This window comes from Hibiscus syriacus, unplaced genomic scaffold (assembly GCF_006381635.1).
Source record: "Hibiscus syriacus cultivar Baekdansim isolate YM2019G1 unplaced genomic scaffold, ASM638163v2 tig00116975_pilon, whole genome shotgun sequence".
Taxonomy (NCBI): domain Eukaryota; kingdom Viridiplantae; phylum Streptophyta; class Magnoliopsida; order Malvales; family Malvaceae; genus Hibiscus; species Hibiscus syriacus.
In genome coordinates, this window is record NW_024063499.1 from 454269 (window position 1) to 564961 (window position 110693).

The window sequence follows — 110693 nt, forward strand, 5'->3', positions numbered from 1 at the left end:
GAGATATGGATATTCGAGAAAGATCTAGACAAGACAGAAGATGTAGCCATTGTAGAAACCCAGGACACACTAGAAAAACATGTCCACTTCTGTTGTCATCAAGTAACAATTGATGAGGAAATGATGTATTTGTTTATCAAATAATAATTCTTGTATTTTAATTTGCATTTAATTCAAGTTAATGCCATTCGATAATAACTGATGAAGATTAAAAAACGAACACAATCATTAAATTTTATCAAACTAATAACAATTTGGTATTTAAATACAACAAACTTACAATAAGAATTAAATGGTAAATGATAACCAAATTACAATAACTGATATTAAATGGTAATAAACAAAAATTAACTGAAATATATTAAAAAAAGTCCAACCAATTTAACAAAATAAAGTAAGTATTAAATGAAAAGTAATAAAAAATTACAATTAAACAAAATAAAATAAATACAAATATAATAAAAAAATATATCGATGTCTGCGTCGCGAATGTGTTCCGCAGGGCGGTGGCTGTCGGTCTCGAGGGGGATTTCTTCGTATCACTGGGTCTGACTCCTCGCTGTCATCATCATCGCCGTCGTCGTCGTCACCATCGTCATCGTCGTCGTCGTCATCCTGAGCATGTACATTAGGTTGATGAGGAGCTGATGACGATGAAGCACCTCCATAGAATAAGGACCCTGGAGGTGTATGACTGACTATCCCACCGGCCTGCGAAAACTGGGAAAACCCAGACATCGCTGAGTGTGAAAACTGTACAGGAGGTGTCTGTGCTGCGGCCATGGGTGATGAGGCTGAACCCGCCAAATATCCAGCATATGAACCCCAAGTCAGATCTGCAAACATAGACTCATAATAGCCTCCAGGAGGGGTCATCTGTGACAGTGGCAATGGTGGGGGGTCATAAAACCATGTGAAGGCGGCGGCAACGACATCTGGTAATAAAAAGGCGATGGCGGCATCATATATGGCTGCGACATCATATATGGCTGCGGTGGCTGCTGGGAAGGTCCTGCTGGTGCAACTGAGGATGAACCGGAAGCACCTGCTCCCCGTCCACGAGTCAGGGGACGATGGTGCTGTATCGGTGAACGTCTCTGTCGACGTCGTGGAGAGGTCTGCCCTCGAGCATCCTCGGAAAGTAAAAACGGTTTCTCGTTATTGTTGAACCACTCATAATAATCCTCAGCATACATCAAGAAGTCAGTAAAAATGGGCTCTCTACATGGAAGGCGCCGATGTCGATCCTCTCACAACACGACCCACTCATGATGCCTCACCAGCCAATCTGTATATGTCTTGCTGCGTCTATCTAAGCTATGTAACTCGTCCATATTGCGAGGTGCTTCCGGAATTGGTTGAAAACAACCAAACTGTCGGAGCACGCGATCAGTGGAGTGCCACTCAACGGTCGCATAACAGATCAGATGGACCATCGCCATCCAAACATCTGATGGACCCCTCAACTCAGGTGGGATCACCGCCCTCAGATCATCAGTAAAATATGGCACCCATTCAAACTAAAACAAATAATATATAATTTTTATCAAAATAATCTAATTATATAACTATAATCTAAAATCGATTTTTAAACATTAAAATTCATACCTGTGTGCCAGCCTTCTGATCGATTAGCACCCTAATTTTTTCTAAATCATCAGGGAGCTCCTGATGTTTTTTCCTATCAGTAGACCACCTATTCAAGGAAAAAAAACTTGTTATACGCTGTATAAAATTATTAATATACAAAATCAGTTTTATAATTACCTCAGAAGTAGTGGAAATACGAATGGGTTCTTCACAACAGGACATAAAAAGGACAATCGATACCATGCCCAAGACTGTAGCAGCAGGAGACATCCGTCGATAGCATTACGTCTGTAGTCAGTGGCTCCACACATCTCCCTGTATAGCAAAGCCAAAACTATCGAGCCCCAACTGAATGATCCGGCGAGACGAAAGTCGCTAAGATGTCGCAACCACATGCAGTGAACTAGGTTGCGCGATTTGTCCGGCATCAGCAACCCTCCTATCAACTGCAGTATGCATGCCTGTGCATACATCTTAACCTCATCCTCAGAGGCGTCTGCGCTCAACTCCCGAAAATTGGCATCTAACCAATTTAACGGTATCATACATCCGATAAAATTTTTCGGGACACGTCCTAAACTATCCAGACACAAAGTAGTCCAAGAACTGGAAGCTATCCCCGATATCACATCTCCATCCACCGGAAGCCCCAGGTGCATAGAAACATCCTCAAGCGTGATCGTGCACTCTCCGCACGGAAGATGGAATGTGTGGGTCACCGACCTCCACCGCTCTACTAAGGCAGAAATCAGGTCTGGCTCTATCTTACAGTGACCCTGATATCTACCTATGTAACTGAATCCATCCTCTACTAAATACGGCAAGACACGGCTGGGTATCACTAACTTAAGATTCCTAATAAAAGGATCTAATACACGATCATTCTCCTAAAAATAAATAATTACAAAAATTAATTCTTACTCTAATAATCATGCATTAAATAAATCAACTAATTATTACTAATAATTTAAATTAAATTAAAACGTTAAAATATTACCGTATCATCAAAGTGTCGAGATATTTAATTCTTAATCTAATAATCATGTATTAAATAAATCAACTAAATATTACTAATAATTTAAATTAAATTAAAACGTTAAAATGTTACCATATCAGCAAAGTGTAGAGATATATGATTTCTATCCGAGCGAAGTAGACTGCCTTCCATTATATATATGCAAAAGAATTATATTAGTAAAATATTAAATAAAGTAAATACATAATAGTAAAAATATTATAAAATATACATTAAAAGATAGAGTATTTGAGAGAAATTTGAGAGAATTTAGTGTGATAAAAGTGATTGAAGATATGGTATTTATAGGGAGGATGGGACGTGAAGGGTTGGGTATTTAGGGGTATAGCGCGCCCCCTGCACCGCGCTATACCTCACGTGTCAGATACTCAAGTATAGTGCGGATCAGGGGGTGCGCTATACTCACGTAGTGTCAGATCACCGTATATCGCATGGCAGGGGGCGCGTTATACCCACGTGGCGTCAAATCAGCGTATAACGCGATTCAGGGGCACACTTTACTACTACGGGTGTTAGATCGAAAAATATAATTTAACCGGTGTTATATCGATAAATATATCGATCACCGATAATTTATTGGAAAAATTGCGGTAATGGTGTGATATTATACGACATATACAAGATATCTGTTATCTCATATTTGCCATCAACTCAACCACCCTAATAAATAGTAATAATGAAAGGTAGCTAGATATAGGTAGGGATTGTATGGGTTGGGCCGAATTTTTGCCCATCCAAATTCGATTTTAATATTTGCACTCCTCTACTTTTCATTCTCTTATTTGAGTTTAAAGTGGTTCTATTCAATTCGAATTTGACATTATTTTTTAGATACAAATTTACACCAGACCAAATAGGTAAAATAGAGATTTAATTAAAAATATAAAAAAATATATTATTATATTTTTTCTTAATATAAAGAAGAATTCAGAATGTTGCGGAGGGAAACACGGGAGATCTTGAAAAGACAACTAACTCCTGCCTTTTTATTCCCTTTAGGAAATATTGACATATACATGGGCATTGCCCATCCAATTAAAAGAAGAAGAAGAAAAAAACAGATAAGAGATTTTAAAATATGGGTAAATTGCGTTATTAATAGCTGAACTATAGGTCTTATCTTTTTTTTGAATTATATGATTTTTAACCTTTAACACTAAACTTTTTTAGATTAATTTTTAATCACCGTATCGTTAAATCATTAATGATATGATGTTGTGGCTCTTATCTTCTTTTTTTTAGAATTACTTTGACTATCACCATATGTTGTTAGTCGTCATTTGTGATAAGGTTAGTACAAAAATGTATACATTTCTCTCATTTTTTATCGATTTATTTTTCACAATACTCAATCAAAATCAATAAAAATCTATCCTAATCTTTGATATTTTAATATTCTGATCTCTTCTGACAATTGTACGATTAGGTTAGTTTTGATATTTATTGTCTTTAATTTCATTAATTTTAAAGAGATTTTTAAAAGATATCTAAATTGATAGAGTAAGAGTATTATGAGATGATTTCGTCGGTGTTTAAGTTGTCCACAAAAGACACTGAGAAATGAAAGATTTGACCATGGTTAAAAATAAGAAAAATCCTAAATTTGATGAAGATAATGAGTTAAAAAAAAGAAATAAAGAACATATCACATTACAAAAAAAAAACATTTTTGAACTTTAACATCAACATACATCAGGATGAAAAAAGCCACCTCATTCGGTTTTATTGATTTAATAGTCCAATGATAAAAATCAATTTAAAAAATTTAGGGTGAGATTGAATTTTATTATAGTTCAACAACCAAAACGGGACAGTCTCTAAAGTCCGTTGATTAATGAGATAATTTACCTTTAAATTATTAAAATTTCATATTAGGTCTATTTTGACACACAATCATTTATTTATATTATTTTTGGTGTTATTTTAAAATTTTGCCTAATATATAAATTTTTTAAAATGTCATTTTTTAAAATTAATTTTTATATTATGTGTAAATTATAGATTTAATATTTGTATTGACAATAAATTTTGATTCAATAGATTTAATAGTTATTGTTTGGATCAAAATATAAAATTAAAGGCTAAAAATAACTAAATTAAAATGTATGAATTACATTCAGAACTTACACATAGTACATTGATCAATATAAGAATTAACCTCCCTAAGCTCACATGATACTTGTAGTTTAATAAATTTATGTGGGACCAAATCAGATGTAATTTTTTATCTCAAGAGTCAAATCAAATTACAGATAAAATTAAAAAATATTAAATTTGAATCAAGATAACATATAAAAAAATAGTACTCAAGTCAAATTTGAATTAATCAAAATCCCGATCTCCATTTACATTCTTATTAATAACAGTTGATATATTTATTCGCAGCCATGTTTTTGACATTGTTCGACCATAGCCATCGACCAGTGTAATCATAAAAACCATTTTTTTAATGTCATTTGAATTAAAATCATATGTTAAAAACCTGCACCCATCATCATGACTATTTGGCAAGCAGACATTGTTTTCTTCTGAGTTCAGAGTTTTATTTTTGTAACATTGTTGTCAACATAACTGACACTTGCACAGTCAAAACGTTTGGCTTATTATGACCTTTGTTAGGTTCCGAATTTTCCTTTTTTGTAATTTTAAAAAATTAATATTGAATTAATCAATTTTTATTAATTTAATTTGCATGTGGGATATAATAAATATTATATATATAAAATAATAGTGTGTGTTAATTGTCTTTGAGGAATTTTCTAACAGTGGTTGCGAGTAGATTTGATTTGTTCATCTTATTTTCTTTTTTGACCATTTATTCTGGATAAGTGTAGTTGACGGATTGAGCATTTCTCGAGGGTTTTAAGGAATAATAGTGATTAGAAAATTAATAGATAAAATACGCCATATTTTGTTAATTTATTTTCTCAATCATTATTTTTTTGTTTTAAAAAAAGTCATGTTAGGTACAACAAGGATTTATGTATTTACTTTATCTTTTAGAAAAAAAAAGAAGAAGACATAATTAAAATCAGGCTTTGGGTACAACTATAAATGAGGGGGGAAGGCAGGAAATAATGATGCCAAATATGTTCTTTTCATTATTTTATGTTATCAACATGAAGTCACGTTTTGAAAAAAAAAATTGATCCTCGTCACCCAACCCATTTATTTCTATTTTAATTAGCCGAATTGCAAGGGTCAATGTGTTCTAGAATCAATGATACCAATTGTGTTTTAAACTTTATCATAATATTTAATTTGATGCTTTATCAGGTTGGTGTGACTGGGTGATCCAAATCCATAAACCTTAAGCATCCATGAAAGGCTTAATTTTAAATAATTATTTCAGGTGATTATGACATATATTACTCTTAATTCTCAAGCGGATTAAACTTAAAAACAAATTGACTTTTACTAAATTTGTGTGTTAATCATAATGAACTTTTTTTCCTTTCATAATTTTCCATCTAAAAAATTTCATGTAAATTTGTGTGTTCGTTTTTTCTCTTTCTAATTTAAGCTCAATTACTTGTTATTATATATATATATATATATAAGAGGACAATTGCTCTATGGAGGAGATTCAGATTCATGGATATTTCTAGACTATAATCAGCAAAATATCATTTTCCCCCCTAATTTTTAAATAAAGTTCAAAGTCAATAGCTATTCTGGTGCGGTGAGTTGGTGACACAAAACAAGCAGGCTTGTATACATTGAAACTTATAATTATTTTTTTCATATAAATTATATATATAGTAGGTAAGTGAATGAATTACTATAAAAATTTCAAGAGCCTTCACAAAAGGTCCATAGACCCTGGAAAAGATTTATATTTTTCTCTCAATTTCTTGGATACTTTTCTTTGCATACCTCATTTGAAATCTACTGTTGTGTTTGATCTGCAAAAGCATGACAGCGAAGAAGCTTATATGGAAATCCCTCATGTTAAGTTGTTACAAGAGCCAGGACATCTCCTCATCTGATTCCGGGGGAAAAATTTCGAAACCGTGTCAATTCCAGAGACTATCGATGTCCGACATAAGCAATCCGAGATCACCTCTCTCTGTCAATGATCTCTCGACCCCTCTACTAGGCTCAAATCTTCTTGTGTTTACCTTAGCGGAACTAAGACTAGTAACCCATAACTTCGCACGGTGTAATCTGCTCGGTGAAGGGGGGTTCGGACCAGTTTACAAAGGTTTCATTGATGACAAGCTTAGACCTGGATTGAATGCTCAACCAGTTGCTGTCAAGGCACTTCACTTGAATGGCTTGCAATAGTGTACAGTGTCGTGGTCGTGGTCGTGGTCGTGGTAATACGTGTCTTCGACACGTTCGCGCGGATACTATCTTTTTAGAGAAAATTCTTAAGAAACAAAATCTTTTTTTAATTTACTGTAGACTATCGCAACGACACTGTACACTATCGCAACGCGAAATGGAAATCGCAACGACACTGCAGACTATTGCAACGCGAAATGGAAAATCGCAACGACATTGTAGACTATCGCAACGCGAAATGCAGCGCGAATTTGCGATACTGGAGATCGCGTTGCGAATTACAGATCGCATTGCGATTTTGTTGGTCATTTTGACAAATCCAAAAAAATTGGTTAAAATCGTATATTATAAGGCATTTTTGGTCACTAAGGCGATTTTCTCGTAATAAAAACCCAATGAATCCATAAATATCAATAAAAAATTAAAAAAATCCATTTTTTGTTTGATTTGTTTAATATTTTTTATAATCTAATAATATGTTAGTGGAATCCATCAAAGTTTTTTTATTAACAGTCGATTTATGTCTCATGACTCTCATCAACAACTACTCTATGTATGAGGTTGTAATTTTAGGAGTGAATAAGTAATTTCCGTCCCTTTTTTTTTCAATATAAAGAGTCTTTTTTATTATTTTTCATAGACTGATTCTCACCAAATGTTTTTTAATTACCAAATTAAATGCTCATTTAAGCTTTCAAATATTCATGCATTATATTTACGACTTTTCATTTAAATAAAAAACAGTAAACTATCAAAAGCAATCACAAATACTATTCCTCGCAATGTTCACCATATTCTCCAATGTAAGGAGAGTTTTTCCTATTTTTCAAAAATTATTTCACAAGCATACATACATACATACTGTAACATCCCAAAATACGGGTTAGTGACCAAAATTGTAAAATTTTAGAATATGGTGATGAAAGTGTAATAGTTTAATAGTTTAATGATTTGTTCAGAAATATTTCCTAAAAGTTTATTGTAATTATCTAAAGAATTAAAGGGCAAAATGGTCATTAGACTTGAAATTATAATTAAATGATATATATATGGATAAGGATGGAGATTTTTCCAGAAAAATCTCTTCTCTCTTTTCCTTCTTCATTTTCTCTTCTCCACGTGTGAAGCCAAGCAAAGGTAAGTTGTCTCTTGAGTTGATTATGTGCTGATATTTAAGTTTAGTTTTGATTATTAGATGCTAAGTAAGATTAAGGAAGGGTTAATTTGCTTTAAAACAACAAAATGAAGAGTTTATGAGGATTTAAAGATTAGGAGTTTTTGAATGAAATATTGAAATAAAGTGTATATTGAGAGTTGAAAGTTGAATTTGACTTGTCATCAAGTTAATTAAGGGATAGGAAGTGTTAGAATAGGAATTTGAACATGTTGCAAAACTAGTAGAATTTTTGTAATTACATAGGAATGACTAGATTTGAAGTTAAAGAAGTGATTATGGAATAGAAATAAGTTTAAGTATGTGTATTAAAGTTAGGAGTATTAAAGGAAGTAAAATAGGAAGGTTTGAGTTGAAAATTGATGATTTTCGAGCTTAGAATGCAATTTCTGGGTAGAGGGAACCGATACCCTATGAATGGGAATCGATTCCCCCTCTTGAACGAAAAATTCCAGTAGGTTCAGGGGGTATCGATTCCCCTGGGGGGGGGGGTATCAATTCCCCCCTAAATGAAAATATAGAATTCGATTTATTAAATCGGTTTAAGTTATTAACATCAAGTTTAAAGTTTAGGCTTCTGATAGTTGTTTTGAAATGATATATTTATGTAGATATTGAGCCTAAACAAGTTCCGGAATAATCGAATCAAAGCAAGGCTAAGGTGAGTGCAATTTAAATTGTACTTATGTGATTGATCAAACATTGGCTTGCGATGAGTCAATGATAGAGTTACTATGGTAAGAAGTAACTTATATAATGTTATGTGATTACTCTGTATGCATTAGTACATAGAAATGGATGTATGTTTATATGTTACATGATTTACATGCTTACATGAAAAGGCAACATATGATATTAGATATGTGTTTACACATACATTTGGTATGTGATAGAAGAGAAGGAACATGTGATTATGAGATCAAGGATTACACGTATATGTAATACGTGACTGAAAAGAAACGATATGTGTTTATAAGAGTAAGAATATGAATAAGTAATGTGATCGGTCATAAATGATAATGCCCATGTTATGTGATATGAGAGCTAGGGGTATAGTTGGCATGCCAAGGGTCGAGGGTTACCTATGTTCTTCGGGACATACGGACTGTTTACCTATGTTCTTCGGGACATACGGACTGTTTACCTATGTTCTTCGGGACATACGGACTGTTTACCTATGTTCTTCGGAACATATGGACTGTTTACCTAGGTTCTTCAGAATCTATGGACTGGTCCTTCGGGACATTGATCGAGCTGTTGTGACAGCGTAGTGGTGCACAACCTCAATGTACTCACATACCTTGAGTTCTCAAAAGTATACATGGGCTAATACATGGTCTTTACAGAGAGTAAATAAATAAATTGATTTGCTACTATGTATGTTTTGTTGTGAAGTAGTATATGTGTTCCATGGTATGTAGAGAAATGTTCGATATATGTAGTTATATGATAAAAAGGTACTAAAAGTACTTATATTATCTCAGGTTATCATGTATACTGAATTATATGTGACTCGATTGAATTCATAGATTGAATGTTTATATTTATGAGAAATGCATTATTGTTATTATGTTTTTGCTTCACTAAGTCTATGACTTAGCGTGTAAGTGATTTACACGTAGGTACTGAGAAGCAGAAGGATCAAAGCTAAGTTCAAAGTAACAACATATCTCTGCCCAAAGACCAGATCAGAAGTAAATTACACAGTATGTATTATTATGATAAATAGGTTGGCATGTAATTAAAGTAGGTAAATTAGGTATTATGCTCTGATCGAGTTTTGTAATCTTTTAAACATATATATATAAGTACAAATGCAAAGAAATGAACTGTTAAATTGTTACGAGTGTTATGTACAATTTATGAAAAATCACGGTAGCAGGTTACTGTATTACTGTTCATATCGTATTTCACCGTTCATAAAAACGTTTTTATCTCAAATTTTTATACAACACACAATTGAATAATATTTGACTGTATTTTCTTAATAAATTCAAATGTTCAGTACCTTTACAAGAGTAAAGGTTTTGAAAAATGTCAATGTGACATCTCGGACCCGTATTCAAGTCGGGTACGGGTTGGGGTGTTACATTTAATGGTATCAGAGCTACGGTTTAGCCGATTCTCGGCATAAACAAGAGTCTAGGGTGTCTTATAATGTATACATGCCAACAAAATAGTGAAAACTTCTGATCTGGTATAGTAATGAGTATGTTGTTTTGCTAATAGAACGATATGTTTGTTCTTAATAGATGTCCGGACATGATAGTTATAGAAGTCAAGCGGGAGATGATCGGCCCGCTGAGAGTAGTAATTCACCTGCCCTGGCCAGGCAAGGTGAAGAACAGACACCTTCTGGAGTGCCTGTAACTGATCAAGATGTGTTCTTTAGAACATTAGATGCGGTATTGACGCGTTATCAACCTCCTGTTACTTCAACTCCAAGAATGAATGTTGCAAAGGAGTTGAAGGGTTTAGGAGCTACAGAGTTTAAAGGTGAAGCCGAAGAAGGTCTTGTTGCTGCGGACCTTTGGCTTAATGATGTAAAATTATGTTAGAGGGACTTCACTGTTCTAATGTAGAGAAGTTAGATGGAGTGGTCTCCTTGCTTCGTGGGCAAGCGAGAATTTGGTGGACAAATGTCACTTTGAGAATGACCAATGATCAAGTGACATGGTCTTTGTTCTTAGAAGAATTTAAGCATAAGTATATAGGAGATCAATTTATCCGTCAAATGAAGCAAGAATTTTTGAATCTGAAACAGATGAATCGCACAGTGTATGAGTACGAGTGCGAGTTTAATAAGTTAAGTCGTTTTGCGGTTGAGTTGATTCCAACAGAGAAGGATGTGTGTGAGTGGTTTGTAGAGGGCTTGCACCCAAGGTTGAAAGAAATGCTAATAGTATTGAACTTGTCCTCATTTCAAGAAATAGTAAATCGTGCTAAAGCTCTAGAGAGAGCTCAGAATGAAAGGTTTGGGGATCAAAGAACCCAATCATCTAAAAGAATCGGGGCTTTATCGAGTTCTGCACCACCCAAGAGGGGTAGAGATTCTGGTACTCAGTCTCAGGCAAGGTCTGGAGGGGTAGAATCCTCCGTTAGAGAATCAAATCAGGGGAAAGTTAGACAGACCCAATCAGTAGGATTTGGTGAGGACAGAACCCAACAGAGACATTGTCAGACTTGTGGAAAATATCATGGTGGAATATGTAGGGTAGAATCCGGAGCTTGTTTCCGATGTGGTGAAATGGGACATTTTGTGAGAGATTGCCCATTGGGGAAAGGAGAACCAGTACAGTCGGAACGATCTGTTATGATACCTGGGAGAGGGAGAAGGAGAGGAAGAGGTAGGAGCCAATCTGAATCTTCTACTCAACAAGAAATACGCTCCACTGCTCGAATGTATAATATCAATACCAATGAAGATTTTGATGATCCGGAGATAATAGCAGGTATCTTTCTAGTGTGAAATAAATACATTATGATAATGATTGATTTAGGCTTGCATGTTTATATATTAGTAGTAAATTGGTGAAAGAATTGAGAATTCAATTAGAAGTTATTTATAGTAATATGACAGTGACAAATATATTAGGGTACAGTGTGTGGATAAGTAAGATATATTGAAAGTGTCCCATTATAATTCGGAGAATTTAATTTCTTACTAAATTGATGAATTGTTATTCAATGAATTTGAAGTAAGATTGGAAATAAACCAGTAGTATAATGTTAGAGGATTTATATCGTTCTGAAATAGAATAGTTTCTTTGCTGCATTGATGAAATAAGGCATAGGGGATGATTCTTATAAGGAGAATATTAAAAGATCAAATGATGCAGAATATTGTTATAGGAAAGTTTAAGAATATGTACATCAGTGATTTACATTATAGATGGATTATTGGTATGGAGTGATGAAACTAGAGGTTACTGTCTATATAATGAGTTACATTATATGGATTTTAAGAAAGGTTAAAGTAAAATGCATTGGAGATGTGTAGACAATATCTTATCTCCTGGTGCAATGAAAATTCGAGGACGAATTTTCTTAAGGGGGGAAGATTTGTAACATCCCAAAATACGGGTTAGTGACCAAAATTGTAAAATTTTAGAATATGGTGATGAAAGTGTAATAGTTTAATAGTTTAATGATTTGTTCAGAAATATTTCCTAAAAGTTTATTGTAATTATCTAAAGAATTAAAGGGCAAAATGGTCATTAGACTTGAAATTATAATTAAATGATATATATATGGATAAGGATGGAGATTTTTCCAGAAAAATCTCTTCTCTCTTTTCCTTCTTCATTTTCTCTTCTCCACGTGTGAAGCCAAGCAAAGGTAAGTTGTCTCTTGAGTTGATTATGTGCTGATATTTAAGTTTAGTTTTGATTATTAGATGCTAAGTAAGATTAAGGAAGGGTTAATTTGCTTTAAAACAACAAAATGAAGAGTTTATGAGGATTTAAAGATTAGGAGTTTTTGAATGAAATATTGAAATAAAGTGTATATTGAGAGTTGAAAGTTGAATTTGACTTGTCATCAAGTTAATTAAGGGATAGGAAGTGTTAGAATAGGAATTTGAACATGTTGCAAAACTAGTAGAATTTTTGTAATTACATAGGAATGACTAGATTTGAAGTTAAAGAAGTGATTATGGAATAGAAATAAGTTTAAGTATGTGTATTAAAGTTAGGAGTATTAAAGGAAGTAAAATAGGAAGGTTTGAGTTGAAAATTGATGATTTTCGAGCTTAGAATGCAATTTCTGGGTAGAGGGAACCGATACCCTATGAATGGGAATCGATTCCCCCTCTTGAACGAAAAATTCCAGTAGGTTCAGGGGGTATCGATTCCCTGGGGGGGGTATCGATTCCCCCCTAAATGAAATATAGAATTCGATTTATTAAATCGGTTTTAAGTTATTAACATCAAGTTTAAAGTTTAGGCTTCTGATAGTTGTTTGAAATGATATATTTATGTAGATATTGAGCCTAAACAAGTTCCGGAATAATCGAATCAAAGCAAGGCTAAGGTGAGTGCAATTTAAATTGTACTTATGTGATTGATCAAACATTGGCTTGCGATGAGTCAATGATAGAGTTACTATGGTAAGAAGTAACTTATATAATGTTATGTGATTACTCTGTATGCATTAGTACATAGAAATGGATGTATGTTTATATGTTACATGATTTACATGCTTACATGAAAAGGCAACATATGATATTAGATATGTGTTTACACATACATTTGGTATGTGATAGAAGAGAAGGAACATGTGATTATGAGATCAAGGATTACACGTATATGTAATACGTGACTGAAAAGAAACGATATGTGTTTATAAGAGTAAGAATATGAATAAGTAATGTGATCGGTCATAAATGATAATGCCCATGTTATGTGATATGAGAGCTAGGGGTATAGTTGGCATGCCAAGGGTCGAGGGTTACCTATGTTCTTCGGGACATACGGACTGTTTACCTATGTTCTTCGGGACATACGGACTGTTTACCTATGTTCTTCGGGACATACGGACTGTTTACCTATGTTCTTCGGAACATATGGACTGTTTACCTAGGTTCTTCAGAATCTATGGACTGGTCCTTCGGGACATTGATCGAGCTGTTGTGACAGCATAGTGGTGCACAACCTCAATGTACTCACATACCTTGAGTTCTCAAAAGTATACATGGGCTAATACATGGTCTTTACAGAGAGTAAATAAATAAATTGATTTGCTACTATGTATGTTTTGTTGTGAAGTAGTATATGTGTTCCATGGTATGTAGAGAAATGTTCGATATGTAGTTATATGATAAAAAGGTACTAAAAGTACTTATATTATCTCAGGTTATCATGTATACTGAATTATATGTGACTCGATTGAATTCATAGATTGAATGTTTATATTTATGAGAAATGCATTATTGTTATTATGTTTTTGCTTCACTAAGTCTATGACTTAGCGTGTAAGTGATTTACACGTAGGTACTGAGAAGCAGAATGATCAAAGCTAAGTTCAAAGTAACAACATATCTCTGCCCAAAGACCAGATCAGAAGTAAATTACACAGTATGTATTATTATGATAAATAGGTTGGCATGTAATTAAAGTAGGTAAATTAGGTATTATGCTCTGATCGAGTTTTGTAATCTTTTAAACATATATATATAAGTACAAATGCAAAGAAATGAACTGTTAAATTGTTACGAGTGTTATGTACAATTTATGAAAAATCACGGTAGCAGGTTACTGTATTACTGTTCATATCGTATTTCACCGTTCATAAAAACGTTTTTATCTCAAATTTTTATACAACACACAATTGAATAATATTTGACTGTATTTTCTTAATATAAATTCAAATGTTCAGTACCTTTACAAGAGTAAAGGTTTTGAAAAATGTCAATGTGACATCTCGGACTCGTATTCAAGTCGGGTACGGGTTGGGGTGTTACACATACATACATACATACATACATACATACATACATACATACATACATACATACATACATACATACATACATACATACATACATACATACATACATACATACATATACACATACATACATACATACATACATACATACATACATACATACATACATACATACATACATACATACATACATACATACATACATACATACATACATACATACATACATACATACATACATACATACATACATACATACATACATACATACATACATACATACATACATACATACATACATACATACATACATACATACATACATACATACATACATACATACATACATACATACATACATACATACATACATACATACATACATACATACATACATACATACATACATACATACATACATACATACATACATACATACATACATACATACATACATACATACATACATACATACATACATACATACATACATACATACATACATACATACATACATACATACATACATACATACATACATACATACATACATACATACATACATACATACATACATACATACATACATACATACATACATACATACATACATACATACATACATACATACATACATACATACATACATACATACATACATACATACATACATACATACATACATACATACATACATACATACATACATACATACATACATACATACATACATACATACATACATACATACATACATACATACATACATACATACATACATACATACATACATACATACATACATACATACATACATACATACATACATACATACATACATACATACATACATACATACATACATACATACATACATACATACATACATACATACATACATACATACATACATACATACATACATACATACATACATACATACATACATACATACATACATACATACATACATACATACATACATACATACATACATACATACATACTACATACATACATACATACATACATACATACATACATACATACATACATACATACATACATACATACATACATACATACATACATACATACATACATACATACATACATACATACATACATACATACATACATACATACATACATACATACATACATACATACATACATACATACATACATACATACATACATACATACATACATACATACATACATACATACATACATACATACATACATACATACATACATACATACATACATACATACATACATACATACATACATACATACATACATACATACATACATACATACATACATACATACATACATACATACATACATACATACATACATACATACATACATACATACATACATACATACATACATACATACATACATACATACATACATACATACATACATACATACATACATACATACATACATACATACATACATACATACATACATACATACATACATACATACATACATACATACATACATACATACATACATACATACATACATACATACATACATACATACATACATACATACATACATACATACATACATACATACATACATACATACATACATACACATACATACATACATACATACATACATACATACATACATACATACATACATACATACATACATACATACATACATACATACATACATACATACATACATACATACATACATACATACATACATACATACATACTACATACATACATACATACATACATACATACATACATACATACATACATACATACATACATACATACATACATACATACATACATACATACATACATACATACATACATACATACATACATACATACATACATACATACATACATACATACATACATACATACATACATACATACATACATACATACATACATACATACATACATACATACATACATACATACATACATACATACATACATACATACATACATACATACATACATACATACATACATACACATACATACATACATACATACATACATACATACATACATACATACATACATACATACATACATACATACATACATACATACATACATACATACATACATACATACATACATACATACATACATACATACATACATACATACATACATACATACATACATACATACATACATACATACATACATACATACATACATACATACATACATACATACATACATACATACATACATACATACATACATACATACATACATACATACATACATACATACATACATACATACATACATACATACATACATACATACATACATACATACATACATACATACATACATACATACATACATACATACATACATACATACATACATACATACATACATACATACATACATACATACATACATACATACATACATACATACACATACATACATACATACATACATACATACATACATACATACATACATACATACATACATACATACATACATACATACATACATACATACATACATACATACATACATACATACATACATACATACATACATGTGTAAGAGGGTAATGCCAATGAACTTGCTTTAACTAGAATAAAAATGAAAATTATTCAAATTAAAAATAATTGTTTGAACTAGAATAGTTAACAATATTAATAGTTCCGAGTAATTGATAGAAATGAAAAAGTAGATGATTAAATTTCACTAGAATAACAAGAAAAGGACCAAATTAAGTTAAACTAAAGTATAGTGACTAAATCTTAAGATTTTAAAATAACAAAAGGACGACAGTTCTGAATATGACCTGAAATTAAATGTCAAGCTTTTCTGTTAAGGTGTTATATTCTCGATGTTTCATTTACGGATATGCCCCGTGATTTTGGTCGGGCGAGCTGAAAGGAACTAAAAGCTCATTTTCTGCGTCCAAAGTTGAATTAAGACTCGAGACTTGGAGGATTAATTTTAAGCCGTTGATTTCTTGAGCACCAATGTGAGATGATAAAAACGTGCATAAGTAAAGCAACAATTCAACCACTGAAATCGTAACTAGAACACAAGAAATTTACATCAATGTTAATACCAATTATTCAATAGCATTCTATGCCTACTGATTTAAATACTAATTCAGTAACCTGAAAGAACAGGAGCTAATACCATTATTTTATTGGCCGGCAGATCGGGTTTTCTTTAATCTACCGCGTGTGAGTCGAATGCTTTCTTCCATGAGAGTCTCTTTTGGGGGAGGGTCCGTGCATTCATTCTCCGGAGATGGTGGCAGCAATTCAGTTTGCGTTGCTTCTGCTTCAGTTTCCGCAGGCTGGCTGGTTGTTTCGGATACAGTATCTGCTTTCTGGTTATTTAAGGATGCTGAACGTGTAGGTGGTTTAGCCAACTGTGAAGGAACTTTTGAAGGTCCCACATCTTTCTTGGTCAACTGAGGCATCCCCATCTGGTTAAGCTGATTGGATATTGTTATGAAGAAGATAACAGGCTCCTGGTGTATGAATATATGCCAAGAGGAAGCTTAGAAAATCAACTCTTTAGGAGTATGTTGTTTTAGTTCAGAAAGTATGTATGTATATATATATATGTATGGGAATATGTTTTCAAACAATTCAATACCAAATTTTACAGAGTATTCGGCTACATTACCATGGTCGACTCGGATGAAAATTGCATTAGGAGCAGCAAAAGGTCTGGCCTTCCTACACGAAGCAGATAAACTAGTGATATTTAGGGACTTTAAATCTTCAAACATCTTATTAGACTATGTGAGTCCTTTTTCCTCAAGTGTTTGATGGAATTCTGAGAGAAGATAGTTCTCAAAGGCTGATCTGGGTGCATGTGATTCTCATTTCAGGATTACAATTGTAAACTATCCGATTTCGGGTTAGCGAAGGACGGTCCAGGATGCGGAGAGACGCATGTAACGACACGAGTAATGGGCACACAAGGATATGCAGCTCCGGAGTACATCATGACTGGTATGATGTGTGCAATTCACTCAATTAAACTTGCAGCCTAGTATGTACATCAAACATCAATATATTTGTTTTTCTTATGTTAATTTCAGGTCATTTGACAACAATGAGTGATGTATACAGCTTCGGAGTGGTTCTATTGGAGTTATTGATGGGGAAACGATCGGTGGACAATAGCCGTCCCGGTCGAGAACAGAGCCTTGTGGAATGGGCAAGGCCATTGTTAAGGGACTCTATGAAGGTTGACAGGCTAATAGATGCAAGACTCGAGGGACAATTTTCCAACAAGGGCGCCCCAAAGGTGGCCGCATTGGCTTACAAATGCTTGAGCCACCAGCCGAAGCCGAGGCCGGGCATGGGCGATGTGGTCAAAATACTGGACTCTGTTCAAGGGTTTGTGGATGAATTTGTTGGAACATTTGTTTATGTAGTGCCGAATGAAACCGATGATAGCAACGAGTTCTTTACGATGAAGGATCGTGGCGTGGAAAAACATGATCGACATCGTTGTGGTTGGCGGAATCGGATCAAATTGCCTCGTTCTTTGGTGACTAATGCAGAATCACCATGTAACATGAGCATGTGAGAAATTTATTTTTATATGATCGAAATTTTATGGTATATAAATTATATATATGAGATATTTACGTCATACACAGAAGATTCAAACATATTTGTCGAAAGGTTGAAAATTCACAACTTACCTTTTATATTGGTTACCTAAATTATTGAAATTTATGTATGAATTTCTGAAAAATCAAAAAGTAATCTTATCATTGCATTAGATTATAACTTTATAATTTTTAAAGGAATTAAATTGAAGTTTTTTTTATCATTATAGAACCAAAATACAAATTCACCATTACATTAAATAAAAACTTAATAATTTTACAGGGACTTCGATTATGATTTTTCCATTAAGAAGCATCAAAGCCGTCGTCACACAGTCCCCTTAATTTCACCACTGTAGTAGAGTTAGTTTTGATTTCTCTTAAGCCATTGTCTTTGTTAAAGTCATTCGAAAATGAGTATGAAATTGAATTGTTTCAATGTGATTCTTAAATTCTAAAAGATTTTGAATAATTTAAAAAGAATAAGATACTTAAAATAATATAATTTAAATAATATTTTTTTAATTTTAAATAATCTCTTCAAAAACATTATTTAAAATACAGATTTAAAATGAAGGGACTATTTCCAAAATTTATAAATATAAAAAAATAGAATTTACTATATATGCTGCAAAAAGCATCATAATACACTAACAAAATTAGGATGGATAATTAGTCTGAATTTTTTGGATTTTGATTCGATTTAATCTTACAAAATTATATATATATTTTTTGAAAAATTAAGTTTGAATCAAGATCAATTGAATTTTTTGAAGAATAAGATCAAATCAGATTCAAAATAATTATTATAATCTATTTTTAATTAAATTTTTATTTTATAAAATAAAATATTTATATCGAACTCATAAAATGCTCAAATTAAATTGATATAAACTAAAAACTACGACCCATGACCTTCAAGACGAATGTATATTTTGCAACAGCTCAAAGCCAATGCGTTGACTTCCTTCAAACAACGAAAAGCCAGGAAACTAGAAAGAGTAGGTTTACCATACATGTCCAATAAACATTGGGCTGTGTTTTACACTTTCCCTCTAATGCTCGTGAACCAAACAGCTGACAGCATACGCTCCAAATCATCTAATACTAAGAAATAGTTTCCAAATCATCTAATACGCTCCAAATAATGAATGGTTAGAAAATTCCCTGAACAGTATTTTTCTAGAATCCATGTCCTTGCTGGAGTCCCATTCAACAGCCCAATTTTCTCCGGTTTTCTGATCACACTATTAGTCCTTTAGGGATTCACATATTTTGTGTGTTTTTTAACTAATCAGTCCCATTCAGTGAAAGTTTAGTCTTTTTCTCTTGTTAGATATCTCCATAACCTAGATGCATTCTCCAAAGGAGGAGCAGAGTAACCCTCTGAAAAGAAGTTTCAGTGAGATGAACTCAGCAGACCCATCACCTGATATGATTGTTGTAGATGGAAATAATGCTGCTATGGAAGACCATTCTTCATCTTCAAAACCAGAGGAATTAAACCCCAGAGGGTTTGCCTCCCCGCCCCCCCTTTGTGTTAGGTTATTTTTAGTGTCATTCTGATTTTTTGTCTTTAATTTCTTGTTCTGTAGGTATCAATTGCAGGTGTATGAGGTTGCAAAGAGAAGAAACATAATAGCAGTGTTGGATACAGGTGTAGGGAAGACAATGATAGCTGTGATGCTCATCAAAGATTTTGGTGAAGCTTTTAAGTCTGGTGACAGTAAAAAGTTGATTGTTTTCTTGGCCCCCACTGTCCATCTAGTTAACCAGGTATGCATTTTGATCGTGGAAAGTATGAAATTTCCCCCCGTTGATGTGATAAACTTGAACATTGGTTGTGTGTGTGTGTGTTTGCAGCAATTTGAATACATAAAAGATCATACAAGTTTGGAAGTTAAGCAGTATTATGGAGCCATGGGGGTTGATGAATGGACCTCGGATTGTTGGGAGAAAGAAGTAAAGGGTCATGATGTAAGTTTTCTAATTAATTAGCTATAATGAGGCTATTTTTTATGCTTATTTATGCTCTGGTATACTCGCGTTGAGGATCCTCTGTCTCTTTTAGAATTAAGGCGTAACTGATACAAATATCTATCTTATAGGTTCTGGTGATGACACCACAAATTCTATTGGATACCTTAAGGAAGGCATTCTTGAGTCTAGAGATGGTGTCCTTATTGATAATAGATGAGTGCCACCGTGCTACTGGCAACCATCCATATGCGAGAATAATGAAGGTCAGTAATCCACAAATCTTTTTGCAAGAATTTATTAACTTTTTTTTCTTCTTTTTGTTGTTATTTTTCCTGATTAAAAATGAAATTTTATTGTGTTCCTTATTCTGGTGTAGGAATTTTATCACAAATCCAAGAACAAGCCGAAGATTTTTGGAATGACAGCATCACCTGTAGTTAGCAAGGGTAAGGTATTACCGATTACTATTCATAAGGTTTATCCTTTATTTAAATCCTGTGTTGCTTGAGTTTTGTTCCTATTACCTAAATATAAAGTAAAGTTGCTTGAACCATTTGGGATCTATTTCTAAAGAGAATCAACTTGAAGCTAGTAGCCTTGTGCTTCTCGGTTTATTGGTGTAGGAGCTTTTAAAGGTATTTTGATTCAACTTTGTGCAGGTGTCTCCTCCAGCGATGATTGTGAGGGTCAAATGTCAGAACTTGAAAGTGTTTTGGATTGCTTGGTATTTATTTTATTTTATTTAGTTGTTCTGGTTACCTGTGATTGACTTGCTGGAAAACCCTATGTTGATACGAACAATATCTTGGATGTGAGCTATTGCAGATATATACCATTGAAGACAGGACAGAGATGGAAACATATGTTCCGACTGCTAAGGAAAGTTGTAGGTTTTATGATCCAGCGAAATTTTCTAGTTCAGATTTGAAAGCAATGGTAGAAGCCTCTCGGTTAAAGGTATCCATGGACATGTATAACGTGATTCACATGCATATGCCAATTGTTGTCTACACTTTTCATGTTGGATGTTGAAGTCATTTTAATTTTTCCTGGACAGACCGACGTATCATTGATGAAGTTGCAAGACTCACTGCAAGTTTCTTATAAAGACTTGGATGATAAGCTTAAAGCACTACAAAAGCGATTATCAAATGAAAATGCTAAGATTCTGCATTGTCTTGACAATCTTGGTCTCGTATGTGCTTATGAGGTATGATTTGCGCTGTCATAGATTTCAACTAGAGAGAATAAAAGAATGATCTTTAAGAGGAAAAATGTGTTGTCTTGCTTTTGCATGCTGTATAAAATTCAAGCGGCTCTTCTAACACATACGTCTTTTAATTACTATTTATTTACTAAGATAAATAATCTCCTTTTTTGTTTGATTCAACTTTAATAGATCCATTAATCTAAAAATCAATTAACAAAGTAATGTTTTGTTGCAACCGAGTGTTTGGGATTGATAGAACAGCTTATCAAAGGGAGATTGAAACATTACTACTCATTAAAGATCGGTCTTATTGCATGATTAGAAAACCTATTTTAGAAGGGAAATATATCAACTAAAAAGACAATCAAGAAACCTAAGGAAAGAAACAAAAGCATGATCTAAGCCTTAATTAAAGAAATCAAATTAATGGTCTTTCGTAACATAGACGGTAACATGTTTGACAGCAGCTCTCTACTTGTCTTTCTTAAATATCCACCTACATGTCTTCATCTTGTGTATAACAATTTATACAATCTCCATTGTTTAATGACTGATAAGGTTTGCTTGGGCTTTATATAGTTTATTTTCCTGCTATGTCTTTCCATTTGTGATGATGTGCTTTATGTTACTTCTTTCCTAGGCTGTTAACGTCTGTCTAGAGAACATCATTGACACCAAAGAGGAATGTGAAGCATATAGAGAAAGTGTGTTGCAGTGGCAAAATTTCCTTGAGGAAGTCCGATGCTTAATTGGGGAGTCCCTTCCCCTCGGTATGATGTGATGTACCTTTTGCCGTTGTTTTATCTGGTTTACACCATCTTTTCTTTTCTAGAAGTTTAAGTTAATGTGTCTTTGATACATTTTTCTCTCACTAATTGTTCACTTCTCATTGTTTCAGGCGATAAAGGTTTTCTGAATTCCGGATTTGACTATTTAAAGGCAGTAGATCTTGGCTATATTTCTCCAAAACTGCATGAACTACTTCAACTTTTCCAATCATTCGGGTAATAAGAAACTTAAGTGGCTAGCCTTTGGAATATGATAACAGTGTTTGCTTACTTTTATTTCTATGGTGGCAGAGAAACTAGACAAGTATCGTGCCTGATTTTTGTTGAAAGAATTATTACTGCTAAAGTAATTGAAAGATTTGTGAAGAAAGTGAGCTATTTATCACATTTCATGGTATCATATATGACTGGAAGTAATACATCAGTTGATTCCCTGGCACCAAAAGTACAAAGGAAACCTTGGAGTCATTTCGATCTGGGAAGGTATCTCATTATCTATATAATAGCTTATAAGCACAGATATTTAGATATTTTATGGTTAGTGATTAAAAGCTTCACACAGGTGAACCTATTATTTACTACTGATGTGGTTGAGGAAGGAATTCATGTACCAAACTGCTGGTATGTGATACGTTTCGACCTGCCAAAGACAGTCCGGAGTTATATACAATCTCGAGGAAGAGCTAGGAAGAACAATTCTGAATTCATCATGATGCTTGAGAGGTAGAATTATGTTATTGTTAAGCATACATGTGTTGCTTGCCTGTAATACTTTTGACTGTCAGAAGATTTGTCGCCATGGGCGTCTCTATTTTATGATATAATGGCTTTAACTGTTGTATTGACAGGGGAAATTTGAAACAAAGAAATCAAATATATGATTTAATCAGGAGTGAGTACTCAATGACAAATACAGCAATTAAAAGAGATCCTGATTCTCATCTATGCATTCTAAAAAATTGTTCCTTTGAAGAACCCAATACTTTTGTTGTGGATGCTACGGGAGCTTCAGTTACTGCAGATTCTGCTGTTAGCCTCATCCATAGATATTGTGGAAAGCTCCCTGGTGACAAGTATGCTGCTTGTTATTTTATTGTTGTTTCATTTTCATTTTCACTATGTTTGGGAGTTTTTTGAAGACATTAATGCATGTACTGTCCTCTGTTTAATGTAGATATTACACGCCAAAGCCAAGTTTCGAGTTCACATCTTCTGAAGGATTATATGAGTGTAAATTAACATTACCTGTTAATGCAGCCTTTCACACAATAGCTGGTCCACTGTCTAGGAATTCTCATTTAGCAAAGCAGCTTGTATGCTTAGAAGCATGTAAGCAGCTTCATCAAGTGGGTGCCTTGAATGATCATCTTATTCCATCCATCGAAGGGCCTTCAGAAAATGCTATTGTTTCTAAAGGAAAGGATTCTGATTCTGGTGCAGGTGCAGGTATAACATACACTTTTGAAGTATGAAATTTGTGTTTAATGATTGATTTTGCAACTTCGGTATGAGTGTGTAAGAAGATTTGCATTCAAAAAGATAAGTTGGCTTCATAATCCTGTTTTTCCTTCTCTTTTTTTTTGTGGTACCAAGGAACTACAAAACGTAAGGAGCTTCATGGAACAACTTGCATTCAGGCTTTATGCGGAAGCTGGGGAGAAAAATCCGATGATGCTGTTTTCTTTGGCTATAAATTTGACTTCAAATGCAATATCGTTACTGTGATTTATTCCCAATTTGTTCTTCTAATTGAATCAAAGCTTGCAGCTGATGTGGGGAATACTGAAATGGATCTTTACTTGATTGGAAAGACGGCTAAGGCTAGTGTTTCTTCCTGTGGGCAAGTGCATTTGAATGCAGAACAGGTATTAATAAATCAAATGTTGCAGAATTGTTTTTCCCCCTACATAAAGTACTTATTTAAATCTCATGTTCACACTGTTTTGTTTTCATTTTCTTCATTCTAGATGATGGAAGCAAAGCGCTTTCAGGAATTTTCTTCAATGGCTTGTTTGGAAAGTTATTTGTTGGATCTAAATCATCTGGAACACCTAGAGAATTTCTTCTTCGTGATAAAACAAGCTCTTTGTGGAGTCCATCCCATATGTATTTGCTTTTACCCCTTGAGGATTGTTCAGCTAATGAATTGAGAATAAACTGGCCTGCGATAATATCTTGTACATTTGCTGCAGACTTTTTAAATAAAAATTCTTTGTTAGGCACAGAGCAATATGATGGTGATAGAAGCAATCCATCATTTAACCATACTGGTTCACCTGTGGCAGACTATGAGGAAACCAATATGATTCACTTTGCTAACAGTTCAGTTGATGTTAACGGTCTTAGAAATAAGGTAGTACTGGCTATTCACACTGGAAGAATCTACTGCGTCATTGAGGCTGTGAGTGATATAACCGCCGGCAGTTCGTTTGATGAAACTGTTGATAAGGTCTCATCAGGGTTTGCTTCCTTCTCTGAATACTTCTGCAAAAAGTAAGTGATAGTTGGTTCCCAATATTCTTTTTTATATCTGCATCCCAAAGTGGTTCTGATTATAATGCTGGTTTTGACCAGGTATGGGATTGTGCTGAAACATCCACGACAGCCTTTGTTGCTGTTAAAGCAGAGCCATAACCCGCACAATTTGCTTGTGAATTTTAATGATGAAGGTTTGTAAATACTTTAGCTATACTACAATTAGAGACTATGCAGATGAAATGCTCATGTAGTTTTGCAGTCATCTTACTGGGTTCATTATTCCCAAGGCATTTCAAGCTACTTGAATAGGGTCTTAAACCTGAAATAGCACTAACATCGTACCTTATGCCCATATGATTTCTAATATTTTCCCATTACCGAGCAGGTGTTTCGGCTAAAGCATCACAAGCTGGCGTGGTTAACGAAAAGCCACGCTTCCATGTCCACATGCCCCTGAGCTTTTGCTTGCCCTTGATGTCCCAGTAAGTGTTCTAAAAGCACTTTACTTACTGCCATCAGTAATGCACCGGCTGGAGTCGTTAATGTTGGCTAACCAACTTAGAGAAGAGATCAATTTTCATTCTAGCAACGTCGATATTCCAAGCTCAATGGTTTGTTCTCTAAATCTCCACTTTAACTCTGGTTGTCTCGAAACGATTCATTCCTTTAACACTAATTAGATATATTTATTAAACTGAACAGATCCTGGAAGCATTGACAACACTTAGATGTTGTGAAAGTTTTTCCATGGAAAGATTGGAATTACTTGGGGATTCAGTTCTGAAGTACACTGTTAGCTGCACAGTTTTTCTTAAATATCCCAGCAAACATGAGGGACAATTATCTTCGAGGCGTTCATTGGCAGTATGTAATTCAACCCTGCATAAGTTGGGAACTGACCACAAAATACAGGTGTTATTTCCTTATATTTGCTAGAATCATTGGCACCAAAATATCTGTCAACTCTATCCGTTTATTAGTCTGGTGTTATTGCCTGTAATTCAACCCGTTGTGCTCAACTTTATATTGTTTATGCCCTTTCTGGAAAATTTACTAGTGTTACAAGCTGTTGATTGTTACATTGCTTTTATTTCTTACGTAACAGGGATACATTAGGGACGGTGCTTTTGATCCCCGTCGCTGGGTTGCTCCCGGACAACAATCTCTTCGCCCGGTTCCTTGCAAGTGTGGAGTGGAATCTCTAGAAGTTCCTTTGGATAAAACTTTTCAGACCGAAGACCCCAAAATTAAGGTTGGAAAATCATGTGATAGAGGCCACCGATGGATGTGTTCAAAAACCGTATCAGATTGTGTTGAAGCTCTCATAGGAGCATACTTCGTAAGTGGTGGACTTGTTGCTGCCCTTCATGTGATGAAGTGGCTCGGGGTTGATGCTGAACTTGATCCCTCTATGGTTTCTGAAGTCATTAATCAAGCATCCCTGCGAAATTATCTACCCAGTAATGAAATCCACGATATAGAGTCAAAAGTTGGCTACAACTTTTCTGTTAAGTTCCTCTTACAGGAGGCCTTGACACATGAATCTGCGCATGAGTTCTACTGTTACCAGGTAGTTAAAGTAGTTCTCTATACGTGTACGAGTTCATTTTTTTTCCTTTTTCTTGGAAAATTGTAAACATTGGTTTAGACCTTATGTGATCTCACCCTTTTACGAATTGAATTTTTTTCTAGAGGCTCGAATTTCTTGGTGATTCTGTGTTGGACTTGCTGATCACCCAATATCTCTACCACAATCACACTGATATAGATCCAGGAGAGTTGACCGACCTGCGGTCCGCTACAGTTAATAATGAAAGTTTTGCTCAAGTTGCCGTGCGCCACAACCTTTATAAACATCTTCAACATAGTTCAGCTCTACTAACAGACCAAATAAGTGAATATGTACAATCCTTCACTGATTCTCAAAACACCACCAGATCAGATCCTGGGATAAAAGGTCCCAAGGTACAGTCAATTATTTGTTTATCATCAATTTTTTTTGTTGGTGCAGAATTAGAGATGTATTGTACGGCTCTATTATTTTCCATTACTGTTTTTTATACACTTTCCATGTATACCATATGGCTTGTTTAATCGAGGCAATTATTGATGATGCCACTTTCTTTGTTACAGGCTCTTGGAGACCTAGTTGAAAGTATTGTTGGGGCAATTCTGATTGATACGAACCTGAATCTTGACGAAGTCTGGAGAATTGTTGAACCACTGTTGTCTCCAATTGTGACCCCAGATAAGCTTGAACTGCCTCCGCTTCGGGAACTGAATGAATTATGTGACTCTCTTGGATATTTTATCAAGGAAAAATGTGCAAATATGGGGGAAGTGGTGCATGCCGAGCTTCTATTGCAGCTAGATCATGACCTGTTGGTCGGAGAGGGGTTTGATAGAAGTAGAAAAGTAGCGAAAGGAAAAGCAGCTTCGAATTTGTTGAAGCAACTTGAGGTACACACATATTAAAGCCGTTAACTTCACAATGATTCTTCACTCCTCAGTCACCAGTCCCCACTTTCCTATGAACAATCACAAGTTTCCTTCTTTTTGTAATATATATTTTTTATGTCATGCTTTACAATTGGTGATCATATGCATCTATAGTCTGCATTTCTGTAGGGGGATCTTTCGATATGTTTAATTCCCTTTTAGGTTTCAGTCAAATTCATCGATGCATGTTGAGTGAACTGATTGTTGGCATTCACATTGTCAATGTTCCTGTTATTCGATGTCAACAGAACAGAGGAATCTCCCGTAAGAGAAAGAAACATGACTGTGCGGATTCAAATCAAACCGTTGATGATGAATCGTTAGAACCAACAATCCATAAGAGGCAAAAGAGACCCGAAACTCAGTTGCTTGATGATTCGAAGGTAGCATGCGGTGCTACCCCTGCCACCCCAGGTATGCAACATTCAGTTATAAAAAAAAGTCGAACTCAAATATTAGCAAATGAGCATACGTATCTTTACATAATGGCATTGTCTTAAGAAATCAAACTGATATATTAGTATAGGGTGCATGGTCAATAAATCAGATAGGCTTTAAACGTAAAATTGGTGTTATTGGATTACTACGTTTGTTTGTAAGATATGAGATTTCTACGTTTTCGGTGTGCTCTCGTAAAAAGCAAAGAAGGATTCACCATCTCTTATTGGTTCCATTAAGTTATGAATTAGGTTGTCTTTTAGTTTATGTTTTTGTGCTTTATGCGAACATGTCCGTGACATTTTCTTCTCTGTTTTTTTAGTTATGGTAACGATAAAGACAAAGAAAGGAGGACCAAGGAGTACGCTTTTCGAGCTGTGTAAGAAACTGCTATGGCCTATGCCTACAATCCAACCAACAGAACACAAATCAAGGTATCTTTCTTATGAATATTCATATACAAATCAATGTAGCTACTTCTCCAGTGTTTCTAGCCTCATTTACCCTTTCCTTATGCAGCACTCCAATGGAAATCGGCGAAGGTACCGAGAGAAGAAAAGGGTTTATCAGCTTTGTGTCGAAAATCACCTTGAATGTCCCGGGATATGACATTATGGAATGCTCTGGTGACACAAAAGCTGACAAGAAAAGTTCTATGGATTCTGCGGCACTATTTATGCTTTACGAGCTTGAACAGCGTGGGAAGATTGTTATCGAGGAAACCTTGGAATTCTAATTCAAGATGGTCGAGAATGCCATGGAAGGTGATGTTTGCTATCTATCTTTTCTGCCCCGATACTGAGTCGCAACAAAATATCAATCTACTTGTGTAAATTGCCCATAGTCCAACATGCCATGCTAATGAATACTTCATCTCTTCCATTAGAACTCCCAAAGAAATCAATTCTTTTGAAAATCAGGCCTTCGCAGTCTGCCGTAGCTTTCGGTTGGCATAAACAATTGTAGACGCCGTAATGCAAAAATGTTGAGCCATCGACGCTGAATATATGTTCAAATTGGCCAATCGGAAATAGAGGTTTTTTTACATCAACTTTTTTTACATCGGTCAATTATTGAGTCGACTTACGATGAATTTTCAATTTTATAACATAAAAAACTTCAACTAAAATCTAACCTCAACCAAATTCAATTCATTAATCAAACCAACCAACCGCCCTACTACTTGAAATTCTTTGCTGAAGTTGATAATGGAAACAGAACTGAAATATGAGGTTGATCGATTAAATCGGTAATGGAAGTCCTTTAATTCATCAAATCGAAAACAGAAGGGTACACTAACCCAAAATAAACTCAAGTATACAATCCAAAGGGGATAGGGCATCAAACATTCCAACGGAATACATACAGGTGAACCAAAGTGATGCCATAGATCTAATTATATGGAGTCTCGAAATGAATCGTTCAGAACTGAAATGACTAAATTACAAAGTGGCAATGTTACATGTCCATATGCTTAAAGTCCTCGGAAAAGAGCTCAAAATAATTGATAGTACTTCTCCCCATGATGTCAAGTTCCCAATGGTGTAGTATGCTATCAGTCATTCTTCTTGGAGGACACTATCTTCCTGGAAATACCAGATTTCAATTTGCACACCGTTGATAAAGCTTCTAGAATGAAAGAATCGATTTCTTGCTCCTTTTTGTCGAATACATAGAAAGCTATAAAGGCGAGGGGAAGTCCTGCAGTAATAAGTTTTTTATTGCGGTGAGAGAATTATAAAGAATAAGCTTATCGAAGGAAACAAGCCTATGACAATGCTTTGTACAGAACTGAAATTTCAGATTATTTTATGTAAGACAGGCAACATTTGCTGCCCTGGAGTATTAATAAAATACTTCTTCCATGTTCAATGATACAGATACATTACCCTTGATATATGTTTGCAGGTGCCTAAGCATCTTTTCCGGTGTGCTTATGTGAGTGTGAAAGAGAGAGGGAGAAGGGGTGAACCTATGACAAAAACAGTGAAAAGATACGGCTCCAAGGAAGCTTAGAAGCAGTAAAGAAAAAAACACCTGTTTTATTGCAGAGAAAAAGTTACACCAAAATGATTACAGCCACCATAATTTTTCACATTAAGAGTGTTTGTCATTTCACAGTGAACAACATATAAGAGAAAAGGTTGGTAGTTTAAGCATATGAGCTCATATAAATTAAGTCTAGTAATAGAGGCATAACAGGCCAATGACTGGCAGAGAAATGAAAGAGAAAAGGAAGGTTGGTAGTTTAAGCATATGAGCTCATGTTTAACAGAGTGAACCTATTGTGTATATACTTACTGATCTCCAACGCAAAGAACTGAGGACCCAGTTTAAGTTTAGTGATCAATCATTTACCATCTAAAAGACTATGAACATGCAACATAAGAGATGAAGTCCAGAGGTCGCATTGTCTTACACAATTTTTCATGAGGTGCAATCAATTTATAGTATTTAAGTTCAGAAAACGGAGAGGTTATTGGTACTAGACATCTAATATATTCGAAAGCACACAAATACCCTGAAGAGAAGTATCCAATCCTTCCCCTTGCAAAGAGATTTCAAAGCATTAACACCGCCATTCCAGGTCGAAACCATCAACATAACAATGTTCCTTGATTTCTCTTCTGATAAGTGGAAATTTGATGCTGGAATTTTCTCTACTGTATATCAGTTATTGTGCTCAGCATTAGAAAATCTTGCTTGTTTAGCCTTCCCAGTAATAATTAGGACCCAGAGTATATAAAATCAAGAAAAGTGCCTGATTCGGAGCATGCATTTTTTTTCGAGACCAAGATTACGTTAATCTTTTCTTTTTAAGCCAAGTGGTTTGGTACATACATTCTATTCGGCAAACTGCCATGGATGAACAATAAAAATAGTGACAACAAGAGAAGCTTTGAAACTGCAGTGATAATTGTAGCACCCGAAGCAATGAAGTTGTAGTAAATTGCAACCAATGCTAACAGAACTGCCAGTGTCTGCCTTTTATTCTTCCAAAGTAATGTGTCAGCAACTGCAATAAACCACAGAATGTAAAACATGCACATGCACTGAATAAATATATCAATTCCATTATAAGTTTATAACATGGATTATCAGTTAACAGTCAAATTATATCATCATAATCAGTGTAACAGTCTAACTACTACATCAGTTGAATAACATATCCACAGATGGATTACAAGATTCGCACAGCCCTTTCTACACTAGCCCAACCGCCTTTTAGCTTTCAACTCATTAAATTCATCTATTTCGTAGTCCAAGATTACAGGATAGCCTCATACTGAATCTTAAATTCTAACCCTTGTGCTTACACCATTAAGCATTGGCTGCCTGGATCCCAAAGCTAATAATGGTCACACACGTATTATTGTATTGAGTCGTTAAACATGAGACTGGTGTTAGCATAATTACAAAATATTGTTTTAGGGTAAACTACACAAATGATCTTATGACTATAGGGTAAAGTTACAAAATCGTCATCCGACTATTCATATGTTTCAAATTTGTTCTTTTTGTTAAAAATTGACGATCGTCTTAGTTGAATGTTAACCTACTGACTGTATATGATAAAATTTGATCCTAAAACCATTTGATTTGTATAGTTATTTGAGATTTTAGAATCATGTTTTATCACATCTTAAGCAACATGTTAATGTTCAGCTCAAATTATTGTCAATTTTTTAACGAAAAATGACAGTTTGGAACATATGAATAGTCGGATGATCATTTTATAAATTTTAATACTTAGGGACTAGACAAAGTAATACCCTATGGTCAAGTATCATTTTGTAACTTTTAATAGCTGAAAGATTCAACAAAGAAATGCCATGTAGTCGAGAAATCATTTGTGTACTTTACCCTTTTTTATAATTTTATTATCGGTAAACTATATCTAATTACTAATTATTAGTAAGATTATAAATAGATTATCTAATTATTAATAAGATTACCAATAGATCATTCAATTTTAAAAAGTTATAAATAAATCACTCAATTAATTAAAAATATAATCTAAAACTAAAATTTATTTAGAGTTTTGAACTTCTCGAAGATTGAGATGCATCCGATGATCTGAAGGATAAAAATATTATAATTAATGAGAGAAAGAATATATCTTGAGAATGATGTCATCTGATAGTAGACGACATAAATCGATGCTCAAGAAGTTTAAAGAAATTAGAATGATTCAATGAATTTTGAGAGATATTCTCAATAATTTAATCACATGAATTGAACGCAATTGAGGTGAATCTTATAGTAGAATTTAGGATTCATTATCCATTAAATACGGTCATTGATGACGATTAACACGATAACATATGACCTGATTGTTATAAAAATTAATTGAGTGATTTAATCATATAATTAATATTTAAAGGTCTATTTACTCAAGATGCTTCGGTTTTGTTAAAGCATCGTGCAAATATTGTCGAGGACGTGTGACTCAATCTTTACTTGGTCATTATTAAAAGTAGGCTACGTATTCTTTAAGTCTAATCATAGCCTACGTATACTTAATTTACTTGTACTCATGCTCTTTAATCTTTTAGGTCTGCCAAACACTAATCTACTCTTTAAGTTTGTTAAATAAAATTGGGTTAAATTTATTTAGTATATTTGAATTAGACAATAATTTTTAAAATATATATATTTTTTCTCTAAATTATCACTCAAAATTAAACATATTTTTTAAATTTATACTTAAAAATCTCTCTGAATTTTAATTTAATCAATTATTTTAATAATATTTGTATTAACCATATTAATTTTCAATGGAGTAAAAACACAAGATTTTTTTAATGAAAATGAAATTTAGAAAAATAGTAAACACAATCTTATATTTTCACGTCGTTAAAAATTAACAATGTTTATTTTTTGAAAAAAAACGTTTTGTATTACATTTAAAAACTCACATGACAAGTGAAACAATACAAAGTACCATGAACCGAACCAAAGTGAACATGGCTGCTGCTCGTCTACCGCATTCTCACAGAAACGAACCTACCACAAAACTCTGAAGAAAGTAGACAACAACCAATCTGCAAACTAGGTAAACATGAATCAAATGCAATTTCAGAATTTGCAATATCAAATAGCAACCGAAACATTGGATCTTTCCCCAAGGCAGGCCATATATCGCAAATGCATGACAGGAACTAACTAGTGTAGCTTCGATCTTGTTTAACATCAGACACAAACCTACATCCAGCGACACTCACATAATGACAACCGAACTGCAACCCGCAAACATCTAGAACCATTCAATCTAGTCACAGCAAGACCATGCCAAGCCAATTAATAAAACACAAATGATCACGAAACTGGAGCAAAACCTCAGTATACGAACGATTAGACAGTGCCCACTACCTCCATGAAAGACCATGACCATAGTACCAAAAGAAACACATATACCATCAGAAAAAGCATCTACCAGTGAACGCATCCCCAAGGACCGATTACCATAAGCACCTGCACACCAACATACAAAAACAGACGACACGAAAAACTGTTCTAACGACCGAAAGCTCAATACACTCTCGAGGGACCATTGTAATAGATCAGAGTCATTAGCACCACTGCATTAAACCAAAACAGCTGAAATCAAGCAGCTACAAAATCCCGCAACAAAGATATTAAATCTACCACACATCAGGTCCTACCAGAATTTCTCCTGAATGAGATTAAGGCGTTGGGTAATTTGAGAAATCCTGGATCGAGAGACTAAGATCGGCAAAATCATTTGACTCCAGAAGCCTATCCTCGTCACAGCAGCTTCAAAGATCTATTCCACGCTGAAACTTCTTATTTGAAAACATTCTCGTTCCTGCTTAACCAAATAGTCCACACAAAGCCAAAAAATGCGATACTCCAACTCTTTTTAAATGCTCTGAGACCGGTTGATCATCCTAGGAGAAAAAAATGCTTTAACATCACGTGGGCACACAAACTGTAGGTTCAAATGAGCGAACCATCTTTGCCACACTCTGTATACTACCTCACAATGGCAAAAAAAAAAGTGATTTATCGATTCCTTTTTTTTAAAACACAACACGCAAATACAAGCATCCGAGCTTACAATTCTTCGTTTTGCCAGTTTGACAAATACTAGGATTCTTTGAAGAACTGCCCTCCAAACGAATACTTCCACTTTTGGAGGAACTAGATTAGCCCATACTAACTTCCAGAACTTGCCAAACTCACCCTTCTCGACAGCTACCTTGGCTCATAATTCTCTTGGAGAGTATAGCCCGTTCGATGCGCCTACCCCATTTATTCTATCTACCTCTAGACATCGAATGGTCGCTTTGTTATTCGTTTGCATAAAACCTTCCCAGATATTTAGCTCCCAAGAGAATAAAACTCTTCTGATTCAATACTCCATTCTCGCTTTCCATTAATTTTGGATCCTGAATCGATTACCTGGCCAACCTTTTTAACTGCCGCTGCATAAATTCTAGGGATCTAGGGAAGGTTGTTTTCAAGCTCGGGACTTCAGTCCAAAAGTCCTCCCAGAACTCTATCGACTTACCATCACCGATCAGGAATCTAATATTCTTTATTAAAAGGATCATTCTCTGAGTTTAGGGGCTTTTTGATATGTTCATCCAAAACCATGACATCGTCTTCGGAGGTACAGATTTTGGAAGCAAAGAATGCTCATTAAAACCATAATGTTAGTAAAAAGGCAAAATGATAAATTAAATTAAAATCCAGATATTAATTCAAAATAAAAATTCTTTGAGATATCAATTTAGAAGAATGTCTAGTTCAAATATAATAAAAATTTCTTTAAATTTCAACTCTTGAAAAAATCTAATTTAGATATATAAAAAATATATTTAAATCAACAAAAATCCAACAATTTACATGGTATTTGAGATCATAGGTAGAAAAATATTAGTTTAAGGGTTAATGTATATTTATTATTACTATATCAGTGTCTGTTTATATATTTTAAATAAATTAAATAATAAATCTATCAAGTAATTTTAATGATAAAAGAAAATATTATTTATCTTAGAGATTTAAAATTCAAATAAATATTAAAAATGGAATAACAAGATCTTAAGAATATTATATGAAATATGGATAATATAGACTCTATCGTTACGTTCCACCAATAAAAGCAAGTTTTTAAAATTAACCCATTTTATATTTTGTCCACTCTGTTGAACTCAAATTATGAGTCTAAAATTTGATTATTCAAAACCAACGCGTTGGTGGGTTTGGGTTTAAATGAATGGAGGGTAGGTCATTTTCCCTCCAACTTGTACCCCGGAAAATTTTCAAATTCTAAGTCCTTTCCCAAACACAAAAGCAATGCTCTCAAGATCCTCCGCATCCCAGCTTATAAACTGCGCCGGCGCGGGCGCCGTTGACGACGACGACGATTTTCAGGTTCTCCCAACTCAAGCCCCTTCAGCTTCCTTCAAACCTACCTCATGCAAACCCCCCCGTAAACCCTCCAACACTCCCCACCCTCCCTTCAAGAAACGCAAACGCTCCGCTAACCCTGGAAAAGAAAACGCTGTCGTTTCCACCGTTCCGGAAACTAGATCCGACGATCTCACCGATCTGGACGATACTTGCGGCTTGGATTTGATACCTTCCAGCATGGATTGTAGTGTGGAGTTGAATTCTTCTCAAAATAGGGAATCTGGAACTGTAAAATGCGATGAGAAGAAAAATGAGTCATTGGAATTGAACAAGGGATATTTGTGTAATTCAATAGAGTCGAGATTAATAAAGCCGGTATCAGCATTAAGCGAGGGATTCATTGAAGATTGTGAGGAAGATAACGAGCTTGATGAGTTACTTAAGCTATGCGATGAAGTGGATGAAGAAGGAGAGGAAGAAGAAGCGTCGCTAGAAGCAGCCAATAGCATTGAAGAGGAAAGAAATAGTCTACACAACGATTCAGTTCCGTGTCCGCTTTGTGGGGTTGATATATCGTATTTGAATGAAAGCAGCGTCTGGTTCACACCAATGATTGTCTCGACAAGGTGGAGAATCCGCCTCCTAAAGTAAGTTCAATAATCATTTTCTTATACATGAAATTTATATTAATGTTATTTGAATGCATTGTGGTAAATTGGGTTCCTGTTGTACATGATTTGTTACTGTAACTATGGTTTCCCGCAGGATGTTGTTCCACCTGGTGCTGATAAGGAGCTTCATTGCCTTCCTGAGGTTGTGGATGTTCCCCATTTGTCTCCTCGACAAGCTGCTGTTGTCTCCCTGTTGTTAATTGGCTAAATGATCTTGGTTTAGTAAGATATGCTGAAGCTTTTGTCCGAGAAGAGGTTGATTGGGACACTCTAAAGTGGTTGACCGAAGAGGTATGCTGCTTAGATTGTCACTTGGGTACTCGTATAGGGTATATATAGTTCCACATGTCTTTGGCTCTAGAAATTTTCATTGTTCTCACTTTATTTTGTGTTTCCAAGTTTGATATTTGCATGAGCACAAAATAGAAAAATGAAGAGTCATAGCATGAGGTTCACTATTCTGTCGCTCTAATTTATGAATGTGGATAAGAAATGATCCTTGTGGTAATATAACGAAGAGACTGTTGTTAAACGACTAACCATGATAAGCATGAGGAGTTTCTAAATAATAGGAATTATGATCGGAAATTTCATAATGTTCTGTAATCATGAAATTGTTTCATATACATTTCCTTTTCATTTTATTTCATTTGTATCACATGCCTGAATGACAGAATGTGTTTCATTTCACTTGACAAAAACTCTCTTCTCATCTTTTATCTTCATTTTGCAGGATTTGTTCAACATAGGTGTTACTGCACTTGGCCCTAGGAAGAAGATTGTGCATGCTCTTAGTGAACTCAGAAAAGAAGGCTTCCATGCAGCTGAGACATGTTGGTCATCCTACTCATGAAAGCGGATCAGCCAGAAGCAACAGAAGAAAGATGCAAACTGAGCTTTCTAATGTTACAGACAATGAAACAATTAAGCCAGCTGCAAACAAGTTAATTACAGATTTTTTTCCTGACTTGGTTTCTGATAGGAAGAAAGTTTGCACTCCATCAAGAGGACAGCATTTATCAGGCAAAGGACAGCAAACATCAGGCAAAGGTCAACCAAATTCTGGTCGAAGACCAGTGCAGAAAAATCATGTTAAAAATGGAAAACTTAAAAATATTCCTTCATGGTGTTGCATTCCTGGGACATCATTTCGAGTGGTAATGGGCCCTATACCATAATTTCAGCTTCTAGGTTTTGATAACAAATAATTATACCACCAACAATAGTTTTTCTTTCCTTGTATTACACTATTTTGCGGGCACAATGTAACATGCGTGGTTTCTCATGAATTGGGACTACCTACTAGTTAAGTACAGCGATACATATATATTTTCTTTCATGGAGATATTTGATAGCTAACTGAATCTGGCTTTAGAAGATATATTTAATACTTTCCTCTATAGTGTTTTGATATTTATGCTTATTTCAGTGGTTCTCAAGTTTGTTCTAATTTACATTTTCAGGATGCTTTCAGATACCTCAGAGGAGATTGTTCACACTGGTTTCTAACACACTTCCATATGGACCGTAAGTTCAATGACAATTTCTTATTCAGTACATTCTCAAATACATAGCAGGAAGCTACTTTTTTATATGATAGCCAGCTTTGTATTTCCATATAGGTTCCCTTTAGAGAGGTGGTCACTAAAATTGAATTTCTAATAGTTGCAGACTCGCAGCAATGAGAACCTTATTCTTATATTCTATGTTCATTTTTATGCGTATTTTCTTTTACAGTCATTCTATAGGAGACACCCAACTAAACTGTTAGGGTGGACTGACCTGTTACAGTGTATATATATTTACTTTATGCAGACAAATCCATGTTCATTCTATTCTGTCTTTATATTTAATAGTGCAGCAACTCCATTATCCTGAACACTGTTATATTGCAAGACTTTTATACTTTCTTCCATGGACAATAATCTGTTTTATCCTCTTCTTTGGTTTTCCTTGGCAGATTATCAAGGTTTAACCAAGTCTTTTTGTCATGGTAAAATTTACTGCTCCTCAGTCACAGCACGGCTTGTAAATTTGAAGCTTGGAATCCCATGGGCGATGTTGCAAGTTTTACCTCTCAATGAAAAGATCAATATTTCTGGTATTTACATAACATGCTTGGATGCAAATCACTGTCCAGGATCCCTCATGATACTCTTTGAACCACCAAATGGTAAGGTGTGGTCTTCACCGAATTCTGAGACATTTTATAATCATTTTGCAAATTGCAATTAATTTGCCTTAATTTTTCCTCTTAAATATATCTGCATTTGTTTATGTATACAGGCTGTTCTACACACAGGTGATTTTCGATATAGTGAGGAAATGGCAAGCATGCCTCTTTGGAATGCCTGTCCCATAAATACTCTAATCCTTGATACAACTTACTGTAATCCTCAGGTTAGGCTTTGCATCAATAATTCCATTGCCTTGGACAATAATTGGTTGCTCTTTACTTGTATGTTTGGTATTTTAAACTGGCTGCTCTAATCTTGATGACTGTTTCATGTTTATTTTGTTTGAGATTTGTTTCTGTGCTGCAGATCAACTAATGTACATATTAACTTATGGCAATCTCCTCTCTTTTCATTTAGTTCCTTATGCCAACATAAGCCCAAATTTTATGCCTACGGTTGACATGTTTACACGTACAATCTTCGAATGGAAGATTTTATATTTTATGTGGTTTTCTTTAACTTTCCATAGAATATATTTCTCATCGATAATTAAATCAGATTTATTTCTCATGTCATGCTGTCAATCAGTATGACTTCCCAAAGCAAGAGGATGTAATACAATTTGTCATTGATGCAATCCAAGCAGAGACTTTCAACCCAAAGACGCTTTTTCTAATCGGCAGCTATACAATTGGTAGAGTTTCCACTGCGTTTTCTTTGACTTGCAAAAATACATGCATTCGCCTCTGGTGGATATATTGAGAGAAACAAATGCTGCCATGGTTCTTGTTATGTTCATTATAGTTTAAAGTTGCAACTTTCTTAAGCCTGCACTCATAACTGTCTCTGGTTTTATAAAAAAGGAAAGGAAAGGCTATTCTTGGAGGTCGCACGTGTCCTTCGTAGAAAGGTTTACATCACTGCAGCAAAGCTCCGTCTATTGGAATGCTTGGGGTTCTCCGAGAAAGACATGCAGTGGTTCACATCTAATGATCAGGAAAGCCAGATCCATGTTGTCCCTATGGGACACTTGCAAGCTTCAAAAGATTAAAACATATATCTAATCACTATGCGGTGAGGAACATCCAGTATTTTACCTTATTCTTTTCTTTCATGAGATAAATATACGTAATGAGAAATGAGTTTGCTATACCATGAGAAATATTTTTTATAATTTCTCATTGTCAATCTTCTTCTCAGCGTCGATTCAGTCTAGTGGTTGCTTTCTCTCCTACGGGTTGGTCCTTTGGTAAGGGCAAAAGAAGTCTCCAGGGAGAAGGTGGCAGCAGGGTACCATCATAAGGTATTTCTCTCATCCATATCTGTTCGTAAACAAAGTCTAATTCAACTAATAATATGAAGCTGCACTGCACCGGAATACATATATTGTAGGCATAAGGGTACCAAAAACATCAAACTTCTGAGAAAAAGATTTTAGTTGTTTCTCGATTTGAAGACTTAATTGATTTGATTTCTTAGTTTGAGGGTTTTGTTGTTGAGGGTTCAATTGAGGGCAAAAAACGTTCAGGAACATAATTGATTCTTTTCACAAATTTGAGAGCTTCATACACCCATAAGCCAAAAAAAATTATATTTAGAGTAGCATACTATTCAAGTGACCATATTCAAAGATGTGTCCATAAAAAGTATCAAACACGGATAATTCAGAGAAAATGCAGTCTAACCAATATAGGGTCTCATTTATCATAATTGATGCTATTTTCCAGGTATGAAGTACCTTATAGTGAGCATAGCAGCTTCTCAGAGCTCAAAGATTTCGTGAAACTTGTATCTCCGGAAAGCATAATACCAAGTGTAAATAATGATGGACCAGATTCTGCTAAAGCCATGATATCCCAGTTGCTATCTTGATTTGCTCTCCACTTGATCTCTCAAGCAGCAACACTGTCTTTTGCTCCACTTGCAAGGTAAAAACCAATTTATACTTGTAACATATTATTAATTGTAAACTATTTAAGCATGTCTTATGGCTCATAGATGGAATAAGAACCATACGTTTTGCATTTTTTCTTTCTTTTTCTTTTTGGGTACCATTAAGCATAGAATATTGCTTTGCATTGTCTGTCATCATTAATGAGAAAAAATATTCGAGGATTTATAAATAAACACTAGATTTTCTTAATATAATCTCTATTTCATCATCCTGTAAATAAATTCTTAGTATTTTTATAGGTATTTAATATTTTTGTTTTTTAATAATAACATAGTATATTATTTTTTTAATGGTGCATGACATCAAATATAATCTCACAATAAATATGGGTTTTGAGCACGTGTTGAAATTAGAGGTTTGGTTTTGTTGCTTTATAAAATATCCTCAATATTGGAATGTCCAAGTATCAGTGCGGCACTAAAAATCTGATGCTCACTTTTAAGGAATGTTTTCGAATAAATACGATGATTCCAAGTTTTTGATGCTCCCCTTAATTTTTTTTTCCAGAGAAACTAAGACGCAATGTTGAAAAAAATTATAACACAAATCAAGTCATTTTAGTAGTTAAAAGAATGATTATTATCTTAGAGGTCCAAGATTCAAGCATTAATGATTTAAGAGTGTTTGAGTTTTTATTATTAAATGGTAAAAATCTTTAAAACATATATTATCTTATAATTACCTTAAAATAGTTAAAAAATTATAAATAATGTTAATTATTTATTTTATTTTATTAAATTGTTTGTTGTTTATATTATTAGAAAAAATGTTCAATTAAGTAGTTTTAGGTGTATATTTTACAAAATTTAATTATTAAAATATGTTATTTAATTATTTATTAATTATCCTACAACTTATTTAATTTCACTAAGAAACGCTTTAAAATGGTTTTCTATAACTGAATATATGCTTTTGATGGGTATATGTAAGAGTATACAATAGACAATTAACCCAGGATTAGGAACCATGACTACAGTACAAAAAAGCCTTGACCCGTATCTCAATGGAATCTCATAATCTCTATGTATATCTGGGGGTAAACCAGTGGCTTTAGCAGCTAAAATTCGCCAAAATCATTTTTATCCCGGAAAATAATGACACAAAAAGAAAAAAATGAAACACGATATCATGATGGAATAAATATACTGTGGCGTTTAGCTTCAAAAGTTCCATAGAAACGATGACTGTGAAAAAGCGTCGCCATCGTTTCCATCATAAGCGTCGTCATCAACCGGTGGAGAAGGTAACATTTGAGGCGGCGGAGGGTAGAGTTGATCCCCGCTAGGCAAATAAAAGCTATATCGGACATCCCTTGATAATTTGTACTATAATCGGACATCCCTTGATAATTTGTACTATTATCCAACATGCTCAAAAAAGACCAATCCATCATTTCTTCATCGTGATGATGACCACTCTCCTCCACTTGTGTTGTCATCGCTGTCACATCAGACACTGACACTGATGAAGATGACGTATACTGTTCTGTCCCAACACTGTTGTTGTTATTATTATTATTATTATGGTTATCTTCCCCGTCGGTTTCCACTTCTCTGGCGAACCTAGCAGCCACCACCTGAATCTCCGGCGGACTTAGCAACTGTCCACCGGCGATATCAGGTGGATTTTCTGGGAAATTGAACTTAGCATCGCGGCCACGTAAACAATAAAGTGCTGCGTCGAACGCCCTAGCTGCTTTCTCCGGCGAGTCGTAAGAACCTAACCAAATACGCTCGCGGCTGTTGGGAAGTCTGATTTCGGACACCCATCTCCCCCATTTCCTCTTCCGAACACCCTTATACATTGAACTGTTACTACTACTATTAGCGCTGCTTATGTCAACATACTCCGTTGGTGATGCTGAAGATGATTGTTTGAAGGTTGTCGGCTTCACCATCAATTAATTTATTTGCAAAATGGTCCCTTCGATTGTTAATTTTTGCTAAAGAAAGGGTTGCTTTTGAAATCTTTGAAGCTCAGCTTTCGATAATGAAAATGGCGGCTCTTTGTGAATGAATATATTTGGTGGGGGGGTTAACGAGTGAAAACCGGAGGAGAAGTATGTGAGTATCGTTTTCGTTGAAGATCGAAGCGTGTTGAAGGAGTAAAGGGAGCGGATACTTGGCAGTGTGTGGAGGGTCTAAACTCAACTCTAAAACGCGGTAGGGGACCGGAGACGAAAACCACGTGCATGAAATTTTGTACCCTTGTTTTTTAATTCGTCTAATTTTGATTCCTGCCCCTTTACTCTTTAAGATTTTTCAAATTTTAGTTTCTCAACTTTTAGTTCTTGGAACTTAATTCATTTGAATATTAAATTAAAGCTTTAACAGAATTCCATTATTTGTATTATCAACTGGACTTCAATTTTTAAATTAAGAATTTAAATAGACTAAATTCTTGGAAGTGAAAATAATGGTACTAAATTTAAAAAGTTCAAAGAGTGTAGAGATTTAAAGCAACTTAAACCTTTTTAATTTAATATTAATAAAAAATTAAAGTCCCAAGAGAGCAAATTCAAGACCTTTGAATATTGAAATTCACGTATTTCATTTTAAGGAAGTCCATTAGCAATGTTATTAATTAAAATTTAAATTTCAAAACAGGTAGTTAAAGAGAATAAATATCTTGAAAAAAAAGGATTAAATTTTAAAACCTCAAAACTATAAGGAGTGAAATAAAATTAAACCTTTTTAAAAGCAACAGTGCAGTAGTTACACTACTCGGTCGGTTGCCAGATGCAAAGCCCAAACATCGCTAAAAAGACTAGTTTGGCGGCTGATTAGTGATTATTCATTTTGGATTTGCTGTTTAATCGATTTGATTCACGATTCAATTATTTTAAAATGATAAAAAATATTACTAATTAAAAAGAATTTATGAACAATTCAAATGATTAAAATATAAAGATTTATATAGATACTTAATTCAAAGACAATTTTTAATCTATAAAATGTTTAAGATCTCCATATAAAAAATTATTTTTATATTTTAATTATTTGGATTATGTTTTTTTATTACGTTTAAAATATAGATCCTAGCTACGTCATGATGAGGAAAGGCCCCCATAGTCTACTTCTCACCCAACTTCATTAAATGCACATGGAGTTCTTAACTACACCTTTAATGGTTTTGCATTGTCAAACGGCAGGGGCAAGAGTGAGAGATAACCCATTTTTCTTTCTCAATTAAGCTCTAGATAAAGTTATAATAATATATAATTAGATATTAATATTTTGATACAGTATAAGTAGGTTATCTCTCATGTTATTGGTATTTGGTAGATATATCTGCAAGCGAAATGCATTGAAGATTAATGATATATAGGAAATGAAGTTATAGAAAAGGAGCATTGAGAAATCTCTATATGTAGTGTTACAATTTTGAATTCGTTATTATATGTTGTTCTAGTTTTTGTTGTTTTGTTGAAAACTTACATTTTCTTCTAAATGCGTAAACAACGGGTTTTGATGCGTTGGGTACTCTGCATTCATGGAAGCTTCAATTTTCATTATTATTTTTTGCTTAGTTTATTTATTAATTGAAAACCGCGTCAATGAACATATCCATTATACTAATAAACTTGGTAGTAGTTTTTTTTTTTTGGGTATCCCAATGTGTCTCCAGGCTTCGCCTGAGACTAATCCTCCGAGGTACTGTCGGGCACGAAAGGTGGAGACCTCTCTCAAGAAGGTTTTCTACATTCACAAGGGCTCGAACTTGAGACCATTTGCTTAAGCGATCAGAATCCCTTCCACTCAGGTCAACCTTCGTTGGTAGTTGGTAGTAGTTTATTCCTAGTAAAGATGGTAGCTAAACAATGCACAGGGCTAAACAGCTAATGACAGCTCTGTCCGTGGCATTCATTTACATAATGTTAAAAATAGATAGAAATCCACCTATATTAATAAAAAAAATAAAATTAAACTACTTTTACACAATCTAATAACATTTTATACAAACAAAATTTCGAATTGATCCGATATCTTTATCATAACAATTAAGAATTTCCTTTTTACCAATATATATTTAACGTGTGATATTTTATTTATTTATTTATTATATATATATCAACAGTTAGACATTTTGAATTTATTCACGATTTGACATGCATGATGATATACGAAAGAAACCTCGTTCCAAGTTTGAATTGTACCAGCTTTCATTGAATTATAGACTTTAAGGCAGTTGGAAACCTTTCAACTAGATTACCAAGTTGGTCTGCACACTAACTGTACTCTACCCACCACCTATAACTTACATTATTACATATATATGTATGCATGTATGTATATAAGCCTGGATCTTCATCATCCTAGCATTAATCCTGGCTGTAGCATGGCTAGAAATGAGCAAGATCTCTTGTCGACGGAGATCGTCAACCGTGGGATCGAGTCCTCCGGGCCTAACACTGGTTCCTTAACCTTCTCTGTGAGGGTTTGAAGGCGGTTCCCGGATTTTCTTCAGTCGGTGAACTTGAAGTATGTGAAACTAGGGTACCCACTATCTGATCAATCATGGAATTTACTAGGCTATCATACCAGAATTCGTACTTGTTTTTAGTGCTGAGGTGGAAAACCTTAGCAGTGAAGCGCTATGGAAAAAGCTGTGGTAAGATGCTTACTTTGATCTTGCCACAGTCCTCCCTTTGTCACTCTCTTTGTGTTCTCCATTTCTTTCTACTTCATGTCAGGGCCCCGATCCATTTATCTGATTGATTTTGCATGTTTCGACCAAGTGATGGCTTAAAGGTTAACTGTTCTTGCATGAATGAAAATATACTCGCATTTCTTGCTATACAATAAACAGGGTCTAATTCTCTGAATTTCATCCCTCTACTTTGTGAAAACTGAGAAGTTAGTCCCTCTAATGTTAGAATTTGATCTTATACTTTATGAAAACTGAATGCCAGTCCAGTTGTTAGCCATGTGAACCTAAACTGCTAGTTTTTTTCGATGATTTGTTGCATATAAATTGCTTAGTTGCTTATTTTTGCTAATTCTTCATGTTTAAATTGCTAACATGTGACTTCTAAGTCAGCCAATTAATGGTAAGATTTAATAGTGTTATTAACTTCTCAGTTTTCATAAAGTACAATGACCAAATTATAAGTAGCTTCTTAACTTTTGTAAATACCAAAGTCTGTTGGGTCGGGTAACAAGGTGCTCAATGCTCCTTTAAGGTCTCAAGTTCAAGTGTTGTGAATGGATTCTACCTGGCTCGATTCCGGACTTAGTCGGGGTCCTTGTGGCTACTAGACACGGCAGAGTCTCATACCAAAATTAAAAACAATAGAGGGATAAAGTTCGTAATTAAACCTGAGAAACAATTAATTTACATTATCCTAATTGCTATTACATTTTCAGGTGACAAAGGAGCAGTTCATTGAAATGACAAGAACATCAGGCAAGTTCAACAAATCTAGTCTTGAATTCCAGAACAGGATTGTGAAATCATCGGGAATCGGTGATGAAACTACATCCCTAAAACTATAATGTCCAATGAGAACTGTGCAACCATGAAAGAAGGTCGCATGGAAGCCTCGTAAGTGATGTTTGGTGCACTCGATGAGCCCTTCAAAAAGACCAGTATTCCACCTAAGGATGTTGGTGTCCTCGTAGTGAACTGCAGCATCTTCAATCCGACACCATCGCTCTCTGCAATGATCATCAACCACTATAAGATGAGAGGCAACATTTTGAGCTACAATCTTGGTGGGATGGGGTGCAGTGCAGGGATCATAGTCGTGGACTTGGCGCGAGACATGTTGCAAGCAAGCCCGAACAACTATGCTGTTGTGGTGAGCACTGAAATGGTGGGGTAAAAATAAAATTGGTACCCTGGTAGGGATCGGTCTATGCTTGTTTCAAATTGCTTTTCAGAATGGGATGTTGGGCGTTTCTTTTGTCGAATCGTCGTCGTGACTACCACCGTGCCAAGTACCGTCTCGACACCTTGTACGGACGCATAATGGTGCTGATGAATGTAGCTTCAAGTTTGTTTTCTTGGGTCATTCTCTTGATTGATTAACTATTGGTCAAATTCTAATTTTAGTCCCTCTACTATTCTCAACTTGATATTTAATCCTCAATCTGGGTTAATTTGATCCTCCTCCGATCCTACTATTATTAATGTTATGCTTTGGAAATCAAATCATGGAATTTATGATATCTATTCAAATTTGAGTATGTGGCTTTTGGCATTGTGGTTATTAAAGTAGTTTATGTTAATATTTTCTTGATTATAAATTACGGATCAGGTTTATCTATCAGGAGGAAGATGAACAAGGTTTTAAGGGGCTTAAGGTAAGCAAAGATCTAATGGAAATCGGTGGGGATGCACTAAAAACCAACATCACCACATTGGGGCCATTAGTGCTACCCTTCTCTGAGCAACTTTTCTTCTTCGCTACGTTAATTTGGCGACACCTTTTCGGCGGCGATAACACCAAAGCATCACTGTCACCATCCTCAAAGCCTTACATCCCCGACTATAAACTTGCGTTCGAGCACTTTGTACATGCTGCGAGCAAGACCGTGCTGGAAGAGCTCCAAAAGAACCTCGAACTCACCGACAACATGGAAGCCTCGAGGATGACCTTGCATCGCTTTGGGAACACTTCGAGTAGCAGCATATGGTATGAATTGGCATATTTGGAAGCTAAAAGAAGGGTTAAAAGAGGTGACAGGGTTTGGCAGATTGCTTTCGTTTCGGGTTTTAAGTGCAATAGTGTTGTTTGACGTTCAATGCGCCGTGTTAGGAAGCCATCGAGGGAGAATCCTTGGCTTGACTGCGTTGAATTGGCACCTTAAAACTGCCATGGCCGGTTGATAATAATGGGGTTTGAATGAGTATTTGATATATTTATAAATAAATTTGACTTTAAAATTTATGATATATGTCGTTAATTGATTCGACAATATATAAAAGTATACATTTTGAAAGCATCAAATATTAATCCATCATTTAGTTGCATGAAAAAAGGTTTGATGAATATTGTTGTTGGTGGAGGAAAAAAGCCTAAGAGAGCTTGTATACTGTTTTGTACTTCTATTCAACACTGCAAGTAATATATCTTCATTTTTTTTAAAAAAAATGGATACTTTGTATTGATAAGGATACAAGGTACACCACCCTATGAATCTCATTAAAAAACCTCCCTAAACCTATTAGAGGAAAAAAGAGTGAACCATGAGATGGAAAGAACATAAAGGCGGAGACTGGCTCCTGAGAATCAACATTGCCTAAGATACACGAGACTATCAAAACGACTATCCTGCTGTTATGCTAATGCTAATAGCTACACACAACCACAAAATTCAATTGATCTAAACACCACCCCACCCCACAAGTCTCCACAGGAATGAGCAAAACAACACTGCCTGACTCCAAAACATCAAGCACATAAAACCTCAAGGACATCATCCAACCCTTCTATATGATAAATCCACCAAAACACCTCAAAAACCAAGAATACATCACCAACGACCATCCGAAAAACACTCCAATCGACTTCTCATGAAATGAAACCCGATAAAATCCTAGGCTCACTACATCACAAACTATAATCAGAACAAAATACACACAAGAGAAATCTATCCAGATTTCATAGCAAATCGAACACCAACTAAGATGCTCACAAAGATCGAAAGTAGTCATCTAAACAATCCCAACAATACACTAACTAACGTCAAAGCATAACTAACGACGAGAACTTCTTAGAGAACCATAGTTTCGGGACTACCAACCATAAATCCAAGTTGCCTATCTAAATACACTGCCTCCTGCGCTTTAACAAAAACTTGCCCACCTTTGTTTTAATACAGAATCTGAAATAGATGTTCCTGATAATTCGGAAAATAAAAGATTTGATTTCTTCAAATTGAATTGCTTCAGCGCGAGATCTCTTCTCCTTCTCTCAGCTTTAGATAAGACTTTGCTCTGAATGTCTAGCATAGATCCAAATTTCTTCAACTTCATGGCTTTACTTTTTAGGATGCATTTAAAAATTTTTTATTCAACAATGTCTTAAAAATCTATATTTAAAAAAAAATTCATATATATATATATATATATTAGTCCAATTAGACTGTGAAATAATATTTTTTATTATAATCTTTGTAGTCATATTTATTTGTAATTGTAATTATATATTATGTTAGAATTGTAAAATATTAATGTTAAGATCTTGAACCTTATATTATAAAAATATATATATATACTTGATTCATGCACATAATTTCGGCATATATAATACTTTAGTATTTGTATAATATTTTTTTTGAAAGAGTATTTGTATAATATAAATATCACCGCCCATATATATATATGGATATTGAGTTTGATGTTCATTGTTAATTGGTTAAAAAAGTTTGAATTGATACTTATACTATATTATAATCATCATAGATTATTTAATATAGAATAGAATATTATAAATAAGAACTTTAAAAATTAAAAGGAGAAAATACAGAATGGGACAAACATTGTCGTATTTAGTCGTACGTACTTATAATCAGAATAGGTAAATGTGAAATTAATAGAACAACACGGCTTTTAGATAAGACGCCAAAACTAATGCTCTTTGAAAGAAGGCTGTAACCAACTTCATTTGTTTACATTACTTTCGGCAAAAACGTACCTTGAAAAAGAATATGTTTAAAAATAATATTCTCTTCATTAAAATTAAAATATAGTATTTTTTAAAAATAAATTCTTTATTATATAAAAATCGTTTTAGATGATTTTTAAAATATTTTACCTTTAGAAAAAATGTTTTTTTAAACTAATTATCATCAGTCGAAACAATCAAGGAAAAGAAAAGAAAAAAAAAAGAAAAACTCGAGGCAATTAAGAAACCAAGAATGCATGTCATTGTGGGAAAACGTGACAAAATACATGCATGCAGACAGTTGACGGTAATAAATTCTCTTGACATTATTAACCATACGTGTACAAACACAACCCAACACAAATTATAAACATTTATCCGTCTCTTTCATTCACCTTTGTGTTTCCAACAAAATAAGAAGGAATTGACTTTGTAATCACACGTCCCTCCCCCGGCGGAATCGACCATATCATTAATTTTTTATTCGATTAAATCATTAATTTTACGTTGATTAAATAAAAAAAAGAAGGCTAAAGTACACAAATGTTCTCCTAATTATAGGTTGTTATTTTGTTAAATCCTTCAACTATTAAAAGTTACAGAATGATCACTTGACTATTCATATGTTCCAAATTCGTTTTTTTCATTAAAAATTTGGTGACAGTCTAAGTTGGGCATCAATCTATTGACTGAGATATGATAAAATCTAATCTCATAATTGTTTTAGATGTATTTTGTGAATCAATTATGTGTTTATATTATGTCGTTGAGTAAATGTTTGAAATATAATGTCATTGAGTCAATTCTTGAAAGCAACCATTAGACACAATTTTATCATAAATCAGTTAAGTTGTTAACGTCTAGTCAGACAACCATCAATTTTTAAATAGAAAACGACGAGTTTGAAACAATGAATACTCGAGTGAACATTTTGTAACTTTTAATAGTAAAAAAAATTCAACACCCTATAGTCAAGGGACCATTATTGTTAAAATTGAATTCATATCAAAATTAAATTATAAATATTAGTCTCCTCCAACCATGATGTCATCTCTAATTATACCCCATTAATTAATAAAGTTAGACCATTGTCTCTATTTGATCAAAATTAATATTTTATGCATGACTCACAACAAATGTTTCCAAGGTCATGCATAAATTCATATATATATATATATATATATCGATCCATGAGAACACAAGAATTCAAATCTCTCTTTTGCTAACTAATCTACTATTGATACCAAGTTCATCATTCATGACTCATAATTAGAAGACAAAAATTATATAATTAATTAAAGAAATTTATTATGATTATATGTGTGTTTAACTTAAAAACAAGCTATTTTTAAAAAAATATATATAACAAGTAGATTCAAAATAAACCAAATTCTATAATTATATTACAAATTTGATTCAAACTTTGACTACGATATTATACGCAATTTCTATAATATGAATTGATTCTCAAACTAATTTATTTATCTATAACTAAGTGATAAGATTATTGTGTACTGATAAAGGCTATGACTTGAATTAAGGAGTTGTGAATGAAAAAAATGAATGAGAAGTATCACTTCTGTAATGAATCTTTGTAAAATATAATTTGAATTAATTAATCAATAAATTATATATTTATGATGCTACCGATAAAGAATGGATTTCCCCTATTTGTAACGAGGAACTGGAAAACGTAGGACAAGACTATATTAAACCTACAATTTTAGATTAAATAACTAGACGTACGAACTTACAAGGAAATCCATAAACTCTACTCTCATTTTGTTCCTTATAAATAATCATGTAGACTCTCAGCTTCGGCACACCAAGATAAACTCTAAAGCTAGTTGACTCTCTCTGGTTATTTTGCTGTAGTGTATCCCATAGCTATACCAATATGGCTTGTGAGCAAATTGGGTACTGAAAATCATCGAGTTGGGATTATCGGTGATGGTATCAGCGACATAGGTGCTGGTATCAGCGGCATAAACTGCTGCTAAACAGTTCTCCATCATCCCATCATTCTCGAGGCCACTCATTTAATAGGTGGCGTTTGGAAACATTGTTCATTCGCTTCCACCAAGCTCCTAACCCCTAGGTGCGATTTCGAGTTCTCCGACTATCCTTGGCCCGAAAGGGACAATTCGAGTTTCCCTTCTTTCCTCAAGATCCTGGAGTACTGCACGGTTACGCTACGCACTTTGATGTGTTGAAGTACGTGAGGTTCGGTTCGAAAGTCGTCGAGATCCGTTACGTCGGTGACGGATTAACTGCAAATTCGGATGGTCCCGGAGACTTTGAACCTCTTTTGAGTGGCCACCCTGCCTGGGAAGTCGCTGTGGAAACATATCCATCGAAAACTGTTGAGGTTGTTCTTTAAAAAATATCACTAATTTGATTTGCACCAAATTAACTTGTGATGGAATTAACGAAAATAACACTACAGTGCATGCAGTTAGGGATAGGGTGAGGTTCTGGTTGGGACAATACCTTAAAATTTTATAAGTTTACCTCTAATATAACCCTTTATCTTTGCTTGCAGTGGTATGAGTTCGAATTACTGGTGGTATGCATAGGCAAATACGGGGACATACCGAGAATGCCGTCTTCCCTCATAACAAAGGCCGAGAAATTTACGGCGGCAAAGTTATGCACACGATCGAGTATTCCAAGTTGGATAAAGAAGCCCGCGAGGTTGTTGAAAGGCAAGAAAGTCTCCGTCGTTGGCTACAGAAATCCACCATAGATTTAGCTACTGAATGTGCTGAGGCAAACCAAGGTATATGCATAGACATATGCATGCTTAATTATAAAATGCACGTGGTCAACAAATAGAAAGAATAATAAAAAGTCAACTAAGGATTTAAGTGTTTCTCACATGCATATATATATATATATATCTACCTAGGAAAGTAACAACAGCTAACTACTAACCTCACCATTGTGTCGTCTTTTTGTTTCCAAAATCAGTCGCTTAGTTGAACTTAACTTCATAAATAGTCATAAAATGCATTCTAGACAGTAAACTTTTAGTATCTTGACGTGTTTTGGTTATACTGTATTTTTTTTATAAAAAATAGGAGCAGATGGTCAACCTTGTACAATGGTGACAAGGACTTTACATTGGACTTTTCCATGTTACTGGATTTGGGGTTTGTCCTTTCCATGTTTATTCAACAAGGTCTTCTCAGTTTCTCCATCGCAGACCAAACCAAGTGCTGCTCAGGAATTTGCTTTGCCCTCTTTTGTCTGGTAATACTTTGTTTTTATATTTATTACCGAGTTACATTGCTGCAGTTATTTTTGATCAAATTATGGTGTTGGTCCATCTACTATGTTTAAACTTGGGAATTAGTCCTGTATTTTAATTTTTGATATAATTAACTCCTTAATTTTAAACATCATTAGTATTTCAAATACTTACAAACAGCTAAATGTTACCTATTCCTGTAAAATAAAGTTGCTATTTTTCTTAAAATGACTTCTAATTTATCATGCTGCTAGCATGGATATATATTTTTGTTTAATGAGAAAAATCTAAATTAAATTTTTAACCGAAATATTTAACTGTGTTAACTATTTGACCAACTAACAACATTATAAAAATAAATGGTTAAATCATGTCAAATTGAAATACATAGACAAAATCTGAAATTTGAGCATAGTAGGGACCAAACCAAATTTGACTGTATTTTTTTATGCAACTAATTTGCTTGGTTTCCTTTTACTGAAGAAAAAGCAGTTTCGAAGTTCATAGAGTCGTATTTGGTTTGGAAGCTCCACTAATGAAGTATGGCCTGAAACCCGATCATCCCTTCGAAGAAGATTATGCATCATGCCAAATGGCCATTCTACCAGACAATTTCTTCTCAGAGGCGGACAAGGGCAAAATCATGTTCAAAAAGACACCCAAATGGTGGTTTTGGAGCAAAGGATTCGAATTCGAAGACAACTCCAAGCTCGAAGCCGATGTCGTCCTACTCGCCACCGGCTTCGACGGCAAGAAGAAGATCCAGGATTTACTGCCACAACCTTTCTCGAGCCTCGTAGTCGACTCGTCGGGGATCATGCCTTTATATAGGGGCACAATCCATCCGTTGATCCCGACATGGCGTTCGTGGGGTACATCGAGAGCGTTTCGAATCTGCAGACGCGGAGCTGAGGTGCAAATGGCTGTCGAGGCTGGCTGATGAATTGTTCAAGCTTCCGAGCATCGAAAGAATGCTGGAACAACCGGGGAAGAAATGGAGATCATGAAGAGAACGACTCGGTTCTACAAGAGGCATTGCATTTCGACTTTTAGTATTAATCACAGTGATGAGATTTGTGCAGAGATGGGGTGGAAGTCTTGGAGGAAGAACAATTAGTTGTTGGAAGCTTTTGCTCCTAATAACAGTCAAGATTATGGGGAAGACAAATAAAAACATTGGATTGTTATTGTTATATTCTTATATGCATTCCTTATTAACTAGACACCATCATGTATAAATTTATATGATGACTGCATTAAATAAAATGTTAATTTTTGTGTTCTGAAAAATAAGAATATTAAAATTTATATGAATTTTTTTATTATAACTGAATGCAAAGAAGTTTGATATTATAAAGAATCTTATTTAATATGAATTTATACTTCCAGTCAAAAGTTAAGATGAGAAGTATTATTACTAACTAAATTGCACCTCGAGTTAGTTCGTAAGTATTTCTTCTACTAAGTAGACGTACACCGTATCTATACTTCTTAAGTCAAATCAAAATGAAATTAAGGTCACAAACTCTAACATCACAATAAATAAACTTTAATTATGAGAATTTTTTTAGTATAAAATCAAAAAACGTCCCTAATACTTGACTAAATAATCACTTTAGTCCATTTTTTCAACATTTTAACTCAATGTTCTTTTTGAGAAAAATGCCTTAAGTCGAATGAAAATTGTAATTTGATAACAATAAATTTTTATCTTTAACATGGTAAGTCTATATATCAGAGCGATGACATAATAATATCTTTGTAAAAGTGATAACTTAAAACATGTTAGTTCTCACTTTAGATATATATAGGATTGGAAAAACAATGACCGTTAATAAATTGATGGTTTCTATCAAACCATAAATATTCAAATGTGAACAAGCATTTGCATTACTAAAGTGGGGGGTTGGCAGGGAAGGAATCTTGGCAAGTTGGGTCTTCATAGAAAAAATAAATAAATTAAAGAGGAATGCAAATGCTTGTTCACATTTTGAATATTTTTCTATGAAGACCCAACTTGCCAAGATTCCAATGTTATAATTTTATCTTGGGGGTTAAAGATGAAATTATAAAATTTAATGATCACAGATAAAAATATTTGTGTTAAAAGGATTTGTCTCAAATTAAAATATATATGAACAGATTTAAAGTCGATAAAATAAAATAAAATTTCAAGCATTCCTCGTCATCTTCGAATAAAATGAAGGTTTCATTGACTGGGCGACGAATCAATGATTGGGATATTGACAACAACATTAGTAATAAGATTCCTTCCCCTGCCAAACATTGTTTGTAAAGTTTCATTAAATTTAAATACGTGAAATTTTAATATTCAAAGGTTTGATTTAAAATAAAGTCCAATTGATAGCATATTCAAGATTAATGATATTATCGATTAGGCTATATTAATTTTTAACTCAGACAAATATAGGGAATAGATTCTGAAATAAAAACATGGACTAAATTTCAAGATGTGAAGAATGCAGGGACTAAAGGCATAATTAACCTTCGATTAATTAAAATCTTAATCAATCCTTGTCAATTAAGCCAGCCAATGCCAATCCCATCAATTTCTCCAATGTCCATGCTGTGAATCACAACTATACAATCAACAACACACAGGGAAAAAAATGTGAACTCATTAAATCTATATAATTTCATACGGCATCGTGTTGATCTTGTTAAAAGTTATTCGAACAAATAATTAAATTATTAATAATTAATTGATTTTTTATTTTGTTTTTAATATATAATGGTATAAACTTTAATTTATATAATTGCATATCAAAAAGTATTCAAGTCTATATACATAATAAAACCTAAATTAGATTAAATATAAACCGAAAACACAGAGACTCAAATAAAAACAAAAACATTAACATTAACAATATGAAGATACCATTTCATTTTTAATTTTCTTTTAGCTAAAATCACCTTTGGACTAATTTAATACACCATGCTCTATGAGAAAAGTCCATGGTTTAAGTTTGAATGGGCCATCTTTTGGGCTCTTAGAGCGATAAAATTTTGGCAAGGATGAAGGTGGCATCTATTGGATCCAGCTTTATTATGTTTAATAGAAAACGAGGCAAATTGACCATTTGGTTAAAATGAGGTAAATTACTTTTTACTTTTTTAACTTCTTGTCTTTGAAATTTTGGATACTATTACTTACTTGGTCAGGCAGAACCCTGGAAGCAGGTATCTGGGAAAAGATCATTGAAATGCTGCCCGAGACGGTGTCATTTGCATTTAACCAGGCAGGGAATTCCATGACTTGATCAAATTCATTCCCGTGTTCCATAGTCTTCAAGAACTTGAACACCGTGCGATGTTACCAAATTCATAGTGTCATTCCACTCCATTTGATGCTGCTCTCCTAATGATTTCATCTCCGCCATTCCCTCATCGTCCACAGCTTGATGCAAGCTTCCCCCACCGTAGGATTCAGTGAATCAGCCCCAGTTCCATGCCTCACTTCATGATACTGCAACCGCAGGGACATCTTCAGTCACAACTGATAGAGTTGATGAAGATGAAGATGAGGATGAAGTAGATGAGTAGATTGATGGGTTTTTGCTGTTCTGGGTGAAGGTTGGTCTTTATTTTGTGAAACCATGAAAGTTAAGGTTTTGGCTCTGTAAACTGCAGTTCAAAAATGGCCAAGTATAGGTAGGCACGTTGTTTGTGTTTGATTCTTGCTCGAAAGGTGGTGAAAAGAAGGATGAGAGTGGCGTGATAATTGCTGTTGCTGTTGCTTCTCATTGGCTTGTTTCTTGGCAGCTCTATGGAACTTGAGCTCAGTGACAATTTCTCTCCTGGCTTCAGCCATATTAATCAGCCTTTCTTGGTAAGGCCTGCTGGTGTGCACTCTCCTCCTATTCCTAACCTGTTTCCTATGTTGTTGAGGTGGTGGTTCGGGTTTCTGGCTCTGTGGTGTTTGACTAAAACCATCACCAAATTTGGTCAAATTTCGGGCACTGAAACCATTGGTATCAACGGATACAGGGTCTTGGTACATCTGCAAGGCGAGTTGCCTAACCAGGATACGGATATAAGCACCAGAGAGATGAGGCTCCTGCTCGAATCTTCTCCTTCTATCAACCCCTTGCTTGGAAGATCGATCCTTCGTATCTAAACTTTTCATCTTTGGATTTTTTTTTCTAATCTCAAACGTTCTGAAACAAAGTACACAGATTCAGAGAGAAAGGGTGCAGGCGGTGCAGGAGACTGAAGTTCCACCAAGTGGTGTTAAAATACAAGCTAGGGATGACCTAGGTTCTTAAATTGTTTGGATTTTTCCTAGTTTTGGCTATTAACATTTGTCACCCTTCATATTACAAGCTTCAAATGGGGCAGTTAGGCTTTGGGTTGGGACTCTCCTTTATTAAATTGTCCCTCCTTTTCAACTACACATATTTACAAGAAGCTTGCATGTGTAACTATTTCATGCCAGCAGGCTGCAAGATTAACATTACACAGGGTTTCTTATGCTGTACTTGCATGTTTAAAATCTACAAAAGAAACAACAGAAATAAAATAAAATAAAATATTGTGATGAATTTGGATACTAAATTTTATTACGTTGAAGGATTTGATTGTTTGTTCCTGGTTATGAAAGGGGACAAGATCTGAATTTCTCAGGCAGGGTTCAGCAAATGGTTTGGTAATTGGATTGATATTTCAGCTTGTAAATTCTTGTGTTTTTACCTGTAATATATGAACTCACAATAGTAAAAGACGAGACAGACAGAAGAATCTCCATTCCTGTCGAAACTGGACAAGATTTTTGGACCTGGAGAAAGGATACAGGGATGCTCCATACCATCGTCTCTCATCATCAATCATTTACCTGGAGAAAGAGATTTACTACTGCATGAATGTAGAATTCACCCTTTGGTTTTATGTATTAAACTTCAACTGTTGTCAATGGAGCAAATGTTGCGCTTTTGCTGTATCTCATGCATGGTCATCTGTAACAGTTATTTCTCTTGGTTTCTCTTTGTAAACGGGAAATCCCCTTGCATGGAAAGTTGGCCGTTCGAAGCAACGGTAGTTCGGCGAGGGAATTGTTTTCACATAAGATTATTAATGTACAACCTGTTAGTGTTTACTTTCACGTCAAAATCAATAAAATAATAAAAATCATCCCTTTTTCACTGATTTAAATAACTCGAGGCGGTAGAATTGAAGATTCAAAGGGTTAAAAATGGGGGAGGGGGACCGCCTACAAAACAGACGGACATGATGACGTTTGTAATTTAACCTTCGTAGAATTTTTTATTCAATGACAGAATAATGATATTTTGAAAAAAAATAAAATTTAAGGGCATTTTAGTCCAAAATGCCGGTAATGTTACAATACCTAAGGGAAGAGGTAATGACATTCCCGGTAATATACCCCAAAAATCCACTATTGGTAATAAAACTTACCGGAAATGACATTACCGGCCAAACCAAACGGGGGAATGTGGATTCTATTCCCGAAGGAATCCCACATTCTCCCATCCAAACGCCCCCTTATTTACTTTCACGTCAAAAATCAATAAAAATCATCCCTTTTTTCACTGATTTAAATAACTCGAGGCGGTAGAATTGAAGATTCAAAATGGGGGAGGGAGGGACCGCCTACAAAAGACAGACGGACATGATGTGACGGCTCAAAATCGCACGGCTGTATTTTTCCCACTGAATGGAGGTTAGTGGGAGGGGAACCATTTTCTGACAAATGGATGCAACGCGGCAGATTCATGAGCCTCCGAGTCGATGCGCGTTGGCACGTGGGAATGCACGGAAAAGGGACGATGACAACTGGCGACCGCCGAGAAAAAGCTTGCACCTTTATATCCCTTCACGCCTCCGTTCACTATTGTCGCATTTTGAACGACGGTGGAATTAATTTTGGATAGAAAACGAAAATAACGTGATTATATTATAAAAAATAATTTACCTCAAATTAAAATTAATTAAGTATATAAATTTATGTAGAAAAGAATTATAAAAATAATATTCGAAATCTAGAGAAGAGACCATGATAATGCAGCCCCCTCTCGGCTCTCACATTCATTTTCATCTCCATTTTAACTTCCAAATGTCCAAATTGTAAGGTCACTTTCAGCCATAACTGCGGTGGAGTTGATGGCGGTGGGACCATTTCAATTTATCAACCTGCCACCAACAAACACACACAAAAACCCCAAGACAAGAGTGCGGACCACAGCAGAACAGCATGTTAATTTCTGGACCCCTTTATATTATATCCATACGCGTGTGTATATATATAGCTCTGGTTATGGTTTTGAATCACGACAAGTTGCAGCCAAGGAGAACCCACCATCACCAATCCAATTCTATGTCAAACCACCGTCTCTCTAAATATGAAGGGCGAACAGATAATTTCCCTTCTTCACCCTTTTTTCCACTTGAATGCAACCACATGATAGGAGCTTACAAATCTGTTGTTGACATGCATGCGTGCATGCTGCTACATACATTTTTGACATGAATGAGTGCTACATACATTGTTGGCATGCATGAGTGCATGCTGCTAGCCTGCTACATACACGGTCCATATAATGGATCAGCATAAGCAGACATCGAACATCCATGGAAGTGACCGCCCTATTCTAAAACTTACTAAAAACCAAAACCAAACATTGTAATCATCATTAGATCTGCATGTAACTCCCCGAACACTTTCTGAATCGTCTTCGACAATGTCTATTTATATCTGCAACTCTCGAGTGTTTCTTCATAAATTCAATACTGGTAAAACGGTATCTCTCATTTATCTGAGACTGCATTTCCGATTCAAGTTAGTCGATCAAGCTTCAAATGGCCGCTTTTGCTTCAATCCCAGCATGTCATTGGCCAGCCCTGCTACAATTTCATTAGGCAAGGGATACTTTTCAGCACAAAAGCTTCGCCACCACTGTAAGCCATTACCTCTTTCTGAATTAATACAATGTGAATCGAGACGATCGAGTTGAATCGAGTTTCTATTGCAGAGAGGTCCCGTTGTATGTAATGGATTAAAGCTTATTCCAAATATTCAATTCTCAAAGCAGACAAACAAGTTTTCTACTCGATCTAGCTGCTTCAAGACACCAGTTTCATGCTCTCTTGTAAGGAACATAGCCTCATTGTTTTATTTATTTTTTCCCATTGGAACTTTATTTAAGCTCATTATCTTTGATACATATTGGATTTTCCGACTAGGCTGATCCTGAGACATTGACAACTGTCCAAAACACCATCGCTAAGCAGTTGTCTATCGATGTGAGCTCAGTGACTCCTGAAACCAAGTTCGCTGATCTGGGTGCCGATTCCCTAGACACGGTATTTGCATCTCTTCAAGACAAATTCCACATTTATTTTCTTCATACAATCCTTTTTTTTTATTTTCTTACATCAAATTCATTTCAGGGAGATAGTGATGGCATTGGAGGAACAATTCGGAGTCTCGGTCGGAGAAGGCGGAGCTGAGAACATAGCAACCGTCCAAGATGCGGCGGACTTGATCGAGAAAGTGAAGGCTGCATAATAGGCCACTTACAGGAGTTCTTTTCTTCCTTTCCATTTTCCTTGACCAAGAGGGCAATTTTTGTTACAGGTTGATCTCAAATTGTAGCCCGTCTCTTTGTTCTTTTCTGTTTCATGCAAGCAAGAACGAAAGTAATAAGCCAATGAAATATATGCATGAATCAATTTGAGCTGTGTTTCTAGATATGCAACTTCCAGCTTCTTCTCCAGTTAAAATCTGGCAGAAAATCGAAGCTTCAGAAAAATATAAACAGATCATTATCTAACCAACAAAGCTCATTGAGCTTGTCCAACTCCTTGTTCCCCAATAATCTCATTATATTTTCAATAAACTGTGCCTGTCATGGAATCAACTTACTGTCGAATTTTCGGCAATTACTCTTCAAAACGTCTGGACTAATCAGAAATTCTTATAGACAGCACTGTAAGTTTCCTCTATGAAAGAGTCTCAAGTCCCTGAGCAATAGCATCTGCCGGAGTCGATACTAACATGGTCGCCATTTCGGTTTCCGATGAGGCAAAGTAAATATAAGTTCAAGGTTTCCTATCGTTATGAACATGGAAACTCAACGTATCCATGCTCTCCACAGTCCACCCAGCCAAATAAATACATATAGAAAGTGAGGGACAGAAGGATGAACAAAGGGAAGCAGAAAAAGAGGAACTTCTGTATGTCATACCGGCACATGGTTTTATACCGATAGAATCCAATATCCCTTCGAGGAGTCCAGTTTCACAATTGTGTCAGATTCGAACTTGATCTACAGAGAGATTGAACTTTGCAAAGGGGCCTTATATTTATTCCACAATGAAAGGGACAAAAATGCGTACTTGTTAGTAACTTCGGGGACAGCTCGAAGGAAAGCACTACCTACGAAGTTGATGATTGCACAAGTTTTCTTGTTTCCAAATGGGGTATGATCAAGCAAGAATCCAACCTATGTATCCTATTAAGGGTGTTATTATTGTAATTTGACATGGAGGCAGCATTGTTGATGAACCCGGAGCTGCTTCCTTGGCAATTAAAGCCATTGGAAAAACCGGGGAATCGGAGGTGAATGTTCGGAAAATTGGTTCTTTTAGGATACTTGTAAGAGTGGGGAGTTGAGGTGTGAGATTCTTCGGACAAAGCAAGTTAGTTGTGTGCGCCTGAGATTGAAGACGTAGCTAACTCCATTACGTGCTTTGTTAAAAAAAGGTTTGCTGGTAGAAAATATGAAGAACCAGTTTTGCGGGAAAATCACTAAAATCTTGATGTTTGATTAATGGCCGTAGGAAATGACAAACTTTGGAAATATATGCTCATCATTAAGCCATGATCATTCAAATAAGGTTAGGACTTCAAATCGCTCAATCATTCGAACAAATCAGGAGTTTGAATCATAATATTGTAAATGGAACAAATTGATTTTAAGAGAATAGTCCTCTAATAAACATCAACAATGCCCAATTCAGACTATTCAATCAACGGATCGATATCAATGGTTATATATATACATATAAAACCATATCATGTCAAACCCATTAGACATATATTATCAGAATCTTTATTATACCACTTAGTCATGTATAAATACATTAATGAAATATCGTTGACATTGAGTATAAATTCAATAAGACCAGTGATCGACACAATTACACATACATGTATTCACCACCACGAACAGCATTTTCAGCACCTTTTCTCTCTTCTTCAGCCCCTTTTCCCGCTCCTTCCAGCTCTCATAATCATGGTCGTCCGTTTGCAACTCGTATCTACAAATCGGGCAAGAATTGTGCTCGTCCTGCCACGGAAACCATTTTAATCACATAACCAACAACCTCATTTCATCCACGTTCTTTAAAACTAGGATTGAGTATAACTAATCAAATAAAGCCAAGCACTATTAATTACCAGCCATGGCTTTAAACAAGGAGATGAAATGTGCTTGCATGGCAATTCTTGCATGTTATCGCCGGCAGCAAGGTTCTCCTTGCATATTGCGCATTCTGCATCAGATCCAAGCTTAGCCAGGATTTCTTCTGTGAGAGTAATTACTGGAAGCTTAGCAACGACTTCTTTACTAGCTGGTGGGACTCTTCGAACACCACCCTCATTCTCCAATATCTTGAAAACAGAGATTAATTCATTTACAGAATTACAAAAGCTAAACTACTTCTATGAATTAGTATAATCCATCTAGCAGATAACAAAAAATACCTCTGGTATAACAGTATCAAGGTGACTAATGAGTTGTTCAAGCACATTGGCAGCATTTTCTATGGTGTTAACATTAGTGGCCGAACCCTGGGAAGATTCAGCATTTGCAGCAGATGCAAAAGCAGTCATTAGATTTGATTGGACCAACCATTGAGGTTGTGGTGGTTCAGTATCCACTGTAAGTGTCCTTCAAAAAGATAACCTTTTTGGGAAAACAAACAATACAAAACAGAAACCTTTTTAAACAATATGCAAGTTGAACATTTGCAATTTCTGTAAAATCTAATCAGCAAACCTACTCAAAACCCCAATCTGTTTATTATTTGCAATAATCCGAGTATAACTATCCAAATCCGAATCGAAATTAATTAAATTATCCTCGGAACATCAATCTCCTATCAAAATCCACATGTCCAAAACTAAAGAAGATAATGGATTTGAATGTCCGAATTCGTTATCATCAAAAGTAATTTAGATAATGTATATCCAAATCCCATTCTGTAATCTATAGAGGTAAAGTGAATTAGAATAATGGATGTATGGAAGTTAATATCATAATCTTCTCCAAAGTCATTACACATAGTAATTAGAATATCCAAATCAAGCAAGTTGAATATATGCAAATATCTTAATCCGAACCATCCTACATTTCAATGTCTCTAAACTACTTAAGAAACTAGAAAAAGCAACGGGTTCTTTCGGAAACAAACCTCTGTTTGCTGAAGATTCGGATGACTCGACGGGGTTTTCAATTTCATTCAAGTGTTCCTTAGCCTGAGATGCATTTCCTTAAATGGTCCTTTTCATAAGGATCAGAGACAAGAGGTTCTAAGAGTTCAAAAAGGCGTAAACCAGCAAGCCAGAAACCGGGGGCGGTGTATCTGGTCTTCAAAATGGTCGCAACACGGCAAACAACAGAATAAAACTGACGAAAAACAACGATAATACGTACAAAAAATCAATTTCGGCTTGAAATTAAAACAGAAAAAAAAAAGATGAATAAAGGAAAAGAGATCTCACCGATTTGCGAAGCGAGGGAGCAGCAGAAGGGTAATGGAGCTTAAGAAGGGAATTGATGGAGGAAACTGCTGCCTCGAATCTCTGTTTCTTTCCAAGCTGTTTCTGTAATTCCTCTAATTGTTGCTTCAAGCTTTCATCTGAAGAAGAATAAGACTCCATTTTTCAGCTCCGAAACTAATAATTGCTAAAAAAATATACAGCTATCGATTTTCAGATGATTGAATTGGTTTCTTTTATAAGTTTGGGGCAATAATAATTCTGATTCGAATTTTGTATTTAAGAGCAGATTTCTTGGTGAAGGGAACAATGATTGATGGATGTCGGCTATCGAGCCCAATGCTACCTGGATGGCCCGGTTCAATCTTAAATGGCCGGGTCTACTTCCTTCTATTTTTTTCCCGTAAACTACTACTGTCATTTTTTTCAAAAGTGTTCACCTTTAATCATTAATTTTTTTTAAAATAAATAATATTTTGATCATTTACTATATCAATTTGTAGACACATAATTTCGTCTCCACACTTTTATAATATATAAATATTAGTATTAATTTTACTTATTTTTATTGTTTACATATGTCAGGCCTAAACAAGTGGCCCAGAACTAGTACAAACAGACCAGATAGGCCCATAACCCAGCTGCCCAACACTTGCACGTGACCCGTTGGAGCTGTAACCTGAACCAGTCCATTGGAGCGACCCGAATCAGTTAGGTTTTTGAAACCCTAACCCCAATAACCTTTGGCATCGCATGTTCACTCCGAAGACCCCTTCTGAAGAGCTCCCACATGGTCGGTTTTCTCGGCGTCGTGACCTCATGGGACACCCAAAATAGCTAAATCAGAACATGGGCTCGTCAACACCAAACAACCGAGAGTTTTACTCGGAACAAAACTCCTAAGAATAGGTTTTATTTCTACTATAAATCATGTGTAAAATCACACAGAAAGAGGACGAAAAAAGAGAGGAAAATCATACGAAAAAAGGGAGCAAACACGACGAGGAAAACTAGAAAAAAAGATTCGAACCCAAACAGATTCGAACAAAAAAAAAAGAGAAACCATCAAGAGCAAAAAATCGGAGTGCTATTCGAACAAAGGAGATCTAGGGTAAAAAAGATAAACGAGGTTCAAGTTTCCTTACCCTATTCGACGGGATTCGGTGCCAAAAAGAGCCTGGGTGCTCCATTTCTTGTGCATTGAGTCCCCGATGATGAACCCAAGAGGATCCCAGGAGATGGGTTTTACCAGAGAACATTTTCTCTGTTTTATAAGTGTGCGGGACAAGGAATGAAGAGGTAAAACGTGGGCTAAAACTAAACCCTATTTTGGGCTGAATAGGCAAACGACAATGTTTTAAGAGGGAGGAATCTGCGCATAAAAGAAAATGGTAAATTCCATGCTTGGTCATTCCTTGTATAAACAACTATGCGTGTTTTGTTTTCAACTTTTGAGGTGGGGAAAATCATTAGTTTAAGACCCTTATCTTTGTAACATTGTCCTTTGGTCACTGAATAATGCATTATTTTCATTTCGTGTTTCAAATATTGTTTGTATGTTCTTTGATCATTGTTTCAATATTGGATATTTTAGATTTAATTATATTTAAATCCTCCATGTGTCTGTGTTTATTTTTTGGTACTTTATTTTCTTTCCTCTTTGATTTATTTATTATGTTTATTATTTATTTATTTTTTGATTTATTTTCTTTTTTCTCTCTTTTTATTTATTCTTTATCTTTTTTCCTTTTGATTTATTTTATCATTTTATCATTTTTATTTTTTATTTTTTACATTTTTTCTTCTGATTTATTTAATATATTTTATTTTATTTCCCTTTTGATTTATTTTTTTTGATTTATTATTATTTTTTATTTTCATTATTATGTTTTTTTTAAATATTTATCTATTTTTTCTAACATTTTGACCTTTTTTTTTGAAGAATTTCAATCGATCAAAGGTAAGCAATTCTAATCGAGTTTTTAAATTTTAATTTTAATTTTTAATTTTCACAATTAAGACAACCGACAAATTAATTGGTACCAAAAGGGCGGTACAATGGTACTAATCATTCCTTGACCGTAATCGACTCCCGAACCCGACATATTTCTGGTACAACGCAGATCAAGTAAGATGGTGCCCGACCTACCTAAATGTTTTTAAAATGGTCGGTGGCGACTCTAACCCAATTATTTCAAGTCGAAGCTATATTTCGGGCTCACCCGAAAGACGGTTCCGACAACTTGACGACTCCGCTGGGGACAGGTAAGTGAGTTAGACCAGAATTAATTTTCGGTTGTCTTTTTATGCGAAAATAGTAAATTTAAATATAAATTTATTTATTTGATTCCAATTATTTACCTTTGATTATTTTTCAAATAAATAGTTGTACTGACTTTTTTTCAATGATTTCATATTTTTGAAAAGTTTCTATCTTTGGCTCTATACCCGAGCTCTGAACCCTTTTTAAGTGGGGGTGAAAGCGACGCATTCGTGATAATTTATTCTCTGCACATGCCTAGCAAGTAACATTCGGGATTCATATACCTTATCTTCGTGTGAATTTATTCGCCGCATAGGCCTAAGGAAATGTATCATCTCGAGTTTAACTTAATCCACATAAGCTTGTAATGGGCTTAGGACTAAGAGTCTGGCAAGCCCAAAAGGGCACTAGCAAGGAGAACTCGAGTACCTTTTTAGAACATAAATCGGGAGACTACAAGGAGTTAGAGCCCACCCCAAAACTCCATTTCAAAACCTAGGATGCTTGAATTATTTCCTGCTTTACTTTTGTTCAAAGCATGCGAACTACTTTCTGTTCAAAGCATGCGAACTAGACAAATATGCGGTTAGGATTTATTTGAAATTAGCATGTGGGATAAAGATCATGTCTGGGTAGGAATAATAAGCATGTGAGGTAGATATCATGTGGGGTAGGACTTTTATCTTCATGACTTTTTTTAATTATTTTTACCTCACTAGCTCTTTTTATTTTTGTTCTATTTTTTTTTCATCTTTTGCATCATTTATTCAAAAGAGATGTTGATCCACCAAAAACAGATTCATTAAATGTAAATAATTTGCATTAATGGACAAACGGGTTATGTTGATTAATCGATCGTGGATTGCAGAGGGGGTGAATTGGAAATTAAAATTTGGTGGAAGCTTTTGAAGAAATTGAAAGTAATTGCACAGCGATTTAGAGTGGTTCGACTTTCTCAACCAAAGTCTACGTCCACTACCTTAGCTATCCACACTAAGATTTTCTACAAATTCACTAATTGTTCTTTTTTTGACAAAGAGTAACCTTACAATTCACTCAAGAATTATACCCCATTCCCTCAAGAATTAACCCCAATTCTTAAACAGACTCTTTTTCAAAAAGAAATACACAAATTTATAAACTTACAAGGAAATCCTCACAAGGTAAGATGTTTGCACAATTCTAGAACAAGAAAAGAACACTCAAAAATAATTACAAATGAGCACAAATGGTGTTCTTGAAAGCAAAATGAATATTGAAAGGAAAATTGGCTTGAATTGCACAAACTTGGCGTTTGATGCTTTCTATCTTGTTTATCTATAATTTCTTGTTGATAAATGGCTTCAGAACTTGCTTAAATACTCCTTCAATTGATTTTGAATGTTGGGTATGATTAGTGGAGTCAATAGAGCCGTTTAAGTGTGAAAACAATTAATTAAAGCAGTTGGGAGCGTCAGTGCATCGATGCATACCCATGGTGCATCGGTGCATCAAGTGTAAAATTCAAATATTTTGACCGTTGGACCCTTAGTGCATCGGTGGACTAAGAGTGCATCTATGCATAAAATGCACTCGATGTTTCAAAATAGCCAGAGTGCATCGATGCATGGTTGGTGCATCGATGCATCAAATGCATTCGATGTTTTCATAATACCTTAACTGCATCGATGCATGGTATGTGCATCGATGCATGAAATGCATTCGATGTTCAATTTATTCCATGGTGCATCGATGCATGGATTGGTGCATCGGTGCATCACTTTGAAACATTGATTTTAGGCTTGATTTTGGTTCAAAATACTTTGTGAAAATTATTTTAAAAATAGTTTTAGTATAAAACACAATTTTACACATTTAGTAAGGTTTGAAATTGATCTTGAAAGACTTGGAGTAATAATTTGATATTCGATTAATTGAATCGAATATGCTTATAAAATCTTTATAAATCTTAAAATTCATTTATACTTAATTTGTTATATCGAAACATCAAAATGTTTTCAACAATCTCCCCCTTTTTGATATAACAAAACATTTATGTAATTTTAAGATTTGTTTAAGAAAAATTTTTTTGAAATCATATTGAAAAAGTACTCCCCCTTACTATAACACTTACCCCCTTTAACACTTTTACACTTCCCTTTTTTTGTTAAATCAAAAGACTTCAAAATGTTTTAAACAATGTTTTGAAAAGTATGACCAATTGATTATAAGTAAATATAGCTTAAGCTGCTAAGATCACAATCAAAAGAGAGATTAACCATTAGTTTCATATCAATAGGAAAAATACACCGATAGACTTTAATATTTTGCTTAAAATCAATATTAAATTTTTAAAATTACGTTATTATCACGAACGTTATCAATTTGAGATTAATATTTGTAACTTTTAATAATCGACAGACTCAACAAAGCAACAATCTATAATTAGATGATCATTTTGTAACTTTTAATAATCGATAGACTTAATAAAGTAGTATCATATAGTCATAAGACTATTTATGTACTTTATTCTATTTCTATTAGAATAATTATTTGACACATTAATAAAAATGTTAATATCTTAAGTATTTTTCGAGACGTTTTCCCCTAAAGTTTAAATCATTATGTCGTTTGCCCAAACCGTTAATTCCGTTAAAACAACATGGGTAAATTACATATTTAGTCACACGACTATTTTCACGATTTTGTTTTCGTCACCCGATTATTTTTTCTTCAAAATAATCACAACTTTTTTCTCTTCAAAACAATCAAAGAGTACAAAGTTTAGTTGAGTCAGAAATATTGAGAAAAAAGGCATCTAAAATTTCATACCCGTTGCTCTATAGAGGTTGTCAAAACCCTTCGGAACCATTGATTTTTCACATTTAAGCATCGAAAAGATTTAAGGTTTAAGGTTCTGTTCTTAGCTTCTCATCCTACACAACATACTTCCAATGCAAGTGTTGTCCTTACCCTTTTTTCACGTTTGTCCTCCTTTTGTGAATCTTTCCCTTTTCATTTTGTTTGGGATTTTTTGATGATCTATGAACTTTTCTTTTTTATTTTCCCTTACAAATAAGTTCAAACATCCAATAACCATCAAATTCAAACATCCAGAAACATCAAAATCCATCAAAGTTTGAAATCCAAGTTTGAAATCTAAGAAAGCATAACAAGGAAAAATCTACTCCATCAGAGGATCGGGAGGAGGAGGATAATGAGCTCGAACTTCAAGAGTGAGTGTCCATGCTTTCACGCATCTCCCGCTGAAACATAGTAATCTGAGACTCCATGGAGGCAAACCTCAGATCAAACGACTCTAAGAAAGATCGAAAATATGGTGGCGTTTGATCTTCTTGTCGTGTCGGTTCCGGTGCAGGCTCATTGTCTGGTACGTGATCGTTAATATCTTGCATAAGTTGTTGAAACTCGGGATCATCGTCAGCAGTCGGTGCCGGAGGAGGAGAAAGAGCACGAGAAGAGCTAGGAGCAGCTCGTGAAGAGTTCGCTTTCAATCCGCTTTCTTCAAGGAGGTGAGATTGATTTGATTTTGGAGAGGGATAAGATTGTCAAGAGAGACATTTAGACCGGGTTTGATAAAAAGGTTACTAAGAAGACATCCATAAATCAATGTTTCAACATGTTTTGAAGGAACAATGTTTATGATATCCACTAGTTGACTAAATAATGTGGGGCAGATTTATTTTGATCTTATTCTTGATACAGTGCATCCACCATAAATCCCTAGTACGAAGAGTGGAGTACCTACCTCCGGATGGTCTAAACCACCAAGAGATCATCAAATGAAGAAAACGATCGTGATGAGATCGTAGAATACTAACACTAGAGTTTGGAACATAGGGATATTCCACATTTTCATTCTCATTATATAACCCATCATCATATAACCCAAAATGGAAAGCTATAGTCTTGAGTTCAATATTAATATATTGGCCTAAAAGATAGGATCTAATGGCTATAGTCTCACATTGAGTTTGGTTTTGAATGCATACCGCATTGGAGTAGAAGATGCGGACTAACTGTTGATAGACGATAGGTTTGAGATGAAACAATTTATTAAACTTCCAAGTTTTAAGAATCGGAAGGTATTCGAAGTTATATCTATCATGGCTTGAAGAGAAGGAATACGCTCTTCCCGGATTCTATAGGATTGGAAATAATTTCTGTACCTAGAGTACAATTCGTCTTTACAACGTTCAGGCATATTAAAACATGATCCTATAAGAATATTAGGTGGTGGAGGAACAGGATTTGGAGGTCAGGTAGAACGACTAGACGAAGTCTTAGGGAGTTTAGGATTTGACATGTTTTAAAGATTTGGAAAAAGGAATGTAACATGCAATTTAAAACACATGTATGCACAATAATCAATCCCAAAACTCAATTGAGTCCTCAATAATTTAAGGTTCTCTAAGCCGAATCCTAATGGGCAAGGTTTTGAAAACTATTTGAAAATAATTTTTGAAAAATCATAATATTATAGTTTTCATGAAAACAACATAATTAAATCAAAACATCAAATTTAAAAATTAAATTCAGATTTTCGATAATTTTTTTACTTCGAAAATTCAAAAATTCTTTGAAAATTTGTGAGTTTTAGATAAATTAGTTGTAAAATCTAGTTTCTAATCATCAAACAATCAATGTCCGATATAATGTTCATCCTAGAACTAATTAAAACTAGTCCTAAGATAAAAATATGATAAACTAGAAGTTTTTAGAAAAATACCTTGAAAATTTCAGATTGATGAGAATGAGATGTTGTGTTGCACGATTTAATGATAGTAGCAGGATATAGAGATGAAAAGCTCGAAGATTCTGACAAAATTTTGTTGATTTTGAGCAAATGAGGATTAGAGAGAAAGAGGCGGTAAGAGAGTGTTTTGAGGGTTTTGAAATAAGAAGAGAATCAGGGTTTTTAACCAAAACCCGTTGGATGCATTGATGCATGGCCTTGTACATCGATGCACATTCAAGGCGTGCATCGGTGCACCTTCATGGTGTATCGATGCACTTTCAAGGATGCATCGATGCACTGTTAGGTGTATCGATGCATTAAGCACAAAAATGTCAAAAATCCGTTTTAAACACTCAAAATGCTAAATTATTGGCTCTAGTGGTATTGGCAACTCATATATTGAAAATTAATCATGTTCAACCAATCAAATTAATCTTTAAACTACATTTGAACATAAAATTAATTTTCACCAAAGAACATAAACTCCCCCTAACTAATAGCAAAGAATGCAATAAAAAATTATTATTATAGCCATTTTTCATTTATTCTTAAAAGTGCTAAAAATATTTTAAACACTAAGTGAAGATAGGTCAGTTAAACCTAATTCTCTCCTAAGTGTCCAAATTTTTCTTTGTCTAAAGGTTTTGTAAAGATATCCCCTAATTGATGCAAAGTATCAACAAATTCTAGAACTACATCTTCCTTAGCGACATGGTCTCTAATGAAGTGATGTCTAATTTCAATATGCTTAGTTCTAGAATGTTGGATGAGATTTTTAGTGAGACAAATAGAACTAGTATTGTCACACTTGATAGAAATGACACCTACTTCAATTCCATAATCAAAAAGTTGTTGTTTCATCCATAAAACTTGTGCACAACAACTACCGGCTGTAATGTATTCCGCTTCAGTGGTAGATAATGCTACACATTTTGTTTCTTTGAAAACCAAGAAATCAACATATTTGGGATCGAGTCCCATGGTGGGTAATTCATAATTCTAACTACCAGAGGTTTCCCACGGAAGTTGCTCTTAACCTGGCATTGGGGGCAACCTATTATCCTACCTCCCCCTTACCCCATTATATATGGGATTAGGGTCAGCTAATTTTTATTATAATTTCAGTATTTTACTGTTTATTTAATTTTGGTATCGATATCAGATTTTGAGATGCATAAAATATCATATATGTTCTCGTTATAATCTATATAATATAGTAAAATTATTATTTCTCATTTGTGAAGATAAACAAAATTTATGTTACGGAAGACGCAATCGATAGAGCAAAATCGCAACTGATAATTTGAGAAAATAAAAATGAAGATATATATGACACAAAATTTACGTGGAAAACCCTAAATAATATAGGGTAAAATCAACGGGTAACGGTAGAAGAATTTCACTATGAGAAAATATGAATTATAACTTCTCTCGGTCTAACAAGGAGAAAACAATGATAATTCTCTCTTGATAAAAAGGAGAAAACTACTCTCAAGAAACTCTCTAAATTCTCTAGTGTTGGGAGAAAGCTAGAATGATTTGGGATAATTTTGAAGCTAAATGAGCTAGGGTATTTATAGTTGAAGCTTAAGGACTAATTTGTAAATATATTAAATTACAATGACTAAAATTGAGATTTTACAATTGCACATTTTCAACACAAAAATCGGTGCATTAATTAGACGCTTTCGGTGCCTACATTTCCAGCCACTTTCGGTGCATTTATGCACCACCTAGCTTGACTTTTCAACAATCTCCCACTTGAATATTTGATTGGAACAATCATATCTTCACACCATTCTTTATACTTGTACCTTCATGTTGCTTACGTCTCTGATTGGCCACAAGAGGATCGACACCAAGTAAATTTATCAGCATTGATCGCCTTCGTCATGAAATCTGTTATGTTATCTTTGGTATGGATATTCTGCATATCTACCGTCCCTTCTTCCACCTTTTCACGAATGAAGTGGTACTGAACACGTATGTGTTTTGTTCTTGAATGAAATGTTAGATTTCTTGCTAGATGCAAGGCGCTTTGACTCTCACAAAACAGAAAGATATACTCTTGATTGTGCCCAAGCTCCTCCAATAGCATCTTCAACCAAATTGCTTCTTTACTAGCTTGTGTAAGTGCTACATATTCTGCTTCTGTTGTGGATGTAGCCACAACTGACTGTAATTTTGAAACCCAGCTTACAGCTCCACCAGCAATTTTGAATACATATCCTGTAGTAGATTTGCTTTTATCCAAATCACCTGCATAGTCAGAATCAACATACCCATTGATAAGTAAATTTGATCCTCCGTAACATAATGTAACATTTGAGGTCCCTTTGATGTATCTTAAAACCCTCTTTATTGTATTCCAATACTCTTTGTCTGGATTCACTATGTACCGACTAACCACTCCCACTGCTTGTGCAATGTCTGGTCTTGTGCATATCATAGCGAACATTAAACTTCCCACTGTCGATGCATACGACACTAGAGACATCTTCATCATCTCTTCTTCACTGCTAGGACTCATACTGGAGGATAATTTGAAGTTAATAGGAAGAGGGGTAGAAATTGGCTTACAATCTTGCATGTTGAATCGTGACAAGATTTTCCTCAAGTAATTATTTTGAGAAAGCCAAATCTTCCTATTACTTCTGTCTTGGTGAATTTGTATCCCTAGAATCTTGTTTGCTGATCTCAAGTCCTTCATTTCAAATTCCCTAGCCAGTTGTGCCTTCAATTCTTTAATATGATCTTTGTTAGGTCCTGCAACCAACATGTCATCCACATACAACAACAATATAACAAAATCGTTATCATTATACCTCTTGAAATAAGCACAAGGGTATGCATTAAGTCTGTTGTATCTAAGGCACATAATGATGGAATTAAATCTCTTATACCAACACCTCGGCACCTGCTTTAGACCGTACAGAGATTTGTTCAACCTGCAAACCAAGTTCTTCTTTTCGTATTCTTCAAAACTTTCAGGCTGGAGTATTTAAATCTCTTCTTCAAGATTTCTATGAAGAAAAGTTGTTTTAACATCTAGCTGCTCTAAATGTAAGTTCAATATAGCACACATTGCCAAGACTAATCAAACTGTTGTTAGTCGAACCACATGAGAAAAGATTTCATTTAAATCAATACCTTCTTTTTGAACATATCCTTTGACCACCAGTCTTGCACGATACCTCTCTAATTGATCGTCACCATTTCTCTTGATTTTGAAAACTTATTGTTACAATTGGCTTCCTTCCTTGTGGTAGTGGCACAAGGTCTCATGTATTATTTTTATGAAGGGCTTCAATTTCTTCTTGCATCGCCATCATCCACAGTGAAGCATCTGAGTTGTTTATTATCTTCTCGTATGTTGATGGCTCACCGTCCTCTGTTAAAAGGCAGTATGCAACATTTCTTTCTATAACATAATCTGAGTGCCAATTGGGACGTCTTCTCACACGATCTGGTTGACGAGTTGTTAGAGCTTCAGAACTCTCTGGTTCTTGTTCATCATGTGTTGGTTCCGATATTCTTGTTCAACCTCCTTGTCCACATGTATTTATGTAGTCTCTGACTTTTCAGTGCTATCATTGTCTTCTTTTCTTTGTAGTTTATCTTCTACAAAGATAACATCTCTGCTAATGATCACTTTGCGGGCAGTGGGATCCCACACACGATACCCATTTACTCCATCAGCATACCCCAAGAATTTGCATTTCCTGGATTTTGGATTCATCTTTGAGATTTCTTTGGAGTTGTACATCACGTACACAATACTTACAAATACATGGAGGTTTGAATAATTAGTTGGTTTACCAGTCCACATCTCCACTGGTGTCTTCAGGTCTATTGCAGTTAATGGAGCTCGATTCACCAAATAACATGCGGTATTGACTGCTTCTGCCCATAATGATTTTTCTAGGCATACATTCCTCAACATTGCTCTTGTTTTTTCTAATAATGTTCTGTTCATCCGCTCTACCACTCCATTTTGTTGAGGAGTGTTCGCCACTGTGAACTGCCTTTTGATGCCTTCTTTCCTGCAAAAGTCATCAAATTCTTCACTTGTGTATTCTCCTCCATTATCTGTTCTGAAACACTTGATCTTATTTTCATAATCAAGTTCCACCCGCGCTTTGAAGTTTTTTTAAAGTGGAAAACACATCTGACTTCTTCTTAATAGGGTACACCCAACATCTCCTGGAGTAGTCATCAATAAATGAGACAATGTACTTTGCTCCGCCTAGGGATGTAACTGGTGCTTGTCATACATCAGAGTGAACCAATTCTAGAACACTTTTGCCTCTATAATTTAATATGTTGAATTTCAACCGGTGCTGCTTACTTGTTATGCAATGCTCACACAAAGTAAGTGATACCTTTGTTAAACCTAAAAGTAGCTTTTGTTCCATAAGGACTTTCATTCCTTGTTCTGATATATGTCCAAATTTCTTATGCCATAGCATTGCAGAATCTGAACTACATGAGGCAACATAGGCTTCTGCTTCTAATAAAGTCTCTCCTTTCAGCATGTACAAGTTTGCAGCTATCTTTTCGTCTTTCATCACCACAAGCGCTCCACGGAACACCTTCATGATTCATTTCTGTGTTTCAATCTTGCTTGCATTATTATCCAACAATCCGTAAGATAATAAATTTTTCTTCAGGCCTTTCACGTGCCGCACATCTCGAACTACTTTAATTGTTCCATCGTACTATTCATTTGATGGCTCCAATGCAATTGATCTCTAAGGCATGATCATTGCAACTATACACAGATCTTCCTGAGACAGGTTCATAATGATGAAACCATTCTCTTCTTGAGGTCATGTGATATGTTGCTCTCGAATCAATGAGTCATATATCTGCAAATCTTTTTCTGCCTTCCACGGTGGTTGACGCTACACAACATAGAGCATCTCCATCATCTGAAGTGTTTGCGGTATTGCCTTATGGATTGAAGTTTTTATTTAGACTCCAACAATTATTCTTCAAGTGACCCTTCTTTCCACAGTTGTAGCACTTTAAATTATTTTTGCTTCTCGACTTCAATCTACCATGTTTGTGACTGCTGCTTTGGCCACGTTCTGTTGATCTCCCTCTCATCGTTGTCAACACTTCTGCTTGTTGCAGATTTACTTGTCTGTCTTCCTTGTTCTTACGTTGATTTTATTCTTGTAGAACAACAGCTGCAACGTCATCAAAGACTAGACTGGTGACATTACTGTTTTTCAAGTTGATGATGAGTTGATTATACGAATCAAGTAGACTTTGAAGTAGAAGTTCAACACGTTCTTGTTCTCCTATTGTATATCTTAAGGATGCAAGCTGAGAAAATAAAGTGTTCAGCGTGTTTAAGTGCTTTGTCACTGAAGTAGATTCTAGTATCCGGAGAGTGTACAATTTCTTCTTAAGAAAATTTTTATTATGCAACGATGTGGCATCGTACAATTTGGTGAGATGATCCCATATCTCCTTAGCTGTATTCTTCTCCTCGATGTTTGACAATGCTTCATCTGCTAATGCTAGATGAAAGTTTTTCATAGCATTCTCGTCCATTTCGATCCATTTATTATCATCTGTAAAATTTATCGGTCTTTCACTGATAGCTGCTAGACAACCGTTTTTCCTCAGGATTGTCTTCATCTTCAATTTCCACAATGAGAAATTTCTCCCATTGAATTTTTCGATATCAAATTTCGTTGTCATAGCTTCTATTACGGATAGCTCCCACTATTTCACTATCGTGAATAGTTCTCTGGAACCTTTAAAGAATGAGTAATAACTTCTTACTTTCTTATGTTGGATGATCCACCTTTTGGTGGCAACTACAAAGACAATAAGTAGATATTACACACTTTAATCTAGCTCGGATACCAATTGTTGCGGAAGACGGCTATCGGATAGAGTAAAATCGCAACTGATAATTTGAGAAAATTAAAATGAAGATATAAAAGACACAAAATTTACATGGAAAACCCCTAAATAATATAGGGTAAAAACGCATGCAACGGTAGAAGAATTCACTATGAGAAATAGAAATTATAACTTCTCTCGATCTAACAATGAGAAAAATGATTCTCTCTTGATAAAAGGAGAAAACAACTCTCAATAAACTCTCTAAATTCTCTAGTATTGAGAGAAAGCTAGAATGATTTGGGATGGTTTTGAAGCTAAATGAGCTAGGGTATTTATAGTTGAAGCTTAAGGACAAATTTATAAATACCCTAAATTACAATGACTAAAATTGAGATTTTACCATTGCACATTTTCAACACAAAAATCGATGCATTAATTAGACATTTTCAGTGCCTACATTTCCAACCACTTTCGGTGCATTTATACACCACCTAACTTGACTTTTCAACAATTTAATCACGCTAATTCTCGTCTATTTTGTATAATTTTTTATATTGATCTCTTTTTGTTATTTTTTTAATTCAAAAGTTTCTAACATTACGTGAAGAAAATGTTCAGGTTAAATGTACGAACAAGTAGTTTTAGGATAAATTATGTTATTAGTCCTTGTATAATATTAGATTTAGTTCATGTTCTATAATTTGATATTTTAGATCATTATATCTATTTGTTGTTTTTATAAATACATACACTGAACCTAAATTAATTTTTTTTTAAAACCTGAGAGGTTAAATCCTAATTTTTCAGAAATTTCCCTCTACTCTAGCCCCCGACCCCGTTACCGTCCGCCTAAACAATGTATATGATCACAACTTCGCAGGTCGGTAGCCATAGGCAATGAACAGTTCCTACAGGGCTACAAAGACCAGTTCGTGAGTACAATATTCCCAACCCTTCAAAACATTGAGCAGCTCTTATCAAAGCCGGCCTAGGCAAGCAAGTGAAGGTGACCATCCCGCTAAACGCCGACGTCTACCGGACCGACTCCGGCCTACCTTCCGGCGGATATTTCCGACCCGAACCCCAGATATAATGATGAACATCATCAAGTTCCTTCAGACAATGGTGGCTTCCTCACCATCAACATCTACCATTTTCTTAGTATGCAAGCAGACCCTAGTTTCCCCAAAGAATATGCTTTCTTCAACAACTGCTAAGCCTCTCGTCGATGGTTCCATCGTTTACACCAACGTGTACGATGCCAACTTCGATACCCTCATTTCGGCTCTAGAGAAAAATGACTTCGGACGTATGCCGGTCGTCATCGGTGAAGTTGGCTGGCCGACTGATGGAGACGCGAGTGCGAACATCGACAATGCCAAAAGGTTCAACCAAGCACTTTTTGACCGTATAGTCCAAGGCCAAGGAAGTCCACGGCGGCTTACACCGCCGGATGTTTATATCTTTTCGCTCATCGACGAAGACCATAAAAGCACATTGCCGGGGAATTTCGAGAGACATTGGGGTATCTTCAAATACGATGGAAGCATCAAGTATCCACTGGATATGGTGCGTGATGTCCCCTTCGGCCGGCGTCTCGGACCCAACGCATTGGCTCAGAGCATCACCTACGCTTGCGAGAACGGCGATTGCACCAGTCTCGGCTATGGTTCCTCGTGTGGCAACCTCGATGCTCAAAGCAACGCTTCTTATGCATTCAACATGTATTTTCAGACCATGAATCAAAGTAAAGGTGCATGTTCTTTTAACAACTTGGCTGTTATCACAATTCACAACCGTTGATCCGTCGAGGCCGCCATGTCGTTTCGAGATCATGATCGACACCCGAAAACAAAAGGCGTCTCCTTCTGTTTACAGATCTTCGGCAGCGAAAATAGAAGGCATGTTTGCAGCTTTGATTCAGGGGGTTGTGGGTTTAGTTATTTGCGGTGTTCATTGATTTTAATTCTTTCATTAGTCAATCGTCGTCACTTTCATTTTCCGAGGATTTTTAATATTTTTCTCGTACAAATCTATGTATTTCGAGTTACCAAATCGACACTCCCGTTGACTTGTGTAGTGGCCAAACTCATACCGGATTAATTTACTTAAACATCGGTACAACTGCAAAGTTTTGTAAGCACTCAAATATTTATACATGATTATTTATTCACGTTGATTATTGATAATGTATATATACTTGAGAATATATTCTAGATATAGGAATATAAGTTACTTGAGTAAGAATAAAATGAGGTTGACAATGAGTCCATTGTACTGTTAAACCATTTTTTAATTCAAATACTTTTTTTGAAATTTCTATCAATTTTAAAATTAAATAAACTAGAACATAATACCATAATTAAAAAAATATAATTAATTATTAATTAAATATTTTATTATTAATATTTTTTCTCTTAAATTTTATCTAAGTTTAACGTTAACATGCTGATTAAGATATGATGAAATTATATTTTAGTGATGTCTACTAATATTGTCATTGCTTTCAATCACTGGCTTGACGACATAACGTTTCAAGCACTAACTCAACTATATAATGTAAATGAAGAGTTGATACATAAAATACAAATCAAACGATTTTAGGAACATATTTTGGCATATCTTAATCAACATGTTAACTTCATTCTCAGACAACCGTTAACTTTTTAATGAAAAAAGATGAGTTTGGAATATATGAATAGTAATGTGACTATTTATAATTTATAATAGTTAAAGGACCTAACAAAACAGTATCATATAATTAATTGATTATTTGTATATTTTAATAATCGAAATACTCAACAAAACCAAATACAATAAATGTAATTCAATAATTTTTCGTATATTTTATCCTTATTATTATTATTTTGTTTCGATGGTTACAAAAGGGGGTGATTTTTGAAAATCACCCTGACAAGTAATAATTACTTATCATACACTATTTCTCTTAATTTTACCAATCTAGCACCCTTTCTGACATGGCACAGATCACCTTTCACGTTTTCACGGGGTTTTATCCGAGCTGGTGCCACGTAAGGGAAGGTGTGAATTGTCGTCTGCGCCTTAGATGAACCTCTGACATATTCTGACAAGGCACAGATCGTCATTCGCACCTTAGCTTAAAAATAAAATTATATGGACTAACATCACAATTTAATATATATGTTCCATGAGTTGAAGATCTTAATGGGATTAGCTTATATAGGCGTATTGAAGTGTTTAGGTTATGTTTCTTGATAATGTGAGGTAAAAGTTAAAAGATATATTTTGACAATGTTTTTAGGTTATGTTTTATGAGTTGCCTTCGATTGTTTTCATTACATTTTTATTTCAATTATATATAAATATAATAAGAAGTTGATAAATTATTATTTGTTCAATTTTTTGGTTGTGAACTTGGATTACTCCCATTCTTAACTATGTGTGCTGCCCAGTTAACCAAAGTTCGCCCTTTAGGTTAACTTTGGACTAAACATGTGTTTTTGTTGCTGGTATTATTATTTCTTGCTATATGTAGAGCTTTTTCGTCTTTTAAACAGGGAAAGCCACTATCTTCTTCAAGGATGAGACCAACCCAGCAGCAGGAACATATGGTTTGCTGAATTTTAATGGATCTAACTTTGAAACTGTATGATCTTCTATCTTGATAAGTATTTGACTCTAGAAATATTAGTATCTATTTTAATTTTATCACATTTTATCTCTTTCTCTGCCAGCCTGTGATGCAGCATCCGGAAGTTGGAAATGGTGAAATTCCTTCATATTCTTCAGGAATAGAAGATATTGACACCAAGTCTGACTATTATACTATGTTGTTCAGACAAGAAGAAATAGGTTTTCCTATTGCACCATATTCAAGCTTGACTATTGCACAGAAGCAGAAATTCACAATTCGGGAAATTTCTCCAGATTGGGGTTACTCTAGTGAGCCTACAAAGGTGTGTATCAAGGGATTTTTTTTATTTAAGGTAATTTAAAATTTGAACAAATAATAATTTATCAACTTCTTATATATTTATACGTATATAATTGAAATAAAAATGTAATGAAAACGATCGAATGTAACTCATGAAAACATAACCTAAACACTTCAATACGCATATATAAGCTAATCCCATTAAGATCTTCAACTCATGGAACTAATATGTATTAAATTGTAATGTTAGTCCCTATAATTTTATTTTTTTAATTTTTTAAATCATATTTTTTTAAAATACTAAGTCGCGAATGACGATTTGCGTCTTGTCAGAATATGTTAGAAGTTGAGCTAAGACGTGAATGACGATCTGTGCCTTTGTTTACGTGGCATCAACTCAAATAAAATCTCGTGAAAGTGCGGATGATGATCTGAGCCTTGTTATGAAAGGTGGTAGATCAATAAAATTAAGAGAAATTGTATCTGAAAAGTAATTATTACTGTCATGGTGATATTTCAGTAAATACCTACAAAAAGGGGAAAAATACAAAGGAGCTTCCAATTTCTCCGAATCACGAGTCTTATAATATTATAATAATTTTTTATTAATCTGAGACGTTGAAATAATATTTATTTGAAAGGTTTTTAAATATCTAATAATAAACATTCAATTTTTATATAAATATAGTACTCAAATTTAAAGTTTTAAAAGTAATAATTATCTGTTTAGTTTATTCTAATATTATAATCTAAACATCCTTTTATGAAATCCCTCAGATTTTCCTCCTAAATTCAACATATTCTTCAAATTCCTTTAATTTTAAACCACTTAAATTCCAAAAGAAATTTCATTCAATTTTTTAATTAATTATTTGCGACGTACTTATTATTATTAATAAATCATTCGGGATGATTTTGTTTTTCTTACCTTATCTTATGTCTTACGATAGTTTAATATACGATTAAAAAAATTGCCGTAATTATTATAATTTTTTAATATTTTCAAAAACACTACAAAATATATTTTTTACTAAAAATATTAATTTCACTACCTACTTTCCAATAGAAAAATTGGTAAAATGATATTTTAAATATTATTTTACCAAAAATTAAAAACCCAATACATTTCTAATAAGCTACTTTTTTTCTGGGGTTCTTCTTTTCTGATTTTATAGTACTACGTATTAGTTAATAGATTTTAATCAAATTTCTTTTTCTTTCTTTATTATTTTTTTGCTGCAAATCATTATTTGCTTTGTCTCCATTGGTGGGAAAGCTGGAATGTGAAGTCCCTCGTTATGTAAAGAAGCAAGTGGCAGTGTTCTATTGTTATTCATCAAATCTCTGACTGTAATCGTAAGAGCATGGCGTTTTTGGCTCGTAACGATCCGTTTTCGAAAATTATGTTGGGAAAATAGATCCCTTGTAATCCAATAATTCTTTTAGATCACAACATTAACAAAAATACTTGAAAAATAAAAGAGAGAAAACACAATAATTTAACGTGGAAAACTCCCAAATGGAGAAAAACCACAAGCGTTGTCAAAAGACACCAGAGAAAAATATTTACTATGTGGAAAATTATTACAACCACACTACAAATATTTAACTCTCACACATGCCCAAAAGCTAAAGTACACCCAAAGAGAATTTCCCTTTAAATTCTCTAGTATAGCTAATAGCTTTCTATTACACCACTGTATTTTGGTGATTGACATGCATTTAACCAAAGGGAAATGTTTTATTTATAGGCTAAGATTTTTCCATCCTTTGTTCATTTCCAATGTGGGATTTGGCCAATTTTTGCCAAAAAATTAACAAATCTCCACCTTGACAAAAATTTCATATAATTCTTCACATAAAACAACAGCTACCTCAATAACACCATCAGCTATGATAGTCCAATTCTAAAAACAAGAATTGTCATACTCCACCATAAGAGTATGCACACTGGAATTCACTAACTCCAAGAATTTTTACCTCGACCAGTTCATGTCGAAAAACTGCTAATAAGTTATGGTGCAACTTCCAATATTGACTTTCTAGGAAGTTCATTAGCCATCGACATTCCACCACACACCTTGCATCAACTGTCAACTAATGCCCATGTGTAATGTGGACATGCTACCTTTTCATACTCCTTTTCCATGGCAACTCAATTGGTAGCTATCATGCCATGAGGATATATCTTACTTTAAAAATAATTTCATCGTCTTCATTTTCAAAGACGACTACATTAGTAGCATCACTTTTGAGCCATTAGTCGAATTAGCTCTACCGTTTTTGCAATCCTTCTTTAGATGTCCTGGTTGCCCACATCCCCAGCAGATAATTTCTTTTGGAGCTTTATACTTCTTCCTATTTCCACAAACCGACAATGCTCCACTTTCAGAAGATTTGTTCTCTCTATTTTTCAGCCTTCTTTCTTCCGAAATCAGCTTACTTGTCACTTCTGAAAATTCACATTCTCTTTCCCGTACATTAAAACGGTTGCATGTGCTCATAGGAAGATGGAAGAGACCAAATAAGTCTCAATGCTTTATCTTCATCACAATCTCCACTCCAATAGATTCCAGTTCAGAAACAATCCCATTGAGTGCTAAGGTGGTCAGAAATTTTGTACCTTCTTCCATTTGCAATTTGTGAAATTTCCCCTTTAAATTAACCTATTTGAAAGACTTTTAGCTTGGTACATTTCCTCAAGCTTTTCCCAAAGCTCATTTGTTGATGACCATCTAGCAACATTAGCAGAACATTTTTTGCTAGACAGAGACGAATCTGACTTGCGCTCTCATGTCTAACTCCTCCATTCTTCTTCACTCATCTTGGATTTTCCCTTGTCTCTACTGCTGTCACTAGGTTTATCTGGTTCCTTTCTTCGGACAAAAAGCGGGCTTTCCCTTTAAGGCCTTATACAATCTAGACTGAATTAATTATCATTGACTTGTACTTGCCACAACCCAAAATTAATTCTCCCATCAAATTTCTCAATATCAAATCTGAAACTCATTTTTGCTCAACAATGCTCCAGTGATCTCACACGTGAATAATGAGTGAATAATTGTGTCTACAAAATGCACTAAGAAAGTTTCCAGGAAGATTGGGGGACACAAATGGTACCGCTTAAGTCCCAACCTCCTTAGGCGATTATAGCCTTTGTGACAAAACTTTCTTGGCTGCACTTACTTACACAATATCACACTCAATAAACACAATAACGTATTTAAAAGACCTCCAGTTGGACCACAACAATTTCTAAAAAATCTTTTCTGATGTAGAAGATCGGACAAAGCCGCAACCACAGAGCATACTAAGAATTTTAAAGAAATTCTTACCCCGCCTTGAAATTTATCTTTACCAAACCATTGACTCCGATACCAATTGTTGGGAAAATAGACCCCTTGTAATCCAACAATCTTTTTAGATCACAACATTAACAAAAATACTTGAAAAATAAAAGAGAGAAAACATAATAATTTAACGTGGAAAACTCCCAAATGGAGAAAAACCACAAGTGTTGTCAAAAGACAACCAAGAGAAAAAATATTTACTATGTGAAAAATTATTACAACCACACTACAAAATATTTAACTCTCACATGCCCAAAAGCTAAAGTACATCCAAAAGAATTTCCCTTTAATTCTCTACTAGTATAGCTAATAGCTTCTATTACACCACTTGTATTTTGGTGATTGACATACATTTAATCAAAGGAAAATGTTCTATTTATAGGCTAAGAATTTTTCATCCTTTGTTCATTTCCAATGTTAGATTTGGCCAATTTTTTTTTTAAAAAAAAAAAAAACTAACAAATTACAATGTCTGCGGCTGCGGCAGCGGCGGTTTAAGGTTAAATTTGAGTTTCAAGAGTTGTTTCGAGAGTTCCCCTAGAAACTGGGATCAGAAAGCAGTCGTCTTTGCTTCCCAATTGGCGCGCGAATTGGAAATTTTCAAATGAACCCCAAAAAATGGAAAGACGGCGGCTGATTCTTACGGATCGTTTCAGAGGGGGACTATTGATTTTCCCGACAAACCGTTGCCGGAGAAAATTGTGGTGCTGTCGATGTCGATGAAGGTGCAATTTTTTTCCTGCCAACACTTCCTTTTTTTGGTGAGAAAGAGTATGTATTTCTAACGCACTTATTAATTATTTTTCTTGGCTCTTTGGTATAACAGTACTAGGAAACTTTGTGTCGGCTTTGAATAGATTTATAGCGGATCGGTATTCGTTGAATCATTCAGTTTCAGAGTACCATGTGTACGAGTTTTTCAGGGTTAGACTTCTTTTTTCACAATTTATTTACTTTTTCTGTGAATAGTAGTAGAATGAAGTTGGAAAAGAACGAAAAGACACCTTAATGTTAAAAAGCGAATTCCAAAGAGGAAATAAGAAAAAAAACTGACTCTTCATCCCAAAAGGCTGATTTTAATGTCATGGAGATCTATGAAATGGTTGTAGGCACAGACAAAGGCTTTAATGGGTTTTAACTGTAAGTCCAGTCTTTGTACTATCATTTTGTGTTCGAATGGTTTATATGTGAATGCTTCTTGCCATTTGTATTACAAGTTTTGTTGGTAATTGTCTCATTCTGTTTGAAATTTCCGAGATAAAATTGCTTCCATGTTCGAGTTGCAGTAACATGATTGTTTTACCATGCAGTCGGGGACATGTGGTCTTTGGTTTAGTAGTTTTACTTTTGTCCTGTATTTCTGTTTTAGATAGTCAGCTGTTGTTTTGATATTGATTTATGTTTGTTCAATAAATTTTGTAATTCCTTGTTTATTTTATTACAGATATGGAATTGTTCTCGTGAGAAGGTATCTGTAACATACTTGTTAACTCCTCTGTTGATGTTGATGTTGATGCATATGTATTTAAATTAATGTGACAAAAAGGCATGCAGTAAGATGCTGCTGCTACTACTATATGAAATTCATCAAATTCCTTGTATAAATTGCGCTGATTTAGACTTTAATTTTGGATGAAAGTTGAAGGCTCTCAACCTAGGTGTAGTCCTTTGTGGTTTATTGCAACTTTAAGTAAACAGGCTAAGTAGATCCATGTTAGGAAGTGATTTGAGGAATTTCTTCTTTCATCCGGTAAAAAAAGGAATAGTATCTGATTAACCTCATACATCAGTTGTAAACTTTTGCGAACTTGCTAATGTTTCTGCATTTGCATGTATTTTTTTTGTTTAATAAACTTTTCTGAAAAAACATTCAATCCTTTAACTTTTGTTGAGTTTGCTTTGTCTAAGGACTATTTCAGAACATGCCCTGGTTTCTTGTTTTGACAGCCAATATCCGTGTTCACGAGTTCTTCAATACACCGTATTTCAAGAAAGGTATCCACCCCCTCCCAGGTGCTCAGATGACCCTTCACAAGTTATCAGATTCTGTAGCCTTTCGGTTGTAACGTATGTATGCATACCATCTTCTTTAATAATGCATTTGTCTTTGACCTCTGCGCATAAGCTGGTCTTTCATAAATTTATGAGTAGGTCTCGGCAGAATGTATTAAGGCCATACAATTGAGTGGTTAGAGAAGCACTATCCTGGACTTTTCCAGAGATTCACTTTGGCAACCATTTTGCTCTTGACGGCAAGTTAGACCTAAATCAGAAATGCCTGTATGCACATGATCCCTTAACATTTATTTTCATCCATGAATTCCTTTAATAATCTCAAGCATGCTTGTTTCTCTATCATTTATATAAATGCAAGTATACCAGCATCTCTTCGCGATAGGTGTCTTGATGAGTTTATTCATTCCCTGAGAAGTTTTTTCTGATTTCTTTTTCTTGCTGAATTAATTCTTCTTGCAGGTCATTAGGAGCCAAAATTCTAATTGACGATAACCCGAGATATGCTCTTGAGTGTGCTCATTGGCATCAGAGTTCTGCTGTTTGATTACAAGAACTCGTATCCATGGTGTAAGACAATCAGTGGAGGAACACCCTTTGGTGACCAAGTACATAACTGGGAAGAAGTGGAATGACAAATAGCGTCGTGGATCCTTAGTTCTTCTATCCTCTAAGATGGTCTCTATGGTCAGGATCCTACACCATAGTCTTGTGAACTGTTTCTCATAACCCTAAAACATTCGATAGGGCCGAAAAATCAAGCTTATTATTTTGCTCGGGGGCGAATCAACTGTAAGGAGACCAGCCAAAGATGGGGACATGGTTGTACTGGTTAACATGGAAGGCAAAACTGAAGGAATGTGAGTGAAATAATGCATTTCTTATATTTCTTATTGACTTGCATGATGCAGAATGCCCTTAGAACTTTCATGTAAATATAAATTCATAAAGCTTGAAGGTTACTCCATGATTCACTGAAGCAGCAAAGGTTACTCCCATCATTACTTCACATGTACTAGCAAGCATAGCATTAAAGTATGCTTATGTCCCTTTATCATTTTATTTATATGCTTATACATCAATACTAGTATATACCCATTTTACATGACTCATATAGTCGTCATTTGAGATGATAAAAATATTTGTATGAATTGAACAAGAATATTCACATTATATATAAAACCATTTATCTACTCTCCCCAAGATATTATGAGAGATGATGGTCACTCTGCTTTCTCCATCAGTTTGATACCATAGGCTTGAACAATATCCAAAGCTGCAACAAATCATATTAGTTAAGCGTAATATATCCAACGTAATGAATCAAAGTAAGAAAATGCAGTTTGTATGGTGAAAATTACCAGGTATATAAACTTCAGGAACAATAGGCCTCAACACCTCGTGTTTTGATCTTATTTACAAGTAAAAGCTGAAACCATCAGAGTTGCAAACGATTAAATTGGTAGCACTTTCTATCGTAAATGATTCATGTATAAGAGGAAGAAGTAAAAATACCATAGCTCCAATTGCTACTGGAACACCAACAGTAAGGGCCATTGCAGAAATCGTTTTTCCATTCTTAGCCTTCCCAAATTCCAGTAGTGTCCCCGTATGATGCTCGGTCTGTTTGCTACCGGGGAATTCTACTTCGACCTCGTGGTGCAACAAAACCATGTCCTGAGCATTCAATCAAACAGCTAGTGAAAAACTTAATCTTACCTTTTTCATCAAATTAGTTTTCCTTCATTTACAAGTAACTTTATATACCTGTTCTGTATCAGAATATGTAAGCCTTTCTTCCATGCGATGACATATTACGGCGAATGCACTTTGGCACGAAACAGGGATTTCTGTCTGATCCTTTAGTCCCAAAAACCTGAAAGAGGGAGTTATAGCCTGCAACTTTTGATTGCTATGTCAAAACAACAGGTAATTGTTATTAGACTGTAAACTGGCTTACCGATAGTTTTGGCAACCTTACTGCAACTCCTCGCTCCTTACAATGTCCGAGTTCTATGATCCTTTCGGTTATCATTTTTCCCCAACTGAAGTTTCATCCATGTCTTTGGTATCGATTTGCAAAAGTTCACAGAGGAAATTTCTAAATGTGGGTCGACTTTCTTGTTGAAGAAGTGGAAGAGTTTCAGCATTGAATAGACCTATTCTTGCAAGTGTGGCCATTATCTCACTGAAACCTGTCCAAGATATGAGATATTAAGATTCAAGTTTCTGGCATCGAAGTTTAAACAGAATAAGATTAGAAAAGAGGGGCTTTCCATGCCTTCGTAGCGAAGTGTTCCTCGGATATGGTTGATGCTTCATGTCTGATCCCGTAAAGATCACCATAATCAATGAGTTACGATTAGGCAAGCACTCCAATGCAAAAGCCGGAAGATCGGGTATCCGGAATTTCACAGCCGAATCATACAGGTCATTCCCTGAAAACATGATCGCTAAGTACAACATGATCTAAAACATGCATGAGAGTATAAAAGGAAGTTGACTTGATGCACACGTAAATTTTCTTTGACATGTTAAAGACGTTGACATTTTACCATTTACATACAGTTTCACCCTGATATTTGAATGTGGCAGGATTTTGCCCGATCGAATAGCTCCGGCTGGATTCCAACTGACAAAACCAACAATACAGTCAGGAACGGCCAATGGACTGACATTTAACTAAGGTGCTAAACATGAAACTCTAGTGATTTCCTTTAATTTATATGAGTAATATCAATGTGAAAGCAATTAGTGGCCTTCTAACTCCAAAGCTGAACCAAATGCACCTGAATTTATATGCAAATGGATTATTTGCAGCCGCTGGAGATGGGATCCCTCCACAATAGGAAGTAAAAGACTTTACTTTGCCCTTTTGAGATGTGCTCGGTTTATCATCTTCATTGCCATCATATGATCTGAAAAGCAGAAAAACATGTTTAATCCATCATTACATTTTCTTATGTATAGGGTCGATCTTAGGATGGTCATATCTTCGTATCCACGTAAAATACTAGCATGAATAGACTGAAAGATTACCGATTCCAGGATCCAACCCCATTTCACCAAGAATGGTAATGCCAGCGTTCTTGGCCTTTTCCTCCATCATTGACATGGCGTTGTCGACATAACTTGCTGTCACAAGATGCTTTTTAAGCTGCATAAAGAGATGATGTTTTGATAAAATAAAATTGGGTATTTAGTGTTCATGATTTTTCATGTGCCGAATTATGGTCGAGAAAGTACCTCGATGCACACGTTTGCCACGGCAACATGACAACTAGCTGGCAACAAACTGATAACGACCTCAACCTGTTAATGGCACAGAAAGAATGATCTCGGCCTCGCAAACAATGAAGCATACTTAGCAAGAGGCTTACCAATCAAAGTAACACAAGACACTACCTGCGAAATATACTGACAAAGAGCTCCATGATCAGTAACATCAAGCTCAACAGCCTTTGTATTCGGAATCCCTTGAATTATCTGGCAATTGGCAAATCCACAATATCATCAGAACATAAACTTCGAAATGCAAAAGAGCAAAATCGGGATCGGGATCTCTAAACTATGACCTCTTCAGCATCTTTAAGGTACAGAGATGCAACAATAACATGAACATCCATTTCCTCTTCCGAATCATTTCCGAGACACGTTTTATACCATTGGCGAGATGAACCAGTTCCGATAGATGCTAAAAACTCGCAGGCTGGTTGACAGACCCGACCAGCACCGAGTATAAGAACCGATGTCTTCGTTTTCGAGTCGGATTCCTTCTTCATCCCAGTTTCCTGTAGCTTACCAACCGTGAGGGAAATCTTATTCATCTTGATTCCGGATTCCATGGTTTTCGCTTGGATTGGCTATGCAAGTTAATGAATCAATGATCTGATCCAGAACTTTACCATCATCTGCACCAACCTACAAAAAACACACGGCTTCTTGTAATGAATGCAGCCAAGGAATTCTTGATGAATTGAAATTCTCTTCATCTAAGAAAAAAACAAATTATGTCCATATGTGAAGTACGTAATTGATATGATCACGCAACCATGGGTAAATCCAAGAATAAAGGTTAATAAATATAAAAATTTACTTAAACAATATACTAATTCAAATGTTTTTTTATATATTAATCAAATAAAGTTGAAACTAAAAATGGCTACCTACTAGTTCTCTGGCATAACCACAGCCACAAATAACCTAAAGCATTAATTATTATACTTACCTCAAGTTCTGAATAACATGGCATCCGTACTCTGACCAACTTGGCACTTTACCAACTGAAATGAACCACCAGCTGCTTCAATTATATCCAAGCCTCATTTACAGATCAAATAAGTGGCCACTCAATGATACCTGTCAACCAACAATTACAGTCAACGGTCCTGATTAAGGGATATAAGGTCAACTGTTGTTTAGATACTTACCAATACAGTGTATTTATTTTCTTGTTCAAGTGTCCATTGGAAAGATTATGGGGTATATCTCTGCAAATCGAGCAAGATGATATACAGATGAAAAAAGTATTTATGGTTTTGGATTATTGAAGATTGAAATTAACTGCTTACTCTGTGTTTGATTTTCTCATACGAGGATATATTCATATAAGGAAGTGAGTGCCCCACCATGGACAATGCAAGCTCTCTTGAGATGTGCAGGTAACTCAGCGAAATCTGTTGTAGCAGCTAAACTACCAACAAACTGTGATAGAATGTCTCCAAAGTGTTGGAAGCCTTGACATATTTAAAAATGGCATGTTAAATGTCATGATTAATATACATTAACCTGAAAAACCCATAAAACGTTGGAAAACCATGGAAAGGGAGATATTGCACCTCTTTTGCAAACTCAGTTGGAAGAATATCAACAGCTGAACATATTATCCCATCATCCATGTCATTGTGGTAGGAATCGGTCGAGGGATCATATCTGAAAAAGCACGATTGACCGTATAATCCACAGCTTCAGAATCAACATCATGGGTGAATGTGAACTAGAAATCCTGATTTCTCTACTTTCAAACTAGCATTGAAATACCTGAAGAAAGGTAGTCAATTGATGTGGTTTGATTGCAAACTCTATTGAGCCCCCTATATCACATGTTATATCAGAGATCCCAATAAGTGGACACCCTTTCTTCTTTAGCTCTGAATCTGTTTGGTACTCAACAATCTAGGAAATCTTCTCTCCCAACATGCAATTCACTGTCAAAAAGAGCAGATTTCAGTGACAGTGTTTGCCTTTATGTTGTCAGCAGAAAGCATCACCTACCAATTACTGATGCATATGGGCTATTTTTTCATGGAAAATGGGATTGTAATGCTCTGGATGTGCATAATATTCTGCCTGGAAATTGATGAGAAAATGAGAAAAAGAACACCCAAAGTTAGCATTATATGATAAATAGATTAGTCTCAATGAAAGAACAACAGGGAATAGAGAGAAGGGATTACTTTATCAAACATTTTTGAAGGATCCTTGTGCTCAACCATGTCCCGACTAGTCACTATACAACCATAAACCTGATAGACCCTCTTTGATGTAACATTCCGTCCCTGAGAGTGATCGTAAAACTTCGATAAGAGCGGTATCAAAGGTGGGTAAAAACTAATATAAAAGATAAGAATAGCCTTTGATTAAACATGCCATATTAAGCATACACAAAGAGTGCTCAAATGGAACTAACCTTCCTGAAGAGTTCTGGTAGTTTGCTTGGTTCAACAAAAGTATGAGGAAGAAGCTTGAACATCTCTTGAGCACCAAGAGAAACTGCAAATTTAATAAGCAATTTGAGGAAATTTCATCAGATTTATCCTAAATAGGAACACTAGTACTAAAAGAAAGCATTAGGCAAGTTTATACAGTATGTATATCTGATAACGTAATTCATACTCTGAAGCAGGACAACAAATATGTCGTGTTGTTATTAATGGCTGACAAAAAGGAAAATACTGAGAAGTTCCAATACCGTTTCCAGAACCGGTGAATACAAAGACTACAGGACATATTCCAGATGGCAATCCCTGAGAAGCTATCTCTTCACCCACAGTGATCGCTGCAGCCTTTGCAGCAGCCAAAGAAGGATACATATATGATGCACCCAGAGAGAGGAAGGGTGTTGAATATCCAAGACATAGATACCCTGAAAATTCGATAAAAAATTCAGCATCTTCACGTACACAAGGATACATTAAGGTCATAGAGCATACGCTGTCCCAATCCGCGTAAGAAATCGATCATGCCTGCTCTGCCAGCATATTTGCCAAAAGCAAGTAACCTTCTACCATGGTCCCCAACAATAAGCTCATAGTCATACAAAGATACCCTCTCAGCAAGGATCTACATGCATGCCATAGACAAGTCATATAATAGCTCAAAGTCATATAAACACACAACACGAGAATTTTTACCTTATCTAACAATGGCATGTTCTCCTTCTGAGCTTTGTGAGTATGAAGAAGAAGGCGTAGGCTCTATCAGGAAGAATCATGTCTAACTGCAAACCAACCAGTTATTTAGGAGTTCCCAAACTATAAAAGTTAATAATATGTAAAGAATAAACCGTGAAGCTCAGCACCTTCGGCTGCTTGATGCCCAAAATAAGACCGCATTCTGACAAGTCATCTGATATTTGACAACCAACATCCTCATAGAGTGAATCATGATGTATGCGCTTTGTCGATGGCTGCACGATTATACGAGCTACTCCAGTTTTTTCCCTCCCACTGTGAAGAAGCCGTGCACAATGCGATGGGGAGAGGAACCCTTCTTTCCCATTATTCACCGACTCGGAAAGAATCCCAACAACTCCATTTCCAAGCATCTTAAACCTTCATAAGACAAAACAAAAAGGAAAGAACAAATAGAACTATTACTTATTACAGTTTTCTTTAGACCGGATTGAACACAGATTTAAAGCCACTTCTTTATTAGTATTTGCTAATGAATCCAACCCAGTGTTGAATACCCTTTCGCTTCAAAGTTCAAAGTATGTTCCTTGTACAATTATGGATCCCATAACAGAATACAAAAAATTACAGCAAAGCAATTTATACCTCTATGGATCAGTGTTGAGTGATCAGTCAATGGAACGTTTCCCATTCAAGAGATCAACTCTAAGTGTATTTTTAGGCTAAAAATCTCATTTGAGAAAGATTCAACAAGAGTTTCCATAGGATATAGATTAGAAAATAGAACAGAGAATTTGGGGGGGGGGAGGCTTACTTGTAAATGAAGAATTAAACATGAGATGAACCCAAATTGGAGCAGCGATCAAACAACTCTGTAAAGGAAAATGCCCATCACTGAATAGTGGAGACTAAAAACTCCATAAACATAAAATTACAGAAACCATATCCTCTATAATAAGAAATGAGTACTACAATTGTGAATAAAATAACGTTGAAAAGAGGAATCACTTTACGTTCAAAGAAAAGGAAAACTTTAGCAGTAAAAAAATGGGGTATTTGCTACCTAGCTCCTAGAATCACCGAAGAAGTTGAACTGCTCTGAGAAAACAGAAGAAAGAAAATCAAACACAGATCAAACAATGCAGGGGTGTGAGAAGAAGGAAGTATAAATAATAAAACGTTTACTTTGGGGTTTTTTGTTTTGTTTTTTTTTCTGGATTTATTAGCTTAAATGATATGCGAATGCATGTATCTGGGTTACTGAAGCTGACTCCGTGAATCAGATTGATGAATTATCACTTTCTTTTTCAGTAAGTTTGGTGATGATGAAGTTGATGATAGGATATGCCGTTAAGGACAGAGGAGATGTGGGTCCCACAATAGAAATGTAGCATATCCAAAACGTCTAACATGGGGCCACGTGTATCCTACATTTTAGTTAGTTTCACGAGCTTATCATGTTAGGTAGCAGTTTCTGCCACCTGGGACAAGTTACCTTACACCACCTATCACGTCTCTACTTAAAAGAAAAGTGGCATCTTTGGTCACGTATATTCGATGGTCGGGTCCAATTCAGAGTCCAAAATGAAACGGGTTTAAGTATTTTCTATATTATATTTAAATATTTTTAAAATTGGTGAGAATGAAAATTCTCAAAATAGTACGTTTAGTTTAAAAAAAAATTTATTTTTAGACAATAAATTTTATTTTTAGTTTTTGAAAATTAGAAAATATATTGGCTAATATAAATTAAAACTTGATTTCAAAACTAAAAATTATAAAATTATATTTGATATCTGATTTTTTTAAAATAGAAATGAAAAAATAATTATTAAATAATTAAAATTAAACTATAATTATTAAAATATTTCATTACATAAATTTAACATGTGATTTATGTAAAAATAAAATAATAATTGATAAGAAATTTTATAGCATAAAATTATTTAGTTTTTAATAAGAATATAATGTTATTGTATATTAAAATTCAATTAAATTTAAAGAATACACAAAAAAATATTGTTGTAAGTAAAAGCATATAAAATGTCATTAAAATAATATATATAGTGAAAATTGACTCTCAAACTTTTGGGGAAAAACTAGTGTATACAACTTTTTTGCACTCAATACAACACTTAAACTGAGAAAAAACAATCTAACTCTTGACAAACGTAATCAAATTTAAATGTTATGATGCTTACATGACAATTCACGAATTCGTATGATAATCTACAATATTGATGTGATAATCACGATACTGTTATGACAGTACACGATGGACAATGTTGTAGTAGATGGCCTTAATTGACTTTTTGGCTAAGTTCTAGGGCATAATTGATTTTTTAGAAAGTTTGATAACTTATTTAATTTTTTATAAAAAATAATAAATTATTTAAATATAAATATAAAAAATATTAAGATATTAAATACATTAAATGTAAAAATACTATAAAAATTAAATTATTAAAAACAAAATTCAATTTAAGGACCACATTGAGTGTAAATGAAGTTTAGGGACCACATTGATTTTTTGCAATATGATATACCATTAATTAAAATATTATTGTTAGAAGGGTTTGAACTTGTGCAAGTTAAGTTAAAATATATATCTCATGTTTTTTTTTATTTTTCAAATTTCCAAAATATTTTTAATCAAAATACTGAAAACATCTTTTTTATATTTTCATATTTTCACTTATTTTTTTATTTTCCACAAATTATTTTTTAAATTTACAACCAAACACGGTTTATTCACCGTTTCCTATTTTCTAATAAAATGAAAATAAAAATAACTTATATTTTCTAAAACAAAAAAAAGTCGATAAAATATGTATTCTAGAAAAATAACGAAAAACTAGAGGCTCCTTTGTGGGAGAATGGTTTTTATTATATATTAGGTCTAAGGATGGTTAGGGTTGATCAAATTAATCTTTTGATTCATCTAAAACCCGATCATAGTATTATATTTTTATTTGTCATTTGATTTGATTTAGATTTAATTTGATTCGATTTTTAAGTTAAAATTTTGTATTTAACTTCAATCCGACACAAATATATATAATATATATGTATATAATTTTATTTTTATTAGAGAAAATAGGAATCTAATTGAAAAATATATATAGAGATGATATTACTATAATTATCTCTAAATATATAAAGAATGATTATATTATTATCCTATGTAGAGTCAAGAAGTTTTTATCATAAACTCGAATTCGATATGACTTTCATATCTTTAACAATATTGATTTGATTTAGACTCAATTTTTTTAAAAAAAAATTAATTTTATAAAATCATAATAAATTAAATTAAAACTCGTTGGAATTGGATCAAATACTCGTCCATAATTGGGTCCAAAGACTACCCTTGATTTACTGTTGGTAGGCAGAATGGCGTGATATTATACCAAATTGGGTAGGTTTTTCACTAAGCTATTGATGCCAATTCTGTTAATTCACAGCTGATTTTAATATATAATGGTATAATTATAATTAAAACAAGAATATTACTGATATTAATAATTTTTGGATAATTCAGTGTTTTATTACCCAAATGGCAAGGTTTAGTTACAACCAAAGAATCAATCAACAAAATAAACAAAAACAGCTTAATTACACAACCAATGGTTGGCTAGACTATACCCAAGCATTACAAAGGAATAAGTTAGCACTATCTAGTCTATTTATGGATTTCCCTAAGACGGATTCCAACCACGTCAACGATTTCTTTAAGAAGATCGTTTGCAGTTCTGAAACGCCCCTGAAACATTCTCCGGTTCCGTTCCTTCCACAAGAAGTAGATGAAAGCATTCTACGAAATCTTCAAAATGATGGTTAAGAGGAACTTTCCTTTCCAAGGGGAGCAAGAATGAGCGACCATTTCATCCCAAGTCAAAGCATAAAAGTTCATCCCATTCAGGTTAATGATAGATTTCCAAAGACCAATAGCCAAGGAGCAATTAGAAAAAAATATGATCTCTAGTTTCTTGATGAGTGCTACAGTTAACACAAAGTTCATCCGTACAAATTCCCATTCTTTGTAAATGATCTCTGGTAGGTAATCTATTCAAAATGGTCATCCAAGCAATCAAGTTATGCTTTGGAATATGTATAGGATACCATATTAAGCGATGCCAAAATACCTTTTGCACTTGTATCCAAATGTTCTCACATATTTCCTTTGTACGCGTGAAACCATAAGCAATAACAGGAAAAGCAGAAGATCTCAATTTTAGAATTCTTTTGAATCCCCAGCTAACGTTTGTTCCAGCCTCAAATTGCCAGAAATCCTACCTTTTAAGAACGTAATTATGAAGCCATGCAACTCAAAATGAACCATTACCAGCAAGAACCTTCCTTATGAGGCTTATAGTGCATGTCTGTTCCAAATTGATGTATTAATCAACCCTAAATCTCCTTCAGATTTGGTAAGGCATATACTATCCCAGCTTACCCGAGCTCCAGCAGCAGGTTTGTCTTCACCTTTCCAGAAGAATCTTGCACAAAGCTGGTCGACTGCTTTAAGAATCGATGCTGGAAAGACAAGCTGCCTGCACCAGAAATTGCTGATGTTGAATAGAACGGAACGAATTAATTCCAGTCTGCCTGCGTAACTAAGGTTCCGAGCAGACCAGTGATATTAATAATTGGATTTCTTTATTTATTTCTTTTGTCCCTATCTATTGAAATGTGACATCCAATATTTTAATGATTACCGTGTCTCAATTATGATTGGATAATTATGCAAACTTTTCATACGGAATGGGCGAATATTAAACGTCACGGACATAGTTTATCTGCTTGGTCTTTATGGCGCGAGACGTCTTTCAAATAAATCAATCTTATTTCTAACGATTTGCGTTTACATTTCAATCATGAAATATGTGATACTTAATAAAAAGATGTTCTCTTCGTAAATTAATCGTTTATTATAATTTATTCAAGGCAGACAAGTTATATATTAGTACACAAGTTACTAAATATGATTTTACAATTCAATTAAAGTGTAATATTTAATAAAAGTTGGACTTCAATCTCACAACTCAACCAAGAGTATGGTATGTGACCATCATGTCTCGAATCAATGACGAAATTCGACGATAGAATTTTGGGGAATCAATTTAATTTTTTTTTTTAAAAAAATTAAAGGTTCAAATTAAAATTTTTAAAGGTTTAGTTTACATTTTCCCCTAAAAATTGAGGTATAACTATTTTTTTTTTAAATTGAGTGACTTAATGAGAATTTCTAAAAATTATGGGAGGGGTTTAAATAATAACATTAAAAAATTTTAAAGCTTAATATGAATTTCTAAAAATTTTGTGAAGGACAAATTAAACTTTTTCAAAGTTTAAGGGTCTAAAATTAATTTTTTTTCCAAATTTTTTGGAGGCACGGCCCCTGCATGTCTCCATTGTGATCCATTCCTACCTTGAATCGTCCTCAAATATTTGACGCGACGACCGAATTAAAAAATATTTTTTAAAATTGTTATCTATTTTAGATTAATTTTTGAAATCTATTGTAGGTCTGAAAATTATTTTTAGTAAGTGTTGATCATTCTCAAATTTCATTAGTATTTTTCTTGATATATTGTCTCTTGTTGGAATTAAGATATTTTTATGATTTGTTTTACAAAGACTAATCCTTTCCAAGATTCATAACTCTCTCTTAAAAATATTATGATTCTACATTTACCAAATTATACAATGGATTCCACTTTCTTCTTAAAAGCAAAAATGGTGTTTATTTAAAGAAGGCAGATAATGTGTTATAAGATTGGTAATGGATATAAGCAACCTCTAGATTACAGAAAGCAGGGAGTCAACACGACAAGGGGAATCCGGGAAGGTCAGCCCCATTGGGCTTAAACCTTCATTGCCAACAATGGGGAAACCAGCCCAGAAACAACAAACAATACAGTCCAATTAAATGCAGGATTTTGCATTCCCATGGTATCAAACACAAGATCTGCTGCTCTACCACTGATCCTTTAACCGCCCTCACCAGATGGACCACGAGTCTGTGTATATATAAACCTGTCAATTAAATTCGGGTCGTACCTTAAATACTGGACTGCGACTCACTAGAGATACACATAACTACATAAAGAACCGGCCACGTTAACATTCCCGAATTAATGTCTGAACAAAGTCGGACATAAGACAATTTTGGTATAATGTGCGCCTTGTTTGACAATGCATTAAAAGTAAAAGTGAAATTATATGTTATATTTGTTTTGTTATACATAATAACCACCCTATTACTCACGCTACATTAAGACTACTTCTTTATAACAACAAAGCAGCCATTCATTTGCAAGCATAGCTAAGATACTATCGAAAATGTCATGTTAAATCCAATCTCATTAATTTTATTTTTACTTGCATCAAATTTAAAATTTATCATATCAAATTATATTGATATATTTATAAAAAAAATATGTTAAATTTTATCATGAAAGATAGAAATTTAATGAAGAATTCATTCTAAGCTCTAAGTGAAAATAGGTCGAGAGATAAGGATATATACTTAAAATCACTCTACTTAGCGGCGGAACTTGGTGATAGAATTTGGGGCAAATTAAAACTTTAAAAAGTTTAGAGGTTTAAATTAAAATTTCAAAAATTTTGAAGAGTAAAGTTTACATTTTTTTCAAAAAAAAATGGGGTCTAATTAAAATTTTTAAAAATTTGAGAGGCTTAATGAAAATTTTTAAAAATTATAGGAGGAGTTTAGTTAAGAACATTCAAAAAATTTAAAGCTTAATATGAATTTCTAAAAATTATGTGGAGACTAAATTATTTATTTTGAAAATTTTAAGGGTCTAAAACTGAATTTTTTAAAATTTTGAGCGAAGAGATGAACTCCACTTAGTTCCGCCATTGACTCTGCTCAAATATTATTATTATCAACAAAACTGTATTACTTACGAATGAACTACTTCTTAAACCACCAACTTTAATAACATTCCACATAGCTTGTAGTATGAATCATCACAACCATCATTCCATTAGACTAATCTGCTATAGAATAAAAGAAGGGGGGAAGAAGAGGAGAAAATAATCATATTAACGACGATTTTATATATATATATATAAGATTGGTGACTAGAATATAAAAGGGATAATAATTCGGTGACTATAATAAAAAATATAATAATTTGATGACCAATAGAGTAGTTTACCCTTAAAATTTTCATTCAATTCACTGGAATTGAGGTATATTTGCACTTATTATTTCTTTCTACAATAAGCTTTAAATGGATGGGCCGTGGATATTCTTTTCTTGGTTATTTTTTATAATATGAATACATATATACATACGTAATTACATATGTAAATTGAAATATTATTCACTAGTTTCTCCTCAGTGATTCTCTTAACTAATTGCATTAGTTCAGCTCAACTAAGCTCATAATTCGAAACTGTCTTGCATCGACAAAATCACTAATTATTTATATTCGCCTGAGAAATACATTTATGTATAAGTTCATCTGAACTTGTAATTTAATAAGTTTAAAATAAAAAAATGATGTGATTGACACATAAATTAAAAAAAAAACAGTTCACATCAACCCATGCAGTTGCCAGGTAACTCTTTTGTTTATGATTTAATACTTGAACGATTAAAATAGAAATAAATAAAAAATTTAATAAGTAAATTATATTTTTAAAATTTTATGACTAAAATAAGAGTAGTATGATGGAGTTTATAATTTACATTTTTTAAAGTAATGATTTGATTGTTTTTGAAAAAAAATAAATAAAAAGATAAATTTGGAGATATAAAAGGAATTGATTATATTTATTAATATGAGGTGAATATAAAATAATATTTATTTAAAGATTATTAACTATTGATAGTAAACGTTTATATTTTTACACATGTGATATTTAAATTCAAAATTTTAAATAATAACAATAATCTTTAATCATCGAAGTCATTTAGTATGTGTAAAAGAATCGATTATATTAAGAAAAAAAACTAAAGCTAGAAGGATTTGATGAGATAAAGTGGAATTGGACACTTTCCCAAGCCCAGTAGGTGTGGAAACTAGGACCATCTTATGATCAAACATACTTTTGACGTGTCTATATTTGTTTGAAAATTGAAGAGAATAATCAAAGATGAATTATTGTCTAATTGAAATGGGAAAAAAGATTGCATGATCAGATGAAATTATTATGTGCAAGTTTTAAAGATTAGATCGATGGGACCATGCACATGAAAAAGTTATCCAAGATGTCCTTACCCGGCTCTCTTTTATACGTTATGGAAAAACAAGCATACCTTTTATTTATTATTTTTTAAAATATTTATATTACTTGAGTAACAATTTAGATTAAATATACTTTTATATAATTATCAATAACATAATAATAAGTATTTTTTTATCATTTATATATTTTAAATAAAATAATAAAAAATCATTCGTCTAAAAATTAATTGCCGAAATACACGTGGCAATAAATGAAGGCAGCTGAAAAACGCGCTTTCGCGTCATTCTGATATAAATCCACTCTTTAGTCAGTTAGAGTTTACTCTGCTTCTGATAAAAGAAGCCATGAATATTTTGCTGCAATTGATGTCATTAATATGGTGCTACAATATATTTCACTTAAAAAAACCAGTAATAGTAATTTATGTAGATAAAAAATAAATTCACCGCCGACACAAGTAACAATGGCGTCGCTAAAAACAATGTCACCCAAGTCAACAGTCATCTTCAAGACTCAACCTCCCTTTTAATTCCCTCACCTCCCGCTCCATCTAACTCTAATTCACTCCATAAATATTCGTTACACTCTCTCCGTCTTCTTCACCACATGGTAAGCTTCTTTCTTCAATTTCAAAGTACAAATTTTCATTTCCACAAAAAACCCAACATGCCAAATCTCCCCTCACCCTCATTCTCTCTGTCGGTTTTATTTGTCGCGCTTTGTTTCTGCACCAGCTCCAACGCCGGCAGCAGCAACACTGATTTTCTCGGAGCTGAGTGTTTAACTGTGCCGGCGGCCGAGTTTGCTGGCTCTCTAAGGACCACCATCGACGCAGTAAGAAAGTGACCCCCATCGTCTCTCAGTTTGGTAACCTTTTTGGTGATTTTCGACTTTCTAATGCCATTTCTGATTGCCTTGATCTCCTGGATTTTTCTGCTGATGAACTTAGTTGGTCCCTGTCTGCTTCCAGAATCCAACCGGTACTTCACCATACACCTCTTTTGGTAAAATTGTAGTTTTCATCCCTATAGTTTCTCAAACCTTTTATTTTATGTCACTAGTTTTATAGTATTATTTCTTAGTTGAAATAGTCGACACCATTTATTACTTTGATTAAAACAATAATATAGATTTTTCTTTAGGGAAACCATTTCAGTACATAAAAATGCATGCATGATACTTAAAAGCAATAGTTAATTTTGAACATAAAGGGGACCAAAAGAAGAATTTTACCTATATTAAGGCCTCTAGTTAATTGTAGTTCAACAATATAATTTCCTAATTTGCAGGTAATAAACATAACAGCACTGGTGACGTATCTTCTGATTTAAGGACATGGTTAAGTGCTGCAATGGCGAATCAGCAAACATGCATGGAAGGGTTCGATGGTACAAACGGCATCGCCAAAACGGTAGTATCCGTGGGTCTGAACCAAGTCACTTCACTGGTCAGTAACCTTCTCACCATGGTGCACCCAGGTTCCAGTTCCATGTCCAACGAACCCGCCGTTTCCGACACTATCGGTGGCCGAAAAAGTGAAATGAACTCCCGGTTTCCGACGTGGTTCAAGAGGGAAGACCGGAGATTGTTGCAAGCAAATGGGGTAACAGCTGATGTTGTGGTTGCAGCAGACGGGACCGGGAACTTCACTACGATAATGGATGCTGTGATGGCGGCTCCAGATTACAGTATGAACAGGTTTGTTATTTACGTTAAAAAGGGTTTGTATAAAGAGAATGTGGAAATCAAAAAGAAGAAATGGAACCTTGTGATGATCGGTGATGGAATGGATGTGACAGTCATATCGGGAACCGAAGCTTCATTGACGGTTGGACCACGTTTCGGTCTGCAACTTTTGGTGAGTACATTACTTTTTTTTTATAATGAAATTGCAAAATTCTATTTTCTATCATCTCGATTCATACTCGAAAATTAAAAGCTATCACGTGATCACGATCCATACTAATGATTGTGGAATGTTATTGTCCTAAAATCTGCAGCTGTAAGTGGAAGAGGATTCTTAGCAAGGGACATAACATTCGAGAACACGGCAGGGCCTGAGAAACACCAAGCGGTAGCACTTCGATCCGATTCCGACCTCTCGGTTTTCTTTCGATGTGCCATTAGGGGCTACCAAGACTCGCTCTACACTCACTCGATGCGTCAATTCTTCCGTGAATGCAAGATCACCGGCACCGTGGATTTCATATTCGGAGACGCCGTCGTGGTGTTACAAAACTGCCAAATCCTAGCCAAGCAAGGCCTATCGAACCAGAAAACACGATCACCGCACAAGGTCGGAAAGATCCAAACCAGCCGACGGGGTTCTCGATCCAATTCTGCAACATCACAGCCGATACGGATCTGTTACCTAATGTTAACTCGACTGCTACGTACTTTGGGAGACCCTGGAAACTGTATTCAAGAACAGTTTTCATGAAATCATACATCGGTAATGCTATAAGGCCACAAGGGTGGCTTGAATGGAACCAAGATTTTGCTTTGGACACATTGTATTACGCCGAGTTCATGAATTTCGGCCCGGTGCCAGTCTCCAGGGCAGGGTTCAGTGGCCCGGCTACCACGCTTTGAATAACTCGGCTCAAGCTGGGAATTTTACGGTGGCTCAGTTCATTGAAGGGGACTTGTGGTTGCCGTCGACTGGGGTTAAATATACTGCAGGTTTGGTAGTATAATTAAGCAATCAATGGACTGTCATTTGTTTTTGTTGTAGTATAACATATGAGGTTATTTTGTGTTATTCTTCTTCTTCTTTTTAAAAAAAATATTTGTTTAATTTCTTTTGTATTTGAAAATTCAGAAGATAATTACGTTTATGTTTATTTCTTATGTTGGGACAAAAATTAATTGGGAAATATAATTATATACTAATCAAGTCATTATCATATGGTTGTAAGCTTGGGTGTTATAACAAGTAGCCATTCCTTTGAAATTTAATGTAGTACGGGACACGTATGCGGTCATGCATGGGGGCAAGCGTATATGTAAGGTCGCGTATTGTTCCATGCTCCGTAGAAAAATACGCACATTATATACTCCATTCAAGGGGTTGATAAAAATCTCAAGTAATATCCACGCGAGGATCATGATATCGAGGTTCATGAACTACACATTAATTTTGGAATTCACATTCCAATAACTCTCTTTATATCGGCTATTCGATCGATGACGAGCTTCCTACTCGCACGCTATTATAAATAGCACACAGACACACCGCTTCCATTCTCATCGGTGCCATCCTTTTTAAGTTTTTAGCAGAGCTTGAAGAGTTGATCGCATGGCGTGTTGGGATTCATTTGTAGTGAATGCTCACTCAACCGCTTCTGCTGTGGCGGCGACGACACATAAAACGGTGGCAGCCGTTTTCAATGAAGAAAACATTGCCGAGGCATCGAAAGCAGTTAAGAAGGCGGCGCAATCAGCCGCTTATGCGGTGGCAACGGTGGTCCAGGAGCAAAATATCGCTGAGGTAGCTGAAGCAGTGGAGTCTGTGGTTGTAACTGTAGCACCTGCTGTTGCTGTTATAACGCCTGCATTAGAAGCTTTGCCGGTGGTGGGTGTTTTAGCAGCTCCGTTATCGGCCGTGACAACCACCGTAGTGGTTGTGAGCGTGATCAACCAAGCATGGAAGAAGATGAAAGAAACCTCTGTGCAGCGTTCTGGTTGATTTTTTTGCTTTGAATTTATCGTCTCTAGAACTGTTGCCAAAATTATTAACAACAAGGTTTTTATTGGGCATTTGAATCTTTTGAAGTAATGGTTACCCTAAGACATTTGGATTGAGTCGTCGGTTCTTTTCATTATTATTACACTAACTATTTTTTAAATAAAAAGATTATTTTATTTTGAAAACAAAGACTAATTATAATAATTAATTTCATAATTAAAATAAAAATTACAAACACTTAAATAAACCAACAAATAAATCGTTATAGAAAAGATATTTGAAAAACTTAATCTGGATTTAACTTTAAAAGGTTGCAATATTATATCAAAATAATTAAGCAAAGTTCTTCTCCGAGGGTTTTCAAAAGATGAAGTTGATGGATCCGTCATCCATGCATACGCACATGAAAATGATAGCAAGTTGTGGAAGATAGAGGCTTCATTAATATCATTATTGTCCCTAAACAACACTATTTCAGAAATATATATTATAATAATTATTAAAGATTAATTTGTATCTTAATTGCAAATTGGCAAAATGATTTGGTGCCCCGTTAAGATTGTTTAGATTTATTAAGATGAGAAACATATATTACTTAACTTAATGCATGGTAAACTTAAATAATTTTGTTGTAAATAGGGGGGGGGGACTAGAAGAGAACTTGATATCATATCTTTTATTAGTACTAATTTTTTATTCAATCTCTAGGTAACTTAATAAAAGTTTATAATAAATCAATCCAATTAAATGGATAACATAATGTTTAGACATGTCTTAAGCAGAAAATTATATCTAAACGTGATTATTAACCAATTGTGGCAGCACTGAATTATATGACATGAGATGCTGGTGAAGAAAAATGGGTACCCATGATAAAGCCCTCACCTAAATTATGTGTTTGTATTTATTCATGGCATTGCCCCAACAATCTTCTCGTTCATTAACCAATCAAGTTCAAAGAATATATATTTATCTATAATTGAAGAAACTAATTAACAATTTTCTTAACCTGATTTCAAGCAGTGATGGATAGAAAGGATGTTCAAATTATAAAAATTTTAAATTTAAATATTTTATTTATGTTTTCTATTGATAATTTTTTAGATTTCAAAATTCTATACCTTTAAATTTTTAAAATTTGTACTCTCTAATATAAAATTATATGCCTATCTTTTATTCCAATAGGCCAATATAAAATAACCATAGACTTTGTTTCTTTCTCTCAAATCCGATGAAAATAACCACAACTACTTACTCGGGTCTGATTAAAGTTCACCGCAAGCTTGAATCATACGTTAAAAAATTCATTTTAGTCCTTCTATTATTAAAAGAAATAATTTAATCTTTATATGTTTAGAAAAAAAAAAGCATTGCGTAGAAGAGGATCTTCGACTACTTGCAGCTAATCCGAATCTGGATATCGCTTATTGCCGTCGTTCAGCTAATTTAACACCACCGTATTTAAGTTTGTTACAGATACAAAGTCACGTAAAATTGTTAAGATTCAACTAAATTTCTTATCATTCATTTTTCTTTATCACTTTTGTTTTCCCTTTGTATATAATAACAATCACAAAATATTTTATTATGTCCAAAATGAATAAGATTATACTTTTTATATTATATTTTAAATCTATAATATTTAAATTCGAGATTTTATTTAAAGAATATTGAAGTCTTTAAACTTGCCCTAAGAGAATATAATGGTCAAATTTGTTTAATATGAAAATTTTATGACCCCGTAATTACACGAATCTCCAACTTATTAAAAAATTAAATAAGATAATATGAAAATGAAGAAAAGAAAAAAATTATATATATAGATTTTAAGGGAAAACTTTAGTAAACGAGAGGAAATTCATTATATTATTAAATTTGTATGAAGAAAAATGTAAGTATCATCATTCGAAAAAAATACAGATAGACGTAAGTGTATGGACACTAAATAATTAGAGAATATATGTAACATCTCAAATTACGGGTTAGTGACTAAATTGTAAAATTTTAAAATTTGGTGATTAAAAGTAGAATAATTGAATAGTTCAAAGATTTATGTGGAAATGTTTCCTGAAAGTTGTTAGTAAATATTAAAGGAGTCAAAGGGCAAATGAGTCATTGAACAAGGAAAATAATTAAATAATAATTAATGGATATTATAATACTCATGTGGAGCATGAGTGAGGAGATAAGTTTCAAGGCAATTGTGAGTTTCTTAATTTGTTGATTATTTGTTGAATTAAAGGTTGGGTTTTGACCCTTAGGTGATACTTAAGCTTAAGGAAAGCTTAAGTTGTCTTAAAATCAAAAGATGAAGAAGTTATGAAAGATTAAAGAAAATGAGTTTTTAAGAGAATTTTTGGAAAAGAGTTGATAAGTTGAATTTGAAACTAAATTTGACTTGTCATCAACTTAATTAAGAGATATGAAGTTATAGAATTGGATTAAGAGCATCTTGAAAATTTGGTATGATTGTTGATTTCCATATGAAATATTAAATTTTGAGGTTAAAGATGAGATAAATGGATATAAATGAGTTTAAGCATGTGTATGTGAGTTAAGGATATGAAAAGGGCTGAAATATGACAATTAAATTAGAATGAAGTAATTTATGAGCATAAATAGGAATTCTGGACTAGTGTGCATCGGTATACATTCAACATGTACCGATGCATCAAGGGTAAATTTCCAGAAATTATTCAGTGTGTATCGATGCACACAGGTAGGCATCAATGCATGGATATTTCGAAGTTATTTTGGGTACCGATGCACCTATAGTGCATCGGTACACTCCAAAAGGAAAATAGGAATTTTAGCTCATTCAATTAGTTTAAGCTATTAGTATCAAATTACAAGGTTTAGGCATTTGATAATCATCTTGAAAATTATATTTATGTAGATACAGAGCCTAAACGAATTCCGGAACAATCGAAGGATTAGGATTTATTCAAAGCAAGCAAGGCTAAGGTGAGTGCAATTTAAATTGTACTTATGTTATTGATCAAACATTGGCTTGCGAGGAGCCAGTGACGGAATTACTATGGTAAGAAGTAACTTCTAAAATTTTATGTGATTATTATGTGTGCATTAGTACATAGAAATGAATGTATGTTATTATGTTACATGATTTACATGCTTACGTGAAAATGCAACATGTGATATATGTTACATGATATGACATGCGAGTTTACATGAACAAATGAGAAATGATATAAGCCATATGAAACTGTAACACCCCCAACCCGTACCCGACCCGGATACGAGTCCGACATGTCACATTGACTTTTCAAATCTTGACTCTTAAGAAAAATTTAAAACTTTATTTTAAAAAAAATACAGACTTGATCAGAGTGCTCGTACTTAATGACTTATTACATGCCAACACTTTATACATAACCAAATACATACTTTGTCAAATACTTCTGATCTGATCTTTTAGTAGTGATACTGTCTTTGCCACTTCTATTCTTTCACTTCTCGTTTCTTGGTACCTACGTGTAAATCACTTACACGCTAAGTCATAGACTTAGTGAGGCATATAAAACATATAATATAACCATATATCATTTCATATACATAAAAGACATACATATGCAAACACTATCAATAATCATTTCCACTTACCATATACTCATCATATAACACATATATCACTATACCCAGAAACACACATAACATCATATAATTCATGTATGTGCATTCATATCATTGAATCATGACATATCAATATGCATGAATCTATTGTATGATAACAATATACAATCAGGTCATGCACACATGCAACTTACCTTCTTTTATCACTTTCACTTTCATTTGTCTGTCAATTTCATTGCCCATGTATATTATTGAGAATAGAGGTATGTGAGTACATTGAGGTTGTGCACTAATGCTGTCACCACAACTCGTATAAATTCCCTCATGGGGCACCGAACATTCGTTCAGTATTCGTCCCGAAGGACCTGTCCAGAGGTTACAAAGAACCCCGGTAACTATCCAGAGGTCATAAAGATCCTCGGCAACTATCCATATGTTCCTTTCAACATAGGTAAACCCTCGACTCTTGGCATGCCAACTATACCTATAGCTCGTATCATATACTATGGGCATTTATTTATACATTTCGTATCACTTGTTCTTTCTCTTCTGTCACATACCACATGTATGTGTAACCATATATCTCATATCATATCACATGTATATATATACATGTATTCACGTAAATCATTTCATATAATTCATATCACATATATCACATGTGCATATAAGCTTATAGCTTCTTTCACATATACATGTAGTCACATAGCTTTCTTTCATGTAACCATGCATGTCATGTCAAATAACATATATCATATGTTGCATTTTCACTTAAGCATATAAATCATATAACATAGCATCCATCTATTTCTATGTATTAATGCTACATGGTAATCACATAACAATTTAGAAGTTACTTCTTACCATAGTAACTCCATCACTGGCTCATCACAAGCCAATGTTAATTCAATAAAATAAGTACAAAATAAATTGCACTCACCTTAGCTTTGCTTTGATTCGATTCTAATTCCTCAATTGTCTCGAAACGGATCACTTTCTATCTCTACATAACAATACACAGATTCATATCAATATTCCAATTGATATATTCTAAACTGTCACTTCTTAGGCTAAGAGAAAAGCCCATTTCCTCTTTCAATGAATGTATGCATCGATGCACTACTTGTGCATCGGTGCATAAAATGCATTCGATGTTTTTATTTAATGGGGATGCATCGATGCACTCCTTATGCATCGATGCATAAATCCTATTCGATGTTTTCTATTTAAAATCATGCATCGATGCACTGCATGTGCATCGATGCATCTTAAACAATTTCTGGTATTATCATCGATGCATCGGTGCACAATGAATGTGCATCGATGCACTTTGCCCAGAACTGACATTTTAACACGTAAATCATCAACTCTTCCCTTAATTCTTCTATTTGATCCCCTATTATGACTTTAAACTCAACTATCATTATTGAAACCAACTTATGCCCATATAAATCATATTTATCTTCCATATTTCATCAAGATTCTTAAAATTAAGAATCTTACTAAACTTTCAAATTTGTTATAAATCTTTTCTAACTTCATAATCTCTTATTCTTATTGATGACAAGTCAAATTCCATCTTAAAAATCTCTTATTAACTCTTTTCCAGAATTTCCTTTAAAAACTCATTTTCTTTAATCTTTCATAACTTCTTTATCTTTCAATCTTAAGATAACTTAAGCTTTCCTTAAGCTTAGTTATTATCTAATGATCAAAACCCAACCATAAATTTAGCAAATAACTAACTAACAAAGAAACTCACCTTTGCAAGCTTGGCTCTTCACGTTTGAAAGAAGATGAAGATGAAGAAGATAAGTCTAAAACTTATCTCTTCAATCATACCTCTCATATATTATACTACCCATTTATTAATATTTAATATTATCTTTGTTCAATGACCATTTTGCCCTTCATCTACTTTAATAATTACTAACAACTTTTAGGAATTATTTCCAAATAAATCATCGAATTATTCCATTCTTCTACTTAATTCATCAAATTCTTAAACTTTACAATTTAGCCACTAACCCCTAGTTTGGGATGTTACAGAAACGATCTACGTGAATACATGCACTTGTGATACATGTGATATGAAATATATGGTTACACATACATATGATATGTGACATAAGAGAAAGAACAAGTGATATGAAATGTATAAATGATAATGCCCATGTTATATGATATGAGAGCTAGTGGTATAGTTGACATGCCAAGAGTCGAGGGTTTACCTATGTTTTTCGGGATATATGGACAGTTATAGATTACCTATGTTCTTCAGAACATATGGACTGATTACCTAGATTCTTCGGGATCTATGGACTGGTCCTTCGGGACAAATTTCATATGCCACTCAGTGGGACTTATACGAGCTGTGGTGACAACATAGTGCACAACCTCAATGTACTCGAATACCTTGAGTTCTCAGTAATGTACATGAGCCTATAAAAGATATCAAAAGTGTTTGCATTATTATATGGTGTTATGTGTGTTTCTTTGTGAAATGATATATGATATACCGAAATGATAAGTATAAGATCATATGGTAAATGGGTTAATGATAATGGTAAAGATCATGATAATGATGGTATGTATGCATGTAGGTATTCAGTTATATGAAATGTTTTATGGTTTTTATTATATGTTTTATATGCCTCACTAAGTCTATGACTTAGCATGTGATTGTTTCACACGTAGGTTTCAAGAAGAAGAAGATTGATAAAAGCTATGCAAGACAGGTCAGTTACTCATTTCCAAAGATCAGATCATAAAAGAATTAAATAGTATGTATTTTGTAATAATGATAGTGGTTGGCATGTAATAAAGATTTGAATTCGATATGCTTTTATTGGTTTGTAAAATCATATGATTGAGTTTTGTAATGTTTTAAATGTGTATATGTAAATGGTAATTTTATACGAATGAAAACTTAGATTTTTATGAGTTTTTACGTATTTTGCCGAAGTTACTGTAGCAGTGCATCGATACACAATTTATATTCAAATTTTTCACTGTTCACGGTACTGTTCATACCGTATAGTACTATTTATAAATACGTTTTTACCTTAAATTTTTATAATGAAGCATAATTTAATAGTATTTTATTGTATTTTCTTAATATAAGTTCAAATGTTTTGTTACTTTGTAAAAATATTGTTTTAAAAAGTCAATGTGACATCTCGGACTTGTATCCGGGTCGGGTACGGGTTAAGGTATTACAATATCTACATCATAAATCATCAATTCTTTTAAAATAAATCTTCATCGAA

The 110693-nt window shown here is 34.2% G+C and overlaps 5 protein-coding genes, 1 long non-coding RNA gene and 8 pseudogenes across 6 annotated transcripts; 9 read left to right on the forward strand and 5 right to left on the reverse strand.

The window, feature by feature from the left end:
- Positions 1-17746: 17746 nt before the first annotated feature.
- LOC120192393 (serine/threonine-protein kinase RIPK-like) lies at positions 17747-19175 on the forward strand. The gene is made up of 4 exons (XM_039195181.1): positions 17747-18123; positions 18212-18348; positions 18438-18561; positions 18651-19175. Exons 1-4 carry the CDS (start codon positions 18087-18089, stop codon positions 19142-19144), a joined length of 792 nt encoding a protein of 263 aa, XP_039051112.1. The 5' UTR covers positions 17747-18086; the 3' UTR covers positions 19145-19175.
- Positions 19176-20367: 1192 nt separating this feature from the next.
- LOC120192390 (endoribonuclease Dicer homolog 3-like) lies at positions 20368-29586 on the forward strand. The gene is given in 28 exon segments (XM_039195179.1): positions 20368-20683; positions 20765-20945; positions 21033-21146; positions 21278-21412; positions 21526-21595; positions 21809-21873; positions 21975-22106; positions 22207-22359; positions 23000-23129; positions 23258-23363; positions 23439-23593; positions 23596-23630; positions 23710-23870; positions 23996-24220; positions 24322-24593; positions 24741-25012; positions 25115-25139; positions 25142-25640; positions 25722-25816; positions 26011-26073; positions 26076-26236; positions 26328-26537; positions 26731-27195; positions 27318-27590; positions 27759-28085; positions 28373-28538; positions 28885-28996; positions 29082-29586. Coding segments are annotated over 28 exon segments (4980 nt in total). The 5' UTR covers positions 20368-20522; the 3' UTR covers positions 29299-29586.
- A 384-nt stretch (positions 29587-29970) lies between these two features.
- Positions 29971-31612, reverse strand: LOC120192518 (3beta-hydroxysteroid-dehydrogenase/decarboxylase-like). The gene is made up of 4 exons (XM_039195289.1): positions 31399-31612; positions 31083-31234; positions 30535-30599; positions 29971-30263 (listed from the first exon to the last, which is right to left on the reverse strand). Exons 1-4 carry the CDS (start codon positions 31610-31612, stop codon positions 30122-30124), a joined length of 573 nt encoding a protein of 190 aa, XP_039051220.1. The 3' UTR covers positions 29971-30121.
- A 4208-nt stretch (positions 31613-35820) lies between these two features.
- Positions 35821-40808, forward strand: LOC120192441 (annotated as a pseudogene).
- A 961-nt stretch (positions 40809-41769) lies between these two features.
- On the reverse strand, positions 41770-42709 carry LOC120192443 (annotated as a pseudogene).
- A 2376-nt stretch (positions 42710-45085) lies between these two features.
- LOC120192442 lies at positions 45086-47559 on the forward strand (annotated as a pseudogene).
- A 3358-nt stretch (positions 47560-50917) lies between these two features.
- On the forward strand, positions 50918-53779 carry LOC120192519 (annotated as a pseudogene).
- A 2481-nt stretch (positions 53780-56260) lies between these two features.
- On the reverse strand, positions 56261-56755 carry LOC120192520. Its single transcript, XM_039195290.1, has one exon. The coding sequence runs from the start codon at positions 56753-56755 to the stop codon at positions 56261-56263; it is 495 nt and encodes a 164-aa protein (XP_039051221.1).
- Positions 56756-59324: 2569 nt separating this feature from the next.
- On the forward strand, positions 59325-60167 carry LOC120192521 (acyl carrier protein 3, chloroplastic-like). The gene is made up of 4 exons (XM_039195292.1): positions 59325-59541; positions 59599-59732; positions 59827-59948; positions 60034-60167. The coding sequence occupies exons 1-4, from the start codon at positions 59325-59327 to the stop codon at positions 60149-60151; spliced, it is 591 nt and encodes a 196-aa protein (XP_039051223.1). The 3' UTR covers positions 60152-60167.
- Positions 60168-61677: 1510 nt separating this feature from the next.
- On the reverse strand, positions 61678-63622 carry LOC120192462 (annotated as a pseudogene).
- A 13218-nt stretch (positions 63623-76840) lies between these two features.
- Positions 76841-78190, forward strand: LOC120192522 (annotated as a pseudogene).
- A 5799-nt stretch (positions 78191-83989) lies between these two features.
- On the forward strand, positions 83990-86447 carry LOC120192474. Its single transcript, XR_005522778.1, has 6 exons — positions 83990-84221; positions 84323-84420; positions 84941-84964; positions 85444-85563; positions 85648-85776; positions 85972-86447. It is a non-coding gene; the product is annotated as an uncharacterized LOC120192474 (long non-coding RNA).
- A 92-nt stretch (positions 86448-86539) lies between these two features.
- Positions 86540-93024, reverse strand: LOC120192473 (annotated as a pseudogene).
- Positions 93025-100778: 7754 nt separating this feature from the next.
- Positions 100779-102872, forward strand: LOC120192388 (annotated as a pseudogene).
- Positions 102873-110693: the final 7821 nt, after the last annotated feature.

Coding starts and splice junctions, on each gene's coding strand:
- LOC120192393 (XM_039195181.1), top strand. CDS start 18,087: ATGCCAAGAGGAAGCTTAGAAAATCAACTCTTTAGGA. Junction 18,124..18,211: donor AGAAAATCAACTCTTTAGGA/GTATGTTGTTTT, acceptor CAAATTTTACAG/AGTATTCGGCTACATTACCA. Junction 18,562..18,650: donor TCCGGAGTACATCATGACTG/GTATGATGTGTG, acceptor TGTTAATTTCAG/GTCATTTGACAACAATGAGT.
- LOC120192518 (XM_039195289.1), bottom strand. CDS start 31,612: ATGTGCATGTTTTACATTCTGTGGTTTATTGCAGTTGCTGACACATTA. Junction 30,600..31,082: donor ATTGGATACTTCTCTTCAGG/GTATTTGTGTGC, acceptor GCAATAAAACAG/GTGTTTTTTTCTTTACTGCT. Junction 30,264..30,534: donor TTTCACTGTTTTTGTCATAG/GTTCACCCCTTC, acceptor TTATTACTGCAG/GACTTCCCCTCGCCTTTATA.
- LOC120192520 (XM_039195290.1), bottom strand. CDS start 56,755: ATGAAAAGTTTAGATACGAAGGATCGATCTTCCAAGCAAGGGGTTGAT.
- LOC120192521 (XM_039195292.1), top strand. CDS start 59,325: ATGTCTATTTATATCTGCAACTCTCGAGTGTTTCTTCATAAATTCAAT. Junction 59,542..59,598: donor ACAAAAGCTTCGCCACCACT/GTAAGCCATTAC, acceptor GATCGAGTTGAA/TCGAGTTTCTATTGCAGAGA. Junction 59,733..59,826: donor CACCAGTTTCATGCTCTCTT/GTAAGGAACATA, acceptor TTTTCCGACTAG/GCTGATCCTGAGACATTGAC.